The following is a 136040-nucleotide window of genomic DNA, read 5'->3' on the forward strand; positions in this document are numbered from 1 at the left end:
AATAAAACAATTCAAAATGATTTTTTTTTTTTTAGAAAATGGTAAAATTTTTTAATTTTCTTTACAAGGTTTTGTCATTTATAATTATTCAAATATCAAAAATGAAATTTAACAAAATATTTATGAATTTCTATAATTTTAATAAAAATTATGTATATTTTACCATACCTAAGAAAAATATTGTATATTACACATTTTTCATTGTCATTATTATTGCAAATATGTACAGCAGCGTCACAAAACTTATGACAATAATTCACTTTCTCAGTAATAAATATTTTAATTTTCCTTTCTTATTTATTTTTTTTTTCTTTTCATTTCTTTTCATTATAATTTTTATATTTTAAATATTCTGTTAACATAATTTTGACATTTATCAAGTGGAATGTGTGCAATATAATGTGCATATCATACATAATTCTAAATTTGTGATCATTACCATACCCATATGAATATATGTACAAGTAAACGTGCATACATATGTATGTACTTATATATATTAGTATGCTCGTGTTCAAAATTAATAAATAAACAAAAAAAAAAGTAAAAATCACTTGAAGTCAAGTAACTTGAATTTTTTCACATATTTTCTAGTGAATTATTTGACATTTTCCAAAAAAAAAAAAAAAAGCGAAAAGAAATTGAAATGCGATATAAAAAACCATTTTGAAATTTTTTGTTTACAAGTAAGTACTTCAAATGAAAATTTAATTTTAGAAACAAAAAAAAAATACAGAAAAAAGAGTAAATACAAACATCATCACACAACATCATCATCATCGTTCAGAATCATAATCACTGTCAACTACCATATTGGAATTTCAAAAATATTGGAATTTTTTTCCTATGGTACATACACTAGTGTCCGAGTCTAGCAAATGAAAAACTGTCTGCTGCATTGAATATTGAATAAATGTAATATACTTGTACAATGTTATATGTATATGGGTATGTAGTTAATAGAAAAAAAAAACCAAAACAGTTCATTATGAATATTTTCGAAATTAGAAAATTTCGTATTTCAGAAGGAAATTAAAAAAGAAAAATTTATGTTGTGCAGGTCTTGTTTAAATATACAGTTACTTTTTTGTTTTTTTTTCAAAGAATTCTTGTAGAATTGTACATAAGTACATAATAAACTCGTCAAGAGTCACAATAATACTAACATTGCTTCATAAACAATTTACAGACATTTAACACTTTTAATTGAGGTTATCATTTCAACTTGTATAAGATGAATTTAATGTTGGAGTTACAACTAAAGTACTTATTTTTGTTTGTACATTATTTTCATAGAGATATGCATAAGAAAGCATAAATATTAGAATTTTAAAATTCGATGCATAATAATTTCTTGATTTGAAAAATAAATTACATACTTAGAGCTGTCTAATCTGTAAGTTATTGCTCTTCTATGAATATAAATAATGAACCGAAAATTTTTTAAAATAATTTAAGGTTATCTTGTTCTTTGAAGAAAGTCTACTCCTAAAATTTGTTTATGTATTTGTAAAATTTCTACTTAAAATTATCAAATTGTACAAATGTACCAAAAAAGTTATGATAATTGAAGATCAATAACATTTTAAAAAAAAAATGAAATTATAAAATGAACTACTTATGTCGTGAAAGGTTTAAAATGGAATTCCCTATATATGTAATTAGATTAACATTGTGATTTTTGTTGATTTCAGTCGTAATGTAATTCAAAACTAATTTAATCACAATTCAATTAAGCTAAATGCAATCAATAAGTTCTGTGTTTTCCAGAGTTTCCGTTACATATTTACATACTACGTGTTTTTTGCTCTGACATATTATACGTCAAATACTAAAAGAAGTACGCCTTGTTTTTGTTTTTGCAAAAAGTACAAGTATTGCTGAATAGTTTAAAATTAATAAACAAAATGTAAGTTAACTGTTACTGCACAGTTTTTTCTATATTTCCTATTTTAAATTTCACTTACGTTTCATTTGTTTTTTTTTTTTTGAGCTTTCCTATTACTTTTTAGTGCTTGTATTTGAAAAGAATTTAATTTTACTTATTCCGTTTATTAATTTACCTAATTGAGTATGTTTGAGCTTAATGCTTAATTTATTTCTGTTACTTTTACTTATTGTAAAACAATTTTCTTAATCGTTAGTTGATGAAAGTGAACTTTAGTTAATTATATACTTATATAGAATAATAGAAAAATGAGTGCTTGTTTTTCGTAATATGAAAATAGAAATTTGGACGTGTTTCGCTTGAATTTGCATATACGAGTATATGTAAGTAGTCTGCAAATGTGAATCAGAAAAAATGAGAAGAGAGTACACAAGCATTATTAAAGCAAGACATAGTTCACGTGATTATTGTTAATTTAATTGCTTTTATTATTTTGTGCCCACAACAAAATATTGCTAAATCGAAAGTAAAAGCACATTTCTTTGACTAAATTTGTGTATAACTGAGTAGCAATTAATACAATTAAAATGAATATTTGAATATACTTCACTCATAACTTTGATTAAATTTGAAAAAAATCAGTACTAACATGTCACAATATATGCCTTATGTAGACTTTACTGTAGAATTTCAGGTAATAATAAATACATAATTGTTAGTAAGTCTTCGCCAAAATACAGAGTTAGCGAATTTAATTTTTCATTTGAAGTTTAACTATTAAAAAAAAGTTTAATGATTTTGATTTAATTTTATTTTACAAAATGTTTTTCATAATAATGACATATTTCTTCACTCCCATTTACAACATTTTTTACAAGTAAAGAACACCATTAATAGTTTATTAAAATTATTAATGAAGAAAGCATATACGTAATTTGTTTCCAGACAGGTTCCTTTAACGTAAATATCAAAATTGCATATTTCATATAAATGAAATATGCAATTATAATATGAAAATAATGATAATAATAGTGACATTGTCCTAGTTCCAGTTAATTTTTCCAGTTTTGATTTATTACTTATATATATAGAAATTACAATATGTTGGTTTATATTTCAAGTTTTATTTAATAGGTCAATTTGATTATGTCAAATTTTAATATATTCTTAATCATTCACAAATAGTATATGTGTACTTAACTATAAGCGCTCAATTAATCTAAAACTTAAAATATTTTATAAATTTTATTTTATGCTTATTATCAATATAGTAATTTCAAGAAGACAACACTATAGGAAACGTGAACATTGAAAATAAAATAAAAAAAAAAATAGTTTTTTAATGTTATTTCACGAATTCAATGGTGTTGCATTTTTTTATCATTTTTTTTCTGAGTGCATATTATATAAATACTTATAATAGCTAATAAAATATACTGTTTACATACATATTCTTTAACCAATAAATCAAACTATAAATCAATTTAAATTACTTACAAAAGATTATATCTTTTCTCCTTTTAATATTACGTACCATTTATGTGTAAAGTATAGATGTTTCGATATGCTTACATAGTATTATGTATGTAAGTACATATATGCAATGCACATGTACTCTTGTCTTCATATACATTTGATATTGTATTGCCAGTATAACTAAAAATTTATACGAAACAAAAAAAAAATGAAACATAAAAATACAAGGAAAATAGTATAGAGCTAATCAAATCATACCAACAAAAAGCTAAAACACATTGACACTAATTTGTATTTTATCATAAGTGAAATCATCTTGCAAGTTGGAGATCACAACATGTGTGCACTGTATTATTGCATTATTCTGGAATTTATACATTATACTTACTTTAATATAACAAACTGTGATCTATGTAGATAAACAAAGTTTTTGAATAATCATCTGAAATGTAGCTTTCTTGGAAAATTATGTCGAATTCTGATTTGAAAAAAATTTGTGAGTAATATTATAGTTTGTATATTATATGTATACCAGCCTACCAAAATATTTGTGTAAACAATATTATAAACAATGTAAACTCTCATATTCAATTTTTAATTTTCAATGTTATTTTACTAATTTGCAATAAGAAGTTACTTTTATTCGAACAGTATAAGGTCAACATTATTACATTCTTGGTAACTCTTATTACTCTTAAAATCTAATATAAGTGCATAAGTTCTAATAAGTGAAATTTTTACTTGATACTAGTTTATTTAAATCTAGATTTTTCCGGTTTTCCTTATCGCCTTTACATTAACTGATCAGGATTAGCATGGCTAAAGTGAATTAGATTAAATTGTATAAAATGTTTGGAAAGTAATGTAATTATTTCTTCGCGGCTCCTACTTGCAAAAATTTATTCATTCGTATGCGCAGAGCCAAAATAACCCTATATTGTTTTTGAATATAATATTTCAATATCAAATTTCACCATTTCTTACAATTTATATTAAAAGATTTGCTAATGTTATCATGCCGAAGTACCCCTTTAAAAATACCTATGTACATTATGTGTGTATAAGCATGTTTGTAAATTATGTAAATGTAATTTTACATAAGTATCTATAAATAATAAATAAAAGTATTCACAAAAACTTAAAATAAATTACTTAAACTTTTTTTTTTTTGCTTCCTTAGTTGTTCAAAAAACATATAGTTTAACAAAATTTTTGTTCAAATCTTTTTAGATTTTGACATAATCTTTGAACATAATCCAAACAGAAAAATTTTTATGTTATCTTTTTTGTTTTTGCTGTTTGTTTATTATTTGTTCGACAATATCTTCTTATTTCATTCATTTTTTTTTAAATAATTTATAAAGCTATACATGTAAAATCACATATCTATACATATATGTATATATATATATATATGGGTAAACAATTTGATTATATCGCTTTGTATCATTTGTGAGTTTTTCTTTTCTCTATTAGAGAAAAAAAACATGTTTTTAAAACCTACTTAGTACTTTTTATGAAAAGGAATTAAATCAAACAGATTAACTGCATGTAATAGAAGTAAAATCTTTAATCCTTTTCTTTTTATGTATGCTGTTCTTCCTCCTTCGTTTACTAGTTTTTTTTTTTTCGTATTACTAGTATAGATACATGTTGTAGATACAAGTATTATTTAAACATTGGACATATTATCTGAACACTGAAATTAGCTAAAAACAAGAAAAAAAAAACATAAATAAAAACAAGTAAGTAATTCTGCTTTTATAGAGAAGAATTTTTGTAAAAATAAAAGAGAAATTCCATCAGACATAAATAGAATATTACTGAGGTAGAAATAAAGTGGGAGGTTTTGAATATGTCCGGCATTAAATTAAAAAGAAAAAGAAAATAACTTTTAATTTTTATATAATTGATTAAAAGTAAATTTACCTACATGAGAAATGTAATTAAAGTCAATAACTTTTTAATTTTTATAATGTTAAACAAACACAGAATCAAAATTGAAATATATAGTTTATTCGTACAAAATTATAAGGAATATACATAAATAGATTTTAGAACAAGTATGATAAAATTGTACAAAAGAATGAATAATTGACCCCATTAGAAAGTTGAGATATATAAGCAATTTGTGTTTAATATTCTATACATTTTGTCAAATTTAAAACTAAATTTGTTTTGTTTTAAAAGCATGATTGTTAGAAATCACACAATTCGACGTTCAAATACCTAACATGTTTTTATTTTAAATACAAGATGTTAATGAATTTTAATATTTTTACATTATTGTGAATATTTTTGTCTCAAACAGGCTCATTACTATGTAGTTTACTTTAATTATATAACGTTATACTACATTATATTATAATACATTGATATATTATGCATATAATATTATATAAAATATTTGTATAAGAATTCATTGAAAAAAAAAACACTACCCTTATATTTGTTCATATATAAATAAAATATTCTTTAAAAAGGATTATTCAATTTTAAATAACCATATAGATAAATCCGCTATGTATTTAAAACATACATAGTAAACAAACCGAACCAAATAATCACCGAACTGAAAAACTGTAGAACAAAAGAGAACCCAAAATAACACCCGTATAATATAATATAATGAATATGTTCAAAAAAAGAATAAGTAGGTATATCACCACTATAGGTATTCTTTATTATTTATGAACTTAAATAATATACATTGGTTGTATATTTATAAGATTGTGTATGAATTATATAGTGAAAGAAAGTGATAATAGTGTTTGTGAAAATTCCATTGGGGAAAATCTTTTGCGACTTTTTTAATTTTTTTTTTCTTTTGTTTTTATATTTCAAACACAACGCACTACAAAACAAATTTTTGGAAATTGAAATGCTAGGGGTTGTAATGTATGTATAGTTATGGTCAACTTTTGTTTATTATGTTTTGATTTTCTTTCTTATATTGGTTTGAACAGAGAACATTTAAGATTTGATCCGATTAGGTCAGATTTTGTTTTCTATTTTTTTTTTGGTTCTGCTATTGTTTTTTTGGTTTTTGGTTCTATTTTTTCTTAAACATATGTATAAATAGAACCGAAAACTGATTAAAGATATTTATTATGTATATTTCAATAGTCGAATCTCGGACTCAAGAACAAATTATCCTATTCACATAACTGAGGAATCTTGATGATTTGGTAAAATGCTTTTTCTTTAATTCAAGTTCAATATAAAATGTGATATAAGAACCAGAATTTATAAGAAATTTATATTTTAGATACATTCAGAGATCTTCACTCCTATATGTACGTACTTATATATAATTTATTTGCATTTTTATGCATATATGCTATATAATCGCGTTCATACACATTTTTACAAAACTTCCATCTACAAATAATAAAAAAATTTAATAATCTGCTCAAATATGATAACTTTTGAAACTGTTTTGAGGGTGCTATGAAAAGCAAAAGTAGACAAAAAACTTAAACCGAAGAAAAAGGATATTTATTATCAAAATGAAATTTCCAATTTTTTTTTTGTTCTTTTAAAACAAAAGTTTTTTATAGGATATTGCAAAAAAACAATTTTCTGTTTGTTATTTTTTTATGGTAGAATAAAATTTTTAGAGATGATTTAGTTTTCTCTTTGTTTTTCTGTGAGGTTTATTTATTTTTAAGGATATAATGGATAAACAATAACCAAAACTGTAAAGAAAAAACAAACAAAAGTAAATAAAGTTTTTTTTTAAAAATTGCCAACTGTAAGATATTGTGCTAACAGACTATCATATTACGACTCAAATATATTTAAGAAATTATGAATCCTTTGTTGGAAAGGACAATCGAAAAAAAAACAGATTATTTGAGATTCTACTTCTTTCAAATAACAAATATTTTAAAGACTACGTACGCATAATATTTTTTGATATTTAACATAAAAATTGCATTGACGTCAGGATTGAAAATACGTCAGGAAGGTTCAGAATTAAAAATGTTTTTAAATAATCAATTTACATTTTGGAAAACACAGTTTTTTTTCTAATATTTTCCATAGGTTTACTTTTGTAAGCCTTTAATCTTCATTAATTTCAATACTAATTATATCGTATTTCATTTATTAATTATTAAATTATTTATTAATCATATATACTTTCCCATATAACTACAGTTATATTTACTTATTATATATATATATATTATGCATTTTTATATGCAGCTATACACGCATGTACATGCATACATAAATGCTTTTTTCCTAGAATTTTTAAAAGATGAAAGAATTTCTTAAAGTTTGATTTTTAAAAGATTTTTTATGTTATGCATTTTTAAAGGAAAAACTTTTAAATTTTATTAAATTAAAACTTTTTTATTACAAAGAAAGAAAAAAAAAAGATTTTTTATATTAAAAACATTAATTCATATTTATTTCAAATAAGAGGAGTTTTATTTCTTTTCCTGGAAATATTCATAATTGATTATGATATTTTTTTTTAGTTTAATCCTTTCTATTTCAAATTTAATTTAATGTTAAATTTGAATAAATCCATACACATATCGTACGTATATTTTAAAGTACATATCTATTAATATGTACATATGTATTTCTATACGTGTATAATGTAATTTTATATTATCCAAAACATAATTTATTTTTGATTTTAATAGATTCTCAAATTTCAAAAATAGTTTAAGTAATCAGAACAAATATACCAAAGGTATGGGCTGGAATTTTCTCCGGAGCATATTTTTTCTAAGTTGGAAGGTATGCGATATCTATTCCACTGTCGACATAGTGTAATATTTCTGTGCGTCTGGCATCAAAACAGCACATTTGGATATCAAGATTTGGAATGGCTTAATATGTTTGTTTTTAAACAAACCGTACTCAAACACTATATAATAATATCTTGCAATCATGTAGTTGATATAGTCGAAAAGTGTGCGCATTTCAAATATCGCAAAAATTTTGAGGTTTACAACAATTTTTGAGAAAAGATACTCCAAAAATTAAAAAAAATATATTTATTAAAAATTTTTCTTGCAAAAATTTGTGTCCATAATAAAATATTTAAGCTCAATTAGATATTTTAATTAATGATAAATATTTCATTCTTCATGTCATGTTCAGATGATAAACGTTATTTATTGATAATAATTAGACTTTTGTTAGTATTGAGGCTTTCACGATTTGCTTTCGTTGATTAAAATAATTGGTTGTTAAATTTTTTAAAAATTTCTATCAATAATTTACAAGTTTTTTGGTGTAAATTTATTACTCTCTAGGCTTATAACATAAATTTATACACCTATAATTTTAAAATTAAAATTACGTCTGTAGTGAAGACTAGTATAGATAATGTCATAGAAAAAATAAATTTTACTTGAAAATCAAAATTTTTAACACTCAATTAACTAAATTTAATTTTTCCTTTGATTCATACAAGACATGTCAAAATGTTCGATTATTTTGTTGTAAAAAATTGCCTAAAGCTAAACTTTTCTTTTCTATGATGTATTTTCTCGAATTAGCAGGTATAATCTATTATTTATACATGTACGTATATTTGTAGACATTCCACTGTACATGGACAATCCATTTCAAATTTATTATTTTAAATTTCTTGTGATATATTACAAATTTATGGCTCTATGTTACTTGTTTTGGAGGTATTTTAAATTATAAATCTATCCCCCCCACTCTAAATTATGATCTGTTATTTTTGCTAACAAGTTATTGTGAACGTAAATTTGTATATTATTAGGATTATTATTTTTTAAAAGAAACGCATCGTTTGGTAATAAATTTTCAATGATTTGTAGTGTAAAGTTGGAAAGCAAATCTTTTTTGAAAATGAAAGAAGCGTTAAAAAACTACATTTTTTTTTTGCTTCTTTTTCTAAGTAAAAAAAAATATGTTTAAAACTCTAAAATTCGCATTCCCTTCCAATTTCAAGTGAAAATTTCGCGTCATTCAAATAGTCTACAGGCAATTCATTACTCATTTTGTTTATACATACATATGTACATACATTATATATATTATACATACACATTGTTTTTTTTTTTAATCATTAAAAATATGCTGTTATTGGCGAAATTCCCGTTGCTTTTATTTTGTGTTTTTTTTTTTGTTGTTGTCCTGTTTCTTGTTTGATGAAGTAGACGATCTTTAATTGCTTAACAAAATCTATAAATATAACTTAGGAAAATTATAGCATTTTCATGTTGTTTTGAATTTATAAATAGATGCAAAAATGAATTTACATACAAGATTACATTAGCGCCTCGAGCATTTTCATTGAACCTGATATTTTGTTTGTATTTTTTTTTCTTTTTCCTATTTTTTGATTCTTTATCACCCAAAGAGTAATTTGAATAAAATTAGTTGAAATGAGTACTATTTTTTTTTACGTTTTTTTGTATTTTTGTTTAAAATTAAAACGTCACGTTTTTAAAAAATTTGTATACGTATACGTAATATATTACAGAAAATTAACATTGTTTTTGTATATGAGAGCATAAAATAAATGAAAATATTTGGCTGAAAAACTTGTAAGGAAAGAAATATTATTAAGAGTTTTGCATACATGTGTATGTATACATAGCTAGTTGTGAATGATTTCGAATTAATGATGATGTAAATGTAAAAAGAAAACTTATTCGAATTTCCATTGATTTATTTTTTTACAGTAATATGCTGTTGTCTCAATTTAATTTTATGAAAATTCTTAAATTTGGCTCTGATTTTGTTACATAATATACATACTTTTCTGTGTGTTAAGATGATGCAGTTAATTTGGAGACTGGCTCGTTGTCTAGTAATAAAACTTAGTAATACAACTCAAAATTGCTTCCTGATACCAGAATATAAAATGAGAAGTGAAAACCATTCTTTAATATTTATTGTCATTTAATGTTATTTTTATGTTATATAAAATTCAACAAAATAAATATTTGATTATGTAATTTTGCTGGAAAAGTTTAAAAGAGTATTCAAAAGTAAAGAAGGGCTACACTTAGTGTTATTTAATAAATTTTCGTAACAAGATATTTCTTAAGAAATAAATTTGGTAATTGATTGACGCTTCTCTGCCAAATTTATTTCATTCAATTTAAATTAAATGCAATCATTGAACAATTTTCAATTAAAAGTTTTCTGCCATTAAACAATTTTGTCAATCAATTTTCTTTCTCATATTAAACAATGGTCTGCGAGATCTTTATAGTCTTTGCATAATAATAATATGTATCTATGCATATATAAAAATAAAAAAGTTGTTTTCTAAAGGATTCTTATATTTGTGCATTTGAGCAATTTTTTTTCTTATAAAATATGAAAACTTAATATATTCGTGACTTAAGATTTATTGGGTTGATGGAAATTTAATTTATTTTTGTAATAAAATATGAACGTTAAAAATATATATACATTTATATGTATAATTCTTGTTCACACACAAATGAAGTATTTGAATATTGCTACAAGCGACAAAAAATTAATTTATTTTTTTTTTTGGATACAGCTTTTTAATTTTATATAAGACATTTAAAAAAAATTTTTTTTTTGGACATACATGAGTATGTACGTACCCATACCGGTCCTGACTTATTTGTCGCCTTATACGGTTTTAAAAAAGAGCGCTCCCCGCTCCCACAATAAATTGCAGGTAATAAATAACTTTCGTGTAACTTTATCATGCCGAATGCAAGATTAGTCATAGAATTAAAGTCTGACATTAAACTTTCAGCTTTTTGTTTTGCAATGTTTGTGTATAGGAATATGTTATTATGTTAATTAAGCTGTAGATAAAAAGAAAAAAATTTTGGATAACACAATTGAAAAAATTTTATTTTTTGAAAAATAGTTATTTTTTTAAGTTTGCAGTGATTGTTTTACGGTGCCCATTTAAAATGCTTAATTTTCATGATAGACCCAATCCTGTATGCAACATATGTATGCACGTATTCCAATTACATACTTTTTATAAACACAAAATTAAGAACAAATATAACAATTTTTAAATTCAATTGCCTTGCCAATTAAAATATAACTTTGCAATGAGATAGGAAAAGAAAATTTCTATATTGAAAATTTATATTTAAATTAATTGACGGGTAACACCAAAAATAATAATAACAAAAACATTCTTCTTGAAAATTGAAAATAAATTTGAGAAAGAGATTCTAATTTTTAATATACTATAAGGAAAATAATAAGATGACAAAGAAAACAAGAATGTTAAATTTCAAAAGGATGTCGATAACAACATTGAAAATTGCAAAAAAAAAGGATTCTTATAAACAAACAGTGTTAGTGACATTTTGTGATGAAAATGTTCAATTAAATTTTATTTGTAGAAAAAAATTCGATCTGAAGAACAGATGGTACACATTATAAAATTGAAAAAAAATGACTGTGATATGACTTGAAGGAAAACTAATTTTTCATATACTTACTTATGAATATTTTTCTTTTGAAAATTTAAATTTTAAAATTTGTAAGAAATTTCCCAAAAAAAATATTGTAAAAAAAAAATTGGAGTAAGTAAATTTATAAAAAATTTATACTGGCATGAGAGATTTATAACGTATACGTATGTAGGTATGTAAAATATGCACACATTCGTGCATACATGTAAAACTTATGGAAGAAATTGTTTTTCTATGCTGTTATAAAATACTGGTACTAACTACCCATAATCTTGGATGAAATATTTTAACTATCACAATTTATAAAATTTTATAATGAGGGCTATTATTAGAATTGAATCACAAAGTATAAAAAACATGCTTTAATGATAAATTTTCAAATGAATTATCTCTACTTGTATTTCGATAACTCAAAAAGGAAGTTTTAATCAACATAAAAATTGTCAGGTACTCGTAATTTACGATCAACTTCTTACAAAATATAATAAAAATAATCTCAATTTTTTATTTATCTACAATATTCAAGAGTTTATAATAGATTTAGTAAATATTTTTCATTTTAATTTATTTTTAATTAATTAATTTTTGAAATAACCTTAATCTGACGAAAAGTATACATACATTTCAAGTTTTAAAATTTTTTTATATAAATTTCAATTTTTATAAGTACTTAGTTATGTATTTTAAAAATTTGCATTAGATTTCCGGGAAATCCTTAGGGACGTTTTAAAATAACATTGTAATCTAAAATGAATTTAACATACATACGAGCAGCCCCGGATTTATCATACATGCAAAGTATGCATTTGCAATGGGCGATAAAAAATAGGGGCGCCATTGAAAACTTAAAAAACCCCTAAATTTAAAAAAAAAAATTTTCACCCAAAAAAAAGGATTCCAAGTTTTTTTTTATACATCAATTTATAGCGAAATTAACTTAATAAAATCTACCTACATGCAAACATAATATTTTGTTCCTACACATATTTTCTATTTGCACCATATAACAAAAAATGTTCATAGAATTAAAATTACTCATACATTTCTTTACTCTACACTACTCTTTCATTCTTATTTTTTATGTACTGTATATGCCTATAAACACAGAATATTATTTCACACAGCTGTATACATTCAATCGTTCATATATATAAGTGAAATCGTCTCATACAATATACATACATATATAGAAGCAATGTACGCAACAAATAAAAATATTCAAAAATACACATGTACACATAATTTATATTGTTTAATATGAATAAGATCAACACTCATGCGTACACATATAATTATCTCATAAAGCAAAATTTTTATTTTGCTGAGATTGCTCCCTATCAACACTCGCTCGTACACATATAATTATATCACAAAGCAATGTTTTTATTATGCTTAGTGGCTACACTCGTTCGTACACATTATATTTAAATTGTTTCATACATGCAAAATTTTATTTTTGCTTAGTTGGCGCCCACTCACCAAACAAACAAACACATTATTATAATGTATTACTTTTCTGTATACTATTGCATTAGTAAACAACAAGAACAAAACAAAAAAAACACAAATTAAGAATGAGAATAGAAAGAAATTAGAAAAAGAGAATGAGAGCAATATTCTTAAATGATGGAAGGCATAGCTTGATATTGAGATTGTGTATACCAATATTTTGTTTTTGTTAAACAACAAAAAATTTTGAATGAATTTTAAAATTACATGATCGTTATGAATTTCTACTACTATGTTCTGCTTTCGTTTTTGAAAAAACTGTTATCAATCACAGAATTAAATTTTAATTGATAAAATCTACTACTTATATTGAATTGAAAAAATGTTGTTTAATAATCAAGTGAATGTTAAGAATTTTTATGCTGAATTGATGTAGTGTAAGTCATCCAAAAAATAAGAGTAAAATGAAATGGCGCATAATTTGCTTCACACATTTATCTCCAAAATTAAAACAGTTAAGCAAAACGACATTCTGAAATTTCAAAACCACGAGCCTATAAATACCAGTAAATGCATTTATTTTAATAAAATCTAAAAAATATAATGAACAGTATAAAAGCTTATAGCTATGTACATGAAAAGCTTAGTTTTTAAGTCACAAATTTTAGAACGAAACTTTGATTTTCCTTAAATTTTTGAATGCAAGTCGAAACTTTTTTTATACGCTGCTTCATTTCTCAGGCGATTTGTGAAATAAAAAGCCAAATTTTACGAATAAAAATAATTATAAAAATAAAAATAAAATTACGAATAAAAATAAAAATAATTTTTTACTTTTTTTCATATTCAAATAAGCTTTGAAAAAGTTCATTTGATATAATTTTCATAGAACCTTTTACAATAAGTTTCACTTACGTCATAAAGTAAATTTTTTGGTTGTTAAAATCAAAAAATCAAGTTTAAGTGATTGATATAAATCTGATCATAACTTCATAAAAAAACGTACAGTTAAATAAATTACCTTGTTTTTGAATTTATAAAACAAAAAATTGAAAGTTTAGTTCCAGACTTTAATTCTATAATTCAGCACAATAAGGTTACAAGAAACTGCTTTATGATGCACAATGTGCAATGCCTATTAAATTTTGTTCACAGTAATAAAATAGGTGAAAAGGTTGAAGGGGGGGGGGGGGGGGGGGGGCGCACTTTTCAGGAACCGCTTAGGGCGACGAATACATCAGAACCGCGCCTGCATACGAGTATTATCATACACATTTTCATACACTCATAAGATCTAATTCCATTCAAATATTTAACCTGTTCAAATTAAAATAAAATGTATATAATGTGTAACTACACAAGTACAGGTGTATGCAATTCAATAACATACATTGTATATGTAATTTGTATATCATAAGTAATCTCATATCCGTAAGCAAAATATATAAATATACAAATTAATGTAATCATGTATGTATATAAAATTATATATAAAATTATAACTTGAAATTTAAAATCATTGTCATACAGAAGATCCTTATATTTACAAAGTTGAATTTAGGATTGTTTCTTATTACTTATAAAGAATTTCAAATAATTAATTAATTTTAGTAACTAAAATCAACAGCAATAAAATCAGTCTTATGTTAAGCATACCCTTATAGTTTTACGAAATTATATAAAATAGATTATGTATAGTGTTTCTCAAATTTTTTATCTATTTTTATTTCTTTGTTGAATAAACATGAAATTTATGCTCTGTGCAAAAGGTATTTAAGTATATAAGAATTTATATAATTTTTTTAAGGTACTTATTCTTCAGCTTTGGTTTGAAATATTGTACTTATATATACCTATAAAAAGTATGTATATGTATATGTGTAATGACTCAGTCATATAGGCAAAAAGATATGCAAGTTGAAAATATTTAACAAAATTATCTTCAAAATGCAATCAACAAGAAAATTAATATTTATTTAAGAGATCAATTTGAATTCTAAATAAATAAATTAAAGGATATCAATATACAAGCTATTTTCAAAACAATAAATTAGAATTTTAACCAGGATGTTTAAATACAATGTGCATAAATGTATTAAAGATAATAGAGAATGTATGAGTGTATTACGTAGTCATGTTTTAATTTATAAAATCTGAAGATTTCACAAAATATTTTTATTGTTTTACAGATAATGCGATTTAAAATTATATTTAATTAAGTGAAGAAATTAATTTGACATTATTGAACCCAAATTATTTCACATGTATGTTTGGCAAATTGTAACAATTAAAATTAACGATTAAATAGTATTACGAAATATGAAATAATTTAAAATATATAAAAATAAATTCGAAAATTGAACTTTTTTTTTGAATTAAAATTTAAAGAAAAATGTTCAAAATAAATACGAAGTCAAAGAAAATATTAAAATAACTAAATTTGTTTTCAAACTTTTGCAAAGAAAAGCATTGAATAAATGTACTAAAATTAATTAAAATATTTAAAAATTAAAAGTGCAACAGTAAGAAAAATCAATAAAAAAAAAAGTCGCAAAAATGCGTATGTTTTCACCAATTGAAAAATCACAGAGTACATTGTACTCAAATAATTTATCTGAGTCAACAAAATCTATTGATGAAAGCTATGAAGATGATACTTGTAGTAATAATGATAGCATGGCAACCAATATCCACACATCATCTCGATCATCATACGTAACATTAACGGATGGTGGTGCTAGTAATGGTATAAGTGGTATTAGCCGAAATAGTAATATTAGCGGAAGCAGTCATGCTAGTGACAGTCTTGGAGAAGCAACCACCAGTAGTAGTGATAATAAACGTAAACGGGATACAATAACAAGTAGTGAAGGTTGCCGAGATCGTTTCTCATCAACATCGTCTTCTTCAACAAATTGTATATCAAGTACCAGAAATAGTAGTAGTTTATACAGTAGTGCTGGCAGTGGTAAATTAAATTTCATGAAACGTGGTATTAGCTGTTATAGTAGCAGTCGCGGAAGTAATAGTTTACCATATTCAAAATCAGATATTCGAAATAATGTTAGTAGTACAGTAAGTTACAATGGTACAACAGCTACTGAAGCAGATAACGAAAATGAAGAAAATACGGGCGATATTGAAGATGAAGATGAAGATGAAGGTGGAGAAGTTGAAATTGATTTTGATGATCGATCTGATTATGATTCAGATGATCTTTCATATACAGAATGTACTGGAGGAGATATTACGCTAGTTGAAGATCATAATATGTGCTTTAATCCAAAAAGCGAAGCTGAAATGATGTTCTTTCAAGTAGTTGAAATGTTACGCTATGAACAAGAGGTTTGCTTATTTTTTTAATTTTTACTTCTTTTTTCATTTTTACTGCCACGAAAATCTTTGTGTACGATGCAACGCATTACTAAACTATTAAGTTGCAATTTGAATAGTTTTCAAAAGTTCAATTTTTCGTAAAAACTTATTCCTTAAAAATTATTTAATTCAACGTTTACAATTAAATCAAAAGATATAAAAAATATTTCGATTTTATATGTCGTTAAACTTTATCGAAGGTGTACTCGACTAAAAAATAATTTATGATTTTCTTTATAAAAATAATTGAAAAGAATTTCAAAATTCTTTAGTATACTTCCTATGTCCACATACTGTGCGCTTTCTCAATTTTTCTAAATTATTACATTAGCCATTCAACACCTACTCTCTTAAGTTTTATTAGAAGAAAATGTTTACTTATTATTCATTTTCAAAATAAACAATAGTATTTCTATTTTAAGGCTAAATGTAAAATCTACGGGAAAGAAAATTAAGCTCTTCAACCCTGCTTCGCTCAACAAAGTTTTAGAAAAAAAATATTTTTGCTATTTTATTTAGATATTTATTTCATAAAGATAAGTTATTATATGTACTTATATGATTACGAAACGTAAGTTATTAGAGTTTCCGCGTTTTAAGTTAAATTTATAGAAATGTTGCGTCTTTAATTAACTGTTTAATCAAGTAAAATAGTAAAAAGGCGTGAGTAAGAACTAAAATATTCAATTAGTGTTTATATTTATAGTCCAACATTTATAAGCACTATAGGCAAGACTTTTTGATTTTCCTTATAATAATTAAAAATTTTATTCTTTACTCTTAATCTAAAAAAATTTAAGCGAAATTTTATTGCCAAGATCAACAGAATCTCGTATAAAGTTGCCTTTTTAGTTTCTGTAGTTTAAATATCTTAATTTTTCTGCTGCTTTTAAAATTGCACAATACTAGTCTGATACAAATATCGTTACATTAATTACTACTTATTCCTTAAATTATTCTTAGAGATATTAAAAATCTACTATTACTACTTATTCCTTAAATGTCAACGTAGAGATATTAAAAATCGAATAATATCCTTGCTAAATTCCTTGTTATACCTATGCATTTGTTGAATTTCTTCTAACAAGAGTTTTATAATTCTACATACACTTTATCTATTTTCTTATGATTTCTACATTATGGTTTACCCAGTTCCCACATTTTTTCAAAGCAGCAACCCTTTTGAATACAACTCTATCAGCATATGCTGTAAATTCATCAAGAAATAAGTAAAATTTCATAAACTTATCATATTTTTATTTAACACAAACAACTTGAATATAGTAAATCGGAGATGAAAAATAAATTAAATTAATTCATAAATGACTAAACTGTATAAAAACAAAAATTATAATAAACTAAAGATTATACATATATACTTACTCCCAAGAATGAAATCCTATAAAAGATTAAAAAAAAAAAACAAAAAATTCAAACAGCCAAGCAAATTTAGAAATGAACAGACAACAAACAATAACAACTAGAAATCAAAACAAATTTTCATTACAATGGTCTTTGATGAATGGAATTTTAATGGATTTTCGAATTTCGAAATAAGACACGCAACATGTGCTCCGATTTCTTGAGGTTTCTGTTTGATTTTTTGTGATAAAAAGAAGCAGAATAAATTTGAAATAAGAAAATTTGCTGATGATTTTTCTATATAAAGAGCCATGTTTTATTTTTTCTAAATAGGGAAAAAAATGAAAACAATAATATTATAACATGACGAAACCATTTTTTATGAAGTTCTAAATTTAAAACAAGTAAAAACGTTTCAGTCGGTATAAACCGATTGAATTATACCCTGCACCTTTCGTTATTGTGTAGCAATTACTTGAACCTCTAAAATCATTCTATAGAAACTTCACGGACATGTCTGATCTATAATTGGACATCCGACTGCCAAGTTTCTTGAATCTGACCTTATAATTTTTCCAAATATTTAAAATTAGCTTTTGGAGTTGTATGGTAAGTACCTGAACCTGCCAAGCAATTCCACCAAAACTTCACAAATATATCAGATCTATAATCGGACTCACAACTGCCAAGTTTCATGAATCTGACTTTATTATTTTTTTAAATATTAAGAATAAGCTTTTAAACTTGTATGGGATCTACTCGAACCTGTTAAGCAATTCCACCAAAACTTCAGAAATATATGTGACCTATAACTCGACATACAACTGCCAAGTTTCATGAATCTGACTTTATTATTTTTCCAAATATGTAAAATAAGCTTTTGGAGTTGTATGGCAAGTACCCGAACCTGTCAAGCAATTCCATCAAAACTTCACAAATATATTTGATCTATAATCGGACACACAACTGCCAAGTTTCATGAATCTGACTTTATTATTTTTCCAAATATTAAGAATAAGCTTTTAGACTTGCATGGGAGCTACTCGAACCTGTCAAGCAATCGCACCAAAACTTTAGAAATATGTCTGACCTATAATTGGACACACGACTGCCAAGTCTCATGACTTTGACTTTATTATTTTTCCAAATATTTAAAATAAGCTTTTAGACTTGTATGGGAGCTACTCGAACCTGTCGGGCAATTCCACCAAAACTTCAGAAATATATTTGAGCCATAATTGGACACATGATTGCCAAGTTTCATGAATCTGACGTTATTATTTTTCCAAATATTTAAAATTAGCTTCTGGAGTTGTATGGCAGGTACCCGAACCTGTAAAGCAATTCCTCTAAAACTTCAGAAGTATATTTGACCTATAATTGGACACATGACTGCCAAGTTTCATGAATCTGACTTTATTATTTTGCCGAATATAAAAAATTTGCTGTTGGAGTTGTATGGCAGCCACCCGAACCGGTGCAGCTATCCCATTATAATTTTTAGAGCATGTGTAGAATATAATTGGACACATGTATACAAAATTTTATATTTATAGCTTTATTAGTTTTTGAAATATTTAAAATAAACTCTTTGAGTTGTATGGCAGCTACCCGAACCCGTTGTCCGAATTAGTCCAATAACAATAGGGCTCGTCCTTGGCACAAAAGAAAAAACTTGTGAAAGTTTGGTGTCGATTGCATTATTCGTTTTTGAGTTATCGTGCGATCGGACGGACGGACGGACGGACGGACGGACGGACGGACGGACGGACGGACGGACGGACGGACGGACAGACGGACATGTCTAAATCGACGCAGAATTTTACGCTGAGCAAGAATATATATATATGTCCATACCGCAGATGACTCATTCAAGTAGTTACAAACTCCATACCAAAGTTAATATACCCTTCACGAAGTGCAGGGTATAAAAAATATCTGAAGTTTTAATGTTTTACATATGAAAATTGCTTAAATAACGAAATTTGTGTACATAATTTTATTTTTGTTATGTTAAACAAATTTACTACTTATACTAATAAAAAATTTCAATTTTTATTTATTTTCAGGTAAGTCAATTTAATCGTTTCTGTGCGAAAATAATAATTTTTCAAATATTATAAGTATTTAGTATGGTAAGTTTTCTTAGATTTAACCAAAATTAGTAAAAATGAACGTCAAATTCAAATAGTCAAAGAGTTATTAAAAAGGGAACCTTAGTAGACAAGGTAAAACTATATCTATAAACTAAACGTGTGGGTTCCGAAGTAAACCTGGAAATTACTTTGTTTTTAAGTGTTATTATAAATTTAGGGAGCCGAAGAAACTTTGTAAATAATAAAAAAATATGTATATTGTTTTAGGCAAAGCCTATATTTGCTCATTTTAAATAAGACTTACTCCCATACAGAAATGAAATTACTTATCGATTTACGTGAAACAATATTACTAAAAAATTTTTATTTATCTTTACTTTATAAACAAAAACAACATTTTTCTAATTAAGTTGCATAACGTTTCAATTTAGAAATTCTTATTCAACTGATAATGTCAATATGAAAAATGAATTAAAGATTCTGCAGCTATAACGAAAAATAATTTCTATAAATTTTAATATGATGCATATACATACATACATAATATACATATAGATAATTAATTATATTTATTAATTGGTTATTTTTAAGTAACTCTGAATTTTATATACTGTAGGTATTGCTGTTTTAAGCAAAAATTACATTTTTAATAATAACGCTTTATACAAACGAAATGTTTTTCAATTAGTTACATATGTATATCTGCACATATATAATTTATGTATATATTATAATATCTAGTAAATTTTTATAAATCATAATAAATTTAGACAACCTGCTTCAATATTATAGAGACATTGAACTTATTATTATTTATTTGAAACTTTTCATACCTATGGATTAGTAGACTATATTATTTTCTCGAATATTTTTCTTTTTGAAATCCAAAAAAAAAAAACATTAATCATTCACACGCATTTTATTTTATTTTGAGTTTGCATAACTCCCACACAAATTGGTAGTACTTATGTGTATGCCATTTAATTTAATAACAAACAACATCACATTCTCGCCATTCCCTAGCCTATTTTTTTCCATAATAAAACTTAATTTCCCACTTGAATTGCTCTTAATTTCTATTTTCTGCTTTTATTATTAAATCTACAATATTCTCAATAGCTGGTGCTATTGTGCTATCATGTATTATTTATTTATACATTTTGTATTATTGTACAGAGAGAAGAAGATTATTGTTTTGTTTGTGTACATACTTATGTATAAAAAAAAAATTTTTTATACTACTAATTTGCCATTTTATTTCTGTCTTTCTCTTCCTAATTCTTTTCTATCTCTTTCTTTGCACAATCTATTTTTTCTTTCGCTTTTTTGTTTTTGTATTCATTGACAGATCAATTAAAATTGATTTATGTCTTTTGAGTAACATTGTAATCGCTTGTATTATAAATAAATATAAAAACCTACTTCAAATTCAAATAAATAAAAGAGAAAAGAAAGAAAATTTTAAGAGATTATTATCTTCAATATTCTGTAACATTTTTACAAAATAAAATACATACAAACATAAACTCAATGCAAAATTATAATTTTTATACCCTGCACTTCGTGAAGGGTATATTAACTTTGGTATGGAGTTTGTAACTACTTGAAGGAGTCATCTGCGGTATGGACATATATATATATTCTTGCTCAGCGTAAAATTCTGCGTCGATTTAGACATGTCCGTCTGTCCGTCCGTCCGTCCGTCCGTCCGTCCGTCCGTCCGTCCGTCCGTTCGCACGATAACTCAAAAACGAATAATGCAATCGACACCAAACTTTCACAAGTTTTTTCTTTTGTGCCAAGGACGAGCCCTATTGTTATTGGACTAATTCGGACAACGGGTTCGGGTAGCTGCCATACAACTCAAAAAGTTTATTTTAAATATTTCAAAAACTAATAAAGCTATAAATATAAAACTTTGTATACATGTGTCCAATTATATTCTACACATGCTCTAAAAATTATAATGGGATAGCTGCACCGGTTCAGGTGGCTGCCATACAACTCCAACAGCAAATTTTTTATATTCGGCAAAATAATAAAGTCAGATTCATGAAACTTGGCAGTCATGTGTCCAATTATAGGTCAAATATACTTCTGAAGTTTTAGAGGAATTGCTTTACAGGTTCGGGTACCTGCCATACAACTCCAGAAGCTAATTTTAAATATTTGGAAAAATAATAAAGTCAGATTCATGAAACTTGGCAGTTGGATGTCCGATTATAGATCAGATATATTTGTGAAGTTTTAGAGGAATTGCTTGACAGGTTCGGGTACCTGCCATACAACTCCAGAAGCTAATTTTAAATATTTGGAAAAATAATAAAGTCAGATTGATGAAACTTGGCAGTTGTGTGTCCAATTATAGGTCAGACATATTTCTAAAGTTTTAATGGGATTGCTTGACAGGTTCGAGTAGCTCCCATACAAGTCTTAAAGCTTATTCTTAATATTTGGAAAAATAATAAAGTCAGATTCATGATACTTGGCAGTTGTGTGTCCGATTGTAGATCAGATATATTTGTGAAGTTTTGATGGAATTGTTTGACAGATTCAGGTACTTGCCATACAACTCCAAAAGCTAATTTTAAATATTTGGAAAAATTATAAAGTCAGATTCATGAAACTTGGCAGTCGGATGTCCAATTATAGGTCAGACATATCCGTGAAGTTTCTATAGAATGACTTCACAGGTTCGAGTAATTGCTACACAATAACGAAAGGTGCAGGGTATTATTCAATCGGTTTATACCGACTGAAACGTTTTTACTTGTTTTATATAAAATGTACAATATAATATTTAATATGTACATACGTATATACATATGTAAAATGCGTAAAACATAATAATATAATATTTTACAAATATGAACACAAAAAAAAAATTAAACAAGAATATTATGTAAACATGTGTTTTAATGTTTTTGATTAAGTGATAAGTAGGTCCTTGTAAATACATAATTGAATGCGTTAAAATGGATATTATATGTGTGTACATATTGCCTAAACCAAAATTGTTGAACATGTATATATTTTTATGTACATATCTCTTTATAAGTAAAGTACAGAAACTGAGATCATTGCCAAAGAAATCTTTCACCAAATTATATTTTTAAGGAATTCTGTAGCCCTACAATCAAAATGTTTGATTTTCCCAACAAATTGAATTAATTGTTTTAATCAAGAAATTTCAAAATTTATTAATAAAAGTTTTGAATTTTGAATAAAAACCTTTTAAAAATAATTTTTATTTTTTTTCTATTCTTTTGATATTTTAGAATGAACTTAGTTCATCAGTAAAAAAATAAAGATATAAAATATATTTTTGAGTATGTTATTTTCGTTTAATAAGAAAACTCGTTATCAAAATAAGATGGAGCCAAAAAAAATTTTGAATTTGCAAGAAAAAAATACCCGTATTTTAGTGTATTACTTCTTAATTTAAAAATTTTGTTCTATATTAGAAGGCATAGTTCAATGCATATCCAGTCAAAGTTGCCAAATCGAATTTGCCAATTTTAAAATAATAGTTTTATTAAATTTCATTTAAATATTATAGTTAATATAGCTCAATTAATTCCGAATTATTAAAGGAAAACTTACGTGAAAATTAATCCTAGATTAAAACTAAAATAATTCCTGTTCTAATTAATTGTTAAAAATCCAATTTCTGTTATAATGCCGCAATAAGGAAACTGTAACAAAATGTAATATTGTTATATGACGAAAAAGTTATTCATGTTTTCTTAAAAATATAAAAATATTAGTTGTTTAAAAGAAAACCTACATACATATATGGTTTATATTTTATCGGGTAGTATTGAAAGCTAAACTTGCAAATCTCTTAAAAGATTTGTTGGAGCACTTGGTACAAATGTAAAATAAAAATGTTATAATAAAATTTTCAAACTAAAAGAACAATAAATACATTAATAATATGTTCACTTTGAACTTTTATAGCACATTTACAATTCAATAAACTTTTAACAAAATTATCTGATGAACTTTTGCATTTCATATATACTTATGTATAAATCTGCAGCACCATATATTATGTATTTACAATTCATATATATTTGTACATGCATACATAACTTTTAATATTTTAAATGGAAATATCAAATCTGAATGGAAACTAGGTTAAAAAAATTTGTCCGGAATAAATAATCTCAAGAGAATAATTAATAGAACTTTTCTTTATTTGGTATCTGACAGCTCGAATAAAAGATAAGAAAACTGTTTGAAATACAAAATATATAAAAAAAAATAATTTTTGATGGAACCAATTTTATAATTTTTTATTTTTTTTTTTAATTCATATTTTTATGTAAAAAATCTTTTGAATGAAATTTTGCATCTTATTCGTTTTTTCATTTAAAATATTCTTTGGCCATTTATAATCAGAAAACTTTAAAAAAAATTTTACATAAAATGAGTTAATGAAACAAAAACAGAAAAGTTTAATCATAATTTTCAAAAGAAATGAAAATAATTGTAATAAAAAATTATGGAACAGTTAATTACTGTAATATTAATAAAATATTTATTTTATTTAATTTGATTATGTTTATATACATCAGTTCTTTTATGTATTTCAAGCTCGCAAATAACTTTTAAAAAAAATTATTCAAATGTGAAAAAAAAAATTTAATATGCAAAGGAAACGGTTCATTACGTTTTATATTTCATTGCAATAAATACAATTTATAATCGGCATTTTGATAACCAACTAATTAAAATTTAAAAGCAGATCAATGGCAATTATTATTGAGTTTCACAAACTGTATTAAAGTTCAAAATATAACAACGCTGGTATACATAAATAATTCGTTAAGCAGTAATAATTTTAAGTAACTGAATACTTGGTATAAGAATCGAGGGTAATTTCGCAAATGAACGTTCATCATTTGTTCCAGTTCTAAAATCTAAGAAAAAAATATTAAATTAATAAAAATTTTTGAATTATCTAAACAGCAAGTGCTAAAATTACTTAATACTTTCATTTTAGTCGTTTCGCTACTTTATACGCATCTATTTGCAAAACATCTATACACCCTTTAAAATAGAAAGCTGAAAACTTATTGTATGTAAGTGATATATGTAATGGTAAACATATTTTTCTATTACCGAATTTTTTTAATCCTACTTTCTCCACTCTAAAAATCAGCAAAATTTTAAAAAATGTCATTTTCACCAATTTGTTGTAACGAAACCATACTTTTTTTGATTCCGCAAAGTCAGGAAAAAAGAGCGACCTGTTTCTCTATTGCGAAACAGCATAATGCAAACATTTCAATTATACAATAAATTATTAGGCGTTCTCTGAAACTCGTTTTCCCTCCAAATTTATGACACAATTTGTTCCTCGGAAAGCTGTAGGAGTTTAAAGTTTTAATAGTTTGCAGAAATCAATATAAATTATTTAATTTTCAAGTTAACGCCACTCAAAATTAGCAAAATTTCAAATATTAGTTTTCATTTTTCCGAAACCGTTAGCTTGTCTAAATTTCTATTATAGCAAAGCACTATAGCGACACAATGTCTTTCCATGAAAAAATATATGTATACATAAATATTTATCATTATTCAGTTAATTAGTCATGGAATTTGGGTTTTTTTTTGTCAACTGTTGTTCTGATCCTAAAAATATGCAAAAGTGATTGGATAATATTATGATTTTTTTAAATTTATAATGTTTTTTATGCGAAATACAATTTTATTTCCATCAATTCCATATTAAATAAAATGATTGAAATCCAAAGGAAAATTTATAATTATGTAAGGTCTTTCTTATTTCAAATTATAATTTAATATTTTCTGAACATGTTTTTTTGAAATTAAAGAAAATAACTAGCCAAGTTTTATAACAAAATGTTTCTTTGAATGTTTTTTTTGTATGTGATTAATGTAAAATAATTAATTTTTTCTCTTTTTTGATTTATTCCCCCGCATCAATCTTTGTCTCAAAAATGTGTTAAAATTCATTTTTATTAATATTTTTACTCATTCACGATGGACCTACTTTCGCCCTTTTATATAAGTACAGCAATCTTACTTACAAAATTCTATGTACAAATTCTTTTAAGAAACTTTCTTTTTTTTTTTTTGAAATAAAAACTTATGTAAAGTGAAATTCATTTTTCTCTCTAACATCAGTCAGTAGCAACTGGTCTCAGTATCGTAATTTCTTTCTTGTATCCTATTTTATATTTTTTTAAAATAAAAAGGTACACAAAAATTAATTAAAATACACAAAAAACAAAAAAAAAAATAAAAATAAAAATTTGAGTTTGAAAAATTGTTCCATAAAAACTTTGGACATACCATAAGTATAAATTCTTCAGATCCATTAAAAAGAAGTTTGCTTTTTTTTTATAATGGTCCTGAAATATTATCCTTTGAAGAACTTTTTTCTTTCATTTATTTTATATTAAGTAGGTACTTAAAGAAAAAAATATGTATGTACCTGTGCAAATGTATAAACTTAATTTATTTTTATTAATTTTTCTTGTCCTGCAAATTTTATTGGTCACCTGCGTTCAATTCACACCAAAAGTTTTTTTTAATAAAAGACACAAGTAATACACAAATTGCAAGAAAAATTTTTATATTTTATGTAACCACAATTACAAATTAATATAATTTTGCGTCATTAAATTGCGTTAAATTGTGAAATTTTTTAATATGATAGAATCACTGAGTATATTGTTGTGTTGTATTCCAAAACAAAAATTTATTCAATGTTTGATTATCAAAAGTCTAAAATAGTTGTGGCAGAAATTAGAATGCGTCATTGTTTTACGAAACTTATTCAACGAATTTCCAAACTGGTGTAACAAATTTTAAACTGTCTTCCTACTCTGTTGAAACTCTTTTTCAGAAATCAGCAAATTTGGAACAAACAGAAATTCTACTAAAAACCGGAAACCTTTTTTAAAAAAATTTAATGTTTTTTTTTAATTTCAAAGTGTAAATTTAGCAAATAATTGAACTCGAAAACATTTTAATTGAAAAGTTATTTTCAATTAATGACCATTGAATAAACTTTAAAATTACTTTTTATTTTTATTCATTTGAAAGTTATCCGTTTACACAAAACTTTTGTACCCGATTTTGCTTTATTTTACCGTATTTCTTTCCTTGCATTTTTTATTCACATAAAAATTGTTAGAACAAAAGTTAGACGATATTTTTATTTAAAAATACAAACAAGCCGTTAATAATAACTTTCATAAAGAAGAAAGAAATATTTTTCTTAAGGGTTCCTGTTTTATGAAAAGGAAAATAGCTTCAGAGTAAAATTTTTTGGATAATCTTTTAAAATGTTATAAAATGGACTAAAGATTTGGGCGGTATTAAATTTATTAATCAGAGTATACCACTTTCAAATTTACAGTTTTGATTCAGTTGACGTTAATGTCCAAAAATGTTCATAATTTTCATAAGAAATGTCTCTGAAAAGACTTATGGGCTCAAAAAATTATAATGTCTTTGAATAGACAAAAAATTTCAAATTTCATAATTACAGGCTCGGAAATAAAATATTCGTAATTTGAATACATTTTACTTTAAGGTTCCTATATCCAAAAAAAAATTGATTACCCTATTGTTGTTGTTTGGTCATTTTAAATATGTTTTATAAAATAATATTTTATTTTTTAAAACGCAATCTTTTATACTGTTATTAAAAGTTTTTCTCTCACTGTTTCATTTTTTTTATATAATTGCTTTACTATCCTTGTTTTTTTTATCATTCTTAGAAAGGAGTTACAAAATAATAAGACATTTTCATTTTGTTTGCTTTAGTTCGTATTCAATCCTTTTCTTGGGTTTTGTTGTATTTATTGTTATAGAGGGCAGAAACCCGTATCGTTATTTAGCTGCTCATTTCTTGAAAAAAAATTTGTTTTACTGCCACTGAACGTTCAAACAAAACAATGTAAAAAGACAGGTTTTCTTATTTACTTTTCCATTTTTTATATCTCGTAAAAGTTGGAATGATAAAAAGGACATACCTGTTTCTAAACTTTTCTGTTTCTAAATGAATATTTAACGACATTATATTGCTGAATGAAACATTTTTGATATTATGAGAGAAAAAATATTAAGTCACTTTATATTGCATTGTATGCGAACTAGAAAATTTCCAAATATTTTTAACCAGGATCGTCAAGGATCAACGATCTTAATTTATAATTAGTTCAGATCAGAATTATTATACACTCGCGACTAACATACATACATTATGTGTTAACTAAAATTTTACAGAATTAATTTAACATCTTTTCGTAAAGTTTAATAAAATAAACATAGTTTTGCAATTCTTTTCTTAAGTTCCGTACTTTAAAAATTTATAACTTGCCACACTTATCGTATTTATACCTTGTAATTTTTTAAAATATTTTAGATGAATATTATAAACAAAATAAATTTAGTCAATGTTTTTATATTTTATAAATAATTTCGCTTTCACAATATAGCGGAAAAGCAAAAAGAAAAATTTTTATAAAAAAAAAAAAAAAAAACAATTTACTCGTCCAAGTTTTCATTTTTTTTCATTCTTTTCGTCCATACAAAAAACTTTATAAATTTTTTAAAATACTGTGATAGGACAAGAAATAATTTAAAAAAGACTTAAAAAAAGGAAAAAAAGAAGAAATTGCATAAAATAAAAAAAAATATGCAAAAAATAGAAAATAATAACATAACTGTAAAATATGCACTTTTTAAATGAGATTTTAATGAACTTTTCCATCCTTTTTTCCTTCTCTATAATACTTTTTTCCTTTCTTAGCTCATTGCTTTTGTTTTTCTACGTTATTTTCATTTTCCACTCTGTTTTCGTTTTGCATCGGTTGTTCTCCTTCATAATTTCTTAAGAATTATTTTCCTCACCTGGTCGGACAAAACATTTAACAAGAAAAAAAATTTCTTACTTCTTTCTTTCCTTATTTTTTTTTTCCTTGATTATTTTTATTTTTTTAAGTTAAGGACTACAAATTTTATTAATAAAGTTGGTATTATAATATTATTGCAATTTTTAAGTTTAAAAAAACTTTCCTAAAGAATGAAAAAATGCAAGAATTTTTTTTTTTAAGAAATTGGAAAAAAAATGAAAAATAATTTTTTAATTATTATTATAACAATAATAAAGAAAAGAAAAGGAAGCAAAAATTTTTGAAAAATGCAAATAAAAATTATTTATTTTTAATTATAGTTTCTCCTTTTAGTTCTTATACGGCAGCAAATTTTGTTATCATATTCATTTCGCTTACCTTTTTGTTTACAGTTTCAGGCGGAGTACTGCTAAAAATAAAAATTTAAAATACGCAAAATTGTGTATAACTTTTACTTTATCAGAATAGTACAGAATTTTATGAATATTTAACATTAAAATCTCAATATTATTGGCTCAAAAAATTTAATAGTAAAAACAAAAATAAATGAATAATTTTTCTTAAAAAAATTTAAATCAAAAAATTTAATCTTTAATTCTGGGAAAAATTTTATGCATTTGAATTTGTAGATAATAATTATTTTTTTTTATCATATGTTATATATTATATGGCATAGATATCGACAAACAAAATTTATAAAACACCTTGTGAAAAAGAGAAACTTCTTTTTATGTGACTGAAAACCAAAGTTTGGAAATTTTTAATAATTTAAATTTAAAGGATTTGTAAATTCGAAATTCAAATTTTATTTAGTAAAATTTTTTTTTCTGTTGAAATTGTATTAACAATTTATGAATTTTCAATTACGTTTATGCAATCAAAAAAAAATTTCTATTAAAAATAAAAATATTTAAGCTGCCTCTAATATTTAAACGAATCTCCAATTCGTTTAGTTATAAGAAGCAGTCGAAAATTTCTTCAATTTTGAAAATTTTTAATTTCATTAAAAAATCTTGTATGCATAATAAAGTATTTTTCGCGTTTTGGGTTTTCTACTACAGTATTGGACCTCTTTGGAAACATGTTTCTTTTAACGGTGCGCGCCATATAATTGTTAAATTATAAATATTAATTTATTTCCTACATGTAAAAAAGCTGCAAAATTACAGTTGCAAATTGTATTACTCAAAATCTGAAAAATGAATCAGTAATATAAAAATAAATATGCATGTAACAGCATTTGTGATGTAGTTACGTATGAGAGTAAAAACACATATGAATGTAAGTACATGTTATCTTGTTAAAAATGTTTCAATCAACATTCATATATACTTACAATGAAACATTTTACTTGACTTTTCCAAAAATTATAACAGAACATTATTCTAATTCAAATATCGCAATAAAATATTACAATGGACATAATAAATTGATACTTAACATATACATAAATTGTGTACATTCATGTATGTGTCAGAATTGTATGTATCTGTTATTTCTATACGCCATGCAGCGCTTTTAATATTATATCAGTTTCCCACTTATTAGAGATTTTTTGCAGCTTAATAGGTATGCACTTAAATGTAACTTTTCATAATCTGATTGTTCTATTTTAGCTTCATAGATTACGTGAAATTATGACTCACACATACTACACGTGAGTAATAATTTCACATTTAATACTGTTTTCGTTTGTAAACAGTATTTTTGAAAAGTAAAAAAAAAATGTTTTTTTGAAATGTAAGCCAAAAAAAAGGAAAAACGTTTTTGGGCATAAATTGATTGTGTCAATTATGTGATACACGTACAAAGAGTTAAGCAATTTCAATAACTTTTATCGAACATGGCAGTTCTAAAAATATTCGTGCCTGTTAGTGTGAAATTTTGCAATACTAGAGTTATTAAAGATTTCTTACATATAGCCAAATAATTTTTGAAGTTGTCGTACGAAATTAACTAAAATGGTTTTTGAGTAATACCGGGAAGATAGACGGACAGACGGATTGCTAAATCGTCTTTAGATTCGACTAATCAAGAACATATTCTTAGCGTTGCAAATGGATTGGTATACTCGTATTTATGATAACCCATACGTTTGTAATATACGTTTGTATCAGTATCTATATGTGGAATTATTTTTTTAGTCAACATCGTTTGTATTCATATATTAGCATTTTTTGAACCAAAAGAATTTTATCTTTAAAATTTACTTATTTTTGTTTTTTTGGCTACATATGATGACTTGAATTATTAATCATTATGCTGAGCAATTTATTTCAAAAAATGTATTTTTTTAGATTATTGTAATTTAGATTATTGTAAGAATATAAATGTATATGGTAGGTACAGGAGCCGCCTAAAAGTTTGTGGTTCTTTTATATTTCAAGTTTTCTTACACCTATTTATATTAAACAATATTTACCATGTAAGTATAGTGCCTATATACACAAAAGATTTATCACCTATAAATATGAAAAATTTTATATGTACGTTAAAATAAGTAAGTGAAGTTCTTAAACAATGTTAAGTTCCAATTAGACAAGTTAAGCTTCAAGCCTTCATAAATCGATATTATTTATAATTTAGTTCGGTATTACTTTTTAATTGAATAGGTAGAGCTCCAGTGTGACTAGCTAGATTGTTAAAATTTTGAAAATTATAATTTTTTTAAATGTCGCCAATAAGTATAATGAAATTATGATTTAAGAAATAAAAATTTGGTCGGTTTTAATGAATAGTGCTTAAAATTTTTGTTCCAAAATTAAATTAAAATACAAAGTATTTTGCATTAATTATACAATGCAAATAACAACAAAAATTAAATTTAAGATCCCTTTGTAGTTTCACAGACGTTAACAAATTTAAAGTAGGTATACATAATAAAATATGTATGTATGTATTTATAATTTTTATCAAATCAGGTATATCTCAAAACAAGTAAGTATACGTGAAAATAACCAGCTACACTTAATTTTTTTTTTACTCTTTATTTTATAGTCACTTTATACCACTCATTATGATTAAGCTACTGCTATTTTCATTCAATAAACCTCTCAATTGTCTGAAAAATATTTTTAAAATTTAATTAGCAAATCATATACATGTATACATAATAAGTAGTACCTGGTTGGTGACCTATAGCTCAGACGTTTATATATTATTATTTGATTTTAAAATCAACACGATGAGATCTCTGTAAAAATACAATATTGAAAATTTGCAATTAAAGAAAAAAAAAATTTAAAAAGTATTTTCGTTTAAAATTTATTGTATGCAGTAAAACATAAAATTGACCAGAGGTGGATAAATGCGATAGGGTGGGTGGAACTGTGAAAATTTTTCAAGAAAAAGAAAACCTTGTTATTAATTTAAACAGTATTAGAAAATATAAAATGCGACATGTTGGCGACGGTAGATACTTTTGTATATTGGATATCTTCCACATCTTTACAATATTATTGTCATCGTCGGCGACGCACAACTGCGTAATATCGTCTTCAATAAATATTAATATTTTTGATCGTATAAGATTTGCGCTTTATTTCAATATTTTTCAATAAATTTTTATGCTCATTGTGTATACGAATATGATATGTGCCTACATATGCACATACATAAAATTATAACATTAAGTATCTATGTACATATTAAGTACGTGTTTTTATTTATTTTTCTTTTTTTTCTGGCCAGTAATACATAATATTATATTCGTCATAATATCTTTTAATATTTTATTTTCTTTTAGACTGTGATCATAAAAATCTATTTTGACGGAATTCCAATTTAACGATGACATTTATAGCGATAAGTTTTACCAAATTTATCACGTACAATTAAAAGCGTTGAAAAATGACGCTCAAACATTAATTTTAGTTTATACTAAAACAAAAAAGAATATGTATAAATTAATTTAAAATGAAATTTTCTTGAATATTGTCTTTGTGTTTCAACTAAATATTCGGATTTCCAAGCGATACTAAACTGTACATTTTCATAAACAAAATTTATTTGTGTATAGAAAATTTCAAGAATAGTAAAGTTTAAAATTGCCTTGACTAGCAGCCCTCTTATTTAAAATTGACGAAAAGAGATCAAAAAATTTCCGTGAAAATTTTATAGAAATTTAGCAAAATCACATTGGATATGCAATATTTGATCCTAAACATTCTTTATTGTAGGTTTACAGTTGTCTTTTCTATGTTTGGTGTGGGTACTAATACCTAGTAATTATTGTACCTATCAGAGCTTTGGAAATTATAGTTAAAGAAGTATTCTAACTACTGTAAGAAAGTTAATTAAGGACAAATTTTATCAAAATTTGTCAATTTTAACATGTAGACCTAATGATAGAATTAAAAATATTTTTTTTAAATTGAGAACATTAAATTACTTTCCTTTCCTCTTGTGAAAAAAATTTTAGTTTACAAGTTTTTCAAATCCTAACAAGTTACACAACCATATTTGTTCTTTTAACAACACACCACTTAAATATTTTACATTATTCTGAAATTGTGGGCGACAACAATATTTAATAATAAACATTTTTATTTTTGTGCTTCATTATTTTTGTAGCTTGGATTTAAATAAAAAAACAAAATCTGATGTGGTCAGCACATCGGCGACCGCGAAATGTTACCAAAAGCCTTATACAACTCCTTTAAAAATTTATTTCGCACTAGAAGCTAGATAGCTTTTAGTTAGCAAAGGTGCTACTAAGCTTTTAGAAAACCTAAAAAAGAAGTAGAGGTTCACTTTATGCCATGTAAATTCCATGAATAGTTTGTCATTTAGCTTTAGTAGCAAACAGAACTCGAATGTTAAATTTTAAGAAATTTCGTCAGCTAGCTCGTTAGGTCTGTTTTAAAAATAAAAATCGACCCTGAGTTAAAGTTCGGTGTTCGATCCCTGATATTCTCTAAAAATTTACTAGCGCATTATTTTTACTCTCGAAGTTTAAAAATTAAATTTTATGGAAATTTGTTGATTATTTTTCTGTATATGGGCACAAATGAAAATTCGACCTGTAGTAAACGTCCAATTTTCATGACCTGACATGTTCTAAAAACTGATCAATTGCGATCCAATGTAAGCTTAGATCTAAAACATGATCAATGCACACACAGAGTAACCGACAGATTGGTTGATCGCTAAATAATAGTTCATTTACAGTTCCATACCATGGAGAAGTATATATACGTATTCTCGCCGAAAACTTGGCATGCAAAATGTGGTGCCATCATATCACCACCCTTATTGTATGCAATTCGGTCGGTAAAAAAAATGGTAATTCTGTTTTGAAAAATTTGAAACAAAGGATGAGGGTTGGTCATTTATTACTTTTTATTTCCAAAACTCAAAAAAAAATCAAAAACATAATTTACAATAATAAGAAATAAGGGAATTGAATTTTGAGGAGGAAAAGAGAAAGATGTGATGACAAGAAAGAATGTTGTAAACGAGGTAATTTTTCTTTTAAATTATGCGAAGAAAAAAATTTGTTTTTTTTTTTTACAAATAATGTACATTATTACAAGAATAAAAAATACAAACAATTCTTTAACGCGAGATTATTTCAATTTGTATAGTTTCACTTTTAAGTACGTTTTTCCGTTTAGGTTTTATATTTCATTTACTTGTAGTATAAGTTTACAAGCGATTTTTTTAGCCATCGTTTCATGTTGATTCACTGCTATACTCCATGGAATTAATTCTTGTTTATTTGCGATTTTGGTTCACATAAATATATATGTACATATATTCAAATAGTACACATATCCACTTGTATAGTCGTGAATATAGTATTAAAAAAAAAATTTGTTATGAAAGTTATCATAGTGTTGCCATATGTAACTAATATTTAAATTAAATTTTTTGATTAGCCCATAATAGAGAGTATACATAAAACTTGTATAAGTAATGGTATAAAATTTCATATGTTAAGTGTTCAACAGAAATACTTTTCGCCGTGATAAAGAAACGTAAAGAAACTACTTTTGCAGGGATATCGATCAATCTGTCTAGTTCGGTTACGAGCACTCGTCTTAGCATGCACTCGTTACCGAACCAAATTTGACAATACTGGATCACGAATGTGATATGCTGTTATGTACCACTTTACAGATCCTCATGAGTAGGTAAAACTTTTGATATTTAAATAAAATAAAAAACACGTTAGATTTTATAGAGAATAATGAATTTTACTTGATTACTAAAGTTAAATTATTTAGTTAGCAAAGTTCATGGGAATCTGGAACAGATAAAAAAGTACCAAATCAAGCAAGAAGTCGTTTTATTGGTTAAAATAACTTCATTCTGACTAATTCATTCTAAAGCTGTTTTTTAAACTATATCATTTAGGTTAAACACTAAAAGAAGTGACACAAGTTTTGAAACCATACAAAATTGATAAATGATTTTCACTATTTTATAGTTAATATTCAACATAACGTTTGGTAAGTCCATTTTCAAGTACCTATGTATATAAATTACATGAAAATAAACCTAGGACATAAATAAGAGAATTGTAATTGTTTAAGCACAGTGTTATAGTCTTACAAAATATTTTTTTATTTTATTATACTCACAACCTTTATATATACATTGATATGTACATACATATACGAGTACGTATTATATAACTTAGTATGAATCACAGATTATTGTTGATACAGTGGGCCATTAATAGGGGTTGTTAACAAGATTGTAAAATAATTCCATTGAATCGTGACGATATTTTTCTATTTTTACTTGGTTCCTTTTATTTATATTTTTTTTTATTTTCATTCACTGTGGGTATTTTGCAAAGGTGTGACTTGCAAACTATACACTAAAAATAAAAATTTAAAGAAAATCTAAAAAAAAATTTTCTATTGAATTTTAAAGCAAGAAGAATATAACAAGAATAAAAAAAGGATGAAAAATTAAACCACAAATACGAATCAAGTAAAACAAATAAAAATGAAATATTAAGGACAATGAGGAAAATTGTTAAAATTGGTCGGATATTTACTTATGTATGTATGTATATGTATATTAGCGGTGAGGTAATGTATTTATGTACAAAAATATTTTTGTTGTTCTTACGAAAATTTTCTAAAATCTCTAAACAATTTGAATACAATAATAACGTTCTAAATTCTGGAATACAATTACTGACGACTTTTTATAATGATGATTTGTGGAAAATGTTAACAGTTGAACGGAAATGAAAAACAGTACGAAATTAATGAATATTTTACAATAATGATGGCAGATTGAATGAGTTGTTTTCACTCTTTTGTGGTTTCTTTTTTCGGAAACATATACAAAATTGATATTTGAATTATAGAGAACCGTTGATAAGAGTTAGATCAATTAAGATATTTAACTAAATTGATGGTTTCATACAATATCAGTAGTTATTATTGATACTATATCAACCAACGTTGACGGTTCAATCAATTTATATAGAATTTTAGAATTAAATTAAATTTGAAATATTTTCAACAATATGTAATTGTTCCAATTGTAAAAGTAATGAAAATGAATTTTGTAACATTTGTAAAAAATGTTTTAATTCAAGCAGCAAACTTTAGTGGATTGAAATTAATGAAAATTTTCGTTTTTCAGTTATAGTACAGTTGAACAACACAATATTACGAGTACATACTTACTTCTGCAAAATGTAAATTGGAAACTTTTGTAAACACTTTTATTTTATAATTAAAAGTTAACCAATTAAACTGACCGGTTGATTTAACTATTTTACATTTTAAGAGATTAAGACATTAAAGATGCTATTCTTTATATTTAAGAAGTTTTCCAGGTAAATATATGCTCAGTTGTTAGTGGTAAATCTTGAAATTATCATCAATGATGTATAAAAATTTTGTTGGTCTTAAGTGTAATAAAAAATATTCAACGCAAAAATTTAGAATTATATTTTTGGAGTTTCGATGATCAGATTAGTCATTCATTTAATTTTGTTAATATGAAAAAAATCAATTAATATAAGCAAACTATGTATGTAATGCATCTGATGTCTAAATATGTATGTGCATCACAAATTCTCATAAAAAATATTAATGATATAGTTACTCTTTTCAGCTGTAAAATCCAGTTGTATAAAATTATAACAACTTTTTATATAACACTTGTATACAATTATAATTTTATTGTTCACAATTATAATTAAAATTATCCAATTAATTTGATGATGAAAGTGCATTAATTTTTATTAAAAAAAAGTATAAGTACTACTCTTTAATTAAAATTACTTGCACATTTTATTTTCGACGATTATTATTAATGCATAACATTGTTTTAGCTTACATTTTTATTCATTTTAATTGTTATTATTATAATTTAAATTACATACTTAATTGATTATTAAAATAAAAAATTGTATTGTGATTTAAAAACATTTTCAAAGTGAGGTTTAAAATTTTAATCACGTTTTTGATATTTGTTTGTCCTTTTTCAAAATTTTAAAGAAACTATTTAAAATTTTTACAAAATTTTGTTTTCATAAAATATTTCTAAAGCAAATCTCATTTCATTTCTTCTATAAATAAATTTGATTGAGGAAAAAATTTTTGCTTATGATTTCAAGTCGAAAGTATATTAAATAAAGTTGGGTCAAACCAATGGTTTGTATTGTAGCACTTTTCCCTTCAACAAGTGAAAATTCTGCTTTTAAATACAGTCTATGTATATTTATCACACTATTAAAATTATTTTCATTCATATACAAAACTATTTCTAGAATTGCATATATTTAGGATGATGCATACATGCAGTCATCGAAATAAAGCAAAAATTAATATAAAGAGGGGTTAACATAATGCTCGCTTTTAAGGTTGTGTGAGTTAAGAAAAATAATTATATTTTTTATTATCATGGAATTTACCGTTAACTTTTTGCGTTTATAGAAATTTGAAAAAGCTTGCGGTTTCGAAAATAAAGAGTGTCAAAAACTCAAATTTTACAAATTTGAAGGAGCGATAACTTAAGAGGGGGTGGAGATGGAAAAAAATTTTCTTTTAACGAAATGAACTATTTGTTAATGTCTAAAATCCCCTAAAATTTCAAGCTTCTACAGGCTGGGATCTAGAAGAAAAACAATATCAAAAATTTGGAAAAAACGGACTTAAGATAACGGTAAATTTGAACGGCCATTTTGTTTTTATAAAGTTTAACTATAGTATACCGCGCTAGGGGAAGCAAGTCACTGCCTTTCTGCCTTTGCAAAATTTTAAAAATGCTTATGGTTTCACTGCACTAAATAGTTAAAAAAGACCATTTTTAGTGTTTTGGGGGGGGGGGGGGGTATAATTTCTAGAGGGGGGAGATAGGTAAAAATTTTGTTCTATGGAAATAAGTTTCTAGTAAAGATCTATGTACGTATTAAATTTCTGCTTTCTATCTTCAAGGGTGTAGAAGTTTTGTAAAAAAAAAAAGTGTCCACGGACGGACGGACGGACAGACGGACGGACTGACGGATGGACGGACAGAATGAAACTAATAAGCACTTTTTTTCAAAAATTTTTTGGAAAAGTGCTAAAAACTACTCAGTTTGAAGAATATTTTGCTGCTATAACAACAAGTGCTTATGTTAATACGGCATCTCTCTTAGTAATTCAAAAATTTTATTATAATTTCAAAGTTATTACTTAAATTTGAACTTTTGCATTTGAAAATTTTTTAATTTTCACAGTGTTAATCAAATACTATTCTTTATACAAACAATTTTTTTGTATGTATATAAGCAATCAGACACATCACAGCCGTTGATAGTCAACGATGTGTCCGTATTATTGTATGATACGTAGTAGAAATTGCAAACATGAAAATGTGAGAAAATCACCATCAAGGAGAGGATACAAAATATTTCGCTTATCTCATACACCTTAGCCACAAAATTTGCATTCTATGTTATCATTTTAAGAAATATTTTCGTCTCCCTTCTGTAGTCCAAGTTTCCTTTTATTTTACTACATAATAAATTAAATTGGAAAAAAGGAACTTTTTAATTTTGTAAAATAAAAAAATTTGTTTGTTTTTTTGAGATGTTTTTTTTATAAATGCAACAAATATTGTTTGAAAAACAAAATAATAAAAAGCTAGTATTCAAAAAACAGAAAGATGATTTCAAAAATATGCACATACATACTTACATATTATATAAAATTATGTATATGTATAAAGAATATCTTGTTGGAATAATGATGTTGTTTGCCAATGAAATGTGGTTTGATGTAGTATTGGAATCATAGTAAATCGTGCTACTTCAAAATGTATTAAAGTTTGGAAATGTTCTTAGCGTAACAGTGAGGAAAATACATTATTAACTGACATGGTAAACCAAAGAATTCTCTACTCTACATTAATCAAAAATATTTCCCGAATGTTATTATTTTGATCCTTTTGAACTTCGTCAAGAAAATTTAAAGGTGAAAATGATTTTTACCGACCGTATTGTGTAAACAATAGGTAGGTTATGTGATGGCAACAAATTTTGCATATCGAGTTTTCGGTGGGAACGTACTTCTCCATAGTAGGGAAGTGTAAATAAACTATTTTTAGCAACCTGTCGGTCTGTCGGTCTGTCGGTCTGTCGGTCTGTCGGTCTGTCGGTCTGTCCGTCTGTCGGTCTGTGTGTGCACGCGTGTATCTCAAGTTCGGCTGAACCGATTTTGATGAAATTTTATATGTAAGTTTATTTCCACCATGGCACGGATCGATCAACTTTTGGTATATATCAGGCCTCGGGAACTGCACTTTTTAGCGGGCCTGTTTTACATTTTTGAGCATATTGAAGAACATATTCAACCGATTTACTTGAAATTTCATATATAAGTTTTGCTCTACCGGCGATGAAACCTCCTAACTTTTGGAAGAAATCAGGCGTCAGCAACTGGACGTTTACTACGGGCCAAATATACATTTTTGTGTATATAAAGAGAAATAATTAACCGATTTCATTGAAATTTAATATGTGAATTCCTCGTATGAAAACTATGAACATATAAATTTTTTGGAAAGATCAGGGCTCGAAAACTGATTTGCGGGCCGATTTTACATTTTTCACCATATCTACGGAACGAATTGATGGAATTTCTTGAAATTTGATATTTGAGTTCTGGTTATTACCGAAACTAACTGACGGTCATTTCAGGGAGTTCGGGTAGCACAAAGCGAAATTCTACTAAGAGCCAAAATTACATTTTTCTAGGTATGTTAACTATAGGCTTACTAATGTCCTAAAAATTGGAAAGAAGTATTTAACAGACATTTTTATAATATTCTGTAACACTTTCACTTAATTAGACAATACACATTGCGGTCGGTTATGTGCTGACCACATCAGATTTTTTTTTTAGTTTTTAAATTGATTCGACTTATTACATACATATACTGTGGGTAGCGCTTAAACTCTCATATAATAAAACTATGAGTATTAGAGCTCAACACTCAATTTGATCTTAGCTGTGTCCTTATACACACGTATATGTGCTAAAGAAGCATATATTATTCGCAATGCTGAATTTACAAAAAAACTCTTTTAATATAAGTGTGTCAGAAAGTTTGATATTGTAAATATAAAATTGAAATAGATTTAATGAAGCAAAAAATGCATAAAAATATTTTTTTTTTTATATTTACAAATTTTTGACTAACAAAGCAGTTTCAAAATATTTTCTTCTTGGTCTGGTCTGCAAACAAATTGCACAGAAAATCAAATTTTGTACTTTTTTCTTATTTTTGCTCTTTAAAATTTGTTAGTTTTTAATCAAATTAAATGAATTCAGAAACTTTACGAAAAAAGTTTTTCAAAATAAAAATGCAAATTCAGTACAAAAATATTTTTTTATGATGAAGTTAATTACCATTTTTCAAAGATACAATTCAAGTATGCAGAACATTTTGTTTACAAGTGTAAATAATTTTAATTGAAGTACCGAAAATAAAATCATATGAAATAATATCAAACCTGTTAGGAAAAGTAATCACATTTGCTCATCAAAAGTGGTGCTGCTGATTTCGAATAATTTTATATTCCTTAATCAAATTTCACATTCAGAATAAGAGAGTTAATAAAGAAAAGTTTTAATAGCTGCAAATGAATTTGTAGTTACAAATTACAATTATTATGAAGAGGAAATATAAATTTTTCCTTTGCTTTAAAATATTCTCGGCAAATATTTGTAAACAGCCGAGTCTAGGATGAGTTAACCTATAAATAAAAGAGCTGAATTTTTATAGACATATAGAGATTACCAAGTAAATTGAATTGAAAACTCATCTCTTGGTCTCTTTTTCTTTTAAATTTTTTATTGTTACATTGGTCACTTCACTATCTCATCAAATATGTATGTCCAGGGTTTGTAAAATATTTGTACATATATGTACATATATAGATATATTTCAATAACAAATATATATATATACATATTTAAAAATATTTTAAGGATTTTTGAATTAGCTTTTTAAAAAGAGAAGTTGAACAAAAGGACCACATTTTTGTTTAACCACATTTTAATTTTGATTTATGCTATTTTTTTCAAACCACATCTGCAAATAAGCTTGAGACGTGGAGATACGAATGGTGTGTTATATTCGAATGGTGTGTTATAAAAATATGACTGAAAAAACTTTTCTCAGTTCCTTCAGTTTTAAGATGAAATTTCTTCCTCTTTTCCATTTTTCCAAACTGCATGTTAGTTTTCTTTTAAAGTCTGTGGTAATTTTAATGGGTTTTTTTAAATGTTTTGTAAAATTAAATATTTTCTTTTCTTTTTTTTGAAAGTTCTTTGAATTTTATTTCATTTTTATTTTAATAGTTTCTATTACACATTGGTTTGCCTCTTGATATAATAATTCTATTAAAATTATTCATATTTAATGCAAGTAAGTAATAGTTACATAAATATGCTTTTTGAAATAAGCTTTACGTCACCATACTAAAAATAATATGTTACACATGTGTAAAAATGTGTTAATTTTGAAAATATTAATTTTACGAACTTTCAATATCAATTCTTGTTTGTATTGGTTGTTTGGGATAAATTTAATGAAATCCCATCTAGGACTATTTTGTGTTGCCATATACGTGTTGCAACAGAATTTTTTCTATTTATAAAAACCATATTTTTACTAGTTATAATTGTATTCTTTTTACCTTACTAATTCTTCTCCAATCTTACATTAAAATTTAAAAATAAAGATTTTGCTGTCAATCTATTGATGATCTCAATTAGCATTTTTAACGTATAATGTTATATAATAGTTACATTGAACTTACATTGCCCAAAGAAAATTATAAACAATAGGAAGTTCATTAAAAATAATTTGTAAAATCATCACGGTAGTTGCAGACTATAGTGTTTATTTATGTATTAAACATAGCTTGTATCATAAATAATTTCAAAATATTTTTAAATTCTATTTCTATAAATCTGTAAAATGTTATGAACTATTTAATTTTTATAGCTTTATGATTGTAAATTAAAAATATCGGTCGAAAAATTGTGTTACTTTAACCAACCGTTTGAGAAAGTTTAAAATATTTTATTAAGAATCTTATTTTTTTAATTTATAATCATTTTCATCCATAAAATCTTTAAATTTACGTCCTGTATATGCCTTATACGAAGAAAACTTTGTCATAACATTATTTAAAGTTACTTTTTCTACCGAAAATACAATAACTAACCACATAACCGCAATGTTGTAACCTTTCAAGTAAGTTTTCAACTTATTTTATTTTTTTTTATTTTTCCTTGTAAATGAAAAAAGAAAACAATTGTAAAACAATTTTCTTTCATCAAAGACTAAGTTTTTCCGACAATTTTCTTCACTTTTTCTATTTTGTATTTTTTTTTGTTTTATTTTAATTTTTGAAACTCGAACGTCTTAAAACGTATAAAAAAGTGAAAATGTTCTTTTCATAGTTTCAAAAAAAGTTTTAATTTTTTTGCGCTTTTTTTTTATGTTTAACTTTGTATTTGTTGTTACTTATATTGTGGTCGCGATAAAGCACTAAAAATATTGCACAAATATCACTTTATTATTCTTGCATCAAGAGAACGTTAAGAAAACTTAGGCAAAATTTTACTTTTTTAAACTATAAAAATTTCAATCTAAAATGCTAAAAAATGGTAAAATAAAAAGTTAAGTTGTATGAAAAAAAAAAAACAACTTGCGTTTTACGGAAAAGAAAAACGTAGTCGTTAAAGTCTAATGAAACTTTTTCCTCTTTTTTTGACTTAGCTTTAGCTTTAATAAAACAAGAAATACGACAATAAAATATTGAAAATTTTAAAAAAGTTTCATCTAAATTAAGCAGCACAACATTTGCAAAAATTTTAATCTTAAAAAATAATAGACTGTTTTATAAAGAAATTTCATTAAGCGAAAACTTTATTTTAATCTTGTGTTGACCTTAAAGAACAGTTTCGTATTACTAGCAGACTATTAAATTTTATACAAAGTCCGCGTATTTAAATCTACTTTAAACTAAAAATTAAATTTTTTAAATATAATACAAAAATAAAGTTGGGTCAAACCAATGGTTTGTATTGTAGCACTTTTCCCTACAACAAGTGAAAATACTGCTTTTAAAAATCTATGTATATCCACCACACTATTAAAATTATTTTCATTCATAAACGAAACTATTTCTAGGATTGCATATATTTAGGATGAACGATTTATGCAGTCTTTGAAATAGATAAAAATTAATATAAAGAAGGGTTAACATAACGCTCGATTTTAAGGGTTAATTGCGTGAGTTAAGAAAAATAATTATATTTTTTAATTTCATGGAATTTACCGTTAGCTTTTTGCGTTTATAGAAATTTGAAAAAGCTTCCGGTTTCGGAAATATAAGGTGTCAAAAATTCAAATTTTACAAATTTCAAGAGGCGATAACTTGAGAGGGGGTGGAGATAGAAAAAAATTTTCTTCTAACAAAATGAACTATTTGTTAATGTCTAAAAGCTCCTAAAATTTCAAGCTTCTGCAGGCTAGGGTATAGGAGAAAAACGACATCAAAAATTTGGAAAAAAAGGACTTTAGATAACGGTAAATTTGAGCAGCCATTTTGTTTTTCTAAGGTTTAACTATAGTATACCGCGCTATGGAAAGCCAGCCGCTGCCTTTCTGCGTTTGCAAAATTTCAAAAATGCTTATGGTTTCATTGCAACAAATAGTTAAAATGGGCCATTTTTGCGGTTTTGGGGGGGTATAACTTCTAGAGGGGGGGAGATAAGTAAAAATTTTGTTCTACGAAAATAAGTTTCTAGTAAAGATCTATGCACGTATTAAATTTCAGCTTTCTATCTTTAAGAATGTAGAAGTTTTGTAAACAGACACACGGACAGACGGACGGACGGACGGACGGACGGACGGACGGACGGACAGAGTGAAACTAATAAGCACTTTTTTTCAAAAAATTTTTGGAAAAGTGCTAAAAAACGCAAAAATTCAATTAAATTGAGCGAAAAAATGGAAAATGGGCTAGTGAAGAGAATACTGGAACTTTCTTTATATAAAAACTGGTTAAGGACTGTTCGTTTGAAATTAGGTTGAATTAAAGATGCATTAGAGAAATGTTGGAGCAAAAAAAATTTTGTGACGCGTTATACCGAATTTGTGTTGTAAAAGCAAAGTATTTTTACACATACCTTCATATAAAATATTAGAAATATTAAAATTTTATTTAAACCTTTTATCCCGGTGATAATAATGAAACTCTTAAAAAATATTTGAAATATTATCCTTATAATCTGTAATCCTCACCATTTCGTTTTCTCCCTTTCGAATAAGTTTTATGAATATCAAGCAGTAACTGTTGCTAAACAGTTTAAAGACTCATATACGTATGTATGTATTTATATTTATGACAGGAAAAAATGAACTTATATAAAAATTTATTCCTGAGGAAGCTTTAAAAGTGTTTTGAAATTTCTTTATTTTAACTCTTTTATTCTTGTGTCTCAGTTTACGACGTACTTTACTTAAATAAATATTTTTTTTCTCTGCTTTTTCTTATAAAGAAAATTAAAATATGAAAAATCTATTTGTATTTTCGCACTTTGAACGCGTTCCATTCCGAAGATCTCTTTTTCTTTACCCACATTACTAGGAAATATTAGAAATACTCGTATAACTTTTTATTTAAATATTAGACGCGAATTTTTAAAATCTCAACATTTTTTAAAATTTTCTTTCTTATACTCTTCCTGAGATTATATTACAGTGTTAAAGAGTAAAAAAAAGAAAAAAATATTTTTTTTTTATACAATTCTTGTTTATGCCTTGAGAACTTTTTGAAACTTTTTCAACTCTAAGTCGTTTACAGCAAGTAATAAAAAAAAATTAAGAATATAAAAAGAAGATGAAAAATTCGAAATAGACAGAAAGAGAGGATAAAAAGTTCTTTTAAAGTTGATTGAGTCGGGAAACCTTTTCAGCAAAAACATACCCTTAAGCTCCAGTTAATCTTAATATTTTCAAACAAACATACTCGTAAATGAATGGAAAATAAAATATTAAGAATTGAAAAAATATAGTTTTGGTTTTATACACATTTTTTCCTTATAACTTTTTCATATCCCTCCTGAATTTCTTCATTTAATTTCGTATGTTATACAGACGTTTTCCGCCATGTCATTTAACCTGTCAAATAAGTCGTTGTCTTCACAATGTGCACGACCTCTTGACCTTAGAACAACAAGGTTTCATATTATTTGTTCATCATAATATGATATATTGAATTTTATTGTTCCATGGTCATATTTCTCTGTCTATTGATGTCAGTTTAAATTGTTCAGTTCAATTTTTTTTTATAACGTTGCAGCCGTTTTATGTTATACGAGTATGTCATAAATAATTGTGTTCTTATCAAATTAAATTGGAGTTTACTGTGCTTTATATATTTGGTTTTCTTTTTTCGAATATTATGAAGCAATACGGGGGTTAATCGGATAAACAACAGTTCTAATAGAATTGTGAATATTATAAGATTTCAGTTAGATAATTATGACAATGATTTACTGTTTTTTGTTCTATTTTTTGTTTTTTGACTTTTAATTACATCTAACTAGAGTGTTTGGTTGGGGTAAAATGTAAACACATACAAATTTTCGCACAATACATATTTTCTTTTCCTCTTGTAATAATTTTTGGGTCTTATTACATAAAAACATAAGCATTTAATTTTTTAATTCTTTTTTTTCTATGTAAAAAGAACAAAGGTCTAGGTATATGGTTTAACAATGAAAAAAGCAATAAAAATAAAAATATGTTAAGAAAATATTGAAAACTTTTTTATTTTCAATTTGTCAAAGTCAATGTGAATAGTCTAAAAGTGATAAGTACTCCAGTTCACTTTACGGGGAGGATATAGAAAAAATAGGATTATATTTTATTATTGTAATAATTGAAAATTTTCTATTTTGTACTCTTAAGCAGATTCAAATTTTAATTCCATAATAATATTTTCATAAACTTAAAGAAAAAAACAATTATGCAGTACTTTGAAATATGAGAACTCTTAACGAAAGTTTACATGGTACATGTAATTAATTTTTAAAGTTAATGTCCTTTAAATAATGTTAATGTCCTTTAATTGACTTTCAGCTATAAAGGTAATGAAAATGAAATATGTATATGGGAAAAAAAGATTATATTTATTAAAAAGTTTTTACCTTTGTTTATCTTTACTTTTTGCATTATGTGGTAATATTGATATGAGAACACAGACATTGATTTAAAAATAAGTTTTTTATAAGATTTCAGTATTTAATTATATTTTTATTTTTAACAAGTTTTAAAAATTTCACCAATAATTCTACTTAAGTAATACTATACTTGCATATACTTATGTAATTAGTAAAATGGAAACCAAAATTTTGTTATTGCAAAATGAATTTAAATTCCATTAAATGTAGAGTCAATAGTGCTTATAACAAAAACAAAATTTATGCAGCTCAAAACCGTCTTTAGAGCCAAATTCTTCCATTTGCGAGATCGTGTCAGAAAAGTGTTTTATAGTTAAAATCTAAAATTTGATTTGGTGAGTCTACTGGAAAGAGCTTATAGAGACAAAATTTTGAAAATTTTTTTTGATTTTCCTTCACTTACGAAGGAGACCGAACCTTATGTGTATATTCAAGAACGAAAATTCAAGAATAATTTTTTTAAATACTGCCACTTCAAAATTCCTCATTTAGAACTGGTACTTCTGAGCGAAAATATTTAATTTCATTTATTATGTAGAACTTCTTCCATCAGTTAACAAAAAGCTATTCAGCTATAGATAAGGTTAATAAAGAAAATATTGAGTCACAAAAGTAAGTTCAGACTGCACAAATTTAGTCAATTTAGTGTTAAATGCTTCTTAAAATTTAATGTAAGAAATAATTCAACAATTAAAATAAATAATTTAATTAATTCATTATTAATAAAAAAAATTAATTTATCTGTTTTAAATAACATGCTCCTCATAGCAACAAAAAATTCAAATAAAAATTCTTTTTATTCTCAACACGAGTTATTGGATGGTTATGCAAATTAAAATTACTATATTTGCATATTCGTATGTTATTCACAAGTGCATGTATGTATATGTATATGAATATATCCAGATTTGGTAATTATAAGCAAATTTTTCTCATATTGAAGTCCGTTTTTCTCTCAATTACAAAGCACCTTGTTTAAAAATACTTTTTACTTTGTTTATACACCGGTTAATGTGGTGAAGAGAGTTAAACTTAAGATCCAATATGTATAGTGTTGAAAAGTTGTAGTGTCAAATCAAAACGTATACCAAATATATACGAAATAGCAGCACGCTCTATTCGTTATGTAAGTTATTTACGAAGAATACAGGTGGATGTATATAAAATTGTATAAGAATATTATTAAAACTTTCGAAATAAGAAGTAAGATTTGCATATACAAAACGTTTGTTTGGTTGAATAAATTCCATTAATTTCGGTCATGTTTTATTTACTTTATAAGTGCAAAAACTTTCCTGTCTCTTTCGAGACCATCCTTTTTTAATTTTTGCTTTTTTTTGTATTTTATTAATCAATATTTATTCTACATGAAAAAAATTTAAAAATCAAAATAAAGAACTCAGACAACAGTTATTTGCGTGCATAAGTTTTTTATTTTTATACCTATTTCACGATAATGAAATGAGTTAAGATGTTGCAAATTTAGAAGACATAAAAATTCGTCACGTAAAGTTGATTGTCATGCAATTATTTTGAAGATAAGAACAAAGAAAAGAAAATGAGTAATGCGGGTAATACTTTTGAATACTTTGATTTCCAATTTCTTTAGAACATCTTATATGTGTAGATGAATATTCCTTGAATTTTATATTTTCGCTCAGAGTAAATTGAGTTTGAATAATAAATATACACAATATAGCAACTTACGTATCATATAGTAACATTTAAATTGTACTAACTAAGTACACAAAATGTACAAAGCTGGTAATGTTAATTTTATATGCGTACGTGTATGTATATGTATATATTTCGAAGTATTCGAAAATATTCTTCGAATTTGAACCCGAACTGGATTTTTCATCAACTCAAGTTTCAAATTTTAATCACTGCAAAAAAAATAATATAAAAAATAAAAATAATTCGTAAATTTTTATAGCATAGAAAAAAAGTGACTCTTAAGCTTTGTTCGGTGTTTTTTTCGAATAAAAGTAAAATTTTACATCCTGTATGGTCAAACCAATGAAATTCCATGCAACATTACTTAAAATAATAAACGAATGGAAAGGTTGACCAACATTTCGCGACAATCATTCAACCATACACTAAAATTTTTCTAACATACAAAAACTCTTGGAATAAATTCAATTAGATTTAAGTATGCCAATTAAATTAAATTTGCATAACAGTTATAAAAACTCATACTTTCCAAAAACTTAAGTTGGCTGATGAGAGCTCTTTAAAATATGTACACGTATTTTTATTAAAGAATTTCGAATTTAAGATTATATAAATGCCATTCACAACTAGATACGATTTGCAATTTTTTAGAATGATTTAGCTAGGTACGTATTTTTTTTTCAATACAATTTAGAAAATTGTATAAATTATTTTTTCAAGCAAAATCTGTAACAAATAACTTATGTATATACAAACGTTTTTAAAAAAAATTTAATATACATACATGTTCATATAAAAACTAGCTATTTTAAAATAAAAATTTGCATAAGTTTACATAGAAATCTGCACGCATCAAAAATTTTCGAATTTGACAATATGACTATTACAAAATGGAACAAAAAGAGTAAACAAAAAAAATTTACGGTACTCCTTTTCCATGTACATACCAACTTTCAAAAATCGTGTAACTTAGATATATTTTTTTAATAGTACGAACAAAAACTTAGGAGGACTTCCGAAATCAAGAATGCGTTGAATTTCACACCTTTGAGTAAAAACAAAAAAACATCATGAAAACTATTTTCTATTTTTGCGTGCTAATAGAGATGTGTGTATGTTGGGGTAATAGATAACTATCATTTTGTAATTTTCCACCTGCCACTATGATTTTTATTTAAATGTTTTTTTCAATAACTTGTTTCAATAAGTATTTGTTTATTTTTTGCGACGGAATCATGACGGGTCTGCATTTTAATTATTTAATAGAATGTTATAATTAATAGTCTAAATTTTTCTCTTTTAAGCTAATAAATATTTTAAATAATTAGTTAATAAAGTCAACAACCCCTAACATTCAAAATGTATAAGTAGTAGATTTTAATAATTTAAAGGCACAATGAGTTTTTAACTATTTTTAACAAATCGGTGGATTTCCCTGAATTTTTATATTATAAGATTCTTTCCGTCAGTATGAGAAATCATCTAACTTTTCGAAGAAATCAGATGTAAACTACTTGACTTTTACTACGAAATTTATTACATATTTAAATTTAAGGTGTTAACACAATGAACTTATAAACTTTTTGGGAATATCAGAGCTCGGAAACTGAACTAGAAGCCGATCTTATATTTTTTATCATATCTAAGGAACTAATTAATGGAATTTCACTAATGTAGTAAATATATTTTTCGGTAGGTTATGTGCTTGCAATATCAGATTTTTTTTTATTTACGATGAAATTTGTATAATAATAGAATTCATTTTCTGTTGGATTTATTTACTGAAATACACACTTGACGAGGGGATGTTTTATATTTATGTACGTAATTATGTATAATATAATTTTGAAATATATATACGTGCGTTAATATATGGGACTCTTCGATCAATAAAGCATCCATGTTTAAATCACTTTCAGTTGTCTATAAAAAAATGAAATAGTAATATTAAAAATTTACGACTTCTAGCTTAGAACCCACAAAATGTATGTATGCTTGTAGTTTATATAAATGAAAATGCACACCGAAATTAAGGTTTTCAAATTAGTATTATAGGAAAAAGTTCAAGTACTCTTTGATGAAATCGTTAATTTTTTTTTTTCTGTTGTATAAGTTTATATAGCAATTTGATTTGGTTAATAATCTGGATTAATCAGATTGTAATATATTTTCTAAGAGAATTGATTAAATTTTTAGATATTTTTTAAGTGTTTTAAATAAATAACAATGTAAGATGTCTTTTGACGGATTTTTGTTATAAATGTGATACAAAGAATTTCACAAATAAAAATTTAATAAATAAATTTTAAGTTGATTAAATTATCGCTTGTATACCAAACACTATTAGAATAATGTTCGTTTTCGTTTAATTTATATAAAATCACAAACAGGCCTAATTAGAACTTCATACCTTTTTGTAATAGATATGAATAAATCCTTAATAAATTCCATTTACTTATTAAAAACATTCGATTTAAAACTTGAATTAGTTTATCGCAATATCTTCTATAAGCTGGCAACCTTTAAACTTCGATTTGGGAACGTTGATCAATGTCACAATTGTTATATGTGTGTTGATATACAAACATAATATGTAGGTTTATGTTTTTGATTATTCTTTACTCTGCAGTGCTGTTTTTTATCATTTTTTAGATTATTGCTTTCAAGATTTTATTATTTTCTTCTGAGTTCTGTTTGTCTTCATTTCTTATTGATTGACTTCTTAAGTTTTTGTTACTTCTTGGTATCAACATTTTCACGTGTTTATAAAGGTGTGCTTGTATAAATTTATGCAATTTAAATAGAATATTTATACGCTTGTCTATTTATACATATGTATATATTATGTGTACATACTTACTTATGTTTGTGTATATTTATTTAAATTTGTTTATTTTTTCTAAACATGCTTATGGTGTTTGATAGTTGTTAGTTCAGTTGGTAGCACACTCTTGTATTTTTTGGATATTCAAAAAAGTAAGATAAAAATCATTTCGTGATTGATGCTACTAGCTAGAGTTCAACATACATATACATGTATATACATGTATGTACAGACTTATTGATTTTGTTTGCTTCTATTTTACAAATAATGACAGATTTTGCAGCAAAGATAAATTTAGAAACATCTCTTGTTTTTTATTTGATATAACAAATCAATTTATTCATTTATAATAACACAACATTTATTTAATATTACTAATGGATTATTTCTGAAATGGACTTTTTCAGACGAATATCTCCATTAATATGCAATACGTTTTTAAATGAAATTAAAGACTACTTAAAAATTATTGTAAAAACTAATAATTTGTTCAATAAATTTAAATTCGATATCTAGAAATAGATAGAAAATCAAATTACAATTCATTCCAATTAAATTTTTTACAAATTTGGGAATAATCTGAAACAATCTACCCCAATATTGGCTTTGTCAACTATATCTCATTCTCATATGTACATATGTATATAAGTTTCTTCCAAAATTGAAAATTAATGTTTTCTGTACGTACCTTTTAAACATTAAAGCAGTTCAAATTTTTTTGATTATAGAATATTACATTTCATGATAGATCCAAAATGTAGTATGTATAAACATTTTTTTCATGAATTGGTGGCATTGTAGGAAATTCTAAGAAAAATAAAACAAAAGAATTTGATTGATTTTCTGATTTATTTATGATATTTTTGGTACACGGAATAAAAATTATAATGATGTTTTCCTCCTTGTTTTTTTTTTTATGAGAAAAAAATTTAACTGATTTCGGATTCAAGATTATGTTACTCTTTTCTTAAGAAAAAACAACTTATAAATTACATACATATATAAATCTAGTTTCCTTTTTCTTACTCTCTAAATTTGAGATTTTTAATTTGTTATTTTTGTTTTTTTTAATTTCAGGTAAGTCAATCATATTTGGGGAATTCACGGTAACTATGTTTGTGGTAAAATTATTTTTGCGAAAAAAAAAAGAAAAAACAAATCGTGGTAAATATCAAAAATTTATTTGTATGGTTTAGAATTTTGGAAATTTTGTTATAAATATTTTTTTGGTTTCAAAAGATTTTTAATTAAAACTTGTTAGATTTTATGAAAAGTTGTCAAAACAATTTTTAATACTTCAATGATTTTTATTAAAAATAAATTAATTTGCAGTCTGCTACCTGAAAATTTTATGATTATCAGCTGAAACAAAATTCAAAAATTTTTGAAAAATTATTCATTTTGTTTAAAGCAATACTTTTTATCACTACTCTTACAATTTTGGCTAATCGTTTTTATAACATTATTAGCAAAATTATAATATTAAAAAATTAAAAAAAGTTGATTGACCTCTCAAAAAAATTTTTGGAAATTGCTTTTTTTATCATCATTTTGATGAACAGTAAGATTTCTTCCTGACTTTCTATTCTTTATTTCTTATAAAAAATCATATAACAAAAGGTCTATCAAAGTTTGTCTTTCTTTTGAGTTATTTATACATACAATACATACATACATATTTTTTAACTAAATCAAACCGAAGAAAACAAATACATGCATGTACTACATACAAATGTATGTGTGCATGTACACATTTATACTGTTATCCTTACTGTTATTCTTAAAGCAATTTCTTCTTGAAGAAAATATTATTGGATCAAAAAATCAATTTGACTTCTTTTTTTTTTGGAAAAGTTTTGATTGAAGGATGAAACAAATTATCCTTATACCCTCACTCTGTATATGTTTTAGCGTAATATAATATTGTTTTTATAGACATAATAAGCTTTTGTAAATAAGCACGTTTAGTATGTGTTTTGTCAATATTATTTCTTATAATATTATTGTTATTTTTAACAATATTTTCAGTATTTTAGCAATATTTTATATTTTTAGTAAATAAATTATTGCTTTATATTTACTGTAGTAATCATTACAATAAATATAAAACAGTAATTTTTTGTATAGTCAAAAATCTACAGAAATGTTCCGCAATATGGACAAAATTTAAAACGAATATTATAAAATTATTATTATTGTTTCCAAACCTAGTGAGGCTAGTTTAAAATTTTCCTTGAAAAAAACAATAAGACAAAAAAATGTGGAAGCACCCAAAACTCTTATTTAAAAATTTTGAAATATCTATTTAGCCAAAATAAAAATTTTAAATATCTTTGGAAGAGTAATGAATTTTGGCGAATTCTCATATTTTCACTGAATTGTCAGAGAGATGGCATAAATTTATCAAATTTTAGAAAAAAATGTCAATTGTTTTCTGGAAAATAATAAAAAATTTATATGATTAAATTATTTTTCCTAAGCTTGTCTCCTGCTTGTATAAATTTATGCAATTTAAATAGAATATTTATACGTTTGTCTATTTATACAGGCGTCCCTCGTATAACACGGTACTTGTAAAACACGGTTTCGATATTACACGGTACAAGAATTGAGATTAATATAACACGGTTTCGATATTACACGGTACAAGAATTGAGATTAATATAACACGGTTTCGATATTACACGGTAAAACAGGGTTTTGAAATAAATAACAAATATGCATTGAAAATTTTAATTTTTTTTTCCGTTCAATAAGGGGAATACCACAAATTTATTGCTACAAAAAAATATCTCATTTCGTTTTGAGAAGTGAAAGTACATTTGCGTTTTGTCCTTTGTAAATGAAGTTGATAAAGTTTTAGCTTGCTTTGTTTTTAACATTTTAGAAAGTAAAGTAAAAAGTACGTAGTAAAAAAGCCTTCTTTTGCAAGTTTATAAGTGCATAATAATTTTAATTTGAGGTATGTAAAAAATGAAGTTGTAACGTTTATTGTAAATCTTATTTTGGACCCTAAATTTAGATAATGTCTGACAAGATCAAGAAGCAAAAATTTAAACGAAAATTTATTTCACTCGAAGAAAAAATTGCAATTTTAGATCGTATAAAAAGCGGAGAAAAACCTACATCGATTGCAAAATCATTAAATTTAAACGAAGCTACTATTCGAACAATATTCAAAAATGAAAGCGAAATTAGAAAAAATGTTGCCTTTGGTTGCTCGCAAGGTGCAAAACGTGTGTCCCGCAAAAGAGATATAAATATCGTAAAAATGGAACATGCTCTTATAATATGGATAGAAGATTGTTTAGATAAAAAAATCCCTTTGAGTACAAATATTATTAAACAAAAAGCCCTCAGAGTTTACACACATTTAAGGAAAGATGAACTTTCTTCTAAAGAAGAACCAAACCTATCATTTTTGGCAAGTAAAGGGTGGTTTGAAAATTTTAAAAAAAGATTTTCTTTGCGCAATGTAAAATTGCAAGGAGAACAAGCTTCAGCAGATGTAGAAGCTGCTCAAAAATTTATATTGGAAATACCGCGAATTATTGAAGAGGGAGAGTATTCAGCAGATCAAATTTTCAACGCCGATGAGTCAGCTTTATATTGGAAGAGACTGCCGTCTCGAACTTTTATTTCAAAAAATGAGAAGCAATCACCAGGTTATAAAACTTGTAAAGATCGTGTTACCCTTCACATGTGTAGTAACCTATCAGGAAATTTTGTAGTAAAACCAATGATAATAAATCGTTCCTTGAATCCCAGAGCATTGAAAAACGTTGATAAGTCTCATCTACCAGTCTTCTGGCGAGCAAATAAAAAAGGCTGGATGACGCAAAATTTGTTTGAAGATTGGTTTAAAAATTGTTTTATTATAGAAGTAGAAAAGTTTTTGAAGAAAAAAAATTTGAGCTTTAAAGTTTTATTGCTCATTGATAATGCAGGTAGCCATAGTAGAGAGTTGAATCATCCTAACGTAAAAATTGTGTTTTTTCCTCCAAATTGTACGTCATTGATCCAACCATTAGATCAAGGAATCATTGCAACAACCAAGGCATACTACATACGATTAGCATTCCAAAAAATTTTTGAAAGACTGGAAAACGATAAAAATGTTACGCTTACTCAAGCTTGGAAAGAGTTTTCTATTTTAGATTGTGTCACAACTTTAGATGTGGCTTGCAAGGAATTAAACAGTCTACACTTCATGCGTGTTGGAAACCTTTGTTACCGCAAATGGTCCAGAGAGGAAGCTGTGTCCTATTTGAGGAAGCAGAATTTAGCAGAATAATATCGGTTGCTTCTAATTTAGAAGGGGACGGATTTTCTGATATGAACATTGATGATGTTCGGGAACTATTTGAAGAGCAAACTTTGAATGAGGAAGAACTAATTGAACTACTAAATAACTCCAACTTCGATTACCCCGATGATTCGGAAAACATTTGTAATATTACAACGGTTCCTCATTTAAATTTAATTGATCTGGAAGAAGGAATAGCTTTAGCTAAAAAATTGGAAACATTTTTCGTTGAAAAAGATCCTTCAGTTGTACGTAGCGGAAAATTTAAAAGAGAATTGAATAGCTCTTTAGCTCCTTATAGAGAAATTCTGACAGAATTGCAAGATCGAAATAGGCAGGTAGTTGCTACTACGTCAGATAACCTTTGTCATGATGGAGAAATAACTAGTGAAGAGGAGTTTCAACCAACCTGGAGAAAAAAAAGAAGATTAGCTGTAATTTCTGATGAGAGTGATGATGAAAATTAATTTTGTAATCGTAATAAGCTGTTTCTACTTGTTTTATAATATGTAATTATAATTATTAGTCATTGAATATATTTTTTGTTGTATTTTTTAATTTTTGTATTTCATCATAAAATTGAATTTCATTTATTTTTCTTAATAAAAACTTGAAGGTAACTTCCTTTTTCATTTATGTAGTATTTGGAACGAAATTTCAGCTATCATAAAATTTTACACCTTAAGATTTGGTTTCGATATAACACGGTACACATTGCCTTTATTTATATTATTTCAAGGTTTCGTATAACACGGTTTCGATATAACACAAGACAAGGTCTCGATACTACACGGTATACCTTGTTTCGAATAACACGGTTTCGATATAGCACGGTACGAATTAACCGTGTTATACGAGGGACGCCTGTACATATGTTTAAAATTTTCAAAGTGTTAGCCGTTTTATTCTCCCAATTAAAATAAAACTAAAAATTATATAATGATAATATTTAGTTTTATCATGCAAACTACCCAACTATTCAAAAAGCAAGCACAAGTTATTGCTTTGTCCAGTTTTAAAATATGGCAATGGCTTCGGTAAAATTGATATTAATATAAAAATATTGATAAAACTGAAGGTGCAACTGATATGATAAGCGCAATGTAAAATAGTAATTGGATCTCAAGTATATTTAACATCAAAAGATTCTTATTATTATATTATTAAATTTTCCATCTAGTTATTCTATAAGACGATCTATGAAGACGGATCCCCATAAGCTAAATTGAATACAATACCATGTAAGGTGGTATGATTTATTCACTAAATGTCGCTGTAAGCAAATATAATTGCAGTTGTTTTTTTACATTGAATAAATAATTTCTTTGTATTATTTTTTTCATCTATTCGCATTTTCTATAAAAGTTTAATATTATCGGCTTAGGGAACAAAGCGCACCTCTCACATTTTTTTAAATTTTCAGGAGAAATAAAAAATTAAATTTTCTAAACTTAACTTGATCTATTTAATTTGAAAATAAGAGTTTTATAATAAAGATTTTGAAGAATAAAGTAATGGACAATACAAAAGATTATACGAGCAATAGAATATCACAAGTAATGGAAAAAAGTAATAGATCAATACAAAAATTTAATTTCTTGTAAAAAAGGCTGTTGCACAATATTTGCACTAAGCCAATGATAAATACAAGATTTGCATATCTATTAAATTAAATTGCTTCTATTGGATAGGTAAATAAAAATATTACAAAAATAATTATTATGTATGTACAGTAAAATAACAAAAACAGAAATATCTAAGTAAAATGTTGACGCCACCGCCTTCAGTAACCGTATACATATACATACATACATATAAATAAATAGAGAATTTCTGTAACTGAACACATGTAAATAGAAAGTATGCACATAAAATGTAAAATATTAATTTTTCCTTTCAACGTTTGACATTTTTCTATATTGAAAATTTTATGCTATTCTCATTTCATTCGTATGAAGCGAATAGCAACAGTGGGATTATATGCCGGATAAAGTGTAAATGGTTCTGTGATAATTCTAAGAAACGGTTAATGGGTTTTAATGCACATTATTTTTCTTTTTTTATTTTAATACTTGTTTTTAAAGAGTTAAATGTTTTAATCAGCTATTAAGAAAAATTTTTATTTACCTTACAAAAATTGTTACAATTAGTTTTTATCAAATGCGTACTGATTTTTTCTTAAATATTTAGATAAGACACTGAATTGGCTGAATTGCCCAAATTTACTTTGTTCTAGCTTTTCATTTTAATTTTAGAAAGTATTAAAAATAAAGAAGATTCTGAATTGCTTTTTTAAATCTTAATCAAGTAGTTATCATATGTCTCCGACTGTCAATCTAGATCAGCTAGGTTTTATTTTAATTTTTTTTCTATTTTGAACTATTACGAAAAAAATACTTATATCAATAATAGTTTTCGCGTACTATAGTACGCAGATCGCAGTTAGGTGTTAAATATGTTCGAATCCCCTTGTAGCCCCTAGTAGCACTCCTTATTTCATTCTTAAATACTAGTTTGTTTATCACTTCCCAGTTATTAATTTTACAAAAATAAGAAAAAACAAACTATTACTTACATTTATAGGTATTTCGGTAAAACATTTCGTATAATTCTGACAAAACTAAATTGTATACCATTATTACTTTATTTAATAAAATTTCGAAAATACTTTTATAATTTCAATTACAATCATTCCATTTTCATATTAAATTGTTGCAAATTGAATAAAATGTTTCTATTTTCTAAAGATATTTTTTATTTGATTTATTTATATCTTAAAGAATCTTATCTTTAGTTGAAATGACTAAAATACTACTTACATAAATGCATATATATATGTATGTAAAATAACGTACAAAAGATTTTATTCAAACTTATGAATTTTTTTCTTTTTGTTTCGGAAGGGTAAAGTAATAAAGAGAAAGGGAAACGTATATCCATTTATTATAATAAAAAATTGAATTACTCAGAATTACATGCATATTACTATACATACACACATCTAAATATAACTCAGTTATACTTTTGTTAACTTAGTCATAATAAAAAATTCTTCAACGTATTTGTAAGATAAGTTTGCATATATTTAGGAAATTTACATACTATACGAATTTGAACGAATACGAATTTAAATATAGAGATTTTTTATAAAGTTATTTTATAAGCTATTATGACTATTGTTTTTTGTGTTCGAAAATTATTACATTACTAACATTAATTAAAAATAATCTTGTAGGTATTTAAATACATATACGCAAAATAATAATAAAAAGATTAAAATCGTCTAGGAATAATTTTATAATACCATCATTTGTATAGCAAAATAAACTTTTATTGACGCTTGAATGAATAAAAATATAGTACTTAGGCACCTTTAAGTTTAATGCATTCCTCATAATTTTTTTTATAATTTAAGGAAGTTCAATAATATATATGCTTTCAATTTTAAGAATAGTGGGACTCTTTCCATAAAGTAGATTTGCAAATCAATTAACTGAAATACTTTCATGCATTATATAACGCGTTATGTGATAATCCGGCATTACATGACAAGCATTTTCAGTGCAACAATCTTAAAGAACTGGGCTATGCTTATGAATAATTGTTATAAATAAAATTAATTATCGATAAAAAAGGTTTCGGAATTATCGTTGTTTTTAGAAAAAGAAGGGTGTTTTAAACTGCAAAAAAATTTTTAAAGAAATTTTTACAGAACGTTCTGGCAAAAATCCAATTTCACTCGAAAATTAACACAACTCCTAAATCACCACATGCGGAAACGGCTTTTAATTTCGCCCAAAAATTTATAAGATTAAAAAACAAGAAAATTTTACTTAGATTTTCCTTAGATTTATTGTTAAATGGTAGCTCGCATTACATTAAATCAAAAATCTTCAAATAAAAAATAAGTACAATGATTATAATTTTCGCATCTGTCAATAGACGTCACACCCGCAGCGATTTATATTAATATTCATGTATGTATTTAACTGTATAACCTGTATTTTGCATTGAATGATATAATTGCAATAATTCATTTTCAGATTTATTATACATGAAATGTGTTACCAATTTTAAGCTTAACATGTAACTACTAAAAATTGTGCAAAATATTTAAAAAAAAGAAATAACTATTTCCACCTATTATTATCACCATATAATTATTATAAAAAGTATTCATAAATTTCAATGGCATACATTATACCAGCTCATATAAATACTTATTAGTATATATATGTAGGTATATGATGGCGTTAGTTTTATACATATTTACACATTTATAAATAAATTGCGATAAATATTAAAAATTTTTTATATAGAAATAATTTTCCGGTCAATTTTTAATATTTGATTGCAAGTAACACCAAAATAGCTGAAAGCACAAAACTCAAATCAGAAAATTACAAGCTTATAATATTAATAATAGCAACTGTTCGTATTACTCGTATTGTAAAGTAAAGAGATCTATTAAAATACTAATGCGGTGAACGAGTCTGATTTTAATACCTGATATCTTTAACTCATTTTTTTTGTGTCTTTTATGCTTGCTTACTCAGAATCAGGTTTAGATTTGAATCAATTTCGGTGGTAAAGCAAATTTTTATGCATAAAAAATTTTTGTTTTCAATAAGTCACTATAAAAAATGTAAAATTTCACATTACGAGTGAAATTGTTTCGACCATTTTTTTCAGCTCAAATATTATTTTGGCGCCATAATGTCGTCTAATGAAATCAAATTAGAGCCTAAAAACTATCTTATTTAAAATTTCTGTACTCTATCTATACTTTATTCTGCTGTACATTTTTATATGTACGTAATTTAATGGGTAATTGTTATTTAACAAAAAAAAAAATGAGTAGTACCACTTTATAAAGTGACTTTGGCGAATTAAATTGCTAGAAGAATTGAAATAAATTGTAATATCAGCAATCAGTAATTGGGTAGCCGCACTTTTGTTACAAAAAAATTATTGTACTTCAATGCGCGCTTTTGATACTTGCATAAAAAAAGCTGAAAGGAAAGGATTTGATAAGAAAAAAAAAAATAAATTTGCTTTTGTATTCTCATTATAAATATGTATGTGAAATGTAAATGATGTAGTTCGATATGCAGTGTTATGTACGAATAGTCTATGAATTAGCAAATGAATGAAATGAAAGATAAATCAAATGGGTAAAATACAAAAATAATTTCTGATTTTATTTCTAGCTTCATATAAAAGAAAAAAAAATTAAATTAAGAGATAAATAATTAAATTATACAAAAAAGGATCACAATAGAATACGAAATAATTTTTATTAAAATGAAAGTAATTATATATACATACGTGTATGTATGTATGTATGTGAATTATATTTGTATATACAAGAAAATTAAAATTATTAATAATTAAATTAAATATTTCTATTAAATGTAGAAAAGATTGCTTATTTAAATGAAATCTCCCTCTTTTTATTTTCAACAAGTACGTATATGGGTAGAAGTACGTATACATATGTATAGGTATTAAGGATTATTTCATGATTTCCTGAAATTGTAAAATATTGTTATAACCTAAGTTATTTCAAAGCTCATTGAATTAATTGCATAATATTAATTGTTAATGAATTTTTATCGAATTTTTTTTGGTCAAATTCACCTTAGTTGTGTGTATTATTAAATTTAAAAAGTAGTGGCGTTTAAAATGCTATAATGAATTTTAAAGTATAACATTTTGAATTATAACCGTTCTGTAGCAGTTGAACTTTCAAATCTGTAATACTTACAAAATTAGGAAAACCGATACCGATCTTATTGAATTTTAACATTTTTCTATCAATTTTTGTTTTTAATGGACCAAGAATATCAAAAAAATTATTAATTGTTTTCTCATTATTAAATAAAATTATTAAATTTTTTTACTTTCCAGTTAAATATGTATACAAGCAGATTCCATTCCAAAATTGGTGGTATAATGCATATGCATAAGCTGTTTAAAAAAAAACTTAAAAACAAATTATTCAGTTAAATGTTAAATGAAAACTTAATAGTACTGTTCTTGCTAATTGATTTCAATTAATGTAAAAATGGAAAAATTGAAAAATTCCATTGAAATTATATGTAATCGTTCTTTTCTCTTTTGGAATTATCTTTGTAGACGAGCAGTTATTTACTTTTTCAATTTTTAACTTTTTTATATCTTTAAATTGAATTCAACAATTGAGTATTCAATATAGTAAATTGAATAAAAGAACAATGAAACTTATATACAATCAATACAATAATATAAAATATATACATATATTCATTTTAATACGGAAGGCATCCCAGACTTTTATACTTCTTTTCTTTCTTCGATGTGCACATAGGTATTCGCGAGTTTTTTTTATCAACGGTGATTCAATCATATTATTTAATCAATTATTTGATTTTTCGAATTTCTTATTTTTCTTTTCAAAGATAAGATAAAAAAAATATTCAAGTTTATATTTTATTTTCTATAGGCGTTTAAAAGGAGCACTTAGAACAAAATTTTTATTAGCACCTTGAAGTCTAAAATAAATATTTAAAAAAAAAAATACTCATCAAGGTCTAGTAATTTTTAAAAATGTTTGTATTCTTGTTTTACAATTTTATTTTCTCTTCCCCAAAATTATATTTAAAATAATTATTTTGTATTTTTTAAATTTTGAAAAAAAAAAATATTAATTTTATTCTACTCATTTTGTTAGGTTTGCGAGGGTCTTATAATAATATAAAAAACAGAATCTAAGCATCGAATATTCGAAGGTACATACGTATGTATATCATATAGCTTTAAATACTGTCTAGACTTAAGTTATAATTTTTAAAGGCGAAAGTGTACGAAATGGCTTTTAAATATATCATCACCAGCCACAGCCAGTTTCATGTAAATAAATTTAACTAATTGCCGTTTAAAGTCATTTATAAAAGCTGTGATATTGAAATTTCGCACAAGGCAATATATTAGTAGGGCCAGTGTTTTTGATAAAATTCGTTGAAATTGTTTGGCTCTTTCCGGTAGCTGCTCTTTCCGGTTTGGCTCTTTCCGGTATATTGAAAATACAGTACTGTAATTTGGCTTAAATTAATATATAAGACAATATGGTAACTTAAAGTCATAGTTTATGCCATAATCAGCTATGGTATATTTATTTGGACATAGGATGGCAAATTCGTACAGGTATCACAGAGTCATTTTATATTATAAAACGAAATTTTTTAATAATCATATTAATCTAATATGATATCAGTCTAATAATCAAATTAAAACAGAAATTCAATCGTGAAGAAATATGTGGAAGGAAAACTGGTAAAATATTATCTATATGCAGAAACTGCTTTCTCTTCGCAAGCATATTAGAACATCGCAAATTCCTATATTTATATTTTGCTTTATTTTCTTTTATCTCATATTCTCTTTGTAGAATTATATTAAATACAGTAATCGTTGTGATCACCATGTGCAAGCTGCATCATTCACCCAGTTTGCAGTTTTCTGAAATAATTTTCTTCGCTTGCTTTAATTAATTGTTTTAATTGAATTAGATTTTAAATACTGTTGATGAAAAATCTATATTAAAAATTTTATGATTCAAAGATTCTCACTTTCCAACATTTCTTAAGATCAATTTTTATTAATGAAAAATGTTTGCTATAGTAAAAACGCTCTAGATTAATTTGAAGCGAAAAAATTAAAAATTCACCACTTGACACACGAACTTTACAATTCTCACATTGCTTATATATGTATGTATACGTTTTTAAATTATTATGTATAACGACTGGGCAGAATGTTGTTAGCAATATTAATTTATTATCTTTTACTTTTGAAAAGAGGGGAAGTAAAAAAAAGAAAATTTTTCTAACTATAACTATGGTGGAATCCGAAAGTAATTTCTATTTTTTTTTTTGTAAGTTTACAATGAATTGAAAATTATTTTAAAGTGGAAGTTGAACGACGAGTCGATCCTGATTCCTGACGTTATTCGTTCATGTCATTATCGTATTTTTAACGCAATGAATAGAAGAAAAAATAATTTTCTTTTTTCTTCTCTTCCCAAACTAATTTTTCTTTCTAAAGTGTTCTTCAGTTCTAACAAATTGGATAATTATCATTGGTGAATCGTTGTAATTTTTCTTAATCTAAAGATTTTTTTTTTATTTTTTTTTTGTAACACTTAAATGAAGGGTGGAAAAGAATATTAATTTTTGGTTTGTATTTTTTGCTCATTTGATTCAATAGTATTTTTCATCTCCTTGTAAAACTAAATTTATGAAAAACACACTTAACACTTACATTTTTGCCTCTTTTACTATCAATTTGGTTTTTTTTAGTAAAAAATATTTTTTGCATTCTTTAAATTTAATTTAGGTCATAAATAATAGGTACATTATAAACTTAATTAATAAACGGATAGTATATACCTAGTTGTTTCATTTGGTATGTAAACGAAAAAAATATTTTAGAAAATACTTTGAAAATTAAAATATAATGAAAGTTGAGCGTTGGAATTGATGTTTTCTTTTAATTCTAGATTTTTAATAAAAAAAATTAATTAAATTAATCTCGAAGTAATTTTTAGTACAATGGTTCAGATTTCTATTCATAATAGCTTTATACAATTAAATTCAAAAAGTTATTAAAAATATTTGTATAATCTTAAAGCCTTAAGATAATTATTTATTTCTTCATCTCATGTGATCAACGATTATGGGCAATTATAATGGAATTTTAAAGTTGGCAAAAATAATACGTGTACGTTTATGCAGTAAGAAAATTTTTCTTCATCCCTTCAAATAAAAATTAATATTATGCATTAGGATTCTTTTCCACACATTTATTATTTTTTGTACACATATGTTCATACATATACTATAATGTAACTGTTATTCGATTTTTCTCTTCATTTAATTCTCTATGCTTATAGATCAATGGAAAGATTCATTGACTTACTTTTTGTATATACCTTCTGATACACTTACATGTAGGGTTGGTAAGGAAAGAAATTAGCACAGTCAAAATAACAACAAAACAAAAAGAAAATCTTCAGTTTCTTCAATCATTTATTAGTCGAATAAATTATATGATGATTTAATAGTAGGTCATCTGTTTTATATTCCATTTTATTTAAGCAATCTAAGAATCTAAAAATGGAACATGTATACGTAAACCTGTATGCATATGTATAGATTAGCTGTTTTGTGAAATTTAGAAGTAAATCGAAGTATATGATATTAAAAAATTCAGATGTATGTATGAAAGTAATATTTCAAGAAAAATTTTATTTGTAGAAAAATTTAGGGGTACAAGTTATTCAATAGTTACCACTATAGTTATCATTATCCAGTGAAGAAGAGTAACTAAAACGAAAATTAAAAGATTAGAAAAGAACGTTATAACGTACCGTTATGTTTCAATATACATAAAAATTCCATATTATTTGCACAAAATTCCTAATTTTCGATAGTAAATATTGGGAAAGTTTATATCTTTTATTTTTGAACAATAAAGTTTAAGTATATAACATTCTATTTCACAAGTAGTAAATGGTAACAATTTCATATCCCATAGAAATATAGGTAGTCAGACCAACGTTTGAAATTTGCCAAATTTTCTTTTTTTTTCTAAGAAATTATTAAAAGTTTTATATTTAAGTACTAATGAAATATTGATTTGGAACTGTATACTTGTAACATGAAGGAGACGAACGGTAGCAATTATCAGGAAAAGTTCTTTTTTAACGTTAATTGAAAAGGATTGAATTATTTAATTGAATTTTTTTTGTTTGTTGTTATTCTCTGTGTAACAGCTGGTTTTGATTTATAATTTATATAATATAATTATGATAATTTAATAATTGGTTTGATACAACAGCAGTTTCTTGTAGTTAACAAAAATTCAGGAGATTAATATTAAGAAAGAAATTAATATTAAGTTTTATTATATTTTTAAAAGAATTGTTATATTTATTCATAACTACATTATTATATTTAATAACTAAAATATTCGGAAAAAGGAAATTACAATAAATTTCTTCAAAATTTTATAAGTGAATCAGATTATTACGATTTTTAGGTTTTTTTTTAAATATTTTTTGTTTAAAACTTTAATATTTTCAAAATCTATTTTTTAATTTCAAAATATTTTTATCACAAAATCTGTTTTTTTTTTTTATTTAATTTTTTAAAAAATTTACAAAAAAATGCTTTTTACATTAAAGTTTTGTTACTAAAAAGTATAACAAATGGGGAAATTTTAAAAGAAAAAAAATTATTTGGCGTTTTCATTAATTTTCACTTTTTTATTTATGAAAAGATGATTTTTTTTGCGAGCATAATTTTTGTAAGAAAATACCAAACTATAGAACAAAAAATTTTAGGGAAACGAAAGAAAGGAAATAAGAAATTTTTTATTAAAGTTTTTTGTTAAAATAAATTGAGATTTCCTAAAAGATGTTTTTTTGCGATAAATATACATAGCATATAGTTTTACAGTAGTTTCTCATTATCTTGAATTAACGGTATTTTAATTCTAGTAATAATCTTACCTAAAAAATTTACAAATTGTATGATGCGACAATATGCGACCTTGTGAATTATATGTAACTGTTTTATATTGTATTATTCATTACAATCGAGCCATCATATTAATTATGAAACTGTCAGAAAGTATGTTATCACATTGTCCAAGCAACATGAATAATGCTGCAATTTTACCAGTCACTTTCATTGTCTTTGTTTTTTACTGTCGTATTTATATTGAGTAAACACTGTAACAACACATTTTTATTATGGTCTTCTTTCGCAGTATGACAAAAATGCTTCTTTTGTGAATTTCTGATATTCTATCAACAAAAATTTGAGAATATTTTAATGGCACTTCCTTAAAATCCTTAAAGATAACATTTTCTATCATACACAAGTATAAATTCTATTTTTTCTTATTTTCTTGTTTTCTCTATTTTAATTTATTTATGAAATATTTTTTCCCTTCATTTTATTCGAGTTATATCTTTATTTTTTTTGTATACTTATATAAAAAAAGCATAGTTGGTCTGTAAAACTTAACGGTATTAAATAGTATAAAATCCTTTATATAAAATAAAAATAAAAAGTATTTAAAACATTAATTCGATTATATTTTTTGAAAAGTTTTCAAACCTATTAAAAAAAAATATTGTTCGAGTATAATGCCGAAACATAATTAATCTACACTAGGATATAATTTCTACGAAGGTCTTACAGACTTTTTAATATTGTTAATAACAATTAAATAAGAAATTGTATATTTTTAATTGTAATTGATTTTGGGTTCTTGCTATAATCTCTATATCTAACAAGTGGAGAATAAGATTTTATATGCTCTACAAAATATATCAATTCTCTACACAATAGCATCCCAAACGTTTTTTAAAGTGTATTAAGCTGAATATTATGATAACTGAAGCGATAGAGCTTTTCAACTCGTTTTATTTCAAAGAATATTTTTTTCCACCGAATATTTGCTTATTGTGTTTATTTATTTTACAACTAGGATTTCACTTGAAGGACTTTATTTATTTAAGATGATGGTTACAAAAAAAAATATAATGCTAGTTTTTGCATTTTGCTATACTGTAAAAAAAACTATAAAGGACAAAAAAGGACGTAGCATTTAAATAGAAAAAATATTTTTTCAATGTTTCTTTAATATTCTTCCGTTTAACTCTTAGTATTCCGTCGTTTTTCATTAAATATATCATTAAATATATATATGATATTTAATTAAATGCGAATTAAAAAAATCTAATATGGTCAGCACATAAACGAACACAATGTCCATTGTCTAGTTTAGCGAAACTCCTATATAAGATTATGAAAATGCCTTTTAAACTTTTCTTTCTAATTTCAAGGAGGTTAGTTAGCTTTATTTAACATATATACTTTAAAAATTGTAAATTTGGCTCTCAGGTTCAAAGATGTATACATCAGGATATTTAAATAGAATGTTTTTGACTTTAAAAAAAATAATAATTCCCAAAATAATTGTTTAAATCTATAAATAACAAAAATTTGTAAAATTGTATACAAAAAATATTCGAAAAAATAATAAAGTATCCAAAAATTTTTTACGAAACTTTGGAAAAGTTATTGAAGTTTCTTCGTAAGAATACGAGTATTGCAGATATCCGCACTGATTATTGCAAAAGACAGAAGCAAAATTAAAACGAAAAATCATTAATTTTTTTCCTTTTTTTTTATTTTTCATAGATAAACATTTGAGTTTTTGTCCATAACCTTTCAAATTTTTTAAAAGAGTGGTTCACTACCTTAACTTTTTATATTGCTGAAGGTGAACAAAAATTATCTTCTGAATAATGGAATGTGATATAAGTATTATAAAAAAAGATAATTTTAAAATTTTGAAGATTTCTATTAATTTAAAATTTTAAAATTTTGAAGATTTCTAAAAAAAGAATTGAATTTTATTTCAATATCTTGGTAAAGTTCGATTACGAGTATTATTTAAATTTATAATTTTATATAGAGTGAATATTTTTGTAAGGCATTATTTTTTGAATTTCAATAAAAATGTTACCGATTTTTTAATTTAGTTCACATTTTAACAGATTTTTAAGTATTAAGACACGTTTAACAACATTTTTTTAGATATAGTAACAACAGAAAATGCTGACAGATACTATCATCTTATTTTTTAAAACCAAATTTGTTATAACATGTACAATAAATACCCAAAACCTAAGTACAATTTTCTTAAATTAAATGCTAACATTTTATTAATCTTATAGTTTGTATAAATATAAAACTTTTTTTATATAATGCAAAAAGATTTTAATTTTAAAAGTATATACATACGTATTATGTATAATACATATATATGTACATAAATATAACATAACAATATTTAATTTATAAAAAAAATAAAAATTTCGATGCAAATTCGATTATTACAATATTTAATTTTTATTTTTTTTTTCTCAAAATTTTAGAAAATGCGTCAATTCCAAAAAACTTTAGAAGATTTAAGTTCTCGTGTTGCATCAGCTGAAACAACAACATCAACATGGAGCCCACCGGCAACAGCAACAGAAGCAACAGAACAAATGCAACATTTACAACGTTTACGTGATAAAATGACTACAGCTGGTGCTCTGTTGGATGACTGTAATGAACAACAGGGTTTCTTTACTGCCAATCATGTACTTGTGCCAAACCAATGTTTATCTAAATTGGAAGACTTAAATACAAGGTAAGAAAAATCTAAATTATGTACATGTACATACCAATATATGTATTATGTAATTATTTTACATATTTTTCTAGTTCAAATTCATTTTATGTTCGTTTGGCTACTAAGTGTATAGTTATGGTTGTTATAGCTTATTAAACATATATTTATATATGTAGTGATACTCAATTTTTTTTTATATATTTTTGAGAATATTTGCGATGTCATTGATTTATTGGCAAACGTACAATTTAAATTATTAAATTTAAAGATTGTAACTAAAAATAATAAGTTGCGTTTTTTCTTCATATATGGCATACTAGTTATTTTCAAAAATATTGTCGTTATCTTCTATAAAATTAATACTTATGATATTAAAACTGAGACGAAAATTATAGTTCTTTAATCATGTTGTTGCTGTAGACTACTAAACTGATAATTTACTTGGAAATTGTTTATTACCTCTGAATAAAAATTTTATTCTAACTCTAAGATAATTACTATTCCTATTGCTTACATTTGTATACTTACTACATTTGCTAAAAATAACCTAAAAATAGTTTAAATGGTAAATTCGAAAATTCTTTATTGCCTAAAAATAATTTTGCTAGTTCGTTATAATGTTTTTTTCAATAGAAAAGTGTGTTCGATATTCTGAAATGAGAATTTAATAAAACTTATTACATTTGAATAAAATAATTTTGAACTGCACACTTCTGCCTAGATTTTATTACATCGAAAAAGTACGCAATTCATGCAATAACCCGTTTTAAAAACATTTCTGTAGTCCTACTGTTTTGAGAAAACGGTATATCCGTACCTTAAAATAAATTTTATTATATATTGGTTGAATATTCGTACACGTGTATAATTACCAAAAATCTATCCTTTTAATAATATATCCTTTTTTAATATTACTATGCTTACAAATTGTTACCTATTAATTTTAATGTTGGTATTCTGTATATTCCCTTTTATACTCGTACATTTAAGTTTTAAAATAAACTTACCACCTTCAGATACCACCTTAATAATAGGTTTGGGTATACTGAAATTTTATTTACTAGTGGTTTACCTTAATGTGTAACCTGTTATCTATTGTACTTGTGTATTATTTCATTTATATGTAGTATTGTTGACGTTATACTATATGAACTAGGTAAACGTGCAAATACATAAACATGCACACACGTTTTGTGAACACAAATGTATAGCCATATTATTATAGTTTTTCAATATTAAAAAAATAAGTAATTCTATCAAATAAGTTTACTAAGTTATGAATTTGTTATGCTAGCTAAATTTTAGCTATATATATTCTTATATATTTATTATGTATATAAAGAAATATATGTTCAGATATGCATTTTTAAATTGTTATGAATGTGTGTATTATAATAAGCAATGAAAGAGAACATGTGCTTAAAAATGTAAATAGAAATAATATAATTAATAGGATATATGCCAAGTACATACATATTTTATATATTATGTATTTCAACAATCATTGAAATTCAATTGGAGAACGTGCTGTATACAGTATCTATTAACAAATATAGTTACATACAATTGTAGATGTAAACTGTGCTCATAATATTCATACATACATGGCATGTATGCTACGGTTTTTTATAAATGTATAGATGTTTATACCTAATTTTTATTCATTTGTAAATAGAACAAAAATTCATCCATTTTCCTTATTCTAGCTAAAATTGAATAAGTATTATAGAATATGTATACATAAGAATGTAACACATATACATACATAAGGATATTTTTAGGTATTGTTTGTCAATTTGTAAATTTAAATAAAAAAATTCAGAAAATTGATGAAATATTAAAAATGCAAATTGATACAAATACAATATAAATTGAAGGAATTCATCAAGTTATGTATGTATGAAAGTAAAGAGTTCAACTGATCAGATATATGCATGCACACTTACTTTTACTTACATATATGTACACCATACTTACATATCAAGTTGATAAAATTGGGAATTCTGACATTTCAAAATTTGTTTACCACAAAAAAAATTAATCGTAAACTAAAAGAATCAGAATATTTATTTTGAGTTTCAATAATTCAAAATATGCTTGGAAAGTGTGCAAATTTTATAAATTCCTAATATTTATATTCATAGTATTACATAAAAGTAGGTGACTGAATTCAATTTTTATTACAATTAGTTTGGGGCATCAGAAGGTTAATGTATTTAGGTTAAATCACGCCTCCAATAAATAAAAATGCATTAATCAAATGAAATCTAAAATTTAGAACTCTAAACTTTGAGCGAAAACGTTTTATTAAATGATTAAAATATTCCTTAAAATTGTGTCAGTACTTATTTGGTCGAAAGCTCTTGATTCAAAACTCATAATTTTTTATTGTACACAATTTTTAATTTAATTTTCAATTTAAATTGAAGCAAATTAATTGCCATTTTACATTTTGTAACATTCTATAGTAACAGTTACCTCCTATAAATATCCTATAAATATGGTTTGATGGCGATAAAAGCCTAATTATTATTCAAATTTAAATTAATGAATTTTTTTGTGTTCTCTTTTTTAAGAAACAAAATAAAATCAAAGATTAAGTTTAAATTGAACTGAATTTTATATAAAAAGTTAGACATAATATTAAAATGATAATATATAGAATAATTATTCTAATTATGATATTAAATATTTAGTAATAACGCATTTGTAAATTGATGGCAAAATATTTTTAGCTAAATAAACATGTGAAAAATTAACACCAAATTATAAATTAATGTTATTAAATTTCATTAACCTTTAAAGAGTTGCTAAATTTAAATGACATTATAGGTTTAAATTTTCTATAAATGAATTGCTGCTTCGACGTATGATTTTGTGCAAAATTTTTATATTTCTGTTGCCCATATATTCAAAGATATGCAGAGATCATATTTAAAGAAATTATTGAAAAATTTTCACGTCTACAATAATAAAAATTATGTCATATACCATCCCAAATTTTTTTCTCCCATTAAAAAAAAAACTCATAAAAGTTTCCTTTTTCTTAACAATATTTTTAATATCTGCTCCAACTACCATATTATTTTTATTCAAATGAAGTGTAACAATTTTATAATCCCAGACATTTTGAAAAATCTACACAATATTTTATCATTATTTGCTTGTTTTGCAATGTGTTATACAAAAATGTGAAAATGTTGACATTTTTATTTTTAATAGTCAACGAACAACTTTTATATACATAAACACTTAAAAATATTATCAAGTGTGCAAATATATGAATATTTTTCACAATAAAATTAAAAATTGAAGTAAAATATTAAAATATTGCATTCTATAAGTTTATTTTATATTTTTTTAAATTGTATCTTGTTTAGTAGTACTCAAATGATATCGCATATAGTATTAAAATAAAACATGAATGTGACAAATTATTTTAAATTTAATATTTTCAAAAGTAGCCAATTTCAAGAATTCAACCATTTATTTTTTTTTGTTAGTGACTCTTATAATAGTTGAAGTCTCCATTAAAGTCTTTATTTATAATATGATAAAATTTAAATATATATATGTATTTCTAAATTTATATCAATGCAAAAAAATGTACGTATATACGCACATTCACATATGTATATATATATATATATATATATATATATATATATATATATATATATATATATATATATGTATTTATATTAATACTAAACATTTAGTATTAAGACAAAATAATTATTAAATTACATCACGTACTTCTTATAATATCCTTACACTATATTTAAAAGAATAAAATATTTTTCATTTAACAAGTCTATTGTCACCTTGATAATCAAGTATGTGAAAGCAAAATATGTATATATACAATATTTTGTTAATTTTGTATATAATATACTCGTACATAAGTATATACATAAATATTAAGTTAAAATTACATAAATATTATCTTTCCCTCATGATGATAATGTAACACGTCTTTAAGTATAGAACAAATAAATTTTACAATTTTAATGTATATCTACAATTATATTAAATTAAGTGCTATTAAAACTGTGTTAATTATATAACACAAATTATATGCATGTAATATAATGCCATCGTAAATTTAATGTCTGAAATTGCATTTAGAGTGCGTGAATCTTATAAAATTTTATTTTATTTTAAATTTATCTAAATCTTAATCACTACTTTTATTTCACATTTCATAAAGTTTTGTACTATAATAATAATAATTCTGAAGTGACAAAATTCCATGAGATGACACACTCGGATATTATTTTTTTTTTGTTAAAAAAAATTTTAACTAAAAAAAATAATATTTCAAATTTTGTAGACGAAATAATTTGAATAATTAATTTATTATTACTTTTTTCGAAGAAATCCTAATGACAACGGTAACCTTTTAAATTTTGCAACTTATTTTTGTTAAACAGTTGTCGATTATACCTTTCAACACTAAATTTGCACAAGACTATCATCCTTATAAGAAAAAACGCACTCCCCATCAGTTTCTGTTTACTAAAATGCAAAGAGTGTAATAAAATGTTACACTTCACAGTCATAATTACTTTAAAAAATCTTCATAATTTTCAAATAAAACATAATATTATTTATTATACACGTATATATAATGTGCAAAATTTATTAAGAATTTATGTATTTTGTTGCACTTAAAGATGCTTCAATTAAAATAAAGTTAATCTTAATTTAATCTCCTTATAGGATTAATTTAGAAAATAAATAAATAATTATTATCACGATATATAATAAAATTCAAGCAACTTAAGATATTCATATAACCTTCTTATATTTATGTCATTTTAATGGTTTGACAATAAAATAAGAGAAAAATTAAATTTTAATAGATAAAAAGAATTTTTTTGCTAAGAGTATATTTCAAGTTTATATTTTGTCACCATTTTTGAAACAGGACGTTATTCAAATCTTGTAGTCCACGTTTAGATGTAATTCATTTTTTAGGATGTAGTTTAATTTAGAGAAAGATTGCATTATAGAATTACAACAGGTTATATTGTTTGTTATAAAATTGAAATTATTTTAGTAGTAACAAACCTTGTAAAGATTTAAGCCAGTTTTAGATATTCTAACAAATAATAGTCTTTACTAAATATTACAGGAGTTCAAGTTTTTTTAAAATCTGACTTTTTAAAAATATATACATACATTATTATTTTGAAAATTTTCACTTATTCGACAGCTAATGTTATTTATAAATCTTATATAATTGTTATATTAATATATTAATATTATGTTCATTTTAAAAAGTAGAGTTTTCACTAATATCTACAGACTAGCATTAATGGTCCTATCCGGAAACTTATCATTTGAATAATATCAATAGTCATTCTTTTTTAATATATACATGCTTATATATAAAAAGATTACAAAGCATTACGCAATACTCTCCTTATTTATGAAAGTGATATAAAATATATCGACTCAAAAACATGTGCGAATAACATAAATTTTTCAAATATAATTAATAAGGTCAAGTTTTAATTTTAATCCAAATATTTTATCTCTTTAATGAGCAATTGCTAATAAGAGAAGATTAAAATTGATAAATCGCAAAAATACAATATTAAAAATGTAAAAGAAATTGGAATTGAGGAAGTTAAATTGTAAATACTGCTCGTAAAATACTTGTTATTTGAAAATATCAAAAAACTAGAAAAACTTAAATTACTATTGATAAACTTGTTTTAAAATGATATATTGTAAAATTTAAATACACAATTTAAAGCAAGCATATATCGCTGAAACTCCAATCTAAATTCAGCATACAGTTTTTTTTTTTAAATTATCTAAATAATGTAATTTAAATTTATATTTATTTGAAAATTTTCAATTGCTTACTTTCAAGCTGTTTTATTGAAAATCTTCGAATTTTTCATTTTTAAATGACACTTTTCTTAATTGACTGCAATGAAATGTTTGTTTTGCACAATTTTACAACAATTTTTTTAACGCTATTAACAGAAAAGCGCCTTTAGTAATAAAATATGCACATTACGTTACATATATAACATATAACAATTTTATATTTGTATATAAATAGTATAATACTTTATGTTTCTTAAGGAAATTCTACTAACTAATTGCAGTTGGAATGTAACAACAGTAATCAGTGTTAGGAAGGAATATTTCGTACATTTAGACAAAGACTCTCACATTTTTGTAAAATATTCTTATAAAATACGGAAAGATTCTGACCACACGTTTTTATTGAATTTTGTTCTTAAAACATTTCAAGATGTTCAAGTTTGAGCCACTCCAAATCAAATTGGATAGAGAATATGAGCAGCAAATGTCTATAAATCTGTTTTTTGAAGTATGTAAATTGATTAAAAAAGAATAATATATATACGGGAAGATCTGATTGTAAAAAAGAATCCCAATTCTAACATAACTTGATTCGTAGTGATTAAATCTTGTAAATAATTCTAAAGTCATTGGTAGAGCAATATTTTGTAAAGTTGTTATAGTTAGTTCATTTTGATCGTATATAACTTCCGGATACAATACTGCTTATATATAAAAATTAAGTCAAAGAAATAAAATTTGTCATGTGAATTCCAATTACTGAGCTTAAAATATTTCTATCAAAGAACTGTTTCAAAAGGTCTTGCTTTGCTTTGCACTGCATGCACTTTCGTATACAACTTCTTAACCCAAAAAAGCTAATTTCAGGTACTATATTACAAAAACAAAAATTTAACATATAAAACTTAAATCTCAATTTTTCATCACCTGGCTGTTAAGTTGACTGTAAATTTGGTCTACTACATCTACTAATTTTAGCTTAACTGTAAGTGTTAAAAAAAACACTTGTTATTTATGAAAATATTAATTTCAAGGTGCAATATATATGTGTATAGTACATAAAAAATGTATAACTACTAATTCCTGTAATTTATTGAAACTGTAGTAACAAGTTTTTAATTAATTTTGATTAGTAAAAAAAAAATTGAAGACTAAAGATTATCATCAATTTAAGTTTTTTTTTTTTATTTGCACTATTATAGTTAATTTATTTTTCCTCGTCTTAAATTGATAATAAATTTTGATATCTAGTTAAAAATAAATTAGAAAACTGAAATAAAGAAAAATGTTAAAAAATTTATATAAAATTATATTTGTATGTATGCAAGTAAAATAATGATTATATTGCGAATTTATTAAATAGCAAAAGAAGAGATTAAATTTAATCGTTCTTTAGACAGTGCCTGTATATTACAATAGGTATATGTATACTCATGGTTGTTGGATGCTTAGTATATAGTTAAGGAAACTGTTCAAGAAAAATTGAAAAAGAAAATTTATGTAGTCCTATTTAATAATTGATTAAACATCTTATAAATCACTTTATTTTTAAATTTTTTTTAATAAGGAATTCAAAATTTTTGATAAAGATTAAAATTTGTGAACATTATGTGAGAATGTTGTTAAAAATTTTTCAATAATTTTGTGCATTTTAATTCACATTTAATTTTCAATATTAGGTGTTTGAATCTAGACAATGGATTGGAAATAGCAAAACTGTCATTCATTTATATTAGAAAAAAATTTAAAACGCATATGAAACGGGTTTGATCAAAAATTTCTGCATAATTTTCCACAATTTTCAGAAAATTGTTCTATAGATAAGGAAAAAAAAAATTATTGAGTCGCTAAAAAGTGTTTTTAAATTTAAATTAGGTGAATACGCTTGATCAAATTTTTGGCGCAATAAAGTTTTCAAACCCTTTTATATTTTAATACTCAATACACTTGTAATTGCAATACAGTTTATAGCAGTTCCTATCACATAATTATTACAGTTTCTATACAAGTAATTTTTGTTTACTTGAAAATAAAGTCCTACCTTTTGGATTTTTATGCCATTTTAAAATTGCTACTCGTATTTGATTATTTTCGATTTTCATTTAAAATTAAAACTTTTAAATTTTTAACATTTACTCATTTTACAAGTTAAAAATCTATTTCTCACAACTTTTTTAATGAAAGTTTTAAAAAAAATTTAAAAACTGCTTTATCCAGATATTTTTTTGTTAGTTTAAATTTTTATAACAACTTTTTATTTTATTTTTTAAAAAAATTTTTATCCTTGATTATGTTTTATTGATTTTTCTTATATAAATATATTTTTAGAATGAAACTTTTACAAATTGCAATGGATGAACGTCAGAAAGTTTTAATAAATGCAGGTGGTAATCAATTAATCGGTACTAACGATGATGGTAGAACAACATCGAATAGCGGTACTATAGGTCCTTTACCTAATTTAGGACAAAGTGTTAAACCACCATGGGAACGTGCAACGACAGCTGCCAATGTGCCTTACTATATTGAGTAAGTTTAATTTATTAAATTACATTTAGATATATTAACTCTTAGCGTGTTTTAGCTTTTAGTCTTATTTTTCTAATTAAAATTCAAATTCATTTTATTAATGTAAGATAAAATCTTTGGAAAATCAAAAATTATTAACAAATTTATTTTATTTTCTTTATTAATTTATTAATTTTATTAAAATATGACTATAGTCATGAGCGGGAAACAACTCATTGGGACCATCCAGAAATGATTGAACTTATGAAATCTTTAGCGGATTTAAATGAAGTTCGATTTTCAGCATATCGTACAGCATTAAAATTACGTTCAGTTCAAAAACGATTAGGTAAGTTGAAATTATAAATTATGACCACATTTCAAAAAATTTACGATTTTATGTACTTTTTAATATCAAAAATCAATTTGACTGCCCTTCATTCGATGAAAAACTTTATAGAATTTTGTTTTCATTGTTACGTACATACATCAAAACGTAAATTCTTAAATATAAGTATACCAATATGGTATGTGCTTTATAATCCTCGCATTGGCATAATTTGAAGAAAGAATTTTAAATAATAAGTTTTTCTATTAAAATTTTTATTTTTCAAAAAAATTTTAGAAATTTTACTCTCATATATAGTATGTCACTAAAAATAAAGCCTTTATATGAAAAAGCTCTACTTTGTTTTTGATTTTCGAAAATTTGACATACATATTATATCGAAATTTCGAAAACTTTCTTTTTGTAAATCAATTTTTCAAAATATTATGAATTCAATTTTGTTCTCATTCTATTATTGCTTTATACACTTTTGAAATTTCTATGACAATCTGTCTCTGCTTTTAATTTTTTTAGATTCACGTATAAGCTCGCATGTACCTGCACGTGCAAAAACTAATTTTGACCTATTTTCCGGAATAGTATTCAATTTTTGTTTTTATAATAAGTTATTTTTAATAGTTTCTATTTTCATTTATGGAGACGAAAACGAAAAAAAAATTTAAAAAAGAATTTTTTGAAAGATTTTAATTTTTAAATTGAACACGTACCTGAAAAGTTTAAAACTAACAATTTATGTATTTATTTTTTGCTCTTATTTTCATATAATTTTTCAAATTCAAGAAAAAAAAAACTGATTTCTTCATCTTTTTTCACTTAAAATTCTGTAAGATTTAAAATTCAATACGGTCACGAACATTCCAAATCATTGACAAAATAATACCTTTTATTAAGGTACTTTCAATTTTCTGTTTTGTATACTTCCAGATTATAAAAAGTAAAAATTTTATACAAATGTATGTAATTGTACATATTTACTGTACATCATGTACAACATTGTATATCTTTATAAAAAAATACTTATGTATAGTATACTTAAACAATACTTAAATATATAAAAATAAAAATAAAAAAAGCAAAAATAAATTTTATCCTTTTCCCTGTTTTTTTTTTATTTTTTATTTCTCACTTAATAATAATGTAGCATTGGATCGCATCCCAATGTCAGTGGCAATAGACTCATTTGATCGACATGGTTTACGTGCCCAAAATGATAAAATCATTGATATACCAGATATGACAACTGTTCTGCATTCCTTATATGTTACCATAGATCAAATAGATTTACCCTTGATGTTGGATTTAGCAATCAATTGGATATTAAATGTTTATGATTCACAGAGAACTGGGCAGATAAGAGTATTAAGTTTTAAGGTTAGTATATATTATTATTAAAATAAGGTTCTACATTTATTATACATACATACATTGATGTGTGTACATAAGTATAAGCTTTAAATCTAGAGAGAAGAAAATAAAATAATTTTCAATCACAAACAATATAATATGTACTCGTATGTACCTTACTTATATGTTTGAATATCCTTATTTTTTTTTTGTATAATGCTACATATAGTAGAAAAAAAAATCAAATGTTATACGTTTTATTTATTTTATTTCAAGTTTTATCATTATAAATATTTAATAATAATGTTTTATATACTATTTTATTTTTAGGTTGGATTAATTTTACTATGTAAAGGACATTTGGAAGAGAAATATCGTTATTTATTTAGATTAATTGCTGATCCAGAACGTAAAGTGGACCAAAGAAAATTGGGTTTATTGCTACATGATTGCATACAGGTGAGTGAATTCAATTAAAAATTTGTTTATACTATTATATTATGTAATTTTAAAATATCTATATATAAATATTTGAATTAAAGTAATGAAAACAAATATTCAAAATTTAAGTAAATTTCTATGGAAATTTTATTGTTTCTAAATTTAAATAGAAATTAGGTCAATTGTTTCATGATTTAAGTATATTCAAATTGAGAGTATTAGGATATTATTATACATCATATATAAGTATATGTGATGCTAAGAAGAAATTCGAATGAAAAGGATTGTGGTACTTCATTCTTAATGTGGTTGCGAGTTATAAACGTATTTATAGTAAAATATTTAGTTTTTTACACTGTTTAATACAGAATCGGAAAAATTATTGTATTATTGTGAAGCTAGAATTTCTTTTAATATGCTTCAATTACATTGAAGTTCCACTTACAGTCCTTCCAACAATTTTTCATTTTGCTGTTAAGAAATTACCTAAAAGTTTTATTTAAGATTTGTTGTTTTTTCTTCTCCAACAGTTTGTTCTATTACTTTAAAAATCCAATTTTTACTGATTTTTCTTAACGTTTTCCACATTTCATAACCTGAAACAATAATTCATTTTACATCTTATTTTATATTTTAATTCATAGGAAATGTAAGAAGTACTTCGACAAATTATAATAATTAATTTCAATTCATTACATTACGGTTTACATTAAACTCAAATTAATTCTTAATTTATAATTAAGGATTATCGTATTTAATATTATCACTTAAGATTCCATTTAAATTCCCCACCACATAATATTAATCTAATTAACATTTTATTGTGCCAACATTTTTGTATCACTTTGTAATATATGTATACCAACTTTAAAAATTAAGGATCTTGTATAGTCAATTTACGTTTATATAAAAAAAAAATCAAATCCCAAATCCAATTGAATTTATAACAAGTATAAAATAAGTAAAACTCAATTAATCCTCTTTTTATTTTATACACGCAATATAAAATTAATTTAAATTTCTTACAATATATTTAGTCCTTACCATAATGTTTAAAATTTAAAACGAAAATTTAATAACAATTAAATAAAAACACACATAAAGCAAAATAACAAAAAAAAAAAAGAAATAATAAAAAAAATGAAAACAAAATTAATCCCCCAAAAGGGTTAACACTGAATAAATTAACAAAAAGTGATCGCGGTCTTTTTAAATGTGGAAAAAAAAACAAAGAAAACAACAAAAAGCGATTGTAGAATCTTTAATTTATTATAACGTTAATTTTTGTATCAAATAACAATTTATTTTCTTCTACTGTTTTGTATCCTATCATCTCATTATCCTTGATGTTATTCTGCTTTGTTTTCTGTCGTTATTTTTCTTTTGTTTGTTTTTCATGTTTTAAATGTCCTGATGGGAAAAATCTTTTTTTTTTTTTTCGTTATCATAACACATGCAATATTTTTTTTTTTTATAAACAATTCTCGATTATATCCCGAATCCTCTTTCACTTGTTTTGTATTGGTAGGGGGGTACCACCTCATATCTTCTGTTTGTGTTAGCGTTGTTTTTGGTTGATGTTATTAAAACTTTTTCTATATAGCACAAAATTGGTTAAAAACATTAGGATATCAAAACAATACTTTGTGTAAAAGACAAGTGCTTATAGCTTTTTTTACTGAAATGAAAAAACAAAATCAAAGTATTTAACCACAACAATAAAAACTGGAAAAATGAAGAAAAAACGATCTTTTAGCGATAAATTTTAGCCTTAAACAATTCCCACTCTTTCTTTTTTTGTATTCTTATATTCACAAAAAAAAAAAAAAAAACATTGAGATAAGCTGTTAAAGAATGGATAATTTCATCTTATGACATGATTTTGTGTAAGTGATACAAATTAGGCGGAAAACCTACAACATTATACATTATAAATTATAGAAACTTGAAAGTATATGCGAGCCGAAAACAATTAAAGTAATTTAAAATTAAAAGAAGAAAATGATAAATTAAACTTTTTGTAATGTTTTCTGATCTTTAACATCGATTGAAGGAAGTTTAAAAATGGCGACCTTTTTTCAGTACATTATTTATGCTGGTTTTTCTTACAATAATATTTTTTTTATATAAAATTTGAGGTGTAGTAATGAACTGGTCAATTGAACCATGTCATAAATATTTTATGCACAATATAGAGAAATATTCGAAAGTCGGTTCTACTGGCAAACTGAAATCCCAACAGCAATTTTTCCCTTCATTAGTTTGCATTATCGAGTACATATCTGTGTACTTTAGATAAACAGTTTGCATCATTCTCTTAAGTTTTTACAGTTCCTCTTCATTAGCCATGTTTTAAATTATAAGGATAACTAACAAGAGAGACAAAAGATGATTTAGAAGTTCCAAGAATAAAGCAAATGACCAAATTTAACATTTTTTAATCGAAAAGTCATTTTTCGATATTTTTTTCTTGTCCAAACAAGACTGATGCCTACTTATTGCCTCGGGACTTGAATGAAAATATAGGCAGAAAAAGTGAAGGAAAAGTAAGGCTAATAAATGCCACACCATATTTGTTTTTTTTTTTTGTCTTATGAAAAACAAAAAAGAGCAAAAAAATGTGTTAGTTTTTAAAGATTTATTATCCTTTAATATCCTTGGTTGAAAAGATTTTAAAAATGGAATTTGTTTTGTTGATTCTTTTGATTATCTTTATAAGAATTTCCTTTTTTTTTCCTGTATGGCTTCTGTTGATTTTCTGGTTATACAATTTTGAAAGCTCTATGGTTTTGTTTTTCTCTTTTTGTTTTGCTGGTTATGGTTCATTTCCTTTTTCAATCTGATAACGGTAAAGGATTATATTTAATGTTATAAAGAAGTGAATACAATTTCTTGCTTGTACAATTAAATTTTATTTGTGGTTTGGTTTTTTGCTGTCTATTTATTTTTATAACAGAGTAAATATGTCAAATATTTGTTTAAAAAAAAAATTTGTTCATATTTTAAAATAAAATGAAGAGTTGATGTTGCTAATATTGATTTAAACTTTACGATTAAATTTATACAAGTTGCATGTAAATTTTAAATGAACATATGTATGTAAGTGTGTACAAAAGTATCATTTAAAAAAAAACAAACTAACAAAATGTCATTTGAATTGAATTTTAGTTTTTTTTTCTAAATCAAAAATTTATACTGCATATTTCAACAGATAATGCAGTTTATTAAATCCCTTAACACATTCATGTCAGAACTGACTGTTTTGATAATTGGATAAATATTGATAATTGGCAGAAGTTAATCGAAATTTTTCCGAAACTGTCATGAATCATGGTCAAAACCATAATTGTTCATGGTTTTGTAATCATCAACTTCACTCACAAAAAAGTATCTAGTGCCACTTTTTAGACTCTTACAATTCGAACTTAAGTTCTTTTTAATGAGCTTCCAAATATTTGTAAACGCTTGTCTATGCTCCTATATCATTCGAAATATTTACCTCATTTAAAATTTATTAAATTTATTTAAAAAAAAAATAAATTTCCCATTGAATTTTAAACTTAAATTTTTTAAGAAATTTTTCTAAATTTTGAAATTCAAATTTGAATAATAAAATTTAAAAAATAAACAATAGAAATGTAAATATTTAAAAAAAAAATCGGTAGATCAAATAACTGTTTAATAATTCTTATTTACAAAGTTTATGTAAATATTTTATTTTAACAAAAACAGAAAAAAAAAGAAAATTACAATAATGAGAAAGCAATCAAAAGAATTTATTCTCTTTGAATTTACAAAAAATATAATAGAAATTTTGATTAATGAATTATTTCCATTCGAAAAATTCTGAACCATTATAATCCTTTACGCAGTCACAACAATAAGGCTCATTAACTGTTCCATAAACAAAAAATAAAAAAAAAAATTAAAAAAAAAAACAATACGAAATTGAAGAAATAAAAAAATTTTGTTTTCAACTTTTTTCCCCACGCTCAGTTTATTCTTTTGAAAAAGTTTTAAACAAAATCTCTTTTAATTGCAAATAATATTAACGTTCTATTGATACCATATAATAACAGGTTTTACGCTACATTACTTTGCAGTTACATAACAAACAACAATATTGATATTTTAATTTTGCTAACGAAGAAGTCGGAATTTAAATTTTTAATTTTATTATTCTGCAGAATTTTATTACAAAAATTTTCTAAAGAATATTTGAATTTGTTAAAATTTAAAATTATTTAGGGATCAAATTTATATTACCAGTGTAGTTAATTTAAATATTAGAATTAAATTGCCATTCTTCAAATCAAATTATGCCAAACAAAAATTTATTAAAGGTCACCTTAAATCAAATTAAGCCGACAAAATTTGTGTCGGAGTATTAGCTTCAATGATATTACCAAATTTAGTATGTAGTTAACATTAGTAGACCAAACTTAATTGCTGTAGAAAACAATCACTAACTCCTTAGAATATTAGCTTTCATTACCTAGTTATCATTGTATTTATAGTATTTTTGTTGATTAGCCGCACTACTTTCTTTTGATCATATACTGATTTTCAATTTGATTTTATTTAATTTTTCTATACTAAGTTTATAGACGATATGAGTATTTGCATTGAAATTCCAAAAATTTATTATTAATATTTCTATTACAAAATTTTCTTATTCCCTTTTGGCTCTAAATTATCATAATTATTTTTAATTTCTTTTATTTTCCTTACAATTTGAATCCAATTTGATTTGCAGACCGAAGAAATCAAAAGAATAAAAAAATATAAAATAAAAGCGTCAACCAATCCTTTTTTTCTCTCCTTATTTTTTAATTTTCATTGTTTTTCTTTTTTATTTTAATATTTTTATACCCACTTTTCATTTTTTTTACCCCTTTTCATATTATTACATTTTCACTCTCAATGAATCATTGAATAACATGGTGTTTAAAATGCTGTAAAAATTAAATAAATTTATTCAAGAAAAAAAAAAAGAATAAATGAAATAAAAGAAAAACAAAAAGGGTCTTACTCCAACCGAGAATCTCTAATGTTCATTCTCTATAAAATATCCATTTAAATACATGCATATAAGAATACATTTACATATATTTGGTCCATATTTTTTTATATGTACATATATACATACGTATATAAGCGAACAAATACGAATTTTCAATGTTTCATTCGTACTTCTTTTCTCTTTGTTCTCTCTTTCTTCCTGTTTGTTTTTGTTTTCTTTTCTAAGTTAAAATCACTCAAGGATAACGAAATTTGAATAAGTTAATTCTCGTTTACTTTTTAGCGTAACTTTTTTTATTCTTTAATACCGTTATATTTATATATTTGTATACCGTTAGATTTCTTTAACTTTTTCTTTTTATTTGTTTTTGAACTTTTCAATTCTTTACTTCTGCCTTTTTATTTTTTTCTTGTAAGGATACTTGTTCTTTTTTTTTGTGTTCGTTTTTGTTTTTATTATTCGTAACTCTTAAGTAATTTATATTTTTGAACTTTTGATCCTCTTAAACTAGAATAGAATAGAATAGGGAAAAAATAACTGTTATTGTTACTACTTTTTATATAAGTGATACTCTCATTTATTTTTTAAAGAAAATTAAAGGACTTATAAAGAGGTTTTCGATTTTTTTTAGTTGTTTTTGTTGTTTTAAAATAAAATATGATAAAATTTTCATAAAATACATTGAAAAATATAAAATATAAAATATATTAATTTTGAATAGGTGTTAATCATTTAACTTTGAATTTTTTTTTATAATTGCCTATAGGTTCCTCGACAGCTTGGTGAAGTTGCAGCATTTGGAGGTTCAAATATTGAACCATCAGTTAGATCATGTTTAGAAAGAGCTGGCATTTCACAAGATGGTAAGTTTATCAATATTGTATACATTTGGTTTTCTCATTTTTCTTTCCACAAAATAGAGCTCAAAATTGAGTTAATAATTATTAAAGTCATCGCCAACGTATAGCAGTGAAAAAATTATTTAGTATTAGATTTTTTTAATTAATTTTTAAAATTTCGCACATGTGCTTTTAATGTTTTAGTTAGTTAACTCAATTATAGCAGACTATTTAAAATATTATGTAAAGCTGTTTTGTAACAATGAACTTTTAAAATTAACAATAGATGGTTTGAAAATTTTCATTGATTCTAGTTTGAACAGAAAATCTTTAAAAATAAAATTATCAATTTATTAATATTCGCTTATAAATTTAGCTATTTGTAAAACAACTACTGCAAAAAGAGACAATTTATTTATTGTAATTATTTATTGCAATTAAAGCGATTCAAAAAAACAGGGATAAAAATAGAAAATATTTTGTAAAACATAAAAAATGGGTGTGTATATGTATGTGAATATGATTGTACTTCTATTAATTAAAAATAATAAAACTCATTAATTAATAATTGGCAAATTATCCTTATATTATTGTCCTTGTAGGAATTAAACATTATACATTGCGATAAAAATAATATTTTTCTGAAATATTTTATTAATTTGTTAAATAAAGTAAAATTACAAATATATATATGTACATATGTACAGACATATGAACATACAACAATACAAGTTGTTGTAAATCATTAAAAAGTTGGAAAAACAAATTTATCGATGCTTCAACAGATATCTTTTATCTAATTTTGGCAACAGAAAAGAAAGGAAAGAGAAAAAAATTTCTACGTAAAAATTTTTCCAGAAAAAAAAACGATTTCTTTGCTTCGATCACATCAAATTCTATCAATAACTTGTCCATTTCCATTAAATAAAAATGAATTTGTCACGAACTTTTTTACTAGTTATGCATTACTTTTGCCTTTTTAGTGCGTACACTCTCAAAAAAAATTTTATTCACCCCAAAAAAGCAAAAACTTTTCTTAGACTACTATAGAATTAATTGAGTACACAAAGTTAACGTTAATTTTCAATATAGGAACCAACTTTTTTTTTTGCTTCTAAATTGTGAAAATTTTTTTTCTTCTTAAATTGGTCTTGTTATTTTAACAAAATAGAAATAATCGAGAAAGACTTAAATTTCAAGTATTGCTGATACAACAACTTTGAGAAAAATACAAGTGGAATTGTTAAGGAAAAAATATTTTATTTAATGAAGACAGTTGAATAATATGCAGAGAGTATAAAGAATTCTAATCAATTTAATGATTGATGAGTACTGAATTTTACACTTAAATTGAATTGAAGGAGCCCACAATTAAGAAGGACGGTATATGAATATATATATAAAAATATATAATGACCTAGATATTACATAAGAAGAAAATTGAAAAAAAAAAAAGTTTTATTAAAACTATTACGAAAATGACATCTTTTGGAATAATTTGAGAATTAAACAGAAACGTTAATTAATTTCTGTTCAATAAACCTTTATAAGCAAATTAACTAAATAAATGAATGAATTTTACGCTATTTTCCTTTTAATTTTCCTTTTTTTTTCTGCTCAACCCAATTTATATAAATAATGTTATCCATCTTCCTTTATGTCCTTTAATTTCCGCCCACTCTTTTTTCCTTCTTTTAGGTCATTCATTCTTTGGTCTTTAATTTGTTTTTTTTTTTTTTCATTTAATTTTGTCTGGGACATAATAATAATATTCTTTATTAAATTAATCATTGTGTATATAAAAATTTGTCTAATGGAAATTATGTTATAAAAGAACACATTCATTAAGCTAAGAAGATCATAATATAATAAATTATACGTGCATACATATATGTATATAAATAGTTATATGAATATACTTGTATGTGTCATATAAATGAAAATGTGTTTATTTTTTGTATATGCTATGTATATACATACAATAAGATTCAACTGAAATAGAATTAATATGTCACTAAAGATTTTTCTAATTTATATTTAAAAAACAAACAAGACTAAGTATAGTTTCTTCGTACAGTACACTTTATTAATTGTACAACGTTTTTGAAAGTTTTCAAGTTTAATATTTATCAGCTAATTTAAATCGGTTTGAGAAAAATGTTGAAAATAAGTAAATTTTTATTTAGATTTTCATGAAAATTTGTTTGTCCGAAGGATTAATTAAGTGGCTTCTCTAAATTCATTTATGATTTTCATATTGTAGGCTTATGAATCTCATAACAATCATGGCCTAATTTTTTTCCTTATTTAATATTTTGCTATCATAAAATGTCGCACAAATTTATATTTAATAAGAAACTATATCCTGAATCACTTATATAATTTTGAGATAGAAAAAAAAAATTTCTTTTCATTCCTTTATACCCATACAGTTGGTAAATTCCGACATAAAAGAACAATGTGGAAAAATGTTAAGGAGGATAACATTAAGTTTGTGTTAATCACATGGTCATAAAAGAAAAAAAAACCCATATACAGACACTTACAGGACAAAGAAACAATAAATTGGATAACTTATTCCTTAGTAACATAATTTTACGGACATTTCTGGCATACTTTTTAGTAATCAATTTAAAAAAAAGAAAAGAAGTATTGCTTTAATACGAGTACCGAGCATTTTGCAAAACTGTACTATTAAAACTGTAGTAAATGAAATTAAGGAACAATATCATATTTTTGACTGTAAGACACTTACTAGTGACGTTTTATATTTATAAATGAAACGAATTATAATAAAAGAATTAAATAAATTTGCTTTAAAAAAAACTTTATACTAAGGGTAATTTTCAAATTTTCAAAAATATTTCATATAATATAAGACGACATGAGTCATGTGTTGTTCACATCAAATTTTTTCTTTATAATAAATAAACAAAAATATAAAATTAAGAGAAAGAAAAGATGAGGACTTATGGGAATTATTTTAAAGAACTTCTAGAATGTAAACACTATTCTATATATGACCTTCCAATTATTCTTCGCAAATACATATACATACATATATTCTACTAGCAACATGAATATTGCGAATTTTTTTAATACAATCACGTAGTTATTTAATATTTTGCTTTCAGAGAATTCTATTGTTATAAAAAACACTTTTTTTTTTTAAATCAAAGAACATATTGAATAATGAATTAAATAAAATGTACATGATAATTTAATTAACTTATAATATTTTGATTTTTAAAATTTATTTTGAAATTAATTGAAACAAAGCACAAAAAATGGGTTTTTTACAATTTTAAGGACATTAGTAATCATTTAGTTAACATACCTATAGAAAAATGTAGATTTGGCTCTTTGTAGAGTTTTGTTTTGTGACATCAGAAAGCCCTGAAATGCTCGCCAGTTAGTTTTGATAACAATTAGAACTCGGTTATTTCCCTAGATATAGTGAAAATGTAAAATCGGCTCCTAGTTCGGTTTCCGAGCCCTGATGTTTGAATTTTAAAGTTGGTTACCTAAAAATATGCAATATTTCATTGCTTGATTTTGATAAAATATTATTTTTTGTGTGAAATTATTTCAAATATTTTATTTAATTTTAATTAATTTTTTTTTTATAATTTTAGTTGTTCAAGATGGCAATCAAGAAATAACCATTGAAGCACAACATTTTCTTGGTTGGTTACAACATGAACCCCAAAGTTTAGTATGGCTTCCAGTTTTACACCGATTAGCTGCTGCTGAAAATGCCAAACATCAGGTACATAATTTTAAACAAAAATGTTACAAAATCTTTCAAGTTAATTTCTATACTTATGATTTTTAGTACTAAAATTTTTGATTTTACTTTTAAACATTAAGTATAAAATAATAATTAGGAATAGATATAGTAAACAACGTATACAAAACTCTTCAAATTTTTTTATTTCTTGTTAGTTTTTCTCTTTTGATTATTTGCACTTCCAAAATGAGTTATGACAACTTTTCTTAACTATATATACTTTTACTTTTGTCTTACATTATGTCACGTTTCAAATACAATTTTCAATAAAGTTATTTACAATCAAAGAACAATGCCAAAATATCACGTACACTTAAAAAATAAGAAATTGACAAATAAAAATATTGGTAGAAAAAAATGTTAAAGAAATAAATCCTTATCCTTTTGTTTAATTTTTTTTTTTACAGAAAATATTTTGTATTTTCGTTAATATCAACCTTATTTATCTTGAAATTTTCTCTATATTTTTCTCTCTGCTACATTGTTACTTAGAATTGAATCGTTCCATAAAGTAAAACTAAAAACACTCTTATTTATTAAACAATATACGAACATAAACAGCTGTATACATGCATACTATATTCATATACTTGTATTTCGTAAATTAAGTTCGAAAATCGATTTGCATTTGATTTTGTAATATGTTTTTATTCTTGCAGGCGAAATGCAACATTTGTAAAGAGTATCCAATAATTGGATTTAGATATCGCTGCTTGAAATGTTTCAATTTTGATATGTGCCAGAAATGTTTCTTCTTCGGTCGTAATGCCAAAAATCACAAACTAAGTCATCCAATGCATGAGTATTGCACAACGGTAAGTAATTTATATTTATACTCTACATGCAAATACTATTTTGATAAATTTTCAAAAGGACTTGATAGAGAAAAGTAAAATTTTTTAGAAAATTAAATTATTTTGAAATTCACATGCTATTCGATTAAATCAATTTATAAATAAGTAAATTATATTTGCTTTTCTAATTTTTTTTTAAATTACTCTTCGAATATAATAAATTTAACAAAATTGGATTGGAAAAATAAAATAATTAAAATACCTGCAAAAATCAAAATTGAAAATGAAATAAATGATACTCAACTGAAAAAAATTTAATTTTTAACTGAATCAAATCAAATGGTAAATTGTTTAATGAAATAACATCAAATAGACGACATCAACTGAAGATGTTCGTGATTTTACCCGTGCACTCAAAAATAAATTTAAAAGTAGAAAATATTTCAAAAAACATCCTCGAGTTGGTTATTTGCCTGTTCAAAGTGTATTAGAAGGTGATGCACTTGAGAGTCCAGCACCTAGCCCACAGCATACAACACATACATTACAAAATGATATGCATTCCCGTTTAGAAATGTATGCATCACGTTTAGCTCAAGTTGAATATGGTACAGGTTCTAATTCAACGCCAGATAGTGATGATGAACATCAATTAATAGCACAATATTGTCAAGCATTACCAAATAATGGTACTGGACCAAAAAGTCCAGTACAAGTAATGGCAGCTATGGATGCAGAACAACGTGAAGAATTAGAAGCTATAATACATGATTTAGAAGAAGAGAATGCAACATTACAAGCGGAATATGAAAGATTAAAATCGAAACAAACACCTAGTACAACACCCGATGAAAGTCAAAATAATGCAATACCAAGCGGTGGACAGGGACAGGTAAATAAAATATAAAAGTTTTAAAATATTTTAACAAAATAATGCTTATACTATTTCTTTCTTTAAATATTAAAAACAAAAAAAGGATATGATGGCTGAAGCCAAATTATTGCGTCAACATAAAGGACGTTTAGAAGCAAGAATGCAAATTTTGGAAGATCATAACAGACAATTAGAAGCACAGCTACAGAGATTACGTCAATTACTTGAAGAACCAAATAGTGCTGCTCATAAGCCTTCAACACTTCAAACAAGATCAGTGACAGCCTCACAGTTAAATACTGAATCACCAGCAAAAATGCAACAAAATGGTCACTACGAACAGAATACAAGTGAGTACATTGGCAAATTATAATACAATGTATTTTCTTTCAGAAGACGGGTACAAAATTGAATAAAACGATTGAAAATTTAAAAAATTTTAGTTTTTCGGAAGCGTAACGTTCAGTTATTCTATACTTTCACATTATTGTTCTGTTATGAAATGCTGATTTATACCAAAACTCAAAAATGCAATAACATGCAAACATATGGGATAAAAATTTTAATCTGTTTTTCGTCGCTCTTCATTTAATTTTAAATATTTGTACGAATTTTTATTTTGTTAACAGATTATAAACAATTTCCAATTGTGTAACTCGAATTTTTTCTGGAATTCATGGAATTTCGCAATTAAATTCTAAAATTTAACAAAACTTTTTGGATATAAAGCACATACATACATGGTGTAATTTATTCAAAAATTTGTTATATTTGTTGTAATCAAAATGATGAAAAATCCTTATTTATAATGTACAAGCTCCAGACATGGATTTAAAAGAGTAAAATTATTCATAAGATTATATAAAAATTTATATGGTTACAAAAAAAAAATAAAAAATGGTGAAGGCAGAATGAATTTCATGAAAATTCATCAAGTAAATGAGCTTATTTCAGTAGAGAAAAGAACTTAGTAAACTTAGGAAAAGTAAAACAAAAATGAATACTCGGCTGATCAAATTTCTCAGCACTTGAAAATTTTACGATGTAAATACGAAGAATTCGAGTTTTTAATAAAATGCGGAACTATTAAAATCAACCAACGGCCCTTTCTATAACCACAAAATAATTTGAAATTAAAATATAAACTAATAACTACTAAAAACTTTAAACATTTTGCCTTATGAACAATTATTATAATTTTATTATGAGTGCCTATTACAGATTATAAGCCTTTATTATATTCTGTAATAGGTAGTCACTCGCTTTTCTCAAAATTTTGAAAATGCTTTTCATTTAATTTGGAAAGTATTGTATAATTTCAACGAAACTTTAAATTTTTTACATACATACATTTAAAGATCAACAAAAAAAAAAAACTATCTGTGCTTGTTTACCTAATCTAATGAAAAATTCAATTTATTTTGTTCTTTCGCTATCTCTTTCTTACATATTGTAAAAGTTATTTTTAAGTATCTGCGGTACACTGTTACGTTAATTAATATTAACGATATGGTTTATTGTCGTATGTACAAATGTGCAATTCAAAATGACATTTTCAACAACAAACAAAAAATTTAAAATGGCTCTTCTTGACTTCGATATTGTTATAAATTTTTTTTTGTTTTTTTTTTTAAAAACTTATTTATTTGATTTATTATTTTGAAAATTTATGATGAAAATAATCCCGAAAAAAAAATTAACACAAATTTTGTATGTATGTACACACACCTTTAATGTTTTATAACAATTTACATTTAATTAAAATCAGATGGTATCGGTGGTATGCCACCTACATCAATGCACAACAATAGTGGTGGAGGTCCTGGTATGGGTATTACAGGTGTTAATGAATTACATAATGGTGGTAATAAAATTGGTTTAACATCAATTGGTGGTGGTAACACAGGTCTAATGGGTAACATCAATAATCCAAATTCAACAATGGTCGGTCATAATATAATGAATTCAACAACAGGACCATTTATGGGTGATGATGGTCGCCCACCACCACCACCACATTCAAGTCTATTACATATGGCTGGTAATAATATAATGCAATTATGAAACCAAAACAACTAAAATAAAAAATAATAAAAATAATTAAAAAAAAATGTAATTGTGTGATATGCTTTTAACATGAAGTGAAATGTTATGTAATTCATTAGAAAGTTTATAATTTTGATTTTTTTATTTACATACATACATGGATGTGATTTATACATTTATTTTTAGTTTTATTATTTTAATTAACATATTTTATGTTTTACACTTTAACAATAAAATATTTTCGTATTTATATTGAATTTTTGTATATTTTTGCAATTAAACAAATTAAATCACAAATTAAGAAACTCTTATACATGTTTATTAAGCCAATGGGAATAGAATAGAAAATATAATAAAAATAAATTTAATTAGCATATACATAAATTAAAAATGTGCGAATTGTTTTGAAAAATTCTAAAATCTGTTTTATTACACCTTATTTTTCAATCAAATTGAAAATATGCATATATTATGAAAAACTTGTATGTTTTCAAAAAATTAATATAAAATTATTTTTGAAATTGGTATGTTATCCAGATAGCAGCTTATTTCTACCAATTTACTACAATATGATTCTATGTTGAACAATTCTAAAAATTCATTATTATTGAAAAGAACACATTTTTTACCGAAATTTTATTCAATTAATTTTATATATTAATAATAAAACATGACTTTTCATAATGTAGAAAATCAATTTTTTATGCATATTATAAATTTTATTATAACACAATATTGATTATGAATAATTTTTATACGAAATATGAAATCTTATTTTAAAAGGTAGAGCCACCAAAAATAAAATTATATTAAAAAAATTTTTTTCATATCATTCAATATTTTTTTTACAATATGAAACGTTTGTAAGCAAATTATTGAACAAATTATGACTAAGCAATTATTCGTATTTTACAGTTAATTAACTTTTTCATTAATATTTTTATTATTTAATATTGTAACCTTTTTTTTTTGTTTTTTTGGTTTTCAACTCGGTTCAACTTAACTTTAAAGGCGTATCGTTTATTAAATTTTATAGGAAAATAAAAAGGTCTTTCTCTTTTCACTTACTTGCTGAAGGTTTGGCGTTACTAAAAGAACAATTTGTTTTCGGTTGTTAATTATGGCCTAATTTTCACACTTTTATATAAAAGAAAACCGAACCAAAAAAAAATAAAAAATTATCAGTAAAAAGTAGATTTTTTTTTTAAAGTTTTTTTTTTTTTTACACCAAATTTTCTGAGTTTTTTTTTGATATATAAAACGGAAAAGATTATAAAAAATTTTTTATTTAAAATTTTTTTTTCTTTTATTTGAGAAACCGGAAAAAAATGTACATATACATTGATTCATATACAAAATATAAAAAAAAAATGCAGTCTTTTAATATCTTTTTTTAAGGCTTTTAAATATTGAAAGTTTTTTGTATGGTATATCCTTTAAAAGGGATCATTTTCCCTAATTTGATTATATTTTGTTTTTCTTTCTTTTCTTTTATTTTCGCTCAGATTATAATAAGGGTTTATAAAATATAACGATTTATACATTTTTCTTTTTTTTTATTTCATATTTTTTAATATTAGTTTTTACTGTAAATATTTAAATTTTTTTTTTCTTTTATGTATACGAATTTATATTATTTGGTTAAACTTATGAATACAAGAATTTGTTGTGAATGAAAAAATTATAAAGTTATTTCAGAGACTCAAACCATTACATTTGAAATTATGCTGATTATAAATAAGCCAGCCTACGGCTATCAACAGAAAATGATATGAAACTGAATATGGGACTGTTCTAATAGATTAGACAAAAATATTCAAAAAGCATGTCTTTTGTTAAATCCTGTTATAGCAAAAAATTATGCTTACTTTTTTTAACAAAATAAATTGAGGTTCGAATTAGCTGTTGGATGCTGAATGCAAATTAAATATGATTAATTTAATAAAAACTCATACTTTAAAATATTGAACATTTGAAATTGACAATGAATATTAACTGGAATGACGATTTTTCCAATCAAAGAGTTAAAATTTATAAATGTTCTAGAAATTTTGTTTTACATTTTATACAATTTTATTATTTAAACAATTAATATGCCAAATTATGTAATATTTAATAGCGACTTATATAAAGATTTTCAGTCATAACTAAAGCACTAAAACTTTTTTAAAATATTCTTAACAATATTTAGTTAGCAAGTAATCAATAAAAAAAGTGAGGTTCTAATGACTTAAATCTACTTTTATTTGTAGTATGCAATCGTTTAAATAATGCAATATTTTTTAGAATACTATGCGTTCTATATGCAAATACTTTATACGCAATTGAACGTAGCAATTTCATATCCATAAATGGTTTGACTCTCAGCTTTAATTTTACATATATTTTAAATATTTGAATGTAATCGTTATAATAAGAATAAAAAAAAACTAAAATGTTGTTTTTAATACAAAAAAAAAAATACTAACAAAAAAACTCAATTAACATTTTTGCTTTTCTTTTTTCGCCCTTTATTTTCTTCTTTCCCCCCAATTCTTGTTCTTTTATTCTTTTTTATTTGGTTTAATAAAATGCTGTCTATCTCTGTCATTAAATGCTTGTGCTGGCCTTTTTTTATATTCATATGAACAACTAACATCACCGCAACTTTTCACGAAAAAAAAGGACGAATTTAAATGAATAAAAATGAAACAGAGTAACAAGACGAGAGGATACAAAATATAAAGGAAAAAAAAGGAAATTAAAATAAATTAAAAAGAAAAAAAAATAAAAATGAAAAAATGGTAAAAATTTTAACTGAGATTTTTTCCTTTACTTTCTTTTGTCAATTCTGTAAAGATTTTTTTTTTTTTTTTTTATTAAAGGATCATTCTTTATTTTTTTTTTATTTTTATGTCGGAATTTTTTCATTATGATGTAATTTTATTTTTTTAATGCCTTTTTTTTTAGTTTTTTATTTCTGAGTCGAGAAAAAAAAAATTTTTTTTTTCTTTTTCTCTTCTTGTTGTGAAAATTTTATTTTTAGTTTTATTTAACTTCAGTTTTTAAATAAGTTACTTGATTTTAAATAAATTCTTTAGAAAAGTAATTAAGCCTTTTAAAAAATCATTTTTATATACTATTTATTTAAAAACTATATAAAAAAATTAGTCGAGATTGCCCTCCAATATTTTAAATTTGTGTTTCTAGGCTTAAAACTTTCCAGCGACTTTATTTTTTCCCCAAATTCGACAAGATATTTTTCGTTCCTAATTCAACCAAGTTTAACATTTTTAATTAAAGGAATTTATATTAGAACTTTGAAAAAAAGCCAAAACATTAGAATTTTTAGCAACCAACATTCAAAAGAACCATATTTCTTAATATTTAATTTTTTATATTCATACATGCATACTTTTGTTTCAAAGTCTTATACGATTAAAGTGTGTTATACTTGAGGAAAATGAAAAACCAAACTTCATTTAAATTTTAACGATTTCTCCTTTTATATTTTTGTATTTTCAAAAAAAATGGATAGATCCAATTTACATTACCGGAAAACAAGATTCAGTAACTTAAATTCTTCGCATTTTATTTTTATTTTTTATATTTTATTCTAGTTTTCTATGCTGAACTTGTTTCAAGAACTTAATTTAAAAAATTTATTTGCATAATTTAACTGCAGTATTCAATACGAATGAAGATTAATAATATTTTCGTTAAAAAAATTAAATTATTATTTAAAAAATTTCCCTTTTTGTTCTGACCCAAAATTCAAAATATCTCTCAATTATTTCTAAGAAGAACTTTCTTTAAAAATGTTTAGAAATAAGATAAAAATATTATTTCAAAATTTTAAAAATTTAATAGAAAACCAATTTTTTTTTTATTAGCATACTTAATGTCATATTTAAAATTTAAAATAACAAAATTAATCAGTAGAAAAAGAGCTCAACTAAAAACTCAAAGAAATTTTTTTTTTTTAATAAAAAAACCAAGACTCAAGAGTATAATTTAGTCAAATTTTTATTAAAAATCATAATATTCAACTGCTTATAAATTTCTTTTTTATTGCTTGAAAATATAGATGTAATAGGAAGTCTACTGGTTTATTTATTTTTTTTACGATGGTGCTTTATTCTTATCATAAACTAATTTTAATTAAAAGAAAATATTTTAAAATATTCAGTAGGACCCGGTAAAATTTCTTTATTCAAACTAATTTTTTAACTGAAAATTGTATGCTATAAAGATTATATTAAAAATCAAAAAATTCAGTTATATAATCAATTACCAACTTCTTATAGCTGACTTCGTTATAAATGAACAATAATTTATTAATTATTTTCGAATTCTTTACTTTATAAGATCAGTGTCATATTACATTTAATGTTTTTTTAAATTTTGTAATATTAAACATAAACTATGTATATCGAAACAGAAAAAAATATTCTAGAAAAGGCTATTTGAAGTTTCAAAATGAAAATTGTGAGAAATCTCGGTAGCTCCAACCGAACTCGAATCACTCTATCGATTTGAGGTAAATTAGCACCTACTTCAATATATTAAAAGAAACTTGTATTCAAAAATTTATACGTATTTTAATATTATATAAAATGAATAAGTGAGCATTGTATTTACAAAAATTTTATTTGTTAAAACTCAAAGCTGAAAATTATATCTGATAAATAAAATTAGCCAACCCATGATGAAATAAATTAAGTTAAAATTTTACTTAACCAAAAAAGGTAACCAACGCCTATAATTATGCTTGTTTTCGTTTTTAAATATTTCATTAATTTTAATTTAAAAAAAAAATTTTTTTTTTTTACGTTTTCAGTTTATTTTTTAATGTTGTTGTTTGATTTACCCTAATTTGATATCGTTTATTTTTCTAAAATAAATTATTTATTTAACAAAAATATTAAATTGTTATTATAATAATTGTTATACAAACATTTCTTTTTTCCTCCCTCTCTCAAATCTAGGTGATATCGGCCGTGCTGTCGAAGAACTAGTAACTGTTATAACTGAACAAGAAATTGAACAAAACAATGGTAACAATAATATTAGTAATAATGGTATAAATAGTAATAATGTAATTAAAAATGATGGATCAATAAAAAAAAGTATATCAAAAGCAGATTAGAATAAAAATATAACAAAAATTATATAATTAATTTGAAAAGAATAAACAACAAAAATAAAACATAATTATCTATATACATATACAGATAAATTTACTACTTAAATATTGAAAAAAAAAAAACAATTTTTTTTGGATATACACATACACATATATACATTCATAATGTGCGCATATTTATAAAATTTAAAATATGAAAATTTTCAAAAAATAAAATTGAGCCCTATTACAAAATTTGTTTATATTAAAAAATAAAACAAAAAACAAAAAAGTAATTATATAAAAATTTTAATATTAAAATATATATACATATACAATTAATAAAATTAAGGAAGAAAACAAAAAAAAAACAAAAACCCTTTAAAATATTAAAAAATTTAAAAATATAATTTTGATATTCCAAATTTTTAATTAAACTTAAGTAAAAACAAAAAATAGACATGTGTTTATTTTAAAGTTATATAATGTACTATTTTATTTTATATAATACGTTTCTATTAATATAATATAATTTTTAAAATTTTGAGACCTACATATACATATATATATACATATTTTTAAAATATATATTTTATTTTGAAAGTTAAGTTCATTAAAACTTAACCATAGTCGAAAGACCACGTCATTGTTGTAATCAATGTTATATTTTTTATTTATATGAATATTTTTCTTTTTTAAATAAAATGGACAACTCAAATATAAATTGGAGTGCAAAAATAGATAAAAAGAAAAGTTCAAATTTTTTCCTTCTCAGAATTGGTTTCAAACCCAATGATTTGACTATACACGTTATTTCTTACTTTATTTTCATAATAATTGAATGAAATCAATTAAACTAAAAAATTAAACCTTCTGCAGTTAAAATAATAAATAAAAATTGAATATAATTTACAATTTTTAAAAAACGTGTTACATTTTAAAAATTTCAAATTTTTAGACTTAAGTTTAGTTAAAAATGAATTAATGTTAATTCAAAAATTTAAGTTTAAAAATTTACTTTGTAAATTATTTTTACACTTTAGAAATACTCCTGATAAGCTAAGCTAACAAACATTATAAAATAAATGTATGAGTTATCTAACAATTTTATATTATTTATTTATTGAGTCCCAACATAATTTTGTCCAATTACAATAACCATTCTCAAGAGAATGTATAGACTCTTCTTTTTAATTTAAACCTTCTTCAAATTAAATTTTAAATCTATTATGGCATTGATTACTGACTAAGATCTACTTAATTCAATTTTAATTTTGAATATATTATAGCTAAATAGAATTCAGATAAAAAATTATTAATTTCTTATATTTTCTGTTAAAACTATGTTTAAAAACTTTCATTAATTTTTGTTTTGTTAATTACAAATTCAGTCATTAATTTTATTATTACACATTTTTTTTTTATTTTCGCACAAAATGAAATTTAATTTAAATTCTTTATATCTAATTATAGAGGAAAAACTATGTTTTAAAATTTATAAATAATTTACACATTTAATGCATAAAATTAATTATATATAAAATTATAATAAAAGAAAAAGTAAAAATATTAAAATTTTAATTTCTTTATTTTAATTTTTAAAATTTTATTTTTCATGTATAAAAAATTATTTTATTTTTATGTTCTATTATTATTTTTATTTTAATTAATTAAATATTATTATTATTATTATTGTAATTCCTCGATAATAAAATTGTATACAATAAATTTTAAATAACAAAAAAAATATAATATAATTTTTATTTAAATAAACAGAAAAAAAAATCAAATTGCTTAATTTCTTTTATTTTGATTTTTTAATTTAATTTTTTTATTTTAGTATTTCTATTTTTATTTAGCGTTTGGAAAATTTGGAAAATTAATAAAACAATAATTTATTTTCTTTTTGGAAAATCATCACAAGTACGTATATTTTTTATTTAAAACTCTTATATATGATAAAAAAAATTAACCAATATGAAAATTTAAATAATTATTTCCAAAAATAAATTAAAAAAGAAAGGAGTAAATTAATGAAATTAATAAAATAGATAGTAAATCTTACAAAAGACGAAAAAGAAAAAACAAATACAAAGAAAAATTAAAATTTAAAATCTTATGGTGCAAACAAATAAAAATTGAAAAACAAAACTATAAATAAATATTTAATACGATTATATAATTTTACATAATTTTTATCCTATTTACTTCTAAAACAAAAAAAAACTTAAAATTTTTAAAATTATAGATGAATATACATAAAATATTCAAATTGGATCAGACAATACAAATACAAAACGAAAATATTAAATAAAATAAAAGATATAATTTATATGTGAAAAATAGTGTAACCAGTAATATTGACAGTAGATTCAACTTTTCGTTATGCAATACCTCGGAGTATGATAATAAATTAATATCACTTAATTACGGCTGAATATCAGCTATATTAGATTTTTTTCGCGTAAATGATTCTTACTGACGACAGAATTCCATAAAAAAATTAAAAGCATAGACCGTATTATATAAAATCTGTTAAAGCAATGAAAAACATATTTAGCGTTATTCTTCTAAACAGAGAATTTTATGCTGCTAAAGTTTTCTGAATTAGAATAATGTGAAATGAATTAGACAAATTGCAAATTTATTAAAACAGAACAGCTTGTTTTTAATTAAAAACATAAGAATTGAGATGATATATTGGTTTTAGGCTTTCTTTTAATTTTTTTTATGAAAGAATTTTTCAGAAATTTGAACTTTGAGGCCTAAAAATGCTTTTTTTTTTATTCGTCTGGACGCATTCTATTCAATCAAAATATTCAATATGCCAAACTTATTATTTTTTTAATTTTTTTTAAAAAAACTCTAAAGGAAAATTATTTAATTTGAAAATAAAATAAATGTGAATGTATTTTTAAAAATATTTACCTAGTTCAATTAATAAAGGCCCCACGGATGAATTTTTAAGTTGAAGATTAAGATTTGTATATTTTATGTATTACAGTTATGTAGGCAATATTATATAACCGTACGTACGCATTACCTATAAATATTTTATTGACAATTTTTTAATCATTATCATACTATTGTAGCTCTATGTAGAATATCTTACGATATTTTAGCATAGAAATAAATCATACAATAAATATGTTATTAAAGATAATAAAGATTTTAAATAGCATTTAAAATAATTTACATATCGTAATCGTGTAATAAATGGAAAGTCATAATAATTCTTACTAATTTTCATCTTCAACCAAATAATTTTGTTGTATTCAAAAATTTTCCAAAGAAAGTTGAAAAAAATATCTAAATAATATTGTTCAATTTACTTGTTGCAAAATAATTCTTATTTAATTCAAATGAAAAATTTATTAAATATCAAATTTAATAAACAATTTCATTCAAAACGATTTGGATTGGAAAATAAAAAAGAAAATTATAATATAAAAAATTTCTTAACAAAAAGAATTACCTAAACTTCTATATATAAATAAATTATAATTAATAAATTAATTAACTAATTTTTAGTATACTTACTATATATACCTATATATATATATAAAATAAAATAATTTATAATATTAAAATAATTAAAAATAAAATAAAAATTGGTCCAATTAATTGAATTTTTTTTTTCTTTTTCTAGGAAAAATTTAAATTTAAAAAATAAAACTTTTCTGACTTTTATATCACAGATTAATCAATAATTATAATTATTATTAGTAAAAAAATAAAATAAGTAATAAATTCAAAACTTTTCCCAACGCTTTTTTCATACTCTACATATTAATAATAATAAAGTAATTCTATTAATAAAATATAAAATAATTGAAATTATAATAGTAAAATGATTAAAATATAATAAATAAATAATTCTATAAATATAAGAGTTGAAAATTAAATTTATAATTTGATATAAGAGAAAAAAAAATGAAAAATTTAGAATTGATTTAGTAAATAAACAAATAAAAACAAGGAATGAAAAATTACGAAAATAAAAATAAACGTTTTTAAAACTAAATAAAAATTTCCAAAATGAAGAACAAAATACCATAATGTAGAATTTTACATATCGTTACTTACTTAAACATATTCAAAAGATAAAATCATAAAATATATATAAAAAAAAATTCAAAGAAACAAAATTAATTTTTTTTTTTATATTATATAATTATATAAAATAGTTAAGAATAAAAATATCAAAAACAAAAACAAAAGTATCAACTTTAAAAACATTTAAAGTAGGTTAATAAATTATTACAAATATTATATAATGTACATGTTTATATAAAAATTCCAGATTCTTATATATACAAAAGTACGTTATAAATGGAAATACGCAGTATACATATATATACATATATATTATATATTTATAAACAACATGCGTATAAAAATAAATACAAAAATATAAAGAAGATTTTGAAACCAAAACCACTAATTAGACAAATAATATTGAAAAGTAAAAACGGAATATACTTACATAATAATTATTATATAGTGAAAAAATAAATAAACGAAAATAAATAATTTCAGATAATAATTATATTAAAAAAGAGAAAACTAAATAAAAATTTAATATAAATTTGTTTAAACAATAAAATAATTAATCAGAATAGCTAATAAAATAAATTTATATAAGTTAATATTAAAAATACAAAACTCTAATATTACAAAATATAAGAATATTGTAAAGTGATATTGAAAAGCAGTGTTGTTTTTTTTAAAAAATTTAAATTTCCTAATTTCTTATAATAAAAATTCTTTGTTTTATTTCAAAACCAGTTTAATAAATTCTAATTACCAATAATATAAACAAAAAAGAATTGTTCAAATTCCAGAAATTTCCATTAACGTTAATGTTTTAAAGATCTGAAAAGTCCACTTTAAAAATAAACAAAACAATGAATTAATAGAAATTTTAATAATAATTATGTTCCTTCTTATTAAACCCTCATTAAAACCTCTGTTGATTAATGATGCAAAAGTACGCATCATTAGCCAATAAAGTTCAAAACGAAATAATTTCGAAGCACCGACCAAACTTACTTATTTTTCAACCCATATTTTCCCCCTGTCAAGAACATTGCTTCTAAATTTTTTTTCTAATACAAGAATATTATTAAATAAAATCACTTTACAAAATTTTGCCAAAAAAAAAAGAACAAACAAAAAATCGTAGCAACTTCATTGAGAAAAACTAAAATATTTTTTATTTCAATTCTATTTACATTATAAAATTAAATTTAATTCTCCTAAACTTATGCAAAATAATAAAAATAAAGAAAAATATTTCAACAATAAAAATTTAATAATGAAAAAACCGAATCGTAGTTTACCATCCATTCTCCTCCTTTTTGTATTTTTACATCATAGTGAAAACAAATTTATATTATGCAAAATACAAAAAAAAAAAAAAATTAATTAAATTTTTTTAACTTAAAAATTTTTGTAAGATATTTAATAATTTTTAATTTTATTACTATAATGTTAGTATATAAATATGTCTATAGAATTTTTTTTTTGTATTTATTAATGAATCAAACATATTATACATTGCATATTAAACTATACAATCAAAATCAAATTTAAAAAAAAAAAGAAAAGCTACAAAACGAATTAGTTTATTGTAATTATTGTTATATATGTACATACATATATATTATATATGTATATCAGAATTATTAACATAAATATAATTTTTAAGTAAGAAGTTTTATTTACAATATTAAAAAAGCCAAACAACGGTAAATTAATAATAAATTTTTAAATTTTTTTACTAAACTAACAAAAATATTATGATATAAATTAAACTGCCTAAATTTATGCAATTTTTTATTGCTTTTATATGTTTTGCAAGAAAATCAAAATGAAACTAATGAAAATAAAATACCAGTGATTACAAAACTGTCCAAACAACTTGATTTAAAAAAAAAAAATAGAAAAAGTTTTAGTTGTAAACGATTTTTCTACAATAATTTTTTTTAACTACTTATGACACAATTAATGACTTATACAAATATTTAATACAAATAACAAAAAAAAAACTTTGTTACTGTCATCTTTTTTATTTACAAAATGATGTATAACTTGAATTAACAAAAAATTTTATATTCATTCCAATAAAGAAGCTTATATTGTGCATAAACTAAAAAGATTCAGAACAAATTTTCAAAGTTTTATCATAATATTTCATTCGCCTTTAAACCTAGGTAATCACATAATATATATTTTAGTCTATGAAATAATTTTTCTAATAATTCAAACTTTCTTTCATGTTACAATTTTGTAATAGTCCAAATTCAATTTAAAATTAAATATTTGAAACATTTAATAAAAGTAAATTTAGCAAGTATACCAATAATTTTCGAAATGCACAATAAGAAGTTAGGTTTTCCGTTTTTCTACTCCCTTGCTCATTTTTAATTTTAAATATATCAAAATAACCATTTATTTTTTGTCAACATGAAATATATACATTATGTACAGTTCCAACTATATATTTTTGAAATATTGTCACAGTAACATGCTTACATATATCATAAATTAGAATATATATTTGCAATATAAATATCATACATATTATATTTTCGGCTTGTTGATAAATAATAAATTAACTAAATGAATTCAAATTGTTAATTAATAAAAATTATGAATATATTTAAAAAAGACAAAATATTAAACATTTAATAAAATGACTTTAGTGAATTAAGAAAATATTTAAAAATTTTAATTTAATAAAATACCTTGCATCAAAAAAACATACCGTATTTACAAATTTACCGTATATGAAAATTTAAATTAAATAAAATAATTTGTTTATTTTTATTTATTTATTTTGTTTTGGTTGAGTTATAAAAATCGTCATATCAAAATGTATGTATGTATGTATATATTTTAAAATCCATTTAAAGTGGATTTGAAATAGAAATTATGTACATACCCACACTTACATATTATTCATATTTAAATTGTAATCATAAGTATAGTTAATTACGTAATGCGTATATTAAATATAAAACTTGAAATTGAATTAAATTATAATTTTATAAAAGTCTAGTTCTCTAAAATCTTTGTACAAACACATTTTTTTTAAATTATTTAATTAAACTTACACATCAAATCAATATTTTTGCACAATTATAATATTTTTGTTTATACATATACTTTTGTTTCCTATATAAGATTCTAAAATATGATATTCATTTGTTTTCATTAAAAACCCCAGAAACTATGAATTGAACGATTTCTATTAATGGTAATACAACTTGTGCTAAAATTGAAGAGGTATATTATCTCCTTTAATCAATTAATAAACTTAATATCAAACTTTATTTACAAATAATAATATATATACACTTGTATTAATTAATCCTTTTATTTTCAAATTGTATTTACTTAATTTTTATAAGTGACTGTATATACAAACACTCTTTTATAGTAGTGAATAATAATTATACGTTTTATTATCTTCAGTGTGTATTATCAAATTATCACAGTGATTAATAATTCCATTCTAACAAAATTTAACAATATATTTTAATTTTCAGAACATAAAACTGTTATATTGTTATATTGTTATATATATATATGTAGAATTTGAGTTTATTTACAAACTTCTGACAATTTTATATTATTTTATGATATGACCAATGGAAATAAATTGTTTACATGCACAATATTTTAACTTCTTTGTAAAATTATAAATTTTGATCTATTTCAAGTTTGGAATATTTAAGAAAAAATATAACATTGGAAAAATCATCAATGTAAAATAGAACACATCCATACATATACATATATAAAAGATATCCTTAATAAACAGAAAAGAAAAAAATATTAAAACTAATTATATATATATATATAATATGTATAAATATATACATAAACTTATATTTTTAATTAGTTATAAGTTATATTAAACTTAGTAAATGAATATAAAGTAATATATACAATATAAATTACTCAATATATATATATATACAAATTAAAATATGTATATAATTTTGCTTGTTTTCGATTAATATTATACTAATGAATTTTATTGTAGTATTTAACGCAAATTTAATTTTTAATATTTTATTATTATACAAAAAAAAAATTTATATTAAAATTATTTCATATAAATGAAATTATGGAAAATTTTGCTTTTTTTTTCTGAGAATAATTATCTGTAAGTATATTTAAAGTTAATATTATTTATGGGGGAAAAAAAGAACCAAGATGAATAATTCCTTATTTATATTTTTTTTTTATTAATTACTTTTTAATATGTTTTACATAAATTTTATAATAAAGAAAAAATATATAAATGGTAAATTCATGCATATATACAAACATACATAAAATTAATAATATTCGTTATATGCAATATAATAAAAATATTACATAATATACTATTGTATTTAAACGAAAACAGAAAAATATATTTATACATAATATTTAAGAACTATAAATAAAACAAAATGCCATAATTAAACTAAAATTATGAAAAATAAATATATTTGTGCAGTTATATATGTATGTAAAACATATATATCTGCACACGTACATATATATATTTAAATGAAAAAATAAAATATACATAAAATAACACAAAAAAAAGGATAAATGAAAAATTATTATTTAAATAAAAATTAAAAAAAAAAATAAACAAAATTATTACCAAAATGAATAAAATATATTATAAAGTAAAATATAAATTATTTGAAAAATAAAATTAAGTGTCTTCTTTTTTTGGCTTCTTTTAATATTTCAAGAGAAAAGTGAGCTATTACATCGAAAGGTTTCTGTTGTTATGCATCTGAATTCACGTATTAATATTCGAAAGCATATTATGTTAAAATTTGATTTGAAGATTTTATTTTGATCTATTATTGATCGAACCATTTAAAAAATATATGTAGCTCTTCGAACAAAAATACCATTTTTAGTATAAACACAAAGTATGTTACACCAAAATACAAGTATTCCGATGACATCAAATTTCATGTTTTTAGTTTTTGACATAGCTTGCAGAACAATAGTATTAATTCATATTGATTTCCATTTAACAAATTCTAATGGTTTCTTATAGGATCAAGGTTTGTATTTTTGTCATATAGAGTTGTATAGATTTATTTTAAAGTTCGTAAATATTATACAATGAACATATTTCTTTGAATATTTTGAGTTTTTATAATTTTTTTAGAGTGAGACAGGCCTGAGCTGCCGTTTCATACAAATAGTTATAATATTTATAATACGTAAAAATATATTATACATAATATAAATTATTCTAATTTTTAGTGTTGCGCTTGCAGATTGAGTATTCTGCAAATAGTAAATTATACATTATATCACAGATTTCGCAAATGGCACAGTGCACAAGTATACATTAGGCTTTTATAACTTTTTGATTTAGCAAAATTTAAAAAAAATAAGAATATTAAAACTCTAAAATTTCGTCCCAATAAAGGAAATCGATTAATAAAAAAAGAGGATACCTGGGGTGGATAACGTTATACAAAACAATATTTTTAATATCAATTTGATATAATCTGTAACTCGACATAAGCCTTGTTAATTAAAACTACCTGCATACGAAATAAATAATGGGTTAAGTATTCATAGCAAATTGCAAAAATCAAACAGTGATCCATTAGTATGTTACTCTAGAGAGGTAAGTATCTTTTGAATCTAGAAACTTTGAATTATCAGTCGATGGGAAGGATATGAAATAGCAAATCTAAAATAAGGCAAATTTAGTACAAAATGCAAAATTTAGTTCCACCTTCAAGATGAAAATTAGTTTTAGAATAAAAAAGGTATTTTTTATAAGTTCTAAAAGTACATTCCTTTTTTTTGTAGTTTTAAATTATAAAATTGTAAAAATGCTATATACAGTTTTTTAAAATAATTTAAAAATAATTTAATCAAATTGTCATAAATATACGTATAATAGCAAATAAAAAATTGTAGATGAAGGAACTAACTAACTAAACAGCGAATTCATGTTCATTTCCAAACACCCGCAGTGTTCTCTTATTTCTGTATCAAAAATACCAGTAGCAATATATTATTCATTTCCAATTAATTAGAATTCATAAAAACTGCAGAATTCATGCATGCTCTTATGTCATTTTTGAGAATTTTCCCCCAAGAGGAAAAAAAATAAAATTTTATAACGTGTAAAACTCTTAGAATAAAAACAAAAAAGTGAAAATAAAAAGAATTGAAACGGATCTTCAATTAAAATCCAATTTTTTCCCTCTTCTCTTATACACTTACCCTTCTTTTTCAAATTATGTGTTCATGTTGTTATCTTGTTTATGTTTCCTTTCATCATATCATCTCGTTACATTTATTCCCGTTCCTTTTCACTTTTAACAATATTCTGCGATTATTATCACATGTAAAAAAATATTAAGGTACTTCCGTGCTTTATTAATAATATATGAATGCACATAGATACAATATTATTTTATATTATGCATACACACGCACCTGTAAATATACTTTAAGAATGACATTAAAAAAAAGCAATTTTTATTGATTTTGTTTTGGGTATTAAATTTGTAAAAAAACACTTATGCATACATAATAATAGTAAATAATTCTCTTTTTATAAACTAGTAATTTAATGAAGATTGCAGTCTGGACATTATCAAATATAATATAATGTATGTAAGAGTACAATCAAAAGTTAAAAAACAAACTAAAAAACCGGTCAAACCAATAATACCATTAAATACGCCTAAAAGTAATATAAGAAGAAAAAGTGAAAAACACGTTATTAAACTGTTAAATACATATGTGCATATACACATAGTGACAGCCTGAACTTAAGGGTATATTCTACATTTGTTACAGTATTAAATTATATTGCTATTAAACTATATTTTTTTAAGAATATTAAATTCAAAAAAAAAATCATATATAAAGAGGAAGAATAGAATTTCAAAATCATCAGAATCCATTTGGACTTCAATAGTTAAAGAACAATAAAAATTCAAAAGAAGTAATTTTTAATCAAAACAAAAATGGCTTCCAAGGTTTGTCTTTAATATGAAAACCATTTTATCAAAAATCAACTAGAATTTTGTGCCAATATACTTACTAACATAAAAATATAACTTTCAGTTCATTATTCTTGCTGCTATCGTTGCTGTTGCCCATGCTGGTGTATTAAGATCAACTTATTTACCATCACCACATCTTGCAATTGATACTCATCGTAAGTATTTGTCTATCAAAACATATTATATACAATTAAAACATATACTTTTGTTCTATATTAGTTGCCCGTCTTGAACCATTAGAAACACGCTATGAACCATCAGAAGGTTTCAATCCCGCTTATGAATTCAAATATGGTGTACATGATCAATTCTCTGGTGATTCAAAATCAGCTCATGAAATCCGTAATGGTGATTATGTACAAGGTACATACTCATTAAATGACCCAGATGGTACAAGACGTACAGTTGACTATACATCAACACCATTGACTGGTTTCCAAGCTACAGTACGTAAAGAACCCTTGTTAGAAAAAACTGTTTTACCAGCTGAACCAATTATAACTAAAACAGCAATCATTGAACCAACCCATGAAATCAAAAGATTCGAATCATTATACGAACCAACCATTTTAACTGCACCATCAACTAGAATCGTTGAACCAAATTTATTATTACGTAGCGCTGGATTAGGAGCATTAAAATTAGCTGATACAAAATTACATTTAGCAACACCCGAATTAGCCCCAGCACCAGCACTCCGTTTCACAGAACCAGCCACTATTGCAATTAAAAGAAACGATGCCGGTTTAATTCCAGAAGTTCTTACTGGATTTGCTGCAGGTACACGGTCATTCAGAACAACTGGTCCAATAACTACTTGGTAAAAAATATAAAAAAGCAATAAGATTATTTTATTGTTAGGAGCTATTTTAAAAAAAAAAAAATTGTTTAACTAAAAAGTTCAAATGTGAAAAATGTAATAAAATTTTTGTTTTGGGATTTAAAATATTTTTTTGTATTTATTTTGCAACATAACTAATTCTGGATTTTTCACCTAAAAACATGATTCTTCAAAACCATGTATCCATTCTATCTTTAATATTCGGGTTTTACTTCCTCCTTTAGAAATTACACCGTACAAATTTAAATTTTCCCCTTAAGAAAATCAATTTACCTGTTACATCTTTCACCAACAAATAAATATTTGAATTGCATTTTACAATATACGGTATAATTTGAAAACAAGTTTTGAATATTCCGGATTGCAATCTATTTTAAAGTCATGGAATTGCAACAAATTGTAAGAAATTCTCAATTGTAACCTGTTTCATAATTAAGTTACGAAGTTGTTATCAGTATGAGGTTAGTGTTCACTAACGGTTTATTGGCATATAAAAGTACAAATTCTATAAATATTTTTGTCAGAACCAAAAAAGCTGTGATCAGAAATTTTTTCCTAAAATATTGTTTGATGGCTCTAAAGGTTTGTTTGAGAAGGATTTTTTAAAGAATTTTATTATTCCCAATAATTTAAAATAAAAAAAAATTTTATCAAATTTTAGTTGTTCATCTCTTGTACAATTCTAGGACTAATAACAAATTGTGGGCAATCTGGTAGGTTTTAGTGCCAAATTTTATTATTTTCTATTACAATAAATTTTTAACAATTTCTTTAAGCTCCAACAATTAAAATTGATGAAGAAGAAATACGTCTGGGAGAACCGGGTACGTAAAATTTACATTTGTTCCATCAACAGAAATTATTTCAGCTGAAACTGATAACGTTAAAATTTATTTTCTCTTTTTTTTAAAGAAATTAAGAAAAACAATGTTACAAAGACTATAGGATATGAATTTCAATATGGTGTTCATGACATAATAACGGGTGACTCAAAATCTGCTTATGAAATAGGACTTCATGGATCGGTAAAAGGGAGTTATACACTTAACCAACCAGATGGAAGTAAAAGAATTGTTAATTATGAAGCTGATCCCATATCTGGTTTTAAAGCTATTGTTCAAAATGTTCCATTAAATAATGGAAAGGTTTCAGTCGCAGATGCCGGTTTAACCTTAATTAACGCTGATATCAAAGAAGCATTCATTGGTATTGCTGACGAAAAAGAATCTGCATTAACTTTGGAAAACATAACAAATATTGATGATGTTAAAGCAGAAAATATCAATGATGAAGAAAAAGCTGTTGTCCGATTGCCGGTTCAAAACATTGCCCTCTTGACTGATACATCCGAAGAGGAACCAATAGTATCTAACAATCCAGAATCTATAATTTCCAATTTGTTATCATTAGGTATTGGTAATTTATCTCCGACGTTTTTAAATCAGCTAGCTGAATTTTTGAAAACCAATTTTGCAAAAGAAATCATAACAGAATCTGAGAAAATACCATCAGCACCACTTTATACAGAAGCCATAATTGCGTCGCCAACTGATGGTAAACGTATATCTGTATCCGATTTCTTCTCAAATGGACCAAATCTTATAAAAAAGGAGTAAAAAAAAAGAGTAAAGAATAAAATATTTCGATTAAATTTTAAAGTTGTTAAATAAATAAAGTTTCTCATTTTTAAAAATACTTTTTTTGTGCCGCACGATTTTTTTTCTAATTTTTATGGTACTTTATTTGTTTCAGTTCTTAGATCTTTCCAAAAGCTTAGCTGAACATTGGACCAAATAATCATAAATTAACTCTTACTGAGGACATTTATTTAATATTAAAATTTTCAATTTGGCAAGGTTCCAAAACTTTATCAATAGTTAACACTTAAGTGTATTCCAAACATATTCAAGTTTCAAGCACCGGAAAAATGCTAAAACTTTTGATTATTTTCCTTAGCCAATCTCATGTACTGTGTATAATGAGATATATTTTTATGTTATATAATTCCAAGTGTTTACTATAAAATTCTAGAAACCTATTCAAAATCGAGAATTTGAAAATGGCTTTTAGACAAGAATTCTTTAAAAAAAATTAAAATTTGTTTTTAAAATTTATTTTTCAATTGGATTTTGTTACTCTTTTAACAAAGATCTTTATTATATAATAAATAAAAAATTGTTTTTAAATACGAGTATATGTCTTGTTTTTACAAAATTTATAAAATGAATTTTATAAAGACTTAATACACAAAACAAAAATAAACGCTTTAAAATAACATACATAGCTCATAATTATAAAGATTGTGCAAAAATATTAAAAATGGAGAAAACTAAATAATAAAAAAAAATAATAGTAATAATACAATAAAATCCTACAAAGTCTGAGTCGCCTCTAGTTTTGGTTCTTCTTAAAAATTAGTTATACTTTCATTGTTAGGGACGTATGATGCGATGATTGTGGTACTAATAGTATATTTAGGTGTGCATGTAGCTCTATATCTATATTTTATTTCTAATGATAGTAACCATGATGAGCAACAACTGGTGCTGCAGCTACTGGATGATGAGCATAAAATGGAGCAGCAGCAACTTTAGCAATTGCTGGAGCTGCATATACAGGAGCGGCTACTTTAGCAATTGGTGCGGCATAAATTGGAGCAGCAACTTTTGCAATAGCGGGAGCAGCAACTACAGCTTTTTGTACCAAAGGCTCTTTACGGACAACAGCATTAAAACCACTTACTGGATCAGCAACGTAATCGACTGTACGTCTGGTACCATCTGGTTCTGTCAATGAATAGCTACCTTGGACAACATCACCATTACGTGTTTCATGTTGAGATTTTGAATCACCAGTTAAACTATCTTGGATATCGTAAGCAAAAGTATATTGTGGATTTGGATCATAAGGTTCGGGTTGGGCTACTTTTGCAACAGCAATGGGCGCTGCAACTTTGGCAATAGCTGGGGCAGCATAAACAGCCGGTGCGGCAACTTTGGCATAAGCTGGACCAGCATATGCTGGTGCTGCATAAGCTAATGGAGCTATAATTTTATTTTTCATTTTAATATAAATTCACAATTAAATTACATAAGTATTAAAATAGATAGAGTCACAATATATACCTGGTCCTGCTGCATATGATACAGCTGGTAAAACTGGAACAGCATTGGCAACGGCTAATAAACCGACAAATACTATGAACTGAAAATTTAAAATTTTAAAAATATTATTAATTTTCCTAATATAACAGTTTCATGAATTAATATTACAACTGATGTTTTCGAAAAAAAAACAGGAACTATAACATTATTTTAGAGACCCTAATATTTTAGTTTTTCAAGACAAAATATTTTAGTAACTTAATCAGTATTGTAATAAATTTTATAAATAATTCACGCATTTATACACAAAGCTCATTTTATACCGAATAATTCTATTTTTATATTTCAAATTTAGTATGGCGTACGGTACAAGTAGTAATTTTTATATCGTATTACAAATAAGCCTAACGAAATAATGTTTTGAGACTCTGTGTTGTACTTGGAGTCTCTAAAACTTTCAAATAATAATTATATTATTATAATTTTTTACATATTATATGTAAGTATTTGTAAAACAGATAAAACTAATTTTTAATATTAATATTAAATTTAAAATTCTCGCAAATATTGTGGAAGTAGTGAACGTATATTTTAAGGCTCATACTATAGAGTATGCAAATAGCTTCAAATTTGAAAATATGTTTTTAGTGATCGGCTGATAATTTCAAACGTCATTTTGTTTTTAAAAAAGTTGTATTCTTAAAAAAGTTGTCCTTCTTTATATTCATTATTTCCATTGTAATTTCCGTTTTGAGCAAAATTTCAAATCAAATACAAAATTAATTTTTAATATCAATCAATGATGTTCAACAATTGTAAAAAATTTTATATTAATATCAAAAATATTTTTCATTTTTGTATTGTAATCACTAAAAAAATTAATAAGAATTATTCACTCATTATGTAAGTTCAAGAAATTTTTAACATTTTAATTTTATTCAAGATTTTTTATTTTAGTTTTAACTTTTATTAATTTTTTAATTTTAAAAATAATACCAATTAAAATTTAACACACCTTAAATGCCATTTTAAAGCTAATTTTCTTCTATAAAATAATTTATTCTATAACGAAAAAAAAAAACAGAAAACTGTTCTGTTTTTATTTTATTCTTGTTTTTTGAGACTACAGTAGAAGATTACTGTTATAAGATCGTTAAAGTTGAACTGTGCAAAAATCGGAAACTGCAAGAGCTTTTTATACTCGAAAAAATTAACTTTTATTAAAATTCATTATATTTGCAAATAAATCCATGCGTTTACTCAAAATTGAAAAAAAAAGAGTAGAAAAATTGGGAAAAAAATTTTTGCAAATACAAAACAAAAATAATAAATATTACAAGTACTGAAAAAACAACACCACCAATTTGAAAAAAACAAGAAAAAAATCAAAAATTAAATTTAAAAAGTAGACTTAATTGAAATGCATGGTTAAAATGACAGTGTAATAAAACCAAAGACAACCACTAAAATATTAACCATAAAAACAATAAAAACGAAGAAAAAAAATGAGCAAAGACAACCACTACAACAATAAAAATACAATTAACAATCATTGTACACAATATATCAAAAATTGGGAGTAAATTATAATAATTTAAAAAAAAATCAAAAAAAAAAAAACAATAGCAAAATTATAAAAAAAAATATTCGAAAATTGCAAGCTGCTGTTAAAACTGCAATTCGAATAAATTTTTCTTATAATCGTAAAATTTCGGGTCCCCCACAATTTTTAATTTTTTTTTTGTTTTTTCTAAATATTTTTTGTTAATAAAATCTGTTTATTTAAAAAAAGAGTGTTCTAATTTTATTGTATGTATGAATGTATAAATACTTGTTTGAAGAAAAAAAGGTGAATTTATTCGACATCAATGATATAGGCTTTTTAATGCTCTACATTGCTCTACATTCTTTATAAAAATTGAAAAAACGAAAAATTAAATGCAAAAATGATTGTTTTTTTTTTCAAAATGATTTCATCTACATATTATTGTGAAACATTTATTTAGAGTAATTATTAGTTATAGAAAATTATTCTTAAATATTTTAAATTCAATTTTTTTTTATTGGCATTCTTTCTTCAAATTAAATAATTCATAAATAAGGGTTTAAGTCATGTGATATGATATATGTATGTATGTATTCCCGATAGATTAAAATTTTGTTTTTTGACTATAAAGAATTTTTTGATAATGAAAATTCCATTGTTATACAGAATTATTTATTGGCAAATGAATTTCAAGTGCCCCAAATATATACATATGAAACAGAAGGCCAACAGAATTTGCATAGATTTTATTTAAAAATCGCGTGTAATACTGTAAACCGAAACTAACATATTATACAAAAGTGCGTGCCATACAAAACGCTACTACTTATTTTTGTTTTTACCATGATCGGGAAAGAAAAATTACATAATCTCATATTGTATAAGAGTACTAAGAATGATCTTATGTATTTTTTCGTTTTTCTTAAAAAATGAGCACGAGCTGTACTTTAAAATTGCTACGTTTGATATACACTTTTGATTGAAATTATGCATATTTTTAAAACATCACTAATGTTTGGTTACGAATTTTTTAAAATTCCCCTTAGGGCTTTTATGCGTATATTTATTATGCATATTCTCTTTTCATTTAATTTTTTTTTTGCTTTTCTGCACACAACCTAAATTCATTTTGTTTACCTTCATTTTGTTTCATTTTGTATACCTGTATGTAGATATGTATGTATATAAAAAATTCTTAAAATGTCACGTGATAGTGAATTAAAAAATTTCTACTTTCAAATTTTTATTGAAAAAAAAAAATTAAAAAAAAAAGACTGAACAGGATGCAGTAATTTTTTTTTTCTTTTATTTAAGTAGATAAACAATATTAAAAAATAGTTTTTAGTTTATTAGAATTTTAGAATTAATAAAGATTATTATGCTTAAGAATTACATAAGAATTAGTCTTTTTAAGGTATTGATTATTGTTACACAGTTGTACCAATTACTGTTATACTAAATTTCAAAAAAATTTGCAAATGTGGTTTATAAAGTCGTAAGCATAGAGAGTGTAATAAAGTACGCAGCACACATGTTTTCTAAATTTTAAAGTTTTGAGATATTCAACCTGTTAATCTGTTAGTCGTATCACTTGAGCTGAAGGGATATAATTGAAAAGAATTGAGAATTCCGAATTTTTGAATTTATATTCAAATTTTAAATTCAGAATTTAAAGATTTTCAAATGGCAATCCATAACTTCAAGTGATGTGACATAAATGTGGGTAAATAATTTATTTTTTCGTCTACAATGTTCATTATCATATTATTAAAGAAGTAAGCAATTCAGATGAAAATGAAGTGCGTACGTATGCATACTACTTCGAAAATTTTATTATTTTTGTTTTTTAATAAATATTTCTTATTCAAGTAAAATAATTCAAAATCCATATCGACAATAGGGTGTCAATTACTCAAAATTCTCAAGTTATTTAAAAAAAGTATATAACATGATTTATGAATATTTGTCTTAACAAAACATCTCTAAGTTTAAATGAAAACTTTAAATACCATTCCATTATAGAAATAGTTGATTCCATGTGAAATGACCTTGGCATTAAAAAATCATATACCCAATAAAAATTTTTCCTTTTTTTTTCGTTTTGTTATTGTCTTTCCTTCTCTAGTTCAAGATACAATCCCTCTACTATTTATAATGTAGCTATACGTACAATTTTATAAAAATATTTAATGCTCATTATAAAATTTTCTTCTCACTTTTAAAATACCTAAACAGAACTTTTTCCACAATGACTATCAGTTGGTTTAGCAAACAAAATAAAATGTCTTCATTCCTCATTAAAATAAAACAAATGTAACAACCAATAGTCATTTATAAAATATTCAGAAGCTAAAATTAACAATTATATAAAAAATCTCATCAGAAAAAAATAATAATAAAAATATCAGTTGATGATCATACAAATCATCAATTCTGTAAAAATACCTGTAACACCTTTTTTCAATTTTATCACTCCCATTAAAACATAAATCACATTGCTATTATATACATAAAATAACAAATAGAATTGAAAATAAAATTGAGATAATAGAAAATAACAAGAAATGCATGAATACTCATTAATTTAGGAGTCATTATGTTCTAAAATGGCATTTTTTCATTATCAGCCTCTTCTATACATTAATGTTTTGATTTTTTACGTTCATAGTCTGTACTTATTACATAATGGTTGTTGAGTCAATATACAAATATTAATACCCAATGGTTTTAAATTACGACATAGGTATTCTACTACAGATCTTATAGATTTTCAACTAAGAATTTGCTGAAATTCCCATGGCACTCGTTAAATTATTAATTGATCCATATAATAGAAATCAATTGAAGTCGAATTCATGTGGCGAAAAATTAATATATGTATATTTATGTTATGTATAAATATTTACCTTTACTCTGTCATAAGGAAACTTACAACATAAGTTCGGATAATGGCTGAAGTATTTAACAAAAACTGACTGTCAGACGATACATTGGTAATCGAAATATTTTCTTTAATTTGAACATAAAAACAAGTTTTAAGATAAACTATTTTTTTTAAGAAAATAATCTTTTAATTATTTTATGAGCAATTTTACATTTCATTAAAATAATTCTGGCTACAGATACACTTACATATTATACATATGTACATAATATAGTAGGTTTCTACTTCTAAATTTCTTTTCGTAAAAATATTACTGTTCCATTAACATTTAAATTTTATGCATATCAGAGTGTGTTTGTGCACATATAGGTAATTGAATTCTTTTGTTTTTTATTTTCTGATTTGATGATGTAGACATTTATTTATTCGATCTGAACCTGACAGTAAAGAGTCTATTGTGATGCCTACCATCACTATCATCATTTTTGCTATTGTACTTATTACAATCATTGCTAAATGTGGATGTTGTACATCGATATACATATATTATATATGCATATATAATAGTGACAATAGAATCAACCTACTGGCATACCTATAAATAGCATAACTATCTATTAACCTATAGTATTGATGTTAAATTTAATATTCTAGTTATTGTAATGATTAATTAGATTTGTACATTTTTTTATGTAAGTAACAAATATGTATATTCGCATGCAAAAGTGTGTAGCATCAGTAAATATATACAAAAATTTTAATTGACTTAATAGAAATCTGTCTACATGACATTTTTTAAAGAAGATTTAATTTGATGAATGATTTAATGATTGAAATTGAAAAATACATAATAACTTTTGTTACATACATGTGTACACAAATGCAAATTCAAAAATATGTATATACATATATTTATTTATTTATATATGTAAGCATATGCATTTTTTTTTCCTTCTTCACTCCTAGGAGGAGTATAGGGCTAGTGCATGATATCTATCATGCCCTAGTCTCTACAGTCATAGAGAGTTAGCTAGGTAGGTGACTAGCCTACCGTAAGCATATGCATTTTACGGTACTAATATTTTAAAATAGCACTATAGTTTATGAAATTAGTAAAGAACTCAAGTCAACTTTACTTTTATAATACAATCAATTCAATGCATAGAAAAAAAAATTTAATACTTACAATTAAATTACTAAAATTTAAAGTATTTTTTCTGTTTCGTGTCATTTTATTTTTTAATATTCACTGTGAATTCGATTCACCGCAGGAGTTTTATTACAATTTTTCTACATATATGCTACAACAATGTTCAATATGGCTAATTTATTTTCCAGACGATATAATGATATCGCAGTATATTAAATGTTTCAATTTGTGGTTTACAGCATCGTGTTAATGATTATGTCCGCCAAAAACACTTCCCAATAATTGTTATATAATATGCTATATGTATATTATGTGTGAATATAAAAATATTTCCAATTTTATTTAGTACGCACACTACCAATTTATATTATTTTACTTAATAGTAAGAATTGTTTAAATAAAAAACAAAATTGATTTTTTAAAGTGTCAATTATAAAATTTTTATAGGATTCGCGAATCTTTTTTTTATTTATTACATCTATTGAATTTTAACAGCACACCTGGAGAAAAATACTGTGATTCTAATTTCATATACAAAATTTTTCTTTAAAATACACTTCTGCACCTCAGAGAAGGTGTCTTTCGATCATGCGAAATCAATTTTCCTTAGCAAATCTGTGTCTTCACTTTCTTTTTCTTGAATCTTTCAACTGTGAGTACATCCCTACGTCGTTACAAATAATTGGACATCATTAAGAAAATAACCACATCTAGAAATTGTAATTTTGCTAGAGGCTAATTTTTATCGAGCGTATTTTAATTAGCTAGAGACTAATTATTATTGAGCTTATACCTACTTTTCTCTTATTACCCTAATAAGAGAATAATTCGTCCTTAATGTTTATATTTTATTTTTCGTCTGCTGAAAGTATACATTCTTTATGAATATTCATAAAATTAATAATTTCAATAATATATTAATTTTAAATGTAATAAGTTTAACATCTAATATAAAAAAATTGTCAGAAAAAGTACAGAAGCAGTATTTATATACGCATAATATCAACAATATATGCATTATATTGCTGAATTCCAATTAACATACAAAACTCAAATTTATGTCCAAATCAAAAACAACAATGAAAAGCAATAATAAACCAAACAATACTTATTTTACTTTTAATCAATAAAACAAACACATTGCATCGTAAGCACGCAACATGCACCATTTATTCACCTTTAATATGAACCCTAAATATCAATAAACGAAAAAAAAAGAACAGCGATGCAAAACGACAAGTTCAATTATTTTTAGGTCAATTACGAACATATTAAACAATTTGTAAAGGTCAACAAATCAACGTTCTGGTACTCATAATATGCACATACTGTGTTCTTCATAATGTATCTATAGTATGAATACAGTAATATATTGAGTTACATACATAATAAAATAATCATCATCATCATTATCATCTTCATCATAATGATTGTCAGTCATCACATTAAAAATCACCAAATTTTTGTGACCACGACTTTTACATACTTTAAAACGGTTATAAAAACTGCATATGTGGTTAAAAGAATAACATATCGAAGCATGTGATATGCATATATTAAACAAAAATATAAGATGCATTGAAACGAAACCTGTCAAAAACCAATTATGGGCTAGTACTTATAATATCATTTTCAACTTTTATATATGCTGCAGTTAAAAAATACAGTTAAAAGATGATGTCAAACAAAAGTAAAAATTTCCTAAAATTTCCTTAAGATGCCGATCCTTATTTTTTTCTAGACCTGTTTGTGACATAATCTTTTACAAGAAATTTTACTTTTAAAATTATTTGCGTCTAAGGTGACTCTGCATCATTTAATAATGTAATCATCTTTTAGAGGAGAAAACTAACATTCTTAATTAAGTATCACTAACTTTTTTCTGTACTTTGTCATAACTTCAAATTGTTCGAACTCTAACCGCGATTAACAATTATTACTAAATTTTGTCTAAATTAGGTCTAGATTATTTATGATTATAGACATATAATATGGTTTTACAAAGAAAAGATCACAATCATATTCTCTTTTTTTATTTCCTCTACAATCTCACATACATCTTCTACCAAGACTTAAAATTATAACCAAATCTAGCTATCTTGTTTTAGTGAAATATTTTTGTGTTCCTCTCAATTATTAATTTAACTTGGATTACAATAAATCAAATCAACATTATTTTGTAAATGCATATGACCTTGAAACATTATTTAAATTACATAAGGGTGAATACACCTTTCTTGTGATAGTAAAAGAAAAACATGAGAAAACCCAGAGGCGATTTGATTTAAAAGCAAAACAATTATCAGATATGTAACGTATCACAATATCCATTGTTATACACGTAAACAGACAGGCACTACAATGTTTTGTTATATTCCTTTTTTTCAATTAAATCATGTGGTTTTCAATAACAATATTCGACATTGAATTTTTTTTTTCTCTTTTTGATCTTTATAATATCCCATTTTTTGGTAATAAAATTACATATTGGTGAAAAAGGAAACGGAAAGGTATAATGTTAATAAGAGGAAACCAATGGAAAGTAAGATGATTTCTTTAGAAGTAATTTAATAAATTTAATTAATTTATTTTAAATTATTTAATTATGCATTTAGTTTGAATAAAATTTTTTGAAACATTCAATTAGTTGTTTTATGTAAAGGTAAAATTTAATAAAGTAAATTTATTTTCTTAGTAAAGGTGCTGAAAATTGATTTTGCTCTAATGTTTTAAGAATCCGTATATTCAATTAAACTGGATAACTATACAACCATCATTATCATTATCATTATCGTTATCATTATCAATTATCAAATAAGCGAAGGACCTATAAAAGAGCTTCTTAAAAGTAACAAAATATTAGAGATTGTTGTTGAGTAGTATAATATTGACGCAGTTCAGTAAAAGTGCATGCTATAAGACCAATTTATATATTTGCGATGTTTGATTTTAAGAGGTTTTTTTATATCATACACTTTCATTTTACATTGAAATAAAAATATTTACTAAGACATTTTGTTTAGAAAATATTTGAGCAAAATAAATTCATTAATTGCAAAATGATTCAAATATCTATATAGAATTTTAAGAATAGCTGCAGAATATTAAGAATAGCTGCTAAAAATTATTATTCCCTTAATCAATGACAAAATTTCGATTGTTAACACATATGACTATAATTTTCTTTATTGCCTTCATTCAATATCTTTTAATTTCAAATTTCCATGATCTTAATCGATTTTTTTTTATATTTTTTCCTTATTTCCATATTGATAACGAAATATTCATAATATTGTATAATTTTGATAAATCTTTTGTGAACCAGTTAAAATTAATTACATGTATCAACCACGAGTAACAAAAGTGAAAGTGTATTTAAATATATACGAGTATCATAATTATGTACGGAATAAAAATATTCGTGTGGTTATTTTCAACACTTTGCTCGATTGCCTCATTTTCAGCTTGCTCATAAAAATTTAGTTTTTAAAAAAATTTTTTTTTGTTTTATTGCTTTTCCACAATTCATTTTGTTTCTTTTAAGCGTATATAACAGTTTTATATATTTGTTCTAAGCTACATCAGTCTTGAAGTACTGAATTAAGGAGCTGTTTCGAACTTTTGCCCCAATTATAGTTTTTTTTTTTTAATTTAACATTTAAAGTTCATAGTTTAAATCTTATCTCTTTGTAATAAAATTGGAGCAGTTTTGACTACCGTATACATATAAATGGAACGCAGAAATTTCAATATTTTTAAAATTTTGAAATTTTATTGTATTAACATTTTTTTATGTTATATATTATAAAACATATCTACATATTTTCGTTATTATTTTTAATTGTATCACTTTTTTTTTATTTTAATAAAATAAAATTTAATTTCAGCAGGATGTTTTGTTCGTCTTACTTTTAAAAGGCCAAATAAAAATTTATTGTGAGGAAAATAAAAAAAATATAGTTATACTTATAAAATTGCAAGAAAATATAAAGCAAGGTCATTGCGAGTGTACGGCATTGATCAACCAACAAACAACAAATTAACTTAATTTGTTTTCAAGTTCATACTTAACTTGTATATAGTTCATAAATAACTTACTATCGATCATTAACATTTCTTTATCTTATTACAAATTGTATGCACATATACATATAAATTGATAATACAATTATAATATAAGATGAGAGATTTTCGTATATAATTTCTTCATTTAGTTTTATATTGTAGAAATATTGTATAAATACCATATTAAGTAAAAAAATAAATATTTTGAATTTCATGTCAGGATAGCATATTAATTGGATCAATTTTGCGTTATTGAATATTTCGAAAATACCTATTATTATACAAAAAAAAATATATATATTGAACTTATATATTGAAAAATTAAAATTTATAAACGTTTTTAATAAATTGAAACGTTCATGGCAAAACAAAATTGAATTAGTATCTCACAATATTTAAAAGCGGATCAATCCAATACAAAATAGACCTTGAATAGAGCAGTCATAAAATAAGGGTGTGTACAAGCATTAAATGCATTTAACTTAATTTAAACGTACAGATTTTTAGAAATAAATGTAATTAATTTTCTTTTTTTTCCTTTTAATGCAATTTTATGACAAAACTTACAACAGAATTTCAATATTATAATAATAATCATATTAATTATCTTATATGAATAGTATATACAGACCCTCAGATAATAACATCAAAGCCATATTATTAAGAACAACTAATAAAATAATAAAAGATGAAATTAAGTTATTCACTATACATATATACAAGAAAATTAAAACATAAGAATCAGCAATATATTATCGGCTTAGGCTATAAAAGAAAAATAAAAACTATAATATTAATTATGATATGGTCATTTACAGAAATTTAATATCCTTCACGAAACTGGATACGTCTTTATTAACTGTTTATTTTGAAAATTAATAAAAACTCAAGATATGATAATACATACATACATAATTTTATCAATAAGCTCTTTGATATTCAATTTTACTTAGAGTATTACTCGAAATGAGATTACAAAAATTATAAGTTAATGACTATATACATACTTAGAAATCAAAATAAAGAAAAAATATCACAAACAACTGTGCAAATTGAAATATAAAAGAAAAATAAAATTATTAAAAAATGAAATCTGTCATCAAAATGAGCCTTGATTATATCATAATTAATATCTGTGTAATTAATGAATAATATGATTACTTAGATTTTAGATAAATTACATTTTATTTTCAGGGCTATGTCAACAAAATTTCTATTGAATAACCTTAAATAAACGATAATAAAATGATGTAGTCTTTTTTCTGAAAATCAATGCCATAGTTTTATTATAATTACCCATATACTATGTTGTAGGCACGCAGAATATTTTGCAACTGATAAAAAGTATAAAATCTGCAAATAATACCGTACTTGAATTAAGGAGTACAATTTTAAGTGTAAATAATTATAATTTAACAATTTTACTCTGAACGCAGGACTAAGGCCTAACATAAGAAGAATGAGAAGGTGAAGAATTTTACTCCAGCTGTGGTATTTTTGAGTGTAATGCTCATTATTTTTATGTATATTATTAATATTTTTAAAGAACATTTTTTAAGCCTTTTTTTTCGATGGATTTCCCGAAAACCTACATTGTTGATTAAACTTTTTACTCATTTTATTTTATGTTAATGAGCACCCGTTCATTAACAAAAGTATTATACCTATTTTTGATCCATTCCTATCCAACCAAAAATACATATACATTTTTGCGTAAAATATATACTCGTATATAACAAAATGTAAAAAATCTAGATCGAATTTAAACTCCAAAACTATACGTTAATATAAAATAGAAATTGAATATCGTGACATCATGTATAAAACTTTGGGTTGTTCCAAAGTAATATAAAAAAAAAATTTGAATTTACGATTGATATATGCGATATAAGTGTTATAAAAAAAATTATTAAATATATTTTAATTATAATATGATAATATATATGTAGATATGTAAGTAAATGTTACAGTTATATTGAATATTTTTACATTAAATAAAAATCTGAATATTTTTAAATAATTTACAGCAGAATTTAAATTCGAAAATTTAATGTAAACTCAAGAGCAATCCTTTATATTATTTGTCAGATATTTTTAAAATTGTAAACTATTTTAATAAGATTGCGTAATAATAATCAGAGAACAAGTGTTTAATGTATATTTAATATTTAATACAATATTTAATTTATTTAAAGACAATTTAATATATTTAATTATCTTTTTATCTAGAGACTTAATTCATTATTATCCTATGATATCCATTATTCATTATGCATATGATAATCCATTATGCACTGCAAGTTCGACATTAAATTTTTAATTTCATCCCTCAAAAATGTGACAAAATTTTCATATCTTGTTGTTACATAGCTATACTTATAAAGATAAGTCTAGTACTTATAGCTTAAAATTTTCACAAGATTATACAATGAAAGATTTGTTGGATCATAGACATTCAATAATGAACAATTGAATTGCCCGAAAATTAATAATATTGAAATTTTTACAAAATTTAATTGCAAACAAAAATTTTATTTTCGTTATACATTCGTATAAGAATTTGAATATTTCAAATGTTTTAAATTGCATATAAATAAAAATTGAATAAATTCACCCACCCACTTTGATTTTATAAAAGAATTACAAAATATAAGTTAAGATTAAAATTTACTTTTAGGATTTCTCAATATATAAACCGATAAGTTTATTTTGTGCTAGTTACAAAAAGGAAAATCTAATGTTAACAAAGATTAATTTAGAGTCCATCAACAACTTATTTTGGTGAAAAGCTTAATTTAATAAATAATATACAATTACGCCCATATTAATATGTACAATATGTATGTATGTATAGTTGCAGAACAAAATTAATTTTTTAAGATAATTTGAAATAACAAAATTGCAATGTCTTATTTTTAGTTAAAAATTTTGGCTGCATTTTATCTTAAAGATTTTGTATCTATTCCAAGTAAGGTCAATGTGGCAAAATAATTACTTAAAGCAATGTTCTGATTTCATCAATATTTTTTTGTTTGAAATTCTGTATTAAAAAATCTTTATTAAATAATATAATAAAATAAAATTGTATTTTATAATTTTTGACTGCAGCTAATCAACTTTAAATTTTGAAATCATAAAAATTTTGATATAACAAAAAAATATTATCTATTGTTCACCGTTATCTATATTATTAAAGATTAAACTAAAGGCAATACTAACTAAAATACACTACTAAAAACTTTGATTAAGCTTGACTATAATTAATCTTTTAAAATATTATAATAAAAAAAATGGAAATATTATTTATTATGATTTTATTTACATTGGCATTGTTATAAGAACTCAATAATTATCCAATAACTTGATAACACCGTCTTTGGGTCTGTTGAATTAAGTTATTCCCGAAATTCCGGAAAAAAATAAAATGAAAATATTTTCTTCTAAAACTTTTATCGCATTACTTCAAGTTAATAAAAAAAAAACCCGAATACTATTAAATGTATAAAAAGTTAATTGATAATTTACAAATTCACAGCATTGCTTGTTTAGTCAAAATTATTAGTAACTCAAAATCGTTTCAAAACTGACAAGATATTTCAAATTGTCTAATTGGGTTTTAGAAATTTTTTGTTCAATTTTAAGTATGAATTATTTATGATCCAATCTATATTGTGTCAAAATTTGTTTAGAATCCAGTGTTATTACAAGAAATATAAAAATTTGTAATTTTATTGAATTATTGAATTTTAATTTCCACTTAAATTTGTTAAGTTTAATTTGAAAATTTTAAAAAAAAATCATTCAAAATTTTTGTTTTACCTATATGTACATATTCTATTAGTTCTACCGAAATATTTTCATTAAAACTTTAAATTTAATTTACTCGAAATATAATTTTTTTGACTTAGACAATAATTTTCTTTAAAACCACAAAAATTAATATTTTTTTTTGCTTTGAGCAAAATTTTGATTTGCATAATTTACTTATTTCAATTATGCCCTCAATAATTTGTCACCAAACAAAATTTTTTTACCCTGTAATTTTTTAACTTAAAAGTTTTAATTTGGCAACAGTCAACTACGAGTAATTGAAACTAAAAAAAAAAAAATCAAATTTAAATTATATGTTAACTGGTGTGATCAAAACAAAGTTATTTATCAACTAAAATTATAAACTGAGTAGCTAGCATAAACAGTTTACTTAAAAGGTTGAAAAACACAATTTATTATCAAGAAGATAACAATATTTTTAATTATATGTAATTCAAGAAGAAGATATCTTTAATATATTTTTGTATATGCACATAGAATACAACATTCATTTAAAATGAATTAATTCTTTCTACATATATATAAAAAACTGGATTCAACGGAAACATATGAGAATTTTATTGTGAGAATGTTTTTGCTACTTAATATTGTTGTTTTGCATTTTAGTTACGAGATAATTATAAATTGATTAATTAAAAATTAATTTAAAATTGTTGCTCTTTTATTCTATTTTATTGTATTTTCTATAAAAAATATTTTTATCTTCGAGTATCTGAGTTTCCTGCACCCCGCCGCATAATTTTTTTTGATGAAAATTCGATGTTGAACCGCTTCTTAAAATAAAATTTATTTAAACGCTTTAATTTAAATAAGATAGCTGATATAAAAAATTAACATATTTATTCATTCGAATATAAAATTTTATGGATTCATTTATGCACATATACACAATATCTCTTTGACATCAATTTTTTTTTAAGTAAAAATACAAAGTAAATTTTAAAAAATTTTATTTATTGTTAAATGTTTTAATAAACATATTGTTATAATTATTTTATTATCATTATTATATTAAAACAATTCTCCAACCAACTTAATTATGAATTAACTAGTGAGCATTCATTGAATTCATATATACGTATATGTATGGTATGTTCTCGGAAATTATTAAATCTACGTTGAATATTGTTATTTCCGTCGAAAAAAGGATATACATGAACAGTGGAAATCTCTGTTTCTTTATCATAATTAAAATCTTTTAAATCTTTATTCAAGTCAATGCATCTTATTTTTAAAACATGTGTATTTGTATGTTCCAGAAATACATTGGTAGTTCACAAATCTTAATCGTAATATTACTCATTTAATTTCATAATTAAAAATTACAATACTTTTAATTATGTTTTGGGTTTCCTTAAAGCTAATAGTTATATAATATAACGTCATCATATGGCACCTATCTAAGTGGCATATCTATTTAGAAAAAATTAAAATGAATAAAGTAAGTATACTATTGATATTGAGTCATCTAACAATTAATGCTCAATGGTTCGCTATGAGTAATATTCTTCCTCGCTGCTTATATCTCAGTCAGTATTTTAAAACAAAAAAAACATAAAGCTGTTTTTCTCAATTTTATATAAAAATTTTTATTTTAAACCTTTTCAATTCAAGTTGAGTAAAAATTCATTTATTATTTTTTCCATATTAACTTTTTTTTTTAATATTACAATTTGCATATTACATTCAATATATGATATAATATTTATGCTGCACACACCACCTACAACGTTACATAATTATATAGGGTGTATACTTACATACAAGTATGCAATAATTGTATAAAACAGAAAAAAGAGAAAAAATGAATCAAAGCTATGCACATTGCACATGCATATTTTCTTTTTCAACAGGGACAACTTAAGTGAATGATGTTAAATGACCCAATTTAAATGAAACGTCATCCATCTAAAATCTATCTATCAACATGTAGTATATATGTAAATGGTTATAATGTATAATATAATATACATTTGCCATTTCTGCAATAAATTATTTTTTTGTAACATAACATAGCATAATGTTATTTAACATTATGATTGTATTTGTAATGAAATGTTAACGTATATGTAAGTCATTGGAACAATAATAGTAAAAAATAAAATGGAAGTTAAAAAAATACACAAAAGAAAATTCAAATGCAATTTTACGCATAACTTACAATTGAAATTCAATCTGCGTGTTCCTTTCTCTCCATTCTCCTCTTAATTTATACATATTTATCAACATACATGTGTACATATTAAATAATCATATAACTGGTAAATAAAAATAAACGTAACTCGAAAATTTTATTAAGTAAAAGTAAGGGTAAGGTATTTTAATTAGATAGTATTGCATAAAATTATATAACTTGTAGCACAAAAGAAAAAAATAAAAATTAAATGTAAATTTGCGTATGGTATTACGCCTAAATCGAAATAGACGACTGCTGAGCGTAATAAAAAGTACGTCTTCGTTCAACTAAAAAATGAATTTCTCGAAAGACGTCATTTTATCACGTAGGAGATCCTTCTATAAAAATCGAATTTTTATATTCAAATATATGACAACACTCAATTTTCAATACGTCCAATACTTTCTGATTAAAAAATAAATCTTCAGGAGGAATAGTTGAAGTTTAATAAATATCTGAGAGTTAGGTTCACATTCGGATGCTTACATTTTTTAGATTGTTTTGTTAGACATTCATAAAACTTGCTCAATTTCGAATTTTAAATAAAATTTTGTTCAACCTGAACTTCACAAGATTTTTACAAATCAAACAAAAACAAGATGTTAAGAAAAAATTCTTCGTTGATAAAGACACTTTTAAACAACTATGCTGAAACTAATCAAAAAACATATTTGCAATGTTATTGTTACAGTTGTATAGCAACCTTATCTAAAATTTTAAAAATTAAAATATAAAAAAAAAAATAAATGGAAATCGGTGAAAAACAAATAGGTACTTCATGTTTTAATAACTCTAGTCCGTAATCAAGAAAAATTGATTTGTATGTACTTCTAATGGAAAGAATCACAAGGATTATTTCACAGTTCATAGAATACATAATATTTGAACTGCTACATATTGTATTTATATGATCCCATATGATATGATTAACCACTGTAGTATTGTCATTGTAATGTTATCTCTATATGATCCATTAAATTCAAATAAGCAGCATGACTAAAATAAAAGTATATCTATACAGCAATATATATGTATGTACATTTATTTTTCATGTAGAGTATATTATTTGATACATAAAACAAGTATTATATAAACGAAGAACATATTCAATATAGTTGTCTGTCGTTCTAAAGTACATAAAAATAAAATTCACCCCATAAATTTCTATTCAAAAAAAAATATCAATATTAATCATTTTTCCCCCAAGAGTTTTCATGAATGAAAAATTATTGTTAAGTATTTACGGGAATCCTGATACACTTGAAATATTTGAAATTTTATTATTATACTTCATGTCTGACTATAACAATTTTAGAGAAACCATAATTTACATTTGTAATTACTGTTACTTTAGTTCAATTAAATTCAAACAAAATTATTTCAAATTTATTACAAATGATGAATTTTTTTTTTATGTAGTCTAAATATTTTGCTGTAATTTAGATCAAAAATTTATTTTGTACGCATATAATGTACATATGTATGTGGGTAATAATAAAGGAAATTTTAATTACATACATATTTTAAAGATTTAAATTAAAATTCTCGTTATTTCTATTATACATATTAATTTCCATTACTTTGATGTCATATAGACGACTTAAAATTATTAACAATATGATATATAAAAGTGATCTCTTGCTAGAATTTTTATAAATCGTAAGCTGAAAAGGGTACCTATATTTAGAAAATTTTTTAATTATTATACTAGTTTGTTAATTTAAACGAAACGACAAAAATATGGCTACCCCATCATTTGAATTGTAGCAAAATTGTGTTCACTAATTACCACTTATTTGTGCTTTTTCTGCATGTAATTTTGCATTTCAAACTCTGATGTTATGGTATCTCATTCATAATTTCTTTCCAAAAGTTTTTGAAATGTTTCAGTACATATTAGGGTTAATTATTTTTTTTTTGTAAAACTTAAATATTAGAGTGAAAACTGATGTTTGTTTAAACGATGAAAAAATAACAATGTTATAAAAATCAATCAAACTAAAGTTTTAATTTGAATAACATTTTTACATCTGTATGTTTAAATAGAAAATATACAGAAATGTACAATGTTTATGCAAGCAAGGTTAAAATTTATGTAGGAAATTTCTAAAACTTTTTTTTTGAATTTCTAAACACCCTAAAACTTTTCCGTCTTCTTTATTTCCATCCTATACATATTTATTTTCGATATATTTACAGAAATATATAAATTCCAAAAGTACGTATACATAACCATGCCTATCAAGTTTAAAATTTAGAAATGCAAAAGGAAACTAAAATTTAAAGGTGTAGAAATTTGTTTTTCCTACAACGTTCTTCTCATTTTGCCTCTTAAAAATTTTGCATTCTTGAAACCTTTTCCAAAAATAACGAAAAATTTTAACAATATAAAATAAAGAAACACACTTAATTTTTAATTTTTTTTTTCTTATACATCCTTTTACAATACCTTTGCAAAAGGTTTAGTTTATAAAAAAACAACTAGAAAAACGATAAAATCTTGAATAGGAAAGTTAGTCTGTTTTTACAAAGTCTTAAAATAATCCTGTTAGTTCAGCTGATGAACTTAATTTAGCAAAATATAAATTACATATAATGCCATACTATAATAGATACACCACATCGCATTAATAACATTTCATATACCTACATCTTTAATATATATATAATGGTATGCATTAAAGTTTAGTCTTTAGAACAATTAAAACTTGCTTTTATTGTAATATACTCGTAGATTAAGAAATGAATTTTCTTTATAACATAAAATATTTCTAACATGCAATTTATTATAATATTATGTATGTATACGGGTAATATTAGGTTTTTTTTACAAAAATCAAGAATTTTTTGTTAATATTAAATATAATTTTTGCGATTATATGGTGAACTGTACCATTCTGAGGTAAATATTTTTAAATTAATTTTTGAGAAATTCATAACATATTGTAACATTATGTGTTGTGTACGACCCTCAACTTATTATAATTAGTTTTGTTCTTCAGAACCCGATGAAGATCACAGATTTATGCAATATTTAATATGGAAAACTAAGATTGTGCTGGTTTAAATGTATGTAATTCATATGATATTATGTTAGCACAGAATATAGGCTTAAAACCTTTCAATTCACTCGGCTTCGACAGAACTCTTATTTCAATTTTTAAGTTTTCATATAAGAAATTCTAAAAAGTATAAATTCTTTTAATTATAAATAAAAATTTTGCCGTTTGATTGAAATTTTTAATCACCGTATAATCTTCGTTTTATAATATTATTATCATGTATGGAATAAATGAATTTGCCACAGTTTGCAATTAATAGTAAACACCTTACCAATTTTTCACAAAAGAAAATTGTATGTTAAAAAATAAATCAGAACTTAGCTTAATTTTCTTTTATTTTCTACAATTCGTTGTTATTCAATTAAACTTACTTACCTTATATAATTTTAAATTGCATCACTTAGTTTATAAAAAATTTTACATATATTAATTACTACATTTCAGAAACTGTACGCTTTAGAAAATTTTATGTAAACATCAAGGCAAACTATGTATGTATATTCTTAACGTTATGTGTATATATATCTTAATTTCTTATTTTTACAATTTCCTCGGAGGTAAATGTGAAAAGAAATTTCGGTTTTTCAAAAGCAATTATTCACATTCTTTAGAACGATAATAGTTAAATTCTATATTTTAAAAATTTTATAGAATTTTGATACAAAATGCTTCGAGGCAAAGTAATTATATATACATATATAGGAAAACTTTTGTTGGAAAAGTAATTAAATTAAAATACAAAAGAAAAATTCAAAATGTTTCCTATTGTACTAGTTTCTTAAAATATTTTATAAAGTTAACGTATATCCAACACTATAGTCCTAGTTTTCTGTTAAAACGCCTCTAAATTATACAAAAATAATAGATTATAGCATAATATAGAATTTATCACTTTGCCATTATTCTTACAACTTTTAAAACGACAAGTTCATAATATAATATCGCCACAATATAGGCGATGATTTCTTACCAACTTAATAAACACATTATACGAGTATATAGTTAATAAACTTAATAATTTACGAATGTAAATTTATTTTTTAAGTGAGATTAAATTTGGCTTTTATAAATCAAAGTGGGTGTTATGAAATTTATGTAGCACATAGTAAACTAAACCCTACAGGTATATAGCAAGATTTAAAATGTGATGAATTAGGAAAATGAAATATTATTAATATTATTTATAATTATATGTGAGAAAGTAATGATTATTATAAAGATGTAATTGAAGAAATGAAAAGTACTTTTAAAATCAAAAATTATTTTTATTATAATAAACAATTAATTTATATGATTTGTTATTTCAAAATCCGAAGCTTCTTTTATTATATAAAGACAACCTGTTAAAATTGGCATATCTATATTCATAATATTTAAATATGCAAATTTTAATAGAAAATTTTCAAAATCATATTTTATTAAGCTAAAAATTTAAAAGTTCATGGTTAAATAAAAAAAAATTCAATGCAAAATTATTTTACATGTAGTAGCGAACTGGTTTTAATTTTGATTTCAGTTTGCAAAATAACTACTACAAATAAAATATTTAAACTAATTTTCCAATTAAATAGATTCGAGGTGGGAGAGAAATACGCGCACACATATTTTAAAGAATTCATTCTGAAATTTTCAATCAAAATGAACAAATTATTTCAAAATTATTTCAAAATTCGTCAATTGATTTTCTAAATCCGTTTTAAAAAAAAAAAAAAACAATTTTTAAGTAAAAAATTATTATTATTATCATAGAGAAAAGCCGAATAAAATTTAAATATTCATAATTAATTATAAAATTTGTAATATTAAATAAATCATATTCGATGGCATTATTTTCTCAAGTTTCTTTAATTTGTAACATTTCCATAAAATTGTTTTATTGCATTATTTGACTTTAATACTCTAACTACATATACGAGTACTACAATTTTACCAAAATGTAATAGCTATTAAACTTCAATTCACATAATAATTGAATATAAAATTCAGCATTTTTATTTTCTTGTCACTTGTATAATAGCAAAAAGCGTGGAACGTATTCACATACGAGTATTACGATCATTATTTATTTACAGCATGTGAATGCAAAATATACAATCTAGTTTGAAATTTTAATTTGATTATAAAATATTTTTGGTATTTCGCTTTTTTTTCTATTAAATTTTTGTTAAATTTCAACTGACGTTATTGAAATATGACAAATTTTAAAGTTAAAACGATTATTTATCCATTCATATATACTTACATATATTATATACTTACATTTATGTGAAATGTTCAAATTTATTAAGTTTTACATTACAGATACGAACAGTCAGCAAAATTACAGTGGTTTTCAAATAATTACCTTCTAATAATCATCTATAACCAAGAATTTTACTGTAATATTTTATAATCTATAGAATAAATTTTTAACTTTATTAAGTAGAAGAGTTTTATTTATTTCGTGGTAATATTACTAAATGATATAAAATTGAATGTTATTCATATAAAGTAAATCTTACATACCAGCTGGTCTTATTTGAAAAATTTAAGAATTTTACTAAAATGACAAATTATATTCAAATATGCTATTAAAACATGCCTTGTAACATTCATGCATACATACACTTATTCACAACATCTCCAAAAGAGGAGAGAAAAATCCGGTCTTTGACAGTAAAACCTTAGTTTTAAAAACACTGAAAATATACTTTGACATAATAAGTATGTATACGCTATACTATGTTAAAATTATTGCATTTTTATTTAATATAAAAAATGCATTTGGAATATTCCCCATACATTCATATTTTGAAATTAAACAAAACTATATACTAAAACACACAAACGCATACATGCATTATGAAAAGTTTTTGCATTAGATTTTACGTTAAAAATGTTCACGTTATATACGGCACATAAGTAACAATTTGCGTATTGCTTATGAATGTGCACTTAGATAGACTACAATATTACAGACCAGTAACGATGAATTTCAAGGTTAAACCCATGCACTTGGTTCATGAGCTAATAATGAATTGAGCTAAAACTAGTTCAATATCACAGAAAATAGATAATAAATGGCAGTTATTTTCACTTTTTTAACATATTATTATTTTAATTTTCTTATCTACTTTTTCATTTATTTATTAATATTACGTTTTTTAGGTTGTTTTACGATTTACTAAACCATCTAGTTGGTTTTTTCAAATTAAAAATGTATGTATGTAAGTGTTTACAAAATGCATTTTGGAATTTCATATTATATAGGCCTATTAAATGTTCCTTATTTGTTATTTTCTTGTTTTTTTCAAAACAACTACACAAGAAAGAGCGCATAAAAAATAAGAAGAATTTAAAAAATTCAAAACAAGTAAAAAATTCAATAGAGCTTTATAACTTGAGAATTTATAAATGTGTGTAAGTATGTACAAAAATGTAGATGTAAACCGCATGTACAAATTTTTTATTATCAAAATAAAAAATTATTGTGTTTTTATTTAATTCTTTTATGCATTAAAATAAAAACATTTTTGCAAAGATTTAATTCATACCGTACTAAATAAGGTAAATTCGCAATAAAGCAAAAATTTCTAAAGTGCAATCTTTTCCCTAGAACAAGCTAAAATATTTTTTTTCTAAAATCATCTTAATAATACCATCATAAATATTATTGGCTAGTTATTGCCTGCTTTTCGAAGAGTACAAAAATTAAAAAAGCGATAAATTGTCGAATTTGGCGCTCAATTAGATTTGTTACGATAAATAAATTTTTTAAAGTTTCGCTCTTATACAAAATTGAAAAAGCTGAAAGTTTTCAAAAAAACAAGAAGTCGAAAATTGCAAATTTACTAATTTTAAAGTGTCACAAATTGGAAAGAGAAAGAGTTGAAAAAAATTTGGTTCCAATAAAATAAACTATTTATTAGTGTCTACAAATTATCGTATAAGAAAAAAAACGATGTCAAAAATTGGAAAAATGTGTGTTATATTAATAAGTAAGTGTGTTTAACATTTTCATCATTTTCCAGCAGAAATTTATATCCCGATGATTTTCATCAGATCGGATCGCGTAGTTTAAAATTGTGTAAAATCAATTTTACCTACAATTTAAACTAAGCAATTTTTACTTTCTTCTTAAATTTTGAGCCTTGGATTAACAATTTGACAAAATATTTTCAAATAAATCTTAATAAATTCTAATTCCATAAGATAACTCGAGTATATTCCGTGTCATATCTGAAATTTTTTTTTGTTATTCGATATCGGAAAACTTGTAATTACTTCTACGTGGATAAAAGTTTTAGAAAAATAGTACGAATATAATTTAATTGATGATAAAAAAAATATTTTCGGGCTATTGGAAAACTATATTGACTCTGATATTTGATTTACTTAATTTTCTTAACTTTAAGCAGCAATATGATAAGAAAACAACACTTCTATTTTTAAATTTGCTAAATTTTATAAAAAAAATATATGTAATTCTACTATAGTTGTCTCGGTGCGTTCATTGTTTGCCGAAAAATATATCTACTTTGAAACAGACTATAAATTACATATACATATTTGTAGATATAGCCAATAATATACCTGAACATTTCTTAAACGTCCACTCATCTGAATTTTATGGTTTAAATGTGTAACTATG

The 136040-nt window shown here is 23.9% G+C and overlaps 3 protein-coding genes across 5 annotated transcripts; 2 read left to right on the forward strand and 1 right to left on the reverse strand.

Moving 5' to 3' along the window:
* The first annotated feature begins 15580 nt into the window (after nt 1–15580).
* Nucleotides 15581–99131, forward strand: LOC129610589 (dystrophin-like). 3 transcript variants are annotated; one of them, XR_008697098.1, is made up of 14 exons: nt 15582–16581; nt 68491–68750; nt 76905–77105; nt 77300–77433; nt 78575–78804; nt 79108–79236; nt 85008–85104; nt 88716–88849; nt 89530–89685; nt 90038–90556; nt 90642–90888; nt 92307–92579; nt 95249–95367; nt 97552–97689. XR_008697098.1 is itself a non-coding variant. In XM_055523195.1 (13 exons), exons 1-13 carry the CDS (start codon nt 15793–15795, stop codon nt 97710–97712), a joined length of 3330 nt encoding a protein of 1109 aa, XP_055379170.1. In that variant the 5' UTR covers nt 15581–15792; the 3' UTR covers nt 97713–99131. The 3 variants fall into 3 exon arrangements, 2 of the variants coding, with proteins under 2 accessions (XP_055379170.1, XP_055379171.1); XM_055523195.1 differs by lacking the exon at nt 95249–95367 and having other exon boundaries at nt 15581–16581; nt 97552–99131; XM_055523196.1 differs by lacking the exons at nt 92307–92579; nt 95249–95367 and having other exon boundaries at nt 15598–16581; nt 97552–99130.
* A 9523-nt stretch (nt 99132–108654) lies between these two features.
* On the forward strand, nt 108655–109625 carry LOC129610625 (cuticle protein-like). The gene is made up of 3 exons (XM_055523252.1): nt 108655–108724; nt 108813–108906; nt 108971–109625. The coding sequence occupies exons 1-3, from the start codon at nt 108713–108715 to the stop codon at nt 109573–109575; spliced, it is 711 nt and encodes a 236-aa protein (XP_055379227.1). The 5' UTR covers nt 108655–108712; the 3' UTR covers nt 109576–109625.
* A 2058-nt stretch (nt 109626–111683) lies between these two features.
* On the reverse strand, nt 111684–113849 carry LOC129610647 (larval cuticle protein A3A-like). Its single transcript, XM_055523281.1, has 3 exons — nt 113712–113849; nt 112718–112796; nt 111684–112636 (listed from the first exon to the last, which is right to left on the reverse strand). Exons 1-3 carry the CDS (start codon nt 113721–113723, stop codon nt 112104–112106), a joined length of 624 nt encoding a protein of 207 aa, XP_055379256.1. The 5' UTR covers nt 113724–113849; the 3' UTR covers nt 111684–112103.
* Between the last annotated feature and the right edge of the window lie 22191 nt (nt 113850–136040).

This window comes from Condylostylus longicornis, unplaced genomic scaffold, assembly GCF_029603195.1.
Source record: "Condylostylus longicornis isolate FDR11 unplaced genomic scaffold, ASM2960319v2 ptg000045l, whole genome shotgun sequence".
NCBI lineage: Eukaryota > Metazoa > Arthropoda > Insecta > Diptera > Dolichopodidae > Condylostylus > Condylostylus longicornis.

Excerpts from the sequence above, each read along its gene's own strand:
- LOC129610589 (XM_055523195.1), top strand. The coding sequence starts at position 15,793 with ATGCGTATGTTTTCACCAATTGAAAAATCACAGAGTACATTGTACTCA. Across the intron at positions 68,751-76,904 it reads TTGGAAGACTTAAATACAAG|AATGAAACTTTTACAAATTG; the intron begins GTAAGAAAAATC and ends ATATATTTTTAG. Across the intron at positions 92,580-97,551 it reads AAGTCTATTACATATGGCTG|GTGATATCGGCCGTGCTGTC; the intron begins GTAATAATATAA and ends TCTCAAATCTAG.
- LOC129610625 (XM_055523252.1), top strand. Across the intron at positions 108,907-108,970 it reads TCTTGCAATTGATACTCATC|TTGCCCGTCTTGAACCATTA; the intron begins GTAAGTATTTGT and ends GTTCTATATTAG.
- LOC129610647 (XM_055523281.1), bottom strand. Across the intron at positions 112,637-112,717 it reads ATCATATGCAGCAGGACCAG|CTCCATTAGCTTATGCAGCA; the intron begins GTATATATTGTG and ends ATAAAATTATAG.